The sequence below is a fragment of the Plectropomus leopardus genome, chromosome 12 (genome assembly GCF_008729295.1).
Source record: "Plectropomus leopardus isolate mb chromosome 12, YSFRI_Pleo_2.0, whole genome shotgun sequence".
Lineage (NCBI taxonomy): Eukaryota > Metazoa > Chordata > Actinopteri > Perciformes > Serranidae > Plectropomus > Plectropomus leopardus.
The window spans coordinates 21183847-21291740 of record NC_056474.1 but is presented as its reverse complement, the minus strand read 5'-3'; the positions used below and the strand labels follow the sequence as shown (position 1 = coordinate 21291740).

Genomic DNA, 107894 nt, shown 5'->3' with positions numbered 1-107894 from the left:
ACCAAAGCAATGTACTGCTGTGGACAAGGGCATGAACAAAAGGTATTGTAGTCACTTAAAAATCGTCCCATTGGAAAAATGTTAACAGCTTCAGTTCCCCATCTGTGCTCTTGTCAGGACTACCAGACTCAACTGACAAAAGCAGTCACTTTACTTCACTAACCACAGAAGCTGCTGGTCTACAGCTGCCTTAATCAGTTAGTTTGTTTCTGTTTTTGTGTGACATTGGTGAATCCAAACTGACTCTTTTAAAAGCCAAAGTCACACAATAACACAAACAAACCAACGGACTGAGGCAGCAGTTGACCAGCAGCTCCTGTGTTCAGAGATGCTAAATCGCAGTTTTTCTCAGTGGAGTCTTGCTTTGAACCGAGCAATACAGCAACTTCAGTTCAGCTTTGGAAATCACTGACTGATGGCAAGGTAAAAGCAGTAAAAAAAAATTTAATGTAGTGTATATTTAAACTGATATTGATTTTTTTAGGTAGTTAAAATACGTTTTGCTTCGGCCCTCGTCCACAGCAGTACATCGCTTACCTTCCGTGTCAGTACTCCTGCTTTCTCCTTCAAACTGGGGGTGTGCTCACCGCCCTGAAGATGACACACAAACTATAGGAGGATATGAACCTCATGAAACCCCACTTCAAAAAATCCAAACTATCCCTTTAAAAACTCGGCCAATTCCTTTGGCCGTGATCTTAGATAGAGGTCTTGACGAGGATTATTTGGGACATCAGAGTAATGAAAAGAAATGTCTATCAAGAAGACAGCACTATTCATGTCCCTGTGGAATTTTCTCCCTTTTCCACCATGTTGAATAAATGTTTTATCACTTTCTAATAGCAATATTTAAGTGTAAAAAGTGTACATAAAAAGCTATGTTTCAAATATTTCTCTGGGCATATGGATGTGTCTGTGATTGTCTCTTGGTTTATCGATGTCAGCACTCATAACGAACTGGGTTCTCTGTACTGACACCACCACTCTTCATCTATTGTTTTACATGTGGGTTTCTTGTACCAAAAAAAAAGGAAAAAAAGAAGTGTTGCTGTTGATTAATAACTCCAAATGGTGCCGCATGAAATCTGCATTTGTCCATTCCAGTCCTATCAATGCAATACCAATTTATCCATTTCAATAAGGTCATGATACGTGTTATTATATAATCGTGCTATGAGAGGAGACTTTTTTGCCTTCACTTGAACCTCCACTCTCTGTTTTGCTGTTGTTGCACCTTCAAAAACTCATTGTCAATAAATTTGGCATGTATCCATCGATATTCCCATTCCATGCATCTGATATAGGTGTTTGACATTCTTCTGTGTTTGACTCGCACACAAAAACACACCTTAAATTTCATGAATAAAACAAATTCATTGCCTCATGTCACATGTTATGTGTTTAAACATCACATTTTTTTAGAATGTTTTAATGTGTTGACTCGCAGTTTGGGCCTGGGTGTAATATTTTATTCGGTTTTTAGAAAAAGAAGAAAAAACTTACAGCTCTTTAAGTTAATTAAGAAGAACATTGTTTCTGTTAATTGTGCTTATGTTTTTTCTTTGCCTTATTTCAGAGCAAGTCCTCCAATATGGGAGTTACTGTAAGTTTATTTTTTCTACAACTTTTGGCTGTATTTCTTTCACTGCATTAGACACAGAATATGCAAACATGTCATGTAAATTTCCCATCCAAAGATTTTGAAAGTAAATATATAAAAAAATCAATATAATGTAATACCTGTTTTACTTGGTAATAAAGAAGAGGAAATATGAGACATGTGTCTCCCTCTCATTTGTTCAAAGACGTCCCATAAAAGTGAATCTCTCAACCTGATATAAGTCATTAAACTAAAAAATATTTTATTATAGTTTATTTATTACAACTCTTAATTGTCATTTTGAGCATCTTTCCTATACATATGTGTTAGTTTGAGTAGCATTTTGCAGGTGAGCGCCAGAAGGGCCCCTCACACTTTGGGCCCTGAAGGCCCCGCTCAATTTTAAGTTAATTTAAATACTGCACTAATTTCTTCTCTTTTTTTAAAAAAAAAATGTAGATATTAGGTTTAAAGTGTTAGCTGCTGTTCACGTAAAGTGACCTTGATAAGTTGGTGAGGTTATTGATGAGGGGCTGCTCTTTATGTATCAGAGGAGGGAGAGGTAGTGGAAGGGTGACTTTTTTTCTAACCTCCTTGAAGCTACAAATATTTTTTTCCTTCAGCCTCCCTGAGTGACTTGGGGAAAATGCACGACCCTCCCTCCCCCATGAATCAGTTGTTAGATTTTTTAAAAGTACCCTTTAATGACGAAGACAAAAGATTTTCACTCTCATCGTGCCTGCTGGGTAGTTAGTGCAAACAGATTCATTTTGACTAAATTTTAAATGAAAAATGTAGAATAAAGTGATTTAGATGAAATGTCACTATTTTAAGCTTAGATTTGGTTATGTTTTGGGGTTTTTTTCTGACGGAAACATATCATCCCACATATAGTCGATCATCAAAAAAAAATTTTAATCCAATCATAGTTTCTGGTTTTACAGTTTCTGGCTATGATAAAAGGTGTAATCATTTCTGTAAAAACAGTGGTAAGATAACTACAAAATACAACTGTTTATATGTGCATCCCCCTCCCTTAAGCCAAAATAATTAAAAAAAAAAAGTCCCTCCTTAGTGCTCAAAAAAAAACATGCCTCCCCCTTTTTGCACTGGGTGGTCACCCCCTCCCTCCTTTATAAATAACGAACAGTTCCTCATCATTATCCCTGATAACAGCTGGTTTTCACATTATAGACTTTAATAATAAACATGCACAATTTAAAAGCTCATAAACACACTGAAGAAGCTCACCTCTGTGACAAGCAGCCAGCAGCACGTGCAACAGAGGCCCTCGTGCATAGAGGCTCCTCCCAGTGAATGATGGTGGATCACTGTTGCCATGACAAACGGAAAGCTGTCGGGGCTGACAACTGTGCTCGGTTCAAGAGGTCCTGGAGTCGGTAAAAACGTGTTAATTTCAGTCGGTAATATTTTTTGTATCACCCATTTAAAACACGACAAAACTCTGTAAAACAATACTATCATCTAAAATTAACCAAAACAATAATGGGTTTACAAACGAGCCAACTCTTAACAGCTATCTAACTTACGTCAACTTTGCTAACGCTACCCAGAAAAGCTAGCAAAAAAAATGCTATACTTAATTTGAGTACTTTAGCTACCTGCTCTCTATTTATGTGTTTTCATTTCAAAGGTTTGAGGGCTTGATGATATGTGTTGCGATATCTCCAGGGGTTTAAAATTGTAAGCTACTGTATTTTGTTTATGGGTAAATATATTGTTAGATATTAACAGAGCTAACGGATATATATTTGTATTCATCATGTGAAGTCAACGGGACCTGTAATGTCTGACCGGATGAAAGACAAATCCCAGCGAAGAGAGAAGAGGACAGGCAAGGTGCCCTCAGAGGCAAGCCATGGAGTCAGAGGCAAAGAAACAACTGGCAGGACTAAAGAGTGAGTAGATAATATGGGCCAATATAAACCTTTTTCCAATCTGGCATTTTTGTCAGTCGTCTTTAGTAATCATACCAACCTGGCAGACTCATATTCAGAAAGTCCTCCCCACACACAGAGTGTTTGGTATAGAAATTTGAGCTGTTATTGGCTTATTTAGGGGTCTGATCATGTCTTTCAGCTCTATAAAGCACTGTGTCCGTACATAGACGAACTAGCACACCATGATGACAACGCTCGGATGGCTGTAACAATGGAGAACACCTACCAGACAGGTGAGATGATATTCACCTGTGTGACATAATTGCTGCAACCACAGCATCATCACCAAATACAGATGTGCTGCAACAGATTAATACATCAGTGATTTAATTTTTTTGATTCTTTAGGAGATTTTGTTCATCAAAATATGTGAGGCAAATATTGAATGTATTCATTTGATGTGATTAATTCAGTACTTTAGCCCCACTACAACCTCACACCAAGGCACTGAAACATTTAGCTTTCTGTAAGTACAAGCGATTGGCACATGTTAGGGAGGATTGAAGCTGAATAAGCTTTCCCAGTTCAGAATAATGCATCACAATAAATTATTCACTAATCCAAAGCAACTGCACACAAAGTAAAACTCATTTGCTGTGTATTTTGTGTTTTTTGGACTACAGGACCTTACAAACGCATCCTGTTCCTGCTGTCACAGACATACTAAAGGATGTACTCACCAGTTTACCTCCAAGAGGAGAAATATGAAGCAGAATGGTCTCAGAAAATGACTAAAACAATATGTGAGGTAAGTAAAACTGAAAAGCGTATTCACCTCTGCAGCACCCTTTGAATACCTTAAATTTCTGTTCTGTTAATTTCATTCTCTGGATTGCCCCTCCCAGGTGATAAGAGCTCGCGTGAAGGATCTCATGATTCCCGATATAAGATTGTCGTCCTGGTCCACATCGGCCAGCTCACGGGGCAGAGCATGCAGATCAGCAGCCGCTGTCTGTGGGACGCATCTAATGACACGTTCGCCTCCTACTCCTTTAAGAACAGCTCTCTGTTCGGCGTGGGCAACACTTTTACGCTGTTACTTTGAGTGAACCATGCAGACAGTGAATACACTGATGAGAACAAGAGACTCACTTTTGCATTTCTCAGTTACGAAAAAGATTGGAGAGAAAAGATTGGAGAGTTCTATATTTATTTTGCCATGTGTACAATGATAAAAAAAAAAAAAAAAAGCAAAATTCATGGTGTTTTTTAATTTTTGGTAGCATATTGGGGAAATTAAAATCACATCCGAACAATGTTTTAAAAATAATGACTGACAGCTCGATGATGATCCTCTCTAGCAGAGCATGGAGAGGTCACTCCTTCGACAGCCTAGTTGACAGCACACTGATATTAGTTCCTCGTTTTGATCTCGCAGATGACGGCTCATCGCTGGAACATCTGTTGTCTTTAGTTTGGCCCCCTGTTACCTGCCAAGATATATCAGCCTGTCAGTCATTTATTATATACAGTTGTGAATTTAAAGTGACATATTAAGTGACTGTGTACTCACTGTCTTCCAAAATCTCTTCTCCCGTCAGTCTTCTCCACCTGCTGGATCCCCCACAGGTATACACCACTGCCCCACACAAACGCCGGCCACACAGCCTCAGTGCATTCTCCTGCGTCTGAACTTCCATTACGCACAACATGCACAGCAGCATCGCAGGCAGAAGTAGTGGTCTCATGTTGTTCATTCTCAGAGAGCATCTGTCCCGATCAACCCTTTTATGTACGGGTCTCCAGTGATGTCACTCACTTTCCAAAATCTGTGTTAATGTGTTTATTATCTTTGATAACCATCGTGTGCTTTTAACAAACGGATGTCACTCCGGTCATTCGGGATGTGGTGGGGAATCTGTGTCGCTGTGATGATCTCTGATTGACTGCATTTCGTCAATGTTAAAGAGAAGGAATTGCTCTTTTAACGTCCAAACCACAGAGTTTTTATTGCCATGGATTAAGTAAATTGTTGTTTAATGGGTCGCTTTAGATGTCCATCCTGCAACAAACTGAGGTGATGGCTCTCTACATAGCAACATAGTGGAGTTTTGCACGCACTATCATGACATAAAACTGTGATTCCGAGAAAGAGATGGTAGCATTAACCGTACACTTGTTTCTCAAACTTAAACATGTCATGGAATAGAGGTGACCTGGAAATAGTCAGCCTGTTTTTAGGTATAAGTGATGGACTATGCACAACCAAAATCAAAAATATAGTTTGTATTGTAAATGTGTGTTTGATTAACCTTTTCAGTTAAGCTGCTTTTATTCAGCAGCAGGAAATCCAAAGCTTTAATTAATAACTTTAATTTCATTCAGTTTTATATGATAGATTGAAACACTTTTGCTGTATAGTAAAAGCAAAAGTATGATGTCTTCTAACAAGCATGAGCTAGGGAAAATAATACACAGATCAGTATTACAGTATGTTAAATTATAACGGTCATAATAGCAATTAACAAAAAAAGAAAAAATATAAAATAAAGGAGTTTTTTTTAATTAAGTGTGATGGGGAGTTGTAGTGATTCCTTTATAGTCATAAACATACATAAATCATAAAGATAACATTTAGGTACATGCTGTCCCTAATGCACTGTTGTTTACATGCATATCATAATGTGAATTTCAGAATGGCTTCTAAAGCTTTCCAGTCTATTGTGGTACTTCCTCTTCGCACTGGGTCCCTCAGATCACCGGGTGAGTAATGTATTATGACTGCAATACATTCATAAGCTGCTCTTATTTCCTTTTGGCACCGAGCCCCCTTACTATTTTAAACTTTTGAAAGGCCTTCTTACATTTACACCATTTCTCTAAACTCTAAACCCAGTGCATCGGATTCTTGAATAGGCCTCTGCTATTTTTTTTTAGAATAACTCTGTTCTTCTGTCTCTTTACTACACACACACACACACACACACAGACACACATATATATATATATACATTAAATTTTCAAAACAATTTTAATTGTTTTATTACAGTTATTGCATCAGGTAACAAGAAAAACAACATTGTTTTCACACTTAATCGGACAGAAGACACTTGTATTTTGTATTTCATGTAAATTATTTTTTGTGGATGCTCTTGTGGATGTATTTCTTTTCTTTTACCACTATTATTATTATTATTATTATTTTACAATTAGGCTATAACATTTATATCAAACAGGCCTGACCTTGATAAGATAATACACAGATGAGTATTAATGATGTTTATTTTTTCACAAAGATAACCAACATAATTTGAAAAGGAATGTGAAAGAATATTGCCTAAAAATTATCTAGAGCTTGAAAAGTGGCCTTTTATTGCAGTAATTGTAATCTACATAATTCATAAATGTTCTAAATTTCAGTGTCTAATGAGAGTGATTAATATCTATTTATACTGTACGTAGGCAAAGTGAAATTTTCTAATTTTAGGTCATATCAGTACATTGCATTTCATCATGTTAGATTATAACGTTTTTCAACCCAATGCACGCGATGATGTATACAGTCTGTAATGTAGACCTGCATATATCTATTTTTGTGCATATGTATTCGTTTGCTAATTGTTTTTTTATGAATATAATATTAACATAATTCAGATGCAGGCTGTGTCGCTGCATCGTCCTGCTGTTTTTGAAGCATCATGTTCTTGATACTGCAGGTGGGCGGGGCTCTACATCCGGGAACTGCCGCTAACCCCTGACGTGACCCTGCAGGATTGCAAACATGGCGGAGGTAAGAAAGTGAAATAAATATTCGGAAAAAATAAATTTATGCCGCAAGATAGTTTGATCGGTCGAAAGCGCTCACCGCTTGTGTGTTGTAGCTTTTACACACGAAATTAACACTCGGCTGTTTGCGTTGCTGGATAAGAGCCGTTTCTGGACACAAGCATGTTTAGTAAACTTCGGATTTAGCTAACGCTAGCTGCGCGAGCCCTGGCGGAGGGTATCCGCTTGCGTTAGCGATGTTACTTCGCGTTTGTTTAAGAATCCTCAACTAGCAATTTTAGCGTTTCTACTTAGATATGTAGCGGTATTTCGTGGCTAGCGCTTTTTTTTACGGGTTGTTTTTCGACCATTACTCGCAGGCAGTTGATACCAAGCGTAACTTGGACGCGTTAGCTAAAGAAAAAAGGAGATTTAGCTTTCAGTTTGTGTGTAAGTTAGCCGTTTGAGTTAATTAACCCAGTGAGCACTGGCTGCTGTAGCTAACTGTGGTTAAATGCAGGCGGTAAAAAACACCGTACTTATGATGTTCATGCTGTTGAGATGCTTCGCAAATGTTACCACAGGAAGCGGTGACAGTCTTCTTTGTTTCTTTTCTAAACTGAACTGCAGTCAGTTTTTAGGACACGGGTCGAGCGCGCTTTTTCCTCAACACTCGTTTACGTCCCTCTGCAGCCAGAGAAACTTCAATTAAAGTTGCAACTAGCGTCGAAACGTTTCTAATTGTAACACTTAATGACATATTTTCCAGCGAAGCTGCTCTTTAATTGTATTTATGTTTTACATTTTACAGCCCTCCCTCGGGAATTCGAGCCCAGGTAACGTAAAGTTGGAGACTTTCTGCTGTTGTTTGGGTGCGTGGAAAATCTGATGCTCAAACTTACATTTAATAACCGAAATTGATACTGAAGGAACGATTTTGATCAACAAACCTCATGACAAAAGATGCATATGCCATCATCAAATCGATGTATATGTCTTAGGCTTAATTGCCTTTTTAAGAAAAACATTTTTTGATATTAAGTTATCAATAACAACAATGATAAATAATACCAATAAACAATACAGTCTTAGGCCACCATAGTGTGTGTGTGTGTGTGTGTGTGTGTGTGTGTGTGTTTATATAATAAATATATATATATTATATAATATATATATATATATATATATATATATGAGGAATGTACAATGCATTTACAACATAAAAAGTCAGAGCAAAACGGCTTCTTCAGTTGAAGTTAATATTTAGTGTGAAACATGTAATCATACAACCATAACAAAAGGTAGCTCAAACAGTCAATACTGAGCTTGGACACGTCTTGAATGCAACCTGGTGTAAATACATAAGATGATTTGTATTGTAAATCCATACTTTATGGCCAAGAGAGTTCAAGACATGCTAAGTGGAAAGGGAGGTCACACTATAAACTTGCAACTTTAGCTTGTTGAAGTTGTTGTATTCTGAAATATATAGTATGTTATAGTATATTGTAAGACTTTTGCGCAGTACTGTAATAATCAATAATTTTTTAAATTTATGTGTTTCTGATTCGATTACACCTTTAAGGTTTGTGAACAACAGGAAAAAAAGTTTTAATTGTAATTTAAAAAAAAAAACTTAAAATGCTTGTTTTTGTAGCTACTAGTCTAACCTATGTGAGTATGTCTGCAGTTTGTGTATTCTGGCTCGGGTTGGGTTATAAGATTATATATATTGTCCATGATATAGTAAGAGCAGGAACCCTCCATCTAGGGCCACGACTAATAATTATTTTTACTGGCGATATCTTCGATGATTATTTTTTCAACTACTTTTTAGTTTTATAAAATGTCGAAAAGTGGTGACAACTTTGATCAGTGTTTCCCAGATGATGTCCTCAAATGTTTGTTTTGTCAACAGTCAGACGATTTTCACTTTACTGTCATAGAAGAGTAAAAAAAAATAGAAAATATTCACATTTCAGAAGCTGGAATCAGAGAATTTGGACTTTTTCCTTTAAAAAAATATTCAAACTGATTAATGGAATATCAGATTAATTGGCGGTAAATGTGATAGTTGACAGCTATCAGTTTCATCTTTGCAGCTCTAACTCTGGTACATTTTTAAAATTTTGAAAAGTTTGGTTGCCCCCCTGCAGTAACTCTGAGGACCCCCTGTCTAGGACTCAGACTTATTGATAATATTAGATTTAAGTGATTTTGCATTACTTTGCTGGGGTGCTTTGATTATTGGTAATCAGTTTCCTGGACTTGCCAAAAATCTGGATATTTCATTCAAAAGATCTTGGATTTGTATGTTCTGTAAAATCTTTAAACTACTGAAGTAAGCAAGCAAATGAGGTTTTATTGAATTTTGAGCGGAAAAATTAGATATATTTATATTGCCTGCTGAAATAAAATTACAGAGAAGACAGACGATTTGATCCACATCACCCATCCCCTATACCTGAATGTATCTGTAATCTACACATGTATTTAATCAGTTGGATCTTTATTGGATTTGTTCATAATTTCCATGGATAATGTCTCATTCAGTAGTATTTTTAATCAGTATGGTTTAAATGTTTTACCTTTACCAGGAGGTTCAGCAGGTTCCGATGACCGTGATTTTGACCCATCAGCAGACATGCTTGTCCATGACTTTGATGATGAACGCACCCTAGAGGAAGAAGAAATGTTGGAAGCAGCGGATGAGACCAACGCCAACGAGATTGAGGATCTCGCACGGGTGAGTTTCAGGCTAAACACTTAATTGGTTTTGTCAGCCTGATTAAAAACAAATGTGCTGTGTAGTCCAATTAATCTTGTGGGAATAATGGCAAGTCACAGTCCTGAGTTTAGAATTTACATTTTGACAAAAACAATCCCTTTGGTCATCACGTTGTTAGGTGTAAGTTTACTCGATTTTAGTTTAGAAAACGATTTTGCTTTTCTTTTAACAGGAGGGAGAGATGCCCATTCATGAGCTGCTGAGTCTGTATGGTTATGGAGGCGGTTCACCAGCAGATGAAGATGAAGAGGAGGAAGAAGAACCCGAGGAAGAAGAGGATGATGAGGAAGAAGATGAAGAAGAGGACTTAGATAATGATGAAAGCAGTAGAAGCACTGGCGAGTTAAAAAGAAATGAGGTATGTTGGTTGAGTTTCTTGGCAGTGGCATGTTTTGTCGTGTTAACTGTTCTGGTTAATTTCAGCCAATTTTTATGTGTTTTTATTTTTGTGTTTTCAGGTTGAGGTTAAAGTCTCATCATCACAGGGGGATGAGGCTCAGGTGATGTCTGAGGTCCGCACGCGCTCAGTCAGGTCCCTCGGCACAGCAGAACTCATTCGCCCCCAGAAACTAAAGTACTTTGAAAGTAAGTGTCATCTTACCTTATTTTCTTTCTCTTCTTTCCCCTTTTTTGCAAATAAATGCAGATTTTTTTTTGTGAAGATGCAGCTGGTTAAATGATTTCCCCACGTGTCTCAGGTAATAATGATGCAGAGGAGGAGTCAGATGAAGATGAGGACTATGTCCCATCTGAAGACTGGAAAAAGGTGTGTAAGAACTTCATATGTCAGAAACACGTGTACCATCTGATTACAGTTTGATTTATACTACACTTTGTCAGAATGAAAACGACATGGTTTCTAAATGCTAAATGCCTTCAACAGATGAATTTGCATACTAGTCAACCCCGTGTTTATGTCGGGATTTGCAGCGTGTGCCATGTCACTTTACATTTGTCTTCTCTTGACTTTCATAAATGCACAGCTATCAAAGGCAGCTGTCACTGTGATGTAGTGATGGCTTTAAATAAATGTACTGAGCTCCATGAAGAAACACTAAGCTGAACTTTTCAAACAAAGCAAACTTTTCTCAAGGGGACAATTAGAAATATTTACAATAGCAGAATATATTCCCCAAAATTCAAAACTGGGAATTTTTGCAGAAATTACTGTATGTTCTCATGGTGTAAAGAAGAGAATTAAAGCTGAAATTGCAAGCAGGTTTTACATTTGTAATAAAAATAATTGTCAGGCAGTCTGCACTGTGTAAACTGTGTGTTTATTCCTAACAGGAAATCATGGTTGGTTCCATGTATCAGGCAGAAACTCCTGTTGGCCTGTGTAAATATAAAGACAATGAAAAAGGTAAGCTGGCTGTTTGATGTCTCACTGTCAACATCTGTAAATTTCAGCGCTAACGCAGCGTCTTTTCTGGACCTAGAAGAACTAAAAATGGTACAGCAGACAAAAAGTTAATGCTGCTTTGCCTGTTTTCTATGATTTGTCCTGTAGTTTATGAAAATGATGACCAGTTGTTGTGGAACCCAGAGTGTCTTCCTGAAGGCAAAGTGGTGGAGTTCTTGACAGAGGCGTCCAGGCGGACGGGAGAGGAGAAGGGTGTGGATGCAATCCCAGAGGGATCCCATATCAAAGATAATGAACAGGTGACAGTAATATATGCATAGCTTGTGCTGGAGGATGAAGTTTTCCAAAGTTTCTATTTTTCTGTTTGTCAACAAAATCCCACAAAAAGACCAAAACTTTAAAAATAAATTGCTTCATTATGCAACAGGCAGCCACAAAACAGGCTGCAGTGTAACCAGGGCATGTGCGCACCACCAATTTTAAGTCCACTAAAAGTTTTATTTTAGCCACGAATAGGCTTAGATCTCTATTCTCAGAGCCTGACAACTTATAGAAAGCACCCCTATCCATTATAGGCCTTTTTGTTAAAGAGAAAGATCCTTTTTGCTTAACCAGAAACAGCCCAAAAATCACTACAGCCAAACACACCAGACTGTATTTAAATAAACAGTTATTTTATCATGTATAGAGCCAGCAGATTGTCACATCTAACTGGATGAATTAAGAGTTCATTTCCACAAAGCCAGAGTTGGTGATTGTTGGAACTGGAAAGATGAACTAAGACAGTTTTGGTTTCATTTTTTTCTGTCAACTTTGAATAAAGTCTGTTTCTGGATGATGAAATTACTGTTATTTAATCACTGTATTTAAATCTTTAGGGTTTTGCAGTTGCGATTTTGGGGTTGTTTTTGGTTAAAGAATCTCACTCCTTAACTAAAAGGTTAATTGGTAGGGATCCTTTTCATAATGTATCAGCACATACAATCACAACCAAAGCCAGTCAGTGGCAGAAACAAGCTGTTTTAGTAGGTGTACATTGACGGTGTGAACTTGCCCCGAGTGGTTACATTGCAGCTTGTTTCGTCGCTGCAGCAGTCCTGCCTAATACAGGATCAATTTTAAAGATTATTGTTGTGATTACTCATGTTGACACAAATACATGGGAAATAGGGTTGAAAGATAACCAAGATAACCTTTAAAAACACATCAGTGAGCCACACTGTTGCACCGGGCAACGTGTTTCTTCATGACAATGAACATGGCCGCTGTAGTTTATTAGAGTCACTGCATGTGTGTCAGTCTGTGGGAAAATAAACTTTTACTCCCATTTGAGTGATGTTGACTAAAGACTTCAGTGCCCAGCTGTTGTAGTTATGCACTGAGCCTTAAAAAAAAGAAGCAAGCCACTTTAAAGTTTTGCATTGTGAGTAGGAAGGGATGGGCTTGGAGCTGAGTGCTACAGAGGTGAAGGGGAAGTGAAAGTGTAGAGAGTTGGACTAACATGGTGCTGGTCTTTTATCGACAGAATAATGCCACCAGAAATATGTTTTGTGTCTCATGATGATCATGCTGTGTTACATGTTTAGACCTTTTCGCATGGGCAATGTAAACTTAAGTGATCATTTGTCTCTCTGCAGGCATTATATGAACTAGTGAAATGTGACTTTGATACTGAAGAAGCTTTAAGAAGACTAAGGTTTAATGTAAAAGCAGCCAGAGGTAAGTAGACAATCGATCCTCAATGCTCTTCACATATTGACCTTCAGTTTTCTCTGATAAAACATGTTTGGGGTAATATTGTGCTATGCTCTTGGATGATGTTAAAGCTGGGGTTGGCAGAAATCTGAAAAGGCAAAAAAGCCCAACAGAATTTGAAAATACACCCTCTCCCTGCAGCTCTCACCTCCGTCTTAAGCCAGACACCAGACAACCATGGGTTCATACACATGCTTCACACAGCAACCTTGATTTCCCTATACGTGTGTTTAATCTTATTTAATTTAAAATTTGCTCAGTCCCTCCTTGCCCCATTGGCTGCGACAGTTCGAATTGCCCATCGCAAACCTTGAGCGCTGGGTGTCCCAGCAGGTCTCGCCTGTGTAAGGGCAGCAACAGAAAGTTTTCCAATATCAGTTCCCCTGGAGCTTGTTTTTTGTAAGTTAATTTTTTCCACCTCGTATACCTTTATTAGATAGGACAGATGCAGCATGAAAGGGGGAGAGAGAGAGGGAATGACATGCAGCAAAGGGTTGTGGGTTGTAATCAAACCCGAGGTCGTTGCACCAAGGACACAGCCTTTCGTACATTTCCCAGGCGAGCTACTGGGCGCCCCTGAAGCTGAGATTTGCGATGGTTGTTGAGGCCGCTGATTGCGGGTTTTTCTCCGGAGCTTCTCGGTGGTCTGTAGTGGCGAGGAGTGAGGCTCTAGCTAATGTTAGCTACATAAATGTGAACTTAAAGCCGCAGCTCTGAGCCTTTGGCTCCGGTTAGCAGAAGCGTAAACTATTTGCACCATGTTCTCTTTCTCTCTGAAAAGCTTCGCCAATATTAACATGTTTAATTTAGTTTATTGTCAGAGTTTCATGATAAGTCCGTTTTCCTTTTTTAGGTTGCTTTGTAGTGTGCTGTAGGCATTTGTTTGCAGTGTTGGAATAGCAACTTTCTCTGCAGGATTCTCTTCTGATTGGCCGGTGTCCTGTCACAGCCTAGATTTTCTGAAGGCTGAAAACAGAGCCAAGAGGAGGTGCAGAAGTCTTGTTTTCTCTCTCATCACTTGAATCTTGAAATCACTTGAAAATGTTATCAGAGGTTGTTATGGGATTGACACCAAAATTTAGCTGCCCACCCCAGCTTTAAGTCGACCTTAAGGATGCAACATTAACGTGTATTCTCTTTGTAACAGAGGAGCTCTCTGTCTGGACTGAAGAGGAATGTAGAAATTTTGAACAAGGACTAAAAGCTTATGGGAAAGACTTTCATTTTATACAGGCCAACAAGGTAAGAGAAGTGTTTAAACGCCACATTAATTGATCATTTATGATTAATATGTAATGACCATGTATTAATAACACTGAAATCATTTCAATCGTGACAGTAATTTTAAATATATGTTAATGTGTGATGCTCAGGGTTGAAATCAACCTTGGTTTATTTTGAAACAAATATTTCTGTTTACTTTTGATATGTTAAAGTGTCTGTAGATCATGTGATCTTTGTCAGTGTTACACAATAATTAGATTTGTCTGTTATTTGAAACTGTACTGAATCTATCTCTTCAGACGATGGTAATAATGGTTATTTCATGTCTGCTGAATTAAATCTTTCAGGTGAGAACTAGGTCTGTAGGAGAATGTGTGGCCTTTTATTACATGTGGAAGAAGTCTGAGCGTTATGATTTCTTTGCACAGCAAACCAGACTTGGGAAAAGGAAATACAACCTTCACCCTGGTGTCACGTAAGTTTTTAAAAACGTATATATGTGTGTGTATATATATATATATATATATCTATAACATTTGTGTGTAATTATTATTATTAAAAGAAGAAATTATATTTATTTTTTCAGGTTGATATGTTTGGTCATGTTGCTTAATTCTAATTTTCCAAAACCACAATGCAAACATTGAATTTACTAATGTAAACAGATTATCAGCTTGTTTTGGGGGCACAATAAGTCCGCTGCTGGTGATCGTGATCGTGATGACGTGAGCGTCATCAGATCTGTAACGAGTAAAAAAAAAAAAAAAAAATCCAAAAATGAGATGACAGAACTTCATTTTTTTGGTTTTAGAGAGGTGGATGGATTTACTTTGAGAGTACATTAGTAGAGTGTGCACGGTTCATTCATTGATGACTTTGAAGTACAAGATATACATTAAACAAAAATTGATTTGCTTCTATTTTCCAAAGGTTTAAATTAATATCTCTGGCATTTTGGTGTACTTAATGGATACATTTTTCTCAGATTTTGCTTGTAAATTTGTTAAAATCCCTGTTAGTGAGCACTTTTCCAAAATAGTCCATGCATATGACAGGCATACCCAGTTTGACTAAAATTGGATTTTTAAAACACATGTAAACACGTTAGTCCGACTGAAATCGTATGAACTCGAATTTCTCAAAGTCACACTTCGATAATGCGGATGGGGGTCAATGTACTTTGTCCCATATTCTCCTCAACTGGACCTGAACTGGCCTAAGCGTGCTGCACATGCTCCATAGTCCCCCCTCCGGGCTTTGACCCAGAAGTTAAACAGCATAAATTCGTAGAAGAAAGCAGGGAAAAACAAAAGTATGGGAAGGGAAGAAAACTAAACAGGATAAAGGTGAAAAGTAAAGGGTAGAGTATTTACAAATTGAACAGTGTAGAAAAATTATCCATGTTTTCACCATTTGACTTACAAACCGTTTGCTACTTCTAACCGATTCTGCCCCGGTGCCTGTATACTGGGACTAGGACAGTAGTCCGATTAAATAGTCTAATCAAGCTTTAACCGTAGCTCGATTTAACTGTGCATATAAACGGACTGACTGTTTGGTTAGAAAAACTGACAGACCAGACCACATACACTTGGCTTGTGTTTTTAACCATATCAAGTGTGGAGGTTGTGTGTAATGGCGTGTGCACTGCTATGTGTCATCAGAGACTACATGGACAGATTACTGGACGAAACGGAGAGTGCGGCGTCCAGCAGGGCAACATCACCTCCTCCCACGACGTCCAGCAGCAGCGCCAGCCACTCAGAGAGGGAAGACAGCAGCAGTCAGAACGGTAGGCTGATAATGAGCGCACACACGCAAACAGTTCATGTTTTTTTCATTTTAAAATCTAAAGCAAGACCTTAAAGAGATGGTTTGGATTTTTGAAAGTGTGGTTGTATGAGGTACTTATTCATAGTCAGTTTCTTATTTTAAGTTAAGGGCGGTCTGCACAACCCCAGTTTGAGAAGCAGGCAGGAGTATCGCCACAAAAGCACAAAAGCTAAGCGCCATACTGCTGTGAACGGGGGCAGCAGCAAAACGTATTTAGCCATTTAAAAAGATCAGTTTTAGTGTACGCTCTCTTCAGAGTACTTTTCTGCTGTCAGACAGCCACTCCGGACCGGGAACTTTGCCCACCAGACTCCATTAAGAAAACCTGAAATTTTACCTCACAAACCACGAGAGCGGTCAGTCTCCTGTGTTATTGTGTGACTTGGGTGAACCCGAACTAACCCTTTAAACACCAAAGTGACACAATAACACAAACAAATGAACTGATCGAGGCAGCGGTAGACCAGCAGCTCCTGTGGTCTGGGAGGTAAAATTCCTTGGTTTTTTTTGTCTAATTTTTTGGGCCATAACACGTTTTGCTGCTGCTGCTTAGCTTCTGTGGTGGTATTCCTCACTGCTTCTCCAAACTGAGGATGACTGGGGTTAGTATACTGACTGTGGATAAATACCTCACACAACCCCACCTCTCAACTATCCCTTTCAGTACAATGTATCCAGATTAGTGTTAATTTCAGTGCATGCTGATTATATCGTGATTCAACATTTTAACGGTCTCCAGTTACTCACCTTTCATTTCTCTTTGTCAGGTATTGCAAGCCACAATTCCAGCCACCCAGTGGATAGCACTCAGTTGCCCCCAGCAAATCAAGTCAAACCTGAGCCAGTTCAGTCCAACGGTCCCTCCCATCCCTTAGTGGAAGCTCCTCCTCCCATTTCAGACAGCAACTCCAACGGCTGCAACCAGCCCACTGCGCCCAGCCACGACCAAAACGGTTCTCTGGAGCCTCCGCTGGACCACAGAGACACGGCAACAGCACATGAAAGGCCGGCCAAGAGATGCAGGACGGAGGCCGAGCCGTTGGGCCAAAGTGAAGTGGAACCATCCAGAACACAGGAGAACTGAGGGATACAGAGTTCAGTGATGTAGACTATTCTTAGACACTGAATTAGGGCGAAATTGTCCCTACTTCTCCGTGTACGGGCAGACGTAAGGGGTGACGAGGTGAGGAAAGAGCCCCTCTTGCCCCGTGAGCACAGAATCTCCTGAGAGCAAAGACTCTTTGATAAGGTCACTGAAAATCACACCATGAAGAACACAGCCAACCAAACTGTAGACGGTCCTCCAGGAGGGGCAGTGGCCGCCCCGTCCCCCGTCCCTCCAACCCATCCATGTACTGACTGCCTGCAGAGCTCATCCCAAAGTACCACAGCTCCATCATGTCCTACGAAACACCTTCTACCCATCGTCTTTATTCCCTTTTTTGGAGACTGACTGACAAAAATTTTGCCAAGAATTTCCTTTTTTCTATTTGTACTAAAAGAAATCACCTGTGATATTTTTTTACACAAGAGATATTTATATTTTTTAACAAAAGAAAACTAAGATAGGTGACTGCTGTTAAAGCATTTTGAACATTTGATGAAACGGGGGACATGTTTTTAACGATGATGTGCTTAAGTTGTCAAAAAGAGGCAAAGTAGGCAAACACAAGACGAGTCATGCTGCGTTCACATGGACTTGGGGAGACGGTAGAAGACAAATGGATATCATTTCAAGAGTAGGACAGTAAATTACCCGTAGATGGCACCGCCGTTCAAGGTTAAAATATTTAACTTTTTGTCATTCTCACGATGGAATTTACAACCAGATGTTAGTGAGTTTCTTCACACAAGGACAAGCTGTGGGAGATGTTGACATTTTATGGAAACTAACAGAAAAATGACATAAAATTTTAAACACAAAATAATTTTATTTAATATTTTATTTCACTCTTTGTAAACATTACCATTGCAACATATGTGTAGGGAGGGGAATCCAAATTGTCTGATATCTTTGAATTCAAACAAACAATGACGTCACACTCGTGCGTCTGTGCTGCTGGAAACGAGGAGTTGGGGCAGAGAGAGGGCGAAACTGCCCAAAGTTGGCTTCATTTCACAAAGATGACAAAAGTGATTTTTTGAAATTTTTCAAAAATTATCAATTCACGTCAGGCTGGAAACACCAGCAGTATGCCAAAAGATTTTTCTGTGCAACATGGGCTTAAATTCCAGGAATGCCATGTATTTGACACACTGCCTGCGTGAGCGCCGTGTGTGTCGCAGAACCTCTTTGTTGTTGTTTTTCAGTGTCTGTGTTAACAGGTTAGAGCAGCCACGCTGCCGGCGTTCGCGGCTCTGCTCAGGCGTGGCTCACGTAGTGATTCGGAGTCTTACCTTTTTGTTTTTCATCATGACATGCAAAGTTTTATGCAAAAATAGACTAAAATGTTTTTTTTAATAATCATATTGACATTAAACCACCTCTCACTCCAGTCTCAACATCTTCATCGCACAGACAAGAAGAAATACATTTTACACGCTTTTGATTTAGGAAAAACAGTACGCATACCCGCAGGCAGCTCTAAAGTAGTGCCCCAGCTGCAATGCTGTCTGTGAGAACACCACACGTGTTAAACTGTGGCAGTTTAGTGAGCTCGCCGTCACGCGCTGCTCTTGCAGTGTGGCCGAGGCGAAAGCACGAGTGCCAGTGTTTTCCCACAGAGCAGCATGTCCTTTTTTGACAGTAAATATCCTGTTATAATTACATTATCCCAAGCAGACTGACTCGGCTGATACTAAGGAATCAATAACAGAATGGATAAAAAATCAAACCTATAAGCAGCATTGATAATAGCATCACTATCAGTAAATCTTATCCATTCCTGTCCCTGGACATGCATGTGTTACCATCCTGCCATCTGTCTGTTTTTTGCTATCCAGAAGCTGTTGTGTGTCTGTGTCTGCTGTCCGCCCGATTCCACGTGAACGCAGCGTCGGGCTGGTGCTGTCGCTCTGTAGATGCACTTTGATTGTATGTTCCTCGTCTCTATTGATAGGGAGCGGTGTTGAAACCCAGCAGAAATACATTTTCACTCCTCTTCTGAACCCGGCCTCTATCATGGCTGTTTGACTCTGATAAATAAACCAGTGGGTTAGTCCCCCCGTGGGTTTGTTTGTGTAAAGCAGCTGACATCAGTGATGTCCTGTATTATAACTCATCATGTAGAAGATCGCTGTATTTTTGGATTTTCATAGTCAGTGCTTTGCTCAACGCTTTGTTTTTACTAGACAGAATGTCCGTGATTTTTAATGTAAAGTTTGTATAGATTTCTTATCTCGAGCAGTTGGTACATTTTTTATAACTGTCTGTTCATCTCCGTTTGTTCGGTCTTCCTCGTTGGCTTCGCTTTTTGTTGAGAAATCTTGTGTTGCTCTGAGATGGATGTAATTTAAAAAAAAAGTAGCCATTCCTTTTTCCCTCTCTGTTTGGCAGCACTTTCCATTCCTGTGTGACCTTGCACAATCTGAAATGTTTGTTGCATCTTCTGTGCATAGAAAAAGCCCCTGGTTGTGGTTGAGTGTGCTGCTTGCCTTTGTTTTAAAGCCTCTGCTTCTCCACAGTGCTCAGTTTGAACCAGTATTCCCTGTGTTTCCTCAGTAAGTGGATTTCCAGCAGTGAAACAGCCCAGGTGGACATGACAGTGTGACTTGGAAGACCCTTGTTTGTTTTGGTACCGTAGCTGTTCAGCTTGATGCTTACCTGTTTTACTTTGTACTCCAGCTTTGAACTTACATTCACAAATTAAGATAAGTTTGTCTCAAATAATGTTGATCCATGTAGTCTTTGCTTTCCCTTTGTTGACAATGATGTCTTGTTTTGCTTTTTTTTTTTTTCTCTGTAAATGACGACATGAATAAAAACGAAGTGTATTCCAAGACTGGCTATGAATGGAATAACATTGGCTATATTTAATAAATGTATTAATGAGTATGAGTCGTGAGTTTCAAACATAAATGGCTTGAATGTGTTTATACTGCATGTTAGAAGTCTTAAATACCATTATAATCATTTTCAAAATACTGGCCTTCAAAATGTGAGTACACACTGAGAAAAATGGGACAAAATCGACAGTCCTTGTTCTGCGCCGTGACGTTAAACTGAAACTAATTAGGCTTAAAGTGACAGTTCACCCCAAAATCTAAAATACATATTTTTCCTTTCACCTGTAGCGCTATTTATCATTGTAAATTGTTTTGCAGTGAGATGCTGAGTATTGAAAATATCGGCCGTAGAGATGTCGCCTTCTCTCCAACATTGATTCATGTTGATTCACAAAATTCATTTGAAAACTTGCAACTGTCCAACGCACAGGCCCAGGGCCCCCCCCCCCCGGCCTTCATCTGCATTTTTCACTCAAATTAACAGGGAACGACCAGAAAGAGACACAAAAAGACGCAGAGGAACTACAGTTAACTACAATAACTACTGATTTTAGGGTCAACTGTTTTAAGTAGCTGTGCATAAGTCTCATTTCCACTGACCTGCATGTATTTTAGTGTTCAGAAAGTGTTCATTACAAGCCAGTATGGAGAAAAGGGGATTAGAGTGACCAGAAACTCATATGGGTGTCAGTATTGTATAAAAATAGAATGACAAAAATTAAAAATCTATTCTTTAATTTTATTGATTTGTCACATGTAAAAATGCTTTACATTTAATCAGTGAAATATAGTTATAAAAAAAGGCATTCAATCCTGACTGAAGATATTAAATTTGATCATCAGGAAATGATTTTCCACAATTGCAGCAAAAACACATACTGACAAAACACAAAAAAAAACAGTTTGTAAAACATTTTGACAGCATGGTAAATAGACGTCTCCACATACAGCACATGGACAAAAGGAAATGTTCTCTGGACGTACGTAGTTCATCAGTGTCGGGTCAGGTCTCTTTGGTTTACGCCTTTTCTGTTAAATTTAATGGAAAACATTAGAGACCTGTAGTATGTTCAATTTATGCAGACATTACAGCTTTTTAATTTCACAGGGTTTATGATCCCCATTATTTGAACGGTCCTTACTTGTTTGCTCTTGTGTGAAGGTGATGTAGGAGTACACCAGGCTCCCCGCGATGCTGTAGGAAACAAATATGACAAAATATGTCTTCAGACACAAAACACCAGCTCAATTTTAAAGTCTATGTGTCTTACCTGATGTTTAGACCGATGAAGTTAGTCCAGGAGAATATGTAGTCTCCTCCAAACACCATTCCTATGTAGGTCACCAGGATATTCTGCAGGAGTCACACAGGGTCACACGTCTGCATTCATGAATCTCATTGGCCCACAGAGGACAGGACTGAAAAGACGTACCTTGATGCAGCCCACGATGGAGGTGGTCAGCGCTGAGTTGTACTGCGTCGACAGCATGATGGAGTACATTAAGATGAAGCTGTGCAACACATTGAAGAGGAATTAGACAAGAGCAGCAACATGGAGTAAAATCTGTAATGCAATAATGGATCTAGAGTTTACCCCATGACACAGGAGAGCACAAACTGCACGACAAACAGCGGATCAGACCATCCATTATACTCCAAACCCTGTACTCAAACACACAGACAGACAGAGGAGGTTCTCAACTCTAGTTGTTGGACACTAAATTATAAACACATTAAAGGGCAACCTGGCTAATGGGAATAATAATTTTTGAAAACAATCAAGTATTTAGCAAGCATTGCACGTCTGATCAAGCACTGCCGCCAGCAGCTGCAAAAAAAGGTTGCAATGTAATCACTCAAATTGCTAGAAATGTCTGACAACATTATGGAAAGGATCCCTACAGAGAAAGACATTTTACTGAAGAGCCAGATCCTTTTTGTTTTATCAGAAATGGCCCAGACATCGCTGACAACAGACACTTCGAATAAACTATTGAAGCCTGTCGGTACCAAAAACAAGCACTTTTGGTGGATGTAAATTGACGGTGCATGATTGCCTTGCATAATTACATTGCAGCCTGTTTTGCAATTTCACCCAATACTTAATTTCAAAAATGTTTGTTCCCATTAGACAAAAAACGTGGGAAATAGAGTCCATTCCTTACCACCTGCACGTCCCCTGAGTAGCAGGCATAAGCCGCAGTGGGGAAAATCATAATTAAAGCATTGTAGTAGAGAAGCCCATATTTGCCCAGCTCCTGGGGGAACAGCAGCACACGACACAATCTTTAAAAAACAATGCAGCAAAGAAGCATCACACTCCGAAGAGGCGGTACGATTAGGAGCTCCGCTCACCTTGGACTCAAGTTTCTGCTTCACATACGCCCCGCTGGCTGCTGTCAGGACATTGTTCAGCATTATGAACGTGTATCCTTCAAGGTCAAAAGCTAAATCATCGCTACAAAACACAAAAAGAAAAAAAGTCAAAGAGTGAGATACATGTGACCTGATAATGTCAGTATATGGGTGTACTTGTATGTGGCCATCTTTTTTTTTCAACTCTATTTATTGTCTTTTTGAACAATATAAAGTAATACCTTAAAATCACAATCAGTCATCTCTGACAAACATCTACATACATACAAATGTACAGTATCTAAAACATTCTAAAACAATAAAATATATACACAAAAATAACTTCAAATAATAATAATAATAAGAATAAGAAGAAGAAAAATAATACATTAAAAGATACGTAAATTAGAAAATATAATAAAGTATTTGTGGTGGTTGCTACTGAACTAAAATCTCCAATTCTTTTCCTTTATGTCCTTGTTGGGGCTGAAGGACCGTATGTGGCCATCTCACCTGGCAGCAATGAAAGCACCAAAGATCATCGTAAACACGGTGATCTTAACTGGCGTGGAGAACGTCTTTCTGTAAGGACAGGAAACGGGTTGTTAAAACTGCACATCTGCAGGTGCAAGAATATTCTTGATAAATGGTGCTTACTTAAGCAAGAGTCCCTCAAACACCATGGTGAGAAAAATGCTAAACCTCCTCAACACCGTGAACATGGGTAAACTAGGAAGAAAAAACAGAAAACAGGGTATATTAAGCTGTTTCATATTAAGAAATGTTCAATTATATAATAATACTGCAATGAGTAGAAGCTCTAACTTGAGTCGCTGTGTCCCAAACAGCCCTGATATTTGATTCCCGACATACAGCAGAGGCAGTGGAAACATCTAGAAACACACACATTAAAAGCCTTATTTTTGAAAATATATTATTTAATATGAGGTTCTTCTTATTAGTGTCTATTTAGGTCCCAGCTGAGTGAACTATTTCACAGTCTCACCTTGCGTGGTATACTTAGATCCACGTCTGGAAATGAGATAACACCCAACGCCTTCCCACACCTCAGAACTACAACTGTAGCCAGCATCTGCAGAGTTAATACAGCAAGGAGACACAGTGTATCAGTCAGGGTCTGTTTGGGTGAACAGGAAGTATCTGTGACTCAACTTAAGACTAACTTACTTGGCCGATTCCCACACATGTTGAGGATGGAAATCTGTAGACAAGGATACGAACAAGAAAAATTACTCAAAACCACAGGAGGAACCACTTTTCCAGGTTCAGGTTATGTGCTATACAAAGCTTGGGAACACAGGACCCTTTATTATTTTCCCATTATGTTATATTTCTACTATGCTTTTTGTTTTTACTTTTGCCTCATAAAACTTCTAACGTAAGATTTTCACTTTAACAGAGTATGTTATGTTATGACATTTTATTTACCCTTTGCTGCACAGAGATAACATCTGCAGAACGTAATATTAAAAAAGGAGTAACTACCTAGAAATTAAACTCTTATATTATTCTCTACATAAGATACTGCTAAAAAAGTTTGGTTGGTGGCTCATCAAACCTTTTCGATGAGAGGGGTGTGCTGTGGCTTCAGTATTTCTACATTTCTAAACTCTTTGCCCAAAACAGATTGAGAAGACATTTTCAGGATGAAGAGAGTCTAAAACTGCCCAGTGTGTCTCCTCTGTACTTCATATCCCCTCTGCCATGTCTCCCTCCTGATGTTATTAAAGTCTGTCCCCCCTGCTGTCACATTCAGGTGGTCAAATGTCCGAAACGCAGCTTCCTGTAACTGTTGCACTTTGCACCTTTACCTGTAGCCGGTGAGGACGCTTTTGTTGACAACAACGATGAGGAATGAACTGACTCCGTAAAATCCCGCCGCTAACAGTTTCACATACACCGCGGAGCTGTCACCGGGTGTCCTGGTTTTGGAGGACGCTCCTTCAGGTGATAACTTTCCCCCCTCAGGCTCAGGTCGCCGCCTGTGCAGCTCTGCCATTGTTTACGTATGTGAGTATCGATAAACTCGAAACGGAAGTGTGCGAGTTTTACTGCACATGCGCAAAAGTGTTGTCAGCGATGGCGGAAACGGAAAAAAGATAAGTATCTTGATTCAACTTTCCTCTTTGGTAAACTTCGTTGATTCAATCATCAGTCCTGATGTCCTGGTGGCTTTCTGATTTGTCTTTTTAGTGTTTCAGGTTTCATTTCATGCTTAAATCTTCTCATTTCATAGCCTATGCGTTTTATATCCATGTATGCAAATGAGTGAAGGGAAACAACTATTCATCTGTGTAAAATAAAGACATGATCTCTGTCCATTTTTTCTCCATAATAACAAAAAATAATAATAATAATAACAATAACTTAGTTCCACATAAAATATCAAAAACCTGTTCAACATCAATTTAATTAAAATATTGTTTAATGTAAATGCATTAATAAATATAGGTATAATTGGTTTTGTGCTACTATCTATCTAGTCAAAACTTGACTACATATATATATATTGCCTAAATAGCCCATCATGAGCATTTTCGCAGTGCAATTTGATCAACATTTTGAATGCAGGTCTTTTACTTGTAACACTTTTTTGCATTGCTAAAACATGCGGAAATAAATATAGAAATAAATAAAAAAGCAAAGTAAAAACATCAGAATCAGAATCAGAATCAGAAAAGATTTATTGCCAGGTATAGTTAACACAATACGAGGAATTTGTTCTGGTGGGTTGGTGCAACATAAATATAGAAAAAGAAAACAGATAAAATAGAAGATACACATATAAAATATAAAATATAAAAAGTACGAGTCTTACAGTGCAAAACAAAACATTTGTTGTCATAAATGTGAAAATAAATAAATAAAAGTAAATAATTAAACACGACATAATTAAATCGATTTCGTGGATTCATCTCTACAACTACATATATAGATTTTTTGCATTATTGTAGCTGTATGTTTACAAGGTATGAGGTCCTAACATCTGAAGTCATTTCTCTATTTATGGGTTTATTTATTTATTTCCATATTTATTTTACTAATTATGTATGCGTGTATTCATATACATATTTATTTGTTTGTTTGTTTGTTTATATTACGCCATTTTCCGTCCTCCACATGTTTATTATACAAACTGCTGATATTTCCCGAGTGACACTTTCAATCGTTGCGCTCTTTTACCTTTTTGAGCCTCTTCGCTCTCTGTAGAAGAAGCTGATTGGCCAGCTGTTTGTTGACATCCAATCACACCACGTATCTGCTCGTGCACATAGGCTGGTGTTTGTCAGCGGGGTCGGACGATGGGCTGCACCGGGTAGAGAGCTTTCATAACCGGGTTTACACTTTATTCGGGTCCCGTTTTCAGCTGCAGACGTTAAAGGCTCCGGTGAGACATGGAGAGAGTTGTCCTCGTGACCGGCGCGAACAGGTGGGTCAATTAAAACTGCGTTAAAACGATGGACAGACACTCCCGTTGTGTGTCACGTTGTTACAAATCTCTTACGATGTGATAAACATTAAAGAAAAATGCGAATGAATATGTGTTAATTTGGCGCGGAAACATTGGCGCGTCGGTGAGGAGAGCATCCCTGCTGAGAGATTAACTGCTTCAAAATCTGCGATAATCAGACTGTAATAATGTTTACCAGCTGAGGAGTCTGTCATCCATTGTGTTTTTGTATGTGCATCAGGTGTATACACAAATATAAATAACACGGTGAAATAAAAAAAAAACCAAAATATGTATGTGTATAAGTAACAAGAATTTACATTCCAGAAATGTCAAAAACATAGTGTTGAAAGGAGTTTTAGTCAGCTATTAATGCACTCTCTGGAATAGTTCATTCACAATTATGTGATTAGGGAGTAATATAGGTTATTATCCATGTGTATAGTAAAAAAATATTCTTTGTTAGACTGCAAAAAAGGTTTTTTGATCTGCCTTTTTATTTAATCTCCTATTGTTACTCTAAGAAAAACCTGAATGTTTACTCTGTAAATTGGTGTGCTCACAGTTTCTTAGAGAAGTTTGTGGTCATGCTTGTGTTTGTCTGCCGCCTGTCACTTTCTGCAGCGGCATCGGCCTGGCTCTGTGTGAAAGGCTGCTGACTGAGGACAGCCGGCTTCGGCTGTGTCTGGCCTGCAGAAACATGCAGCGGGCTGAGGCTGCCCGCTCCGCCCTCCTGACCTCTCACACAAACGCCCGTGTGGATTTACTGCACCTGGATGTGGGCTCTGTGCAGTCAGTGCTCACCGCTGCTCAGGAGCTCAAGGCCAGGTACTGATACCAAATTACCATGATGTCATCATGACTCTGTTGATATACCTGTCCTCAGCTGAGCAATGAATATTTGTGTTTTTCCACAGGTACAACAGAATTGACTTTCTGTATCTAAATGCGGGAATTATGCCGAATCCACAAGTGGATGTCAAAGCTTTTTTCAAGGGTCTGTTCTCCAGGTAAAATCCCAAAGCCAGTTTCAAACTTGCTCTGCTTTGCTTTGTTTTATTTTCCCATTGTGAATCTATCTGTGATGACACACACGTGACACCTAAGCCTCATTTCCACCCAGCAGTCTGGTTCAGTTCAGTTCAGTTCATTACACATTTTGCCGGATATTTTTATGTTTCCCTTGTCAAAAGTTGTGGACGGTACCGATACAACGGCTCCTTTCTATTCCTTTTCTCGTCACGCCAGTGTTAAAGAACCTAGCACACTGATCCATTATTAAAAGGTGGAGCTAGAAACACTGCAGTCTGCTGATTGGTCAAGAGATTACTGTCCCTCATGCTTTACAAGGACTGAATGCACAAATAGTTATTTTAAAATATCCCATCGATTGTGACAAACACTCTAAACACTCCAGTCTGTTCTTTTTCTGCTCTGAAAATGTCAGCGTACAGCTCCATTTCGTAGATGATCAGCCAGGCGCAGACATTTCTCTTAACACTTCAAACACTAAACAGATCGAGGGTTTAGGTACAAGTCTTTAGAGGTTTGATGGATTCTGAGGGTATTATACTGAGAGTTTTTGGTGGAAAGACTCAGCTCTGTTGTAGCCAATTAAACACAAAAAATAAAACACACTGGGTTGGTCTCCCACATAAATTGGTTAGAGCCTTGCCCAATTTCAGCCTTGGGGCAATAATGACAGATTACAGCCCGGCCCAGTCCAGCCTGGCTCGGTGGGTCAGGTCAGGTCCAGTTGGTGTTCAGGGGGGGCAATCAGAGCTCCAGTAGGGAAGCGGCCCTGACCCACTTTTGTTTTAAGCTGGATGGCTGTATACCAGTGCACCCTGTCGATGGTTTGTGCTGTTCTGTAATGGCGTACCCTCTCACTGCAGGAATGTCATCAACATGTTTGCAACAGCAGAGGGTCTCTTGACTCAACAGGACCGCCTCAACTCAGACGGCCTGCAGGAAGTTTTTGCCACCAACCTCTTCGGTCATTTTCTCCTGGTACACACAGACTGCACACAGACATGAAACATAAAAGATGATCACAAATCCCGTAGTTTGACATAGCATATACTGTAAATAGTTCTCAGTATTATATGTTGTTGCAACTAGTGGGTCATGCTCGAAAATGGGTCGTGGGTCCATTCTGAATGGACCACAAGTGAATCCTGAGCATGTCAAGATTGTAAAAAAAAGAAAAAAACACTTTATTTTGAAGAACACTGAATTCCCAGCACAGAGCTTTTATTTTGAAGTGCCTTTTTAGTTTATTTTTGCAAAATGTTTTATTACTTTGCCTTCCAAGCCCACATGTTGTTTACTGTAGAAGTAAATGCATATAGTTTGATATTGCAGATAGATTGATTTGAAGCGTATGACTGTGCATGTTGAAAGATTTCTTAATGTTGTACTGTGAAACAAAGAAAAATTGTGGTGTAGTATATGTTATGTTGTCTGTTGGCTAAGGCAGTGAACTGATTAATTGACAAACTGATATAAAGTCATGCACTTGATGTCTCTGGTCTCTGTGGTCTCTGTGGGTCTAGATCAGGGAGCTGGAGCCTCTTCTGTGTTCAGAAGGCCACACGTCCAGGATAGTGTGGACCTCCTCCAGTAACGCCCGCCGCTCTGCCTTCAGCATCGAGGACATGCAGCACAGAAATGGGACGGAGCCCTACAGCTCCTCCAAGTATGCATCGGACATGCTCAGTCTGGCTCTCAACAGACACAAGAACAAACTGGTTTGTCTATTACACAATCTGCAGATAACTGATACAGGAGTGACTACTAACGGCCACTCACAGATCGGCTTGTGGTGCGCAAAATGGCAAAAAAAAAAAAAAACATTAAAAAACTGAACAGCAACATCTCTTTTAGAAATCATGACCTGGTTCCTCAAAATAACCCACAGACCTTGTTGTGAGCAGTTTCATGTAGGAACTACAGGGTTTTCCACACAATCATTTCATTGAGGCGGCCCGCCACAATTAAAGCATGTGCCGCCATGTATTATTCTATATTTGAACTGTGGTCACAGATGGAGCAGCAGAACGCCAGGCGCAGTTAAAGTGAAACTTAACTGTTCATTGTGTGGTGTTTAAAAGTCTTCAGCAGCTGCTCCTCTCATCCATTGATCTGATCAGAACAGATCGACAGATTATTTATCCAGGCCGCGACTCAAACTCTTTAAACTGCTGCTGAGTGAAATAAGAGCTCATGACGAGTTTAGTCGGTGCTTCATTCATGGAATGAAAAAAGGTCTGAATTAAGAGAAGGGACACAGAATGCCAACAAAAGGGACACACTCACACGAGAACAAAAAAAAACAAAAAAAAAAGAAGCTTTCCCATGTTAGCTACCGCCACACATAGAGTCTAATTCTGTGGGAAACATTGAACTATTTTCTTTCTACCAAACTACACCCATCAACCATATCACTACGCAGGAGGAAGAATCTTCTCATGGACAAGAGGCTTGTTACAGTGCGAGGTGTAAAGATTAATGGCGTCCTCCTCGGCTGAGCGGTAATGTGAGCAAAGCTTAGTGGTGCTCGGTGAGCGGGCAGTGGATGCATGTTTCTGTCTGTGCTGTGGCCGATTGGCGGGTGTAATTCAGTAGAAAGAAAATAGTTCCTATATGAAACCGCTCACAACAAGGTCTGTGCATTATCTTGAGTAACCGGGTCATCATTTCTGGAAAAAAGCATTGCTGTTGAGTAGTTCACGTGTACTTTTTTTGGCGCTTCGATCACCACAAGCTGAGTGCCATCTAGTTTTATTGCATTGGAGAGAAGTCAGACATCTCTACAGCTGGTATCTCCAACACTCTGCAACTCACACCTAAACAATCAGGACTGATAAACAGCACTTTTTTATTTTTGTCCCTTAAAAAGATCCGCCTGTTCTGTGAAATCATGCGTTTTCTTGTCTTTGTAACAGGGGCTGTTCTCCTCTGTAATATGTCCAGGACTGGTGATGACTAATCTGACGTATGGTATCCTCCCCTCCTTCTTCTGGACCCTCATCATGCCCATCATGTGGCTGGTGAGTGATGATATTTTTTATTCTGCTGATCTCTGTTAAACATGATTGGAGCTGCGTATGAACTCATGTTATTGATCCTTTTTGTGCTTGAACAGATTAGGATCTTCACCAACACATTCACACTCACGCCATACAACGGAGCAGAGGCGCTGGTATGTTGTCGACCTGTCCATATGAACATCACAGCTTTTCAATGAATACACGAAAAACACAAACTGCTGCTCTGGCTTTTCACAGCACTGGTTGTTTCTTCAAAAGCCCGAGTCTCTTGATCCAAGAGCAAAGTATCACAGTTTAACATCAGGACTCGGACGAAACTACACTCAGCCTCGACAGGTGAGTAACCAGAGACCGCTGCGTTCACAGACATTATACTGCTCAAGTCCGCTCTGTGTGAGCAATGCACTAACATGCACGCAGTACATGACACCATTACCGCACTATATCTACACACAAACAGTACTTTGCAGCTGTATAAATGCTCTGAATGCCACACAGAAAACCTTTGAACTGAAAAATGTGATCTGTTTCATATGCATGTAATAAATTGCGATTTTCTGCTGTTTTTTTTTTTGTTCTTGTTAAAGATGGACATCGATGAAGGAACGTCTGAGGTCTTCTATACAGAACTTCTTGAACTTGAGAAGGTAGTCAGAAGGAAACTGAGTGAGAGAAATGCTGAAACGGCAGCTCACAGACAGTACCTCAGTGAGGTGGAGTAGAAGTCAGAAGTCTTTTGTGAAGATGGATTTGCTCCTACGAAATGGACCGTGTATAATTGGTTATGACGAACAATAAAAGTGCCCTTATTCTTTTAAATTTTGCTTATGTTATCATTGAATTGTGTCTTTTTTTAAGCTGTGTCAAATTCACGTGAGCTCAATAACCAGTAGGAGTCTCATCTTTTGCTCTTGTCGTAATGTAGATACCACCGCCTTCACCTGATATCTGTATCAGGTTTCCTCTTCAACAGGCGTCTTTCCTTACAAACTTTAATTAGCTGTTTCTATGGTTTACTGAGGCCACTGACTCACTACCAGCACCACCATCAGCTGTCACCAGTGGCTTCTTTTACCACAAATAATAAATAACGATGCACAGTTAGTTGAGAGGAATGTTTCCTGCTGCGGTCTGCCATAGACCAAACAAATGTCTGAAGCGGCGTCATGTAATAGAGCACATCCTCTCACCGCTTCTTATGCAAAAGCTTTGCTTTACTGATATTCTCCCACTGGAATTTGGATTGAACTGTTTTTGGGTAGTAAAGGGCTTTTCTAGCTAAACTGCTTATTGCATGACTTATGTGGCCTCAGCTGTTCCTGACAGACATGCACTGCTGCTTCACGGGTTTACAGCATATTAGCTTTTTGCCCCCTTTGTTTGAGGCTGACTCCTGCATTTTCTAATCTGGAAAATAAGAAACATTAAAAAGATTTTTTTAATTATATAAATCCTAGAAAAAGAAATGTTTCTATTGAGAAATAGAGAAATATACTTTTTTAAATATGTGCTGTATCATTTATCTTTTCCATACTGTGCTGATGTAACTTTTCTAGTCTATTCAAGTGTACTTGTTTCACTAAATGTATCCTAATTTTATTACACTTTTATTTTATTCTATTAGGCACTTGTTTTAGCTTTACTCCATACACTCTTTACATTTATTCATACCCCCCCCCCCCCCCCCCAAAAAAAAGGAAATTAGGTGTTTGGTATTTTTTACCCCCCCCCCCCCCCCCCCCCCCCCCCAATTTGAAGTGAAATCTATTCCCTTTGCTTTTATTATTCTCCTGTTTCCATTATATTTTATTTTGAAAAGATTCTGCTACAAAAAATTTTATTCGAAACAAATTAAATTCTAAGAGAGAAAATATACTTAAATATATCTAAATATATGCATCAGATTCCTATTTTTTTTTTAAAGAAATTTCAGAAAAAGACAACCAAATAACTAAATTTTAATGAGAAATATTGGAATACTTGGAAATATTCCAAGTTTGGTACATTTTTAAGTTAATGCTTTCATTGCAACTTTTGATCCCTAGTGCAGTGACGATCTCTGAAGCACTGTAGTGAAAATGAGTTATGGTCATCCACGCGTGCCCTCAGCCTGAATCTGTTTTGAAATCAATTTCATCCATGACTCAGAAGACAAGCTTCGAGTTACATGGAAACACGTACAGAGAGAGGACTTGTCAGATATGTCACCAGCAGCTGTTCCTCAGCCGGCTCCTGCTGGTCCTCAACTCAGCATTTGCTGCTTTTTATAAACTGACAAATCCCACTTAATCTCATGATATGCCTGTCTGTAGTATCAGCACGGACACAGCTGCAAAGACAAGCAGCGGTGGAAGATGTATGCAGATCCTGAACTTAAGTAAAAGCACAAATACCACACTGTGAAAATACTCTGTTAATAGTCAAAGTCCTGCATTGAAAATGTCACTTAAGAGACAGTATGTAAGTATAATCAGAAAAAATGTATTTAAAGTATTTAAAGAAAAAGTACCCAATGCAGATTTTAAAAAAAAACAACAAAAAAACTAAATATTATTTAGAAAAAGACTAATGTTTATCAAAATAGTTGACCATTAATTTTCTATCAACTGGCTAATTGATTATCCCACTTCTTGTTTCCACGGTACTTGTATAAAATGTTTGGTAATTTGATTCATAACAAATCCTTTCATCCTTTCAAATGTACAATTTTTGCCTCTGAAAAGAAGTGGAGGCAAAGTAAAAATGGCATGTAAAATGCTCAAGTAAAGTACAACTACCTCATATTTGTACTTATGTACAGTACTTGAGCAAATGTACTTAGTCACATTCCACCTTCCAATGAGCTACTGAGTTTTAAAGTGCAACAATATTAGTTTTCATGCAAGCTTACTCGGGTAATGTTTACTAATATAGGTGTTGGTATATTGTTTTATATTTTTATACATATATATATCTATATATATATATTATAAGTGTCAATATTCACTTTTCTTCTTAGGGAAACCATGGGATGTTTATGTGAGCCATGGAAATCTGAGCAAATTGACTTAATTTCTTTCTTTTTTTATGTTTTATTTGAGCAGTTTCCTGTGCCCTATACACTGCACAACCCCAAAAAATTGCTGAGGAAAACTTGCCATTCAGAAAGGCACAAGAAAATTAACTGAAAATTAGCAACAAGAAAACAACAAATTAAGTTTTAAAAAAAACAAACAAAAAAGGATATGACCCCGAAAAAAATGTTTAAAAATTATGATTGTGACATAATTTAAAATGTGTAATTATAGTAAATGTAAATATAGTCATAATAATTTTCTCTACCTTTTTCTAAATCTACTATTTTTACAATTTGTGAAACATTTCTTGCAAAGTTGCTCATAGCCTGTTTTTTTTTTTTTTTTTACCCCTTGTTTATGAAAGAATTTGAGGCAGTTTGATCAGGTTTCAAAGGGTTAATAGCCTAACATGCATTAATAACTTTCTCGCGTTACTGTGTTTGTCATGTACTCTTCACGAAGCAGAAGCTGGTTTTAGCCTAACATGAGACTACAGAAAGCTCCCCTTGCATGTGACTCCTCTCAGAAATGAAACCGCGGATTATTCTGCGCGAACATGAAAGCGCGTCGTTACATAATGTAAATAAAAACATTGCAGCCGCCGTGTGTTCAGATTGGTGCACGCGGCACGATGTCCCGGATGGTGCTCGCACCGGAAGAGAAGGGGCAGCTCTCCCAGCCATCTTGTGGCAGCATCCAGCGATTTGTTCGCATCAAGCCTCGTAGAATCGGAGGTGAATCCCGCTGAAGGGGCGCCATCATGCCCGGACACCTGCAAGACGGCTTCGGCTGCGTCGTAACCAACCGGTTCGACCAGTTATTGGACGATGAGTCCGACCCGTTCGAGATCCTGAAAGCTGCTGAAAACAAGAAGAAGGAGGGGGCCGCCGCTGGCTCCACCAAGACCGCGGCTCAAGCCGCCAAGCAGCCGAAGAAGGAGTCACAGAAGGACAGAAAGAACCCGCTGCTGGACAAGAAAGAGGAGTCCCAGGCTCCGGTCCCACTGAAGAAAGAAGGTACATTTAAAAACAATCACACGAGCTCGTGCTGGTGTGCATTGCATGTTTATTTTCATCTTTTTAGCCTGAACTGTCATGTGCGTCTCCCGTTAGCAGCGTTAGCTGATGCTGGTGTGAGTCAAACACAGCGTGAGGTCAACCTGACACTCAGAGGTTAGCCAGAGATGTGTGAGAGTGTAAAGGAGCTCAGGTGAAGCCCACCTGTGAAGCCCCGTGCGCTGCTGAGCTCGTGTCGCAGACACGGTGACCGTCGGGCAGCATCCTGCAGGAAGGTGTAGCGCTGCTGTCTGCTGTCTGCTGGAGGATGCTTCGTGCACTGGCTGCGCAGCTCCGTTAGCAGCTTTGCAAAGCGAATGCGCAAATTATTCACCTGCGTGCTGGAAACCGGACAGACGGCTCTTTGTTTGGACTCCTTATGGCTCCCTTGAGTTTTTTTTTTTTTGTTTTTTTTTTCTTCCGTCAGTTTTTTCAATTTGAGTTCACAAACAGCAGCACCGAGCTGCTGAGGAAGGGGCCCGCCGTTAGCCGGTGGTGTTAATATTGTGCAGTGAAACTTGTCAAAGCTGCTGACAGGAGTCGCACCAGGAGCTTTGCATGACAGTTTGCACTGGAAATGCAGTGTTCACGCGGATCCTTAAAAAGTCTTGAAAGGCATTGAATTTGTGAATCTAAAGGTAAAGCCTTAATTGGTATTAAAACGTCTAAAGTTAGTCTTTCAAAAGTCTACAAAATGCAAAGAGATGGGAAGTGGGAATTTGTGAATTGCTTTTATTTTTTTGATGTTGCATTGTATAATCTCAGAATAATTGGTCACATGTATTTTTTTAAATAATTAATAAATCCCTCTCCTTAAAATGTTCATTAAGGCTTTAAAGCAGTGGTATAATCCCACGTACAGAGTGAGACACACAAAATTGGTAATAAAAGTCACCAATAAATGCCAGGTATTTCCCACTTCTAACCAGTTTTTCACTGGACCAAAAATGTAATGTTTTATGTGACAATAAATGTTTGGTCAAAATTGCTTTCAAGTTTATGTAAACAAAATTTTGGCCATGTTTATTTATTTATTTTCAATTTTGTTTGATGTAAAATTGGTCTTAAATGTCATCCCGAGTGGCATTTAAGAAGTCTTAACAAGTTTTCAATTTAATTTGCCTTAAGCTGTAGGAACCCTAAAAAAAACAAGTGCACACATGATTAAAACCAGTGGTGTAATGTACCAAAAAAATACATTACTTGAGTATTTTTTTTGGGGGGGGCGTACCAACTCTTTAGTTGCGTCCTACAAAATAGGCAAGGACAGGAGGAAAGTACGGACGGATGAATGAAGGAGTGGGAGAGAAGGAATTTTAAAAAAAGTTGTTTGAATCCTTTGGATTGTGAAAAAAATACAGTTTTTCTTCAAGTGTAATGTAAGCTCAGTTTTTTTAGATGGTGTACATGATATGGAAAAATAAACTTCATTATTCTAAAAAGTCTGACCGCTGGCTTTTTTTTATTAACAGCATGTACCTGTACTTTTACTTTCCATTCGTAAGTACATTTAATGAAAAAAAAAAATCAGTTTTGATACTTAAATGCAGTGAATATCAAATTCTTTAAGACTTTTACTCAAATAATATTCTAATAGGTGACTTCAACTTCTACAAAAGTCATTTTCTGGTAAGAGAAATGTACGCATACTTTCAGATACTTCATCCACTACTGACTAAAACAAAGAATTAACTCAGTTTGTGTTGTCCTGTGACTGTCAGGCATCAGGCGAGTGGGCCGAAGACCGGACCAGCAAGGCCAGCCTGGTTCCCAGCATCAGGGTGGGCAGGGTGAGGGGCGACCTGGAGACAAGAGGCCTGACCGGAGACCTCCCCGCGAGCGCCGTTTCGAGAAGCCGGCTGAAGACAAGCCTGAGGGAGGTGGAGAGTTCTCTGCAGACAAGTGAGTCGCTGTGATGACTGACGGAGAGCGTATTTAAACGTGCTGATAAGATCAAGGCTGTCTGCTGTCTGCGGGGATGTATCTATGAAAGATTTAGTGTTTGGTGTAATAGCTTAGCTCACTTAACCTCGACATCACCGCACAGCCGTCAATGCATTTCTCTCTGTAGGTTTGTACTGACATTAACAGCAGATATGCGTGTGTGTGTGTCTCACACACACTTGTAAATTGCTGTTCACCCCTGATAAGTAGTGATGCACCGATCCTGGGACAATACAAATGATTTCACCTTTTTTTTGGTTTTTGTTTTTCTTGTTATTTGTTCCTCCTTTTGTGCCAGGAAAACAAAAGAAATCTTCATTGTGAAAAATGAAGTTATTAAGCCTTTTGTTGCACTACCTGTGAATGAGCCCAAATTCAGTCATATAAATTTAGGACACATGCGTCAACATCACTCTCTTTGACATGCAAAACTGCCTTAAAAGCCTTTTTCTTTATAGATAATATTTCTTAATCTTTAATGTCTGTTTTATATTGCAATAAAAACATTGACACATTTTCTCCTCTGAACAACTGGAAGTTTCTCGCCAAAAACATCATTTTAAAAGATTAGATTCAAACACATTTTGAAACATGTTGTAATTTATCTTCAGGCAGTTCTCGTTTTTACTAAACAGAGCTTGAACGTGTGATAATGTGACTCCGTGCAGCCTCTGTTAGTTCCAGCCAGCGTCTGATAGCAGCTGATGGTAACCAGCTCTTCTTCTGCTGATTTCAACACACATTCGTTGGTCACGATGTAGCGGTATCACAGAGAAAACACGGTGTGCCGCCCCTCCGGACGTATTGATCGTGAGTTTACTGCAACCTTTTGTCTCAAAGACGTCTGAGGGAAGATCTCCGTTGGTCTGTTAGTCTGAGCCCTGCTCTGTAGCCTGAAAACGCGATACAACAGAAAATCATCAGCCGTCTGGTTTGTCGAAAGGTCAAAGTTCATCAATTAGTGTTGCGGCTGTATGAGATTTTAACAGTACAATGACCGTCTCAGATTACAGAATTATTATTATGCTCGGCCACAATGACCCTTAAATAAAACCATAAGGACTTATTTTAGATAAACAAACATTTTATTACTGTAATCAAAACTTCAAACCTTTTTTATTAGAGTTTGTGTAAAAAGTCTCCCTTGGAAAATAACTAAAATAAAAGTAACATTCTCCATCCGGTTGAATATTTTCCATATCCTTGATAAGCAAATGAGCATGATATGATAACTGCCGGTTTCCATGCCTCAGTATACCTTGAAACTGGTACATTGCTGAAACCCTGTCATCACAAGGTAAATATTGGGTGATAGCGATGTTTGGACGATAAATGGCTGCATCCTTTCTCGTCAGGTCACGTTTCCACTTTTTTTCTCTCTCAAAAATTCAGGCCTTCTGGAGACAGGCCCCCGAGAGGGCGTGGTGGCGGCCGGGGTGGGCGTGGTGGAAGAGGACGGGGCATGGGCAGAGGAGAAGGCTTTGACTCCCGTGGAAAACGAGACTTCGACAGACACAGCGGCAATGACAAATCGTGAGTCAGTTCTCAACTGCGACCTTATCAGAGCAGCCAAAATAGAAATGGAAATGACTACGTGGCAAAGCATCCCATTGCTGAAACAAAAGGAACTATGTCTGCCCAAAACTGAAGCCTAACTGACCTCATCTGTTGGCAGTTATTCTTTTATTCGGCTCACTGAATAAGAGTGCGACCCAAACACGTTTCTTAATCTCAGTGAAGCTCCTTGTGACTACAGACTTAAGGTCAAAGGTTGTTGTTGTTTTTAGAGTTACTCTTCATTGTGGGCTGTATGTATTTTTAGACTGTACACATCACTGTGTGTGTGTGTGTGTGTGTGTGTGTGTGTGTGTGTGTGTGTGTTCCTCTTTATTTGCTCCAGCAATCAGAAAAGTGAGGAGAAGCGCAGTGGCAGCGGCTCGCACAACTGGGGCACCGTGAAGGATGAAGTGAGGTGAGTTTTCCAGAACAGACACATGGCCTGTTTATCTGAGCGTTCCTGTCTGCAGGATAACGATGCACATCTGATATTTCAACAGACGTTGCTCACTGCGTGCGATCTATATAAAGTGGCTCTATTTTTGTGTTAAAATAAACAAGGGCACTAGTTTTTAATGCAACGTTTTGCAGGAGAGAAAGAAAGAGAAAAACACAGGTGTCGTCATTCTGAAATGTTTGAAAATTAGTCTTTTTTTGTGTGTTAAAAAAACTATACTGCGGTACTAAGTCGATGCCAAAATTCTGACAACAGGACGTTCACTGTAGACCTTTGGTACCGTGGGTGCAATTGACAGGACCTGACAGGCAGCCTGTACACCAGCAAGTGTTGTGGTTTACTGTTAAATGCCAAAGGAAGAATGAAAAATGCCTAGTAGCATTGAAAAACAACACGTGGAAGACTGCAACGTGTGCAGCTGCAGCGACAGGTCGACCTCGACTCGTTGAAAAGTGTTTTTCTGAGGCCAGCATCTTGTTTTAGTTCTTTGCGACAGCGCCACACTCCGACGCTCTGCTACGGACGACAGCAGCGGGTTGATCTGCTGAGCGCTGCGTGTGTGGCGTTTTTTTTCTGGTCGCCTAGAGCTGAAAATTGTTTGGGTAAAGTGCTCCTCACTGTCACTTTTTACCACGCCGTCCTATCACAGTCAAGGAAGGGAGGGACAAAAGCCTACCACAAAGAGCAACCGTCACATTAAGTGCTGAAAAACAACATAAAATGAAGGAAAAATATGTAAATATACTGTTGGCGATAAAATAATGAATCATGAACCCACACAGTCTATAACTTTGCTTTGAGGCAGATGGTCACATATTAATGATAAAATGTAAGTTTTAAAGGAGTGAATGTTTAAGTACGTAGGGTTTATTGTTTTGTTTTGCAGAGGTATCAAAGTGGATGACACGAATCGTGGAATTTCATTTGTATTGTTATCGACAACTCAATATCTGGTGTCGTAACACGACAAAAATTTGAGTATACAGTGTACCGGTATGTGTGCACTTGTGAGTTAGTTAGGAAAGGTATTTTAAGAGATAACGTTTCAGCTGGAGGCGATATGTCAGTATTGACAAAGTGGCTGTGTTTCTTTGTCTCAGTGAGGCTGAACAGACTGCTGCTCCAGAGACGTCCCCAGAGGGAGAGGAAAATGCACCCGCCGGCTCTGAGAACAAGTGAGTATCCACTTCCTGTCAGATATTCAGTTTTCAGGTGAAACTGGGATGTTCAGTTTATGGATCTCATCAGAAAAAAGTTGTTTGTAGCTACAGAGTTTTATGTCGTCACACTGTGGTGTTTTCCTTTCTGGATTCTGGAAGATGCTCCATGTCACAAACAGTAGGGCTAAATGATATGGAGAAAAAATAAATAAATAAAATAGTTATAGTTCATAGGTTAACTGGTAACTTAAGTATTTTCCAACCTGGACTATATTTTTTGAGGCTTTTGTGTGCAAATGATTGATGAAACAACACATTTTGGAAGTAGTCCAGTATCGAGTGAGAGCTCGTGCTGCAGACACACCGTGAACAGGCTGCAGTGTAATCCCTGAGCGCTGTCAGCGTACAGCCATTCAAAATGTTTGTTTTTGCCTCTGACAGGTGTGAGTGACTGGAGGATCTCTACTGAGATGTCCCTTTTTGTCAAAGAGTAAGATCAATTTGTTTTACCACAAACAGCCCCAAATCGCCATTGCTAAACCCACCAGACTCCATTTAAATAAACAGTACTTTTAGTGCGTATAGATCAGCATATTTTCCCATCTAACTGGGCGAATCAAAGGTTTATTTCAACCAGGTTTGTTCCATTTTATTTTGTGTCTGTTGACTTTGAATGTCGTGTTTTACAATGATAAAATGATGCTGTTTATTTAAATGAAATCTGGAGGGTTTGGCAGTTTCAAAGCTGTTTATGGCTAAACAAAAAGCATCTGTCTTTAACTAAAAAGGTCTGTTTCTTTCAGGATCTTTTCCATAATGTTGTCAGATGCTTTATTAATTAATCTGAGCCTGTCGGTAGCAAAAACGAGCACCTTGAGTGGATGTAAATTGAGTGTGTGCAATTGCTCCGAGTGGTTCCCTGCTTTGCTGCTGCCTGTTTTGCAGTGCTTGTCCAGTTTCAAAAATTGTTTTTCTCATTAGTTACTTTGACCCAAACATTGGAAAATCTGGACCCCTCAAGGTTGAAAAAAAAAAAAAAAAACCCAAAGCAACCTTATTAATTTTAGATATGGCTTATAAACATACAAAAAAGAATAACAAACATAATGTGCAAAAATGGCTGGGTTGAAATATATGTATCTATATATATACTGCTGTAATAATGTATTGAATAACATCTTAATGTCAACGTTTAACTTTGGAAACTACAATACAAGGTATCTTGCCTTGTAATGTTTTAGAGTAATGATGTGGTTGCCAGTATGGGAACTTTGCAGATGATTAGAGAGATTTGTTGTGTTTCCCGTCCTGGTTGGCACCGACTGACGGCATATTTAGCAAACTGTCTCAATCTGTGCTTCGCAGCTTTTGAGATATCAAAACCACTTGCATGTAATTGACGATGCGTTACCTTTCTGACAACACTTTCTTCAACTTTGGAAGATAACGTTAGTTTACTTTCAGCACTTTAACATAATGAGCTCTTACGGCCGAGTACAAAAACAAACAAAAACGGGTAAATCAAGAGAACGCAGCAAATGACTGCAGGCAGAGTAGCTGAGGACACCAGATTTCTGCAAATTTGTGCCTCCTGTTTGTTTATCAGGTGCTTGATAAATTGATAACACGGTCTCCCTTTTCTTGCACTTACGGATAATGAGCATTTTTAACTGAAATATAACGTCTGTTTCCTTCCTCTGCTGTGGGCTGTTCTGACGTTACGCTGCACTCTGTGTGTTTGGGGCTCTTTCTCACTCTTCTGCAAACAGGCAGCGACACAGAAGAGAGGCAGCAAACTGTTGTTGCGTGTTGGGCTGTCAGATCTATCCAGTTCGAGTAAAAACGTCCAGCGTTTATCATCTTTATCGACATAAATGTTATAGCGTTCCTACATCCGGATTGTTTCGTCGTCCAGCCCTAACAAACAGTATCTCCGCATGTGCATTTTCATCACAAAGCTTTAACGTAAATGGGATCAACGTTGTCTCTGACCTTTTGGCCTCAGGATTAGAGAGCATGTATAGAGCTAAGAGGATTGGCAGTTTGAGGTTTTAGGTCCTACATTGTTGTTGTTGTGTGCTGGCTTTCCAGGGAGAACGAGGTTGAAGAAGTCAAAAACGAGGGCCCCAAAGAGATGACCCTGGACGAGTGGAAGGCCATGCAGGACAAGGAGCGTACCAAGGTGGAGTTCAACATCCGTAAGCCCAACGAGGGAGCCGACAGCCAGTGGAAGAAAGGCTACGTGTTGCACAAGTCCAAGAGTGAAGATGTGAGTGAGGTGATTTATGATATTGCAGAGAGCAGAAACCTTTTCTCCCCTGCAGCTGCCTAAACCAGCTCGATACAGACTCTAGTTTCAACTCCAGCACACATTTTTTAGGGATGTACCAGTTCTGAAATTCAGGGCGAATTCAGGTGTTGTTTATTTATTCCCTCTTTTGTGTCAGGGACATCCTCATTATAAAAAAAACACATTTCTTAAAATCATTCAGCCCTTCATTGCACCAAATTTGTGCGAGGGATGTCATGAGAACTGATACTTTGGTACCAAGTCGATGCTAACGCGCTAAAAATACGACAGAACCCGTTTTTCTATGGTACCATAGGTACCAGATGTACGATATTGCCATTGGCAGGCCCTAACTGACGGGGGCAGTATACGATTTACTTAGTATCTGCACCAAAGAAGAACACCTACCAGGAGGGACACAAAGATGTCTACTCCAAAATAAAATACTGTTTGTTTTAAATTAGCGATGCACGATACGGATTTTTTCAACCAATAACCAATAATGGCCTGCTTCTCAGGCTGATAACTGATATGATAACTGATAATTTCACATTTTTGTTCTTCGATTGTTACAACCCTACGTTGAGCACTAACTAATTCAGTCTTTAAAACAACCTTTGCTATAAAAAAATGTTTTTTTTTAAAGATTATACTTAATAATATATATATATATATATATATATATATTTATATAAAATATCATAATTTCCTCTCATATCTATTTTATATTGCTATGAAAACATCAACTCAACTTTTACCAAGTAGAGCTTGAAGGCATCATAATGTAACTCAGTGCAGCCTCTGTCAGCAGGTGCTTTTGGCCACTGGCTGCTAAGTTAACAAGCTCTCCTGCCGTTATCATCACCAATTTGTTGTTCACAGTATGTCATTATCATGGAAACAAAGGGGTGCGTCCCCTGACTCATCGATGGTGAGTTTACTGCGATCTCCATTCCTCCCCTGGGACAGTGGAACAGCATTAGTCTTGAGCTCTGCTTTTTCACCTGCTCAAAATTGACAGGAAAATATCGGCCATTGTCACAGGTGAATGTCATCTTATTTGCTTATCAGCTGATGGCGGTCAACAAAGCGAGTATTTTTCCGATATATATATATAAAACTGCTGTTGTCGTTATTATTGATATGTTATTTTCTCCATTAACTGTTCTGTTTGTAAAATTTTAGAAAATCCTAAAGATGCGAATGAGCCCAGTGTGAGGTCTTAATATGTCTTTTTTTGTTGACAAAAATTCTGAAACCCAGTCATATCAGAATAGTTGTAGATTTATTTATTTTTTCTTAATTGTGTATTTTGAGGCTGTGAACTGAGAAGCTTTTGGGTGTTACAGGAGAGACTGACTGCTCTGGACACTGTTTTTCATACATGTGTGCAATCAACTTCCGTCTTTTCAACATAATTACAAACCTGACTGAGTACCTTCCTCCGCTGTTTTTTTTTTTTGCAATTGATACATTTCGATAGAACTTTAATTTGTCCAACATGCTGACTTCTGTGTAGTGTGCACAAACTTAGATACACATCCTTGTGTGTCTCGCCAGCTCATCTGACGTGCTGTTAATAAAGAAACCCTCTGATGTCTTCTGCTTTCAGAGGCCTGTTGGTGCTTTGATCGACGCTGAGACGGAAGCAGAGCCAGCCGCTCTCTACAACAAGGTGCCCGCAGCTCACACACCGCTCTCTCATCCACACAGTCCATTAAAACATTCAGCGTTAACACTTTAAAACCACCTGAGTGTTTTGACTCACCTTCAGATACTGAAAATGGCTGATTCAGTTTTATCCCGGAGGAAAGGAGAACTCTAAAGATGGTGTCGGAGCTACGCAGCTAAGAAACAGCTGAGAAAAGTTTCTCTATTCTTAAACCTATGATGAACATTGTGTTTCGGTCGGGCGCCCTTTCAGACTCTGACGTTTTGGAGTGTATAGGGGCTTAGAAGATTATGATGGAAGAATATGATGTCTCACAAATCGCTGCAGTAATTTATGGGTTGACACCATCTGTTCCATGGATTAGGTGCTAAATGTACTCATTTTTTACCACCTTCGAACTGGTTAGAAATCCTTCTAAAATACCACATGAAGACACCCAAGATCTCAAGGAACACCATAGAAAAACTCCATGTTGTGATTGGGTTTAAAAAAATTAAAGCATCTGGAGGAGATTTCTGGAAGAATTGCATTTTCAGCCAGTGGATGGCAAACACTTCTGTTGTGGAAACTGCTAAGAAACCGTTTTATTTTCAATATACCAGTGAAAGCCACACACCCTCTGATCTACCCAGGTGTCTAGTTTATGGTTGTAAAATTTCTTGAGGCTTTCTTGAGTCTCAGCTTTTTAGCCGCTTTTAGCCGCTTTAAAACTCAGTCCTTTACATTCCTTTAAAGACAAACCTCTCAGTGCAAAGTGCAGTTAATGCCTAACAAAGTTGCATCATGTTTTGTTTTGTTTTTATTGCAGGGCGCACCTGATGAGTCCAGCGACCACCACTTCCGCAAACCAGCCAACGACATCACATCCCAGCTGGAGATCAACTTTGGAGACCTGGGCCGCCCGGGCCGCGGACGTGGGGGAGCTCGCGGAGGCAGGGGAGGTCGTGGTGGCGGCAGCGGCGGCGGGGGAGGCAGCAGGACGGCACGCGGGGGAGGACGGTCCGAAAAGGTAACAAAAAAAAAAAAAAGCTGTTGTTGCTGCCAGCAACAAAGGTTGAGTGTCCCTCACAAAGGATTGAGCTCAGTGACTGTGAACCGGCTGTAAAACCACTGACTTGGAAAACCGACTGTGGAGCCACTAAAGCCTGAAATAACAGAGCAGTGACAACATGACCCACAATGCAAAACTCACACACTGACGTCATAGCAGTGCTCGGGTGGAGCTGTGCGGTAACAGCGCTTAGTTACAGTTTATAATGAACAATAATTTATAGTGTTAAAGGTTTGTTTTCAAAAGCTGCCATCAAATTTGTTTTCTGTGTTATTTTTTTTTAATTCTAGTGCTGCAACTAATAATAACTTTCATTATCAGTAATATGACAGTTATTTTCTCGTTCAATCGCTTAAGTGTGTGTGTGGTCTATAAATCACAATTTCCTAAAGCACAATTTGATGTATTCAAAATTCTTCTTGTTTGATCAAAAGTCCAAAATACAAAGATATCTAATTTGCAATTATAGAAAACGAACAAGACAAGCAAAAATAAAACATTTTAAAAAATTTAAAAAGTGACTTGGACAATTGAACCAGTAAAATTGTTGCAGACAATTTTTCTGGCATTCAAGTAATCAACCTATCGTTTCAGCTCCACTTCAGATATTTATTGATTTGAATAATATTCGTACCAATTATTGACAGAGTTATTGCCTTGATCCTTTTTTTTGTTTTGACTACAAAAAAAATTGAAAAAAGGCTTTGTAGGGAACATTTTTATGCCCGCAAAGTAAAGAATCAGTTAACATTATTAGAATAAAAGTATTTTAGGTATTATAAGCACAAGAATGTGATTCATTGTTATCTCCAGCAGGCTTAAGCCTGGAGAGGATCATGTGGTCATGCGTTAGGTCATGTGTGTATCTCACATACTACTGGACCCAGCATCAATATTTTTGTGCACTTTTATGACTGTTAGCTCAGTAGACTTGGGTTGTTTCTATTTTTTCTTATCTTTGTAAAATTTGACAGGGGTACGGGGTTGTATGGTTAGTGGGAATGTTTATGCCACAAACTCAAAACAGTACGGCTTTAGTCACAACATGCACCACGACTTTTTTTAAAAAGCTGCTGTGAAATCAGGCATTTCAGGCCGCAACTATTTGGACAATATAGAGACACTAATTACAGCAGCCTTAACCTTGTCGTGTTTTTTTGTGTGTATTTTGTCCTTCAGGCCAGTGGAGTGTCAGTCCCCAATGTGGATGATCCTGAGGCCTTCCCAGCTCTGGCCTAAAGGCTCCTTTTCCACCACCAGCCCACCCATCAGCCCTTCCGGGCCCCTCCTCTACGAGGCTTGCATGCTTACCACATCTTCAAGTATATAAGAAAACAAAGAAAAAAAAAGATTTTAAATGACAAAAAAGACTGTCATCCCATACCACTCACACCACCAGAGGACTAAAATTTTACCTGTTTTAAAGGAGAACAAAAGACAAAAAAAAAAAGGCGGGAAAAGGACCTCTTGTTACACTGAAGTTTTGTATTTAGGAACATGAAAGCAGGGATGTTTTCATACTTTTTTTTTTCTTTTTCTTTTTTTTCAGAGATTATGCATACTTCATTGATATTTTTTGTGCTGCTTGAATTTATGCATTTCTGCGATTAGGTTGAAGTGTGTGTATCTCTTCCCCCAAAGCTTTTGTGCTTTTTTTTTTCCCCCCTCATGACTTCAGCTCAGTATTATGGGGTCATCTTAGAAAAGACTTTGTACTGGAGTTTTTTTTCCCAGTAATACACACTGATGTGGTAGCACTACACTACATAGGATACTTGTACTAGATATCTGAAGTATGGCTTAACATGCATTTAAAGTGTAATTACTCTGATCCTGACTACCCATCCCTTTTTGCAAGGCACAAATTCTGGATGGGTAACCAGGCGAAGTGACTTCCTACTAAAGCTTGGTATTTTTCTGCTTGTTGTGCAGTGAAAGTAAATGCCTCTTTTCCTCTTTTATTTTATTTTTTGGATAGCTTGCCTTTTTTGGTGGACCAGTGGTTAGTGATGCTTTGTATCCCCTGATCCAGATGTGCTACCTGTGTTTTCAGGGTGTCCCAGGGCCCAATGTGTATATCTTTAGGCTGGTCCTTGTAGGTCATACAGACTGTGCTACTCGTTATACTTCAGGACCACTGAGCAAATATTGTATTTTTTTGCTAAGGACATGTGTGTGAGTGTGTGTGCGTGTGTGTATGTATGTATGTATGTGTGAGTGAGTGAGTGAGTGGAGTGTGTAGCAAAACAAAAGACTGAATGTGTGAATCTGACAGCTAGTTACTTAGAATTTAAGTATTCCTCTGCTCTGAACTTGCCACTCTCAGACTGCAAGTTCTCACCTGAAGTAGTTCATACTGTCTTTTGAGATGTGATTGTTGAAATCTAGGTGAGAATGATTAAGTAGACCATGGACATATCTTGCTCTTAGAGTATCTCTAATGTCTTTCAGATCTCAAAGCACTTGGTTTTTATCAGCACCAGTCCTCTGACGATTGTTTCCTCCTCCTGTAAACCATATTTGCGGTCTTTAATTTCTTATTTTTATTTTTTATTTCATCAGTGCAGCAGCACCAATGCATAATTTGTCTGAAAGAAATTGTCGGCTGTCATTGTGGAACAATCACGAGCTACAGAATGTAATGTAAGCTAATGGTGCTTTCAGCCACCTGTGTCAGCGCTCCCAGTGAGGGTTTTCTTTTAATGAAGCAGGTATATTTCAGTTTGGGTGGGGTGGGTGGGGGGGGCTCATGACCATGTTGGAGTGAATTTTAAAGCTTTACATGCTGTGCTCTGCAAAGACTTGCTGGCGATGCACTGATACAGACGGCTGGAGCAGTTTTCTTGTAGGACTGTTTGAGCCACATGATGGTGAAAGTTTCTCTGCAAACATCCCTGTTCCAATAAATTGCTTTAGAGGTGTTACGTGTACTCTGCCAGTGGCTGTTGGGTTGTTTAAAATCAGTACTGTGATTTTAAAAGTGTGAACAAACATGCTGTTGACTCATCATTGTTCGAAGCATAAAGAAGCTGGAGTGATGTTAGTGCTATTTCATAGTGATCCCATAGAAACCTGAGAGGGATCTAAACAGTCCAAAATACTTTTATTTACACTTAGTTGCTAGTTTTAGTAGGTATAACTAACACAAATGCAGTTTAATACAGCATCCTACCTAAAATTAATTTGAGGTTCCTTTTTAAAAGTGCAGTCTGGGATTCAGATCTAGTACCCTAGCAAACCCAATCACCAGTAAAAACAAAAAATGGGAATGTACGTTTCTGCAAACCAAGGTTGCATTTGCTCATCATTTTGTAGCAGATACACTGAAACTTTATATTTTAACTGTGTTGTCAGAAACACACAAATCCATTTAGTTATGGTTTCAGGAAATGTTCATGTTTTGGCTTCAAATACCTGCAGGCAGAGCAGTGAAGTTTTGGTTAAGAAAACAACTGCTCTGCGTGCTTTAAAAGCTGCAGCAATATCTCGCTAAATCACAATAAGGAGATATTATTTACAAAAAGCACTGATGGGAGAGATTTATTTTTTGGGGGTGTTGAGTTTAAATATCAAGAGTCTCTCCAGAACCGCAGACCTCACTTTTAAGAAAAAGTACAAACATATTAGCATCAAAATATACTAAGTACCAAGTGTGAAAGTACTCCGTTTGCAGAATGTCCTATTTCAGAGTCACACAAAATATTTTAACTGGATTGATGCATTTTGATGCTGCAGCTGGTAAAGGTGGAGCTTCTTTTTTTTAAAGAGCTTCATTTACTGCTGTGTAGCTTAATCTGAGAATATGTCATAATTTATTAGTTGCTTCATATTTTGTCTTGTTCCCATAGTGAAAAGTATCCAGCTGTCAACCACATAAGTGGAGTAGAAGTAGGATAAAATGTGTGATATGTAAGTACATGTGCTTAGTTACTTTCCACCACTCATAACTCCAGTGTGTGAGAAAAATGAGAAGTAAAGTGTGAGACACAGCAGTTAATATTCATTTTTCTTTATTTACATCTTTGGTTTGACCTCAGTTTGTACTTGGCTACTATTAAACAATGTAGAGTTTATGTATTTCTGCCAAAGGACACAAGCATGTTCATGAAACCTGTAAGTGACCTGCTGCTGAGTGAAACGCCTCTCTCATCTAGACAAGTCATTGCATCATTTGTTCACCTTAAAATTAAAAAGCAAAAACATGAAGTTTGAGTTTAGCAGCCAGCGGCAATCCCCAGTTTAAGCTCCCTCGTGGCCAACAGAAGGAATCAGCTCACCAGACCTCTTTCTCATCCAACAATTTGACATTTTCATGGTAAGAAAAGCACAGGTGCATTTAATAACATTACTAATATCTGCATTACATTCAGGTGAGATCCTGGTATTGAGCATGCCTGCTCACTGGAATAGCTTACTGGCACATTTAATGGACGTGAGCCGTTGTTAATGTTATCAGTCTCTCCTGCACTTTTCCTTCTAGGGCAAGTCAAAACGTCTGCTGTGAAAGGAAGTCAATGGTCAAATTTAAAGCCACAAGCATCAGTGAGCGGGATTCAGGATTCACAAGGCTGAGCAAAGTCACCGCTGCTGGTTTAGTATGTCTAAAGAAGAGGTGAGTCAGATCACACACATGCTTCATCATTACAGTGTATGCAGCATTACAATAATTGCACACTCAAAGTTTTGCCTTTTTCTTCACCCTTTATGGGACTTGAGCAAAACTTTCAGGGCTTGGTGCAAGATGTCTCCACACAAGGATCATGCTCACAATGTTATATGAACAGATTTTTTTTTTTTTTTTTTTAATGCGAAGAAAAGACTTTCCTGTTGTTAGTAGGGACGTTTTCATCTAAATGTGGTCTTAATTTCTTCTTGACTGCTCTAAGATGACTTGAGGTGTGGCCCCACCCTTTGCAAAATTCTTTGAAACAGAAAACTTCCTCTTCTGTCCAATGGTCATTTTTTTGGCTCATCTCTAAAAAACTGGTGTAAGAACAGTAAAATTTTTAAAAAAGAAAAAAAATCTAAAATAAAGTTAGCTTGTCATCAGATGATAGCTGTTGGGTTCAGAGGCTGCATTTTACACCCATTTCATTCCGCCTCTCCACACAGACTGTTGACCCGCTGTCCAAATGTGACTGGTCAATATCACTTGGACTACAAATGAAATCCAGAACACTTCCATTACCAAGTCTCTACAAAAATATTCTGCATACTAAATGCAGAATCTGTATGTAGAGATTAATTACAGTGCCACCATGTAGCCAATCAGACTCATATTTCATGGGAAGCATTCACACATCATTTCCAGTTATTGGACCCAGCTTCATGTTTCTAGCTCGTTCCAGCTCACGGCAATTTGAGCTGCAGCACAAGACAACAAATAATAAATAATGAACAAACAAATAAAAGGTCACACAGCTGTATTGACATCCTCTAATAAATGTGCAATAGAATTAGATATATGTGTGGAAAAGAAATTACAGAAAAATATTCACAATTGTGTTTCAAAACCTAGGATTAACACAAAGTACTCTATAAATATACAGTATAGGAAATAAAAAGAACTTAATAAATACACAGAGGAGTGAATACACTGTGTAAATAGTGTTAATTCGTATGATATTTACAGTGTAAGGCTCTGTTTAAGTCTCCTCATATCTTATTATGTACAGCACCATTGTGGCAAGCCAGATAACAAAAGGGAAACATTCGGTGGGTTGTTTCTGACTCCAAATTAATTCCAAATTAATCAAGACTGAAGGGAACAAATGTGACAGTGCATGGCAGAAAGAAATCATCTGTTCCATCTGCTACGCCAGGCTCTCCATCAGCTGAGCGTGTATCTCCTGAAAGCTCGGCCTCTGCTTGGCGTTCCTCCTCCAGCAGCTCAGCATTAGATCGTTGTAGACTCTGTCAGGACAACAGGGAGGCTTTGGCAGGTACACCTGGGAGCAAGACACCAAATATTAATGTGGGGTTAGATTTTAAAAGGGCTGTGAGTTGTATTTTTACTTGAAAACATTAAAAAAAAAAGCAAATTTGCAAGAAATTTAAAGCAAATTTGACACTGTGAGATACAGATGCCATGATATCGGGATACCACGAGCCAAACTATGATTGACCGCAAAAGTCTAATCCTGTGTGAAGCTCACCTGCTTGCCCTGATCCCTGAAGAACTCGCCTGTGTTTTCGATGACCTGCTCGTCAGAGAGCTGGGAGTAGGGCTGCTTCTTACACAGAGTCAGGATCTCCCAAAGAGTCACACCAAACGCCCACACGTCACTGGCCATGGTGAATTTACCCTGAGAAAACAGGAAACTTAATCCAAATTCAATCTAATATAGATTTAAAGGAAGAGTGAGTAGGATTTTGTGGCATATAATGACATCTAGCAGTGAAAATAGCCGATTGCAACCAGCTGAAACTTCTCCTGGTTAGAATTCCTACAGTGTTTTTATTGTCCAGGAGGTTTTTACCGGGAGCCAAATTATCTGCAGAGTTCTCTTACTCTCCGAAACAAACAGACGTGATATTCAAACAAATGAAAACACTGAATAAATCAGTTTAGCGAAAAACAGTTTTCTATGTCGCTGTTCGGCTCGTCAGAGAAGGGCCGTTAGCCAGTATCTGCTAATGTGCGCTCACCTTTTTTTCCTTTACGGCTGATATCTCCAACACTCAGCAACTCACACTTAGACTGATAAATAGCACTACAGGCAAGATGAAAAATAGCACTCACCAGTAGGATGCTTTCCCAGGACATCCAGCGAATGGGCAGGACGGCCCGGCCCTGGATCCTGTAGTAGTCCCCTCTATACAGGTTCCGACTCATGCCGAAATCAGCTATCTTTATGGTGTAGTTCTTACCCACCAGGCAGTTACGGGTCGCCAGATCACGGTGGACAAAATTGAGGGAGGACAAGTACTTCATACCAGATGCAATCTGAACAGCCATGCCGATTAGTTTACCGTAGCTGACGAGCAGAACAGACCACAAAGAAAGAGAGTACAAGTCAAAATTATAGCATATTTAGACAAGATGTGGTCTAGTTAGCTTTATACATATAGAGATAGAGATCATCATTACATTTTAATATCAACATACAGGCCTACCTGACCATACTCTTCCCCTCTTTTTCCTCCTGTTCTGTCTTCTCTTCATCGGTAGCCTCTTTCAGTCTGAGATCACAAAGGAACTGGTTCAGGTCTCCGTTTTCCATGTACTCAGTGATCATACACAGTGGGTCTGTGTCCACACATACTGCCAGCAGACGGACAATGTTGGGGTCCCTCAGGCGAGACATGATTCGGATCTCCTTCAGGAAGTCATTCCTGCAGCACAGCGGGGACAAATATTGTAATTTACTGCTTGACTGACGCTAGAGTGGTCTCGCTAAACCAGACCTTTCTCCCGAGTGCTGTGACAGAGAAAGGTCTGGCAGCGTGCATTGTCATTCTGATATAGGAGTTTTTCTCATAAAGTAAAATTATCTGGCTTGTTTGTAATGTTTGTAGACAAACATTATTTGATAATTGGTGTCCTGGAGGTGAAGCCTGACTCTACTTTAGCTCTGGGGGAACTCTGGGACTCATTAAAACCACAGATGATTTGCCAACTGTATGTAGCGCTAGCAGAGTGTTATTACGATGATATCACAGAGGTTTGTGTGAACTGGAACGGATCATTACAGTGGTGAAGTAAGTCACCGGCACATGCTGCTGCCAGAGTTGAAAGATTGGCAAATTAACTGCAACTGGCCATATAATAAAACAGATCAAAATTGAGAGTCCTGCAAGACTGAATCCGGGCTTTTCCAAGGTGCATTCACAAGTTATTTCACGCATCCGTTCAATTTCTGTCAAGCAGCACCTATGTCGTGCACCCTATCACAAATCAAACTAATGCATCATATACCTTGGTCAATTTTTGTCAAACAAAGTTAGCGCTCCCTTTTACCTTGCATTCTTGTTGGCGTCTTCCCGCAGCGTTTTCACAGCCACCAGCAGAGGTGACTCATTGTTTCCCTCTATAGACAAATCCTCATCCAAAAAGTCCTGCATGCCCTCTGCCTCACACAAGTGCACCTGTTTTAAAAAGCACTTTGTTAGTCCATCATCCTCTTGGCATCGCTTGAAACCATCTGTTTAACTCTGTTTAATACAAGTGTTGCCTATTTGTGAGCATGTACTGGAGAGTCACTGCTTTCACACTCATGCTTTTACCACACAGCTATAACTGTCATTCAATCTTAAAAATGGAAGCCATAAGGATACATCAGCATAACTTTGGTAAAGAGGGGGAGAGCAGCCCGATCAATCTAACATATTCAATCAATGCCAACAAACATTAGAGCTACAAAAGTGGATTTACCTCTCCAAACTGGCCCTCTCCCAGTTTCTCCTTGAAGGTGAGCTTGTGTCTGGGGAACTCTCTCATGGATGAATCAGTGCCAGTGAACAGAGTGATGGAGTGGGTGCTGCTGTCTGAAGACTCCTGGAGGCTAATGATGTCTGCCTCCGCATAGTGGGGGGCCCCGTCGGAGCCACTGGTCCCAAGGGTTCGACAGGTGCTCGGTCCTAATGTGGCACAGACACACATGTACAATACACACTACAGCAGCTATAGCCACATTATTTATTGCACTGTGCTCTTTACCATCTTACCCAGGTGTTCAGTGGACTGAGCAAACTCGGGTAGTTTCCTGATGAGGCGTGAGGGCTCCTGGTAGTCGGAGCAGAGAGGGAAGATTCTCTCATAGGTGGAGTTGGAGGTGGAGCCACTGTCACTGGACAGGGAGGAGTGGTGGGAGGAGAAGGCCTGCGTCTGCACCGCAAGGCGAGCTGTGAGTTCATCATCCAGCAGGCGACGAGATGCCTGAGGGAGTTAAGTGTGTGAGATCACATGACAAAAAATAACACCCATTAAAATCAAACAGTTCACAAGACACATAATGTACCGCGGGGATTTACATCTATGGAAACGCATTTCCATCTGTGTAATTAATTCTAAGTCATTATAATGAGAAACTTTCTTTAAAATAATGAGTTAGAAAATAAAAATAACGAGAGCTCTCTGAAAAATAATGACTTTGTACCTTAAAATAATAAATAAGTATGATTAATTTTCAGAAGGTTTCTCATAATTTTGAGATCATAACTTTTTTTTTGTGATATATACTCATTATTTTGAGAAATTTCTCATTATTTCGAGATACAAACTTTTTTTTTTTTTTTAGAAAAATTCTCATTATTTTGGGAAATGGTCTTTTTATTTTTAGAAAGGTTCTCATCATTTTGAGAACATTTTCTAATAACTTCGAGAGAATGTCTCATTATTTTAAGACACTTACACATTATTTTGAATTATTTGAGAACGTTTCTCATTATTTTATTGATACTAAATCATAATTTAGAGGAGGTTTCACATTATTCTGAAAAAATTCTCATTATTTTGAGATATAAATTCATTATTTTGATCAATTCCTCATTAGTGCCAAAACAAAACCCAGACCACTTACTGATTTTTTTTAATCACATGTATATTCTCTACATTGCATGAATTTTAAGGGAAACAAAATATTGCAAAACATTTGTAAAAATAGAAGTGTGTATCAGATGCATCATATGGGCTACAGTCCTTTCTTTCTTATTTTTAAATATAGTGGGAGCTTGCAAATTAGGGTCAGATTTCCCTCTTCTTTGTGAATAACTGAGAGTGAACTACTAATAATCAGACAAGGACACGGTCTGATCAACAATTAGTAGACAGTACATAAAGTCAGTTCAAACAGATTTAAAAAAAAAGGAAGAAACAGTTATCTTTTCACCTTCTCAAGCATCTTTTGCCAGACCTGCCTCCACAGGATGATGACTATGATAGCCAATAGGATAGCGATGATAGCCACCAAGCAGCCAATCAGAATCCTGGTATTGCTGTCGTCCACTTTATGAGTAGGATCATCTGCTAACACACCAGATGAGAGTTGTGAGTTGAGGTGGATTTGATTTAATCCATCACAGCTCGAGTTCCTATCACTGTACATCCCATGATAATTATAAGCTCATCACATAATCCCCATCATGTTTCATGTCAACTACAGTAAGAATGACATTTATTTCAATGGGTGATTCCCAATGCTACCAGCAGGGGGCAACATTTAACCAGAAAACAATTTAGTTACACCATTTTTGAAAATGCGATTACCTGCCCCCTTAGGCCGAAATAAATCACTATGAAGCCCATCAAAGTAAGATGAGGACAACAAACCAATCCTGTTTAAGAAAATTCATAAATGAATGATCTTCCAAATATAAACACTATTTTGATTATGTTGACTGAAGATTACACTCGACCCGTGCTCTGTTTACCACCACATCACGTCCCAGCAGCCATATATCAAACCAGTCTGCACTCTCATTTGTCTCCACTGCACCACAGTCACTTCACTTAAATTACAACCACTACTTAAAGAAAAAAATCATAAAGGGTGTAATTACTGACCTGGCAGTGTGTTTGTGGGGTGTCCGTGTTTACGAGGAGTCAGAGACGTGTTGTACACTGCTGAGCCTGTGTTGAGAAAAAAAGACAAGGAAGGACAAAGCTGAAGGACATAAGATCAGACAGAGGGTATCGAGCAGTAAACACTTCACGCCCAAAATTATGATTTGTTTATCAATTAATCACTATGTGTAATATTGAATTCATTAAGAAAAAACTGTGTTTTTCTCACATGCCTCGATGGAAAACAAAGAATCCAAAAATAGAGTAAATACTTGATGAAAATGGAATAAAAGGGATCCATGTTTTACAACAGCAAATTTATGTTAAAACATCTGTTTGCAAACTCCCATTTATCCAGTTGCATGCTCAGTACTTTCCAAACAAATTAATTTTCAATAAACCTAAAACACTTTTGCATAAACTGTCTCACACACAGAGGAGTAGAGCCCATGATTTATCTATATTCAGTGGAAAGCACAAGCAGAATTAAAGCACACATGCATGCCAAGGCGCCCAATCTCAACATATTCTCAACAGTTTGTATGATACCCAACGAATTAGTGCGCCCCCCAAATAGTGTCATTTTGCAATTAACGTGAAGCTGTGTAGGTTAGTTTAAGGAAAAGAAACACTGATCCATCCTCCACCCTAACCTTTTGTGGATTTTTGATACTACTTCCATTTTTACTCACATTAGTGCACTGGTCATGTGATCGCAGCCATCCAGATTACATGGGTTACATATGAATTCTGGTGCATTAATTTTTGTAGGTATACCCACAAAAGGTGCATACAGAAGAGTTTTAAATAGTATGTTTTTTGGCAAAAATGTGTTTAGGAAGTACTGTGCACAGGACTGGATAAATGAGACTTTGATTGTAATGCACAAGTTGTGCAAAAGTTTATTAACACATGTTTTGATATAGTTTTGCTGTTTCACTTAAATTCATCAAAAATGTTCTCAATTTCTGGATTCTTTGTGCACCATGGAGTTGTGCAAGAAAAAGAAAGTTTTCTTCATTAATTATACCTAACATGTGGTGAGTGATTATTACATAAATAGTCATTTTGTAGGTAAAGTGTTCTTTCAAACAGTCAACATTGACATTGTATGGTAGCCCATTCAGATGGGAAATGTATTCAAACTAAAGTTTTTAAGTAGACCTGAAGATGACACCCACTGCAAATCCCATCTTACCAGACTGGAAGGCCACCTCACTGATCAGCATCCAAAGATCACTGAAGTGGAAACGGCATTTGATGGCGCTGGCTGTGCGGTCCCCGAGAGGCACGGTGATGAAACGGGCACTTTGGCTCATGCGGTCAACAGTGGGCCTGAAGGTCACTGGGTCAGTCTCCCAGTCCAATCCTGACCGAAAGTAACAGGTGGCCTGTCTGAACATCCTCACCCCTCGGCTAAACATGTTATTGCAGTGAACCTGTGGAGGTGGAGGGAGGATAAGTAACTGAGCTGTGTCTTGTAGCATAAATAGTCAATGATCCTGTTAATGTTTAGAAACAATTAGCATCTTTTCTCAACCTATGAACATGTTGACTAAACGGGAGGACAAAGGCTAAAAACAGTCAGGATGGAGGATCCAGGGGCAGGTGTAGTGATGACTCATCTGTCTTGCTGTGATGTGGCTGAAAGACATTATCTCTGATCTCATGCCACAGCACGTACCCATGACAAATAGGATAATTATACGAGGGAATGTAATTTTCCCACAGAGAGGCTATTTTGCACCAATTTATACATTTTATGTCTCAATAAAACTTGCAGCAGCTATAGATGATGGGTGCAGTTCAGCATAATGTTGGCTCAGCAAATTTAAAAATGTTCCACTTTTTCACTGTTAAGCTGTTTAGTGAAGTTCCAACTCCTCCTCACCTTCATGGAAGTGAAGTTTCGGACGTGGTCAAACTCAAATATCATCTCAACATAACCTTTGGGGAGGCTCTTGTTGTTCCAGCCCACGTAATCGTACCCTGGCCACATGCCGTATATGTGACTGTGGAGAAAGTCATCCAGACCCCAGGTGCCATCTGTCAGCTGGCCGAGGCCTTTTGTCAGTCTGGCGGGCGGATGGATGGAAGAGATCAAGACAGAAACCACAGGAATTTATTGAGGATTGCAGAGATTTTTTAAATTTATGACTGCTATTTCAGCTGAGAAAAAAATCACGTCTTAAATCAGTTTTGGAGAAAATTACGGGGTAAGCAAAAAACGATAATAATGCTTGAGATAAGTCTTAATTGTGCCAGTAAAATTCAGACCTGTCAGCTGATGCTCCATCATACACAGAGTCATTAAAGTAGACATCCAGGCCTCTGTAGATCATTTGGTGCCCATCTGGAATGCTATAAGACATCAGGCCGTCTACAGGAGGCAGGTCAAAGGTCAAAGATTAGATTCGCTCACTGCATGCTGATAGGTCTATTATGGCAATAAAGTCAAAATGAAACTGGGAAGGTATAAAAAATGAATACAGACCTTAGCGATCATTAAAGTCCCCCTCCAGACAAGTTTTAAAGAAGGGGTGCTCAAAGTTTTGATGACTGAGTGCCATTTTACTGAGTCAGTACCAAGCATATCCTGCCTGTCCAGTGGGAATATTGTGCTGTTTTACTGCCTCACTGTTCTGCTAGAGCCAGAGCTAGAAATGAAGGCAGTACAGCACCGAATCAAGGTCTACATTATAGGGGCAGCAGGCAAGATGAGTTAATGGGTGGGACATTTTGATGGTGTGTTATGCACGTTACCCACCATGAAGATTTAAAAAGCAGCTAGCTGTTTGCAAATTGGCAAAAGCTCCTTACCCTCCCAGCAGAGAACAAGATTAGCCAGTACTGCCAGAGGCCGATGCTGTTGTGTTAAACTTTATACCCGTCATGCCTCTTTTCCTTCTGACAGCATACTATCTATAATCTGATGTGTAAAATGTAAAAATGCAATGGCGGTGAACTAACAGCAGGAACATTGATGACAGAACATTATTCCTGCGGCACTTGCTAGGTGCCAAGTTGCCTTGCTATCTGCCTGCTATTTGTAGGCAATCAGTCGCCTGGTTTTCTACAAGTTTTACGCTTGTTAGGTGGGAGCAGTTTGATGCAGTCTCTTGGAAATAAATGTAAGCTATTGAAAGTATTGGTAAACAGTGATGATGTAGCGCTTTTCTAGTCTTTCAACCCTTTAAAGTGCTTTTTTGACAACATGTCACATTCGCCCATTCACACACACTGTTGTGCTACACAGTAACTGATGGAACAGCCATCACTATCCTGCCCAAGGATACCTCAACATGTTGACTGGACAAGCCGGGGATCATACCACCAACTTTCTGATTAGAGGTCGACCTGCTCTACCTCTGAGCCACAGCTGCCCAAATTATTGATCATAAAGTACTGAATTGGATGCAAATTAGTAAAAATATAATACTGTGCATTTAATGAAGGGTTTAATGTGATAGTAATGGTTCTTGAGGGCTGCCATTGGCTTGGTGCCACACTTTGAGTAAGGTTTTCTAGTGTGTAAAAAATACTCTACTATGATTATGGCTTTGATTAAGGTGGTTATCCTACAATAACAGTTTAAAGGGACTGGCAAATAAACTGAAAAGAGGCTGGAGGCAGATCTACTCTTCCTCCCTCACTGAGAAGTTCTGAATCTGGCCTCTTGGCGCGCACACCGCCGCAGCTCGCGATAGGTTTCAGTTTCCGGTTTCTCCGGCGCTGCACGCGCTGTTTGACCGGTTCAAGAGCACTGTGCGTCAAAACGGATAGCTTCAGAGGAAACATGAGAGAGATTCAGCCATAAATGTTTAAGCCTCAGTCAGATCCTGACTCAGACATGGAGTCAGTTTTGCACCAAAATCGGCGACTAGCAGACGCCTCAAAATGGTAAGTGAAGTTAGCATCTTTTAATATTTTAGGTTGTGTGTTAGCTTGTTAGCGTGTAGGCTAACTGACGGTGGCGGATACAGTGTTAATGGTTCTGAAACCTACAATAATATTTGTTAAGGTGGGGTGTTTGGTAGCAGAAGGAAGCTCCAGGGTCGGTTTACATCCACAAACTGCACCCTCTACCATATTTGCTGTCCAAACTTTAACTATGCTCATGCTAACGCTGCTGTCTCTAGGCTAACTTTCTGGAAAGTCCTCTCTGCCCTCACGCTTGCCAACCTCGAGACCTCAAAAATAGGTTAGGTGGGATTAAAGTAATTAAAGAGGGGGGAGTATTCTGGTGACTTTTAAATAGTGAAAGTACATGGCAGCAGACTTATTATGTTCAATAATTGTAATTTGACTTTTAAATCTCTAACAAGAGTACAGAATAATTTGCCCCTCTGCTATATTCCTCAGTTGTTGTTCATTCATTTCCTTACACATTACTCGAGAGGATGCGGTAGTTTTACAAAATGCACTCCCCTTTCCTTTAAAACTGTGTGCAAGAAAGAGGAATTCTTCTCTCCAGGATGTTGGAAATTTGTCTGAGTATGTCTTTCCCTTAGCAGGCTACTTTCCATTTCTCTCTCAGTTTTTCAGTCACTGAGGATGAAGCATGAGCAGCTTTCTTCTCTGTTGTTGACCAGGTGAAAACAGTAAACTTTTATAGCTGAAGGGCTTACGCATGATGTACAGTGCCAGAAACATGTTGTGATAACAAAAAGGAAAGAAAAAAAGTATGAACATTTGTCAGGAATCAGGAGAAATATTGGAGAATTGTAACCCTTTGGGTAAACTGTGAGAAAGGAATGAAAAACTTAAGTCTACCAGGTTAAATTGGGATGGGTTGGTTTCAAGTTTCTCTGCCGGCATTGTCGTCTGATCTCCTGTTGATACATGTTTCAGACTGCCATTGTTTTTTGTATTAGTGACGTATATAATTGGCTTTCCTGGGCAACATTTGAATCTCAGATTTTAGGAAAGTGCTCCAGTGACAAACTTTGCACAGATACAAGTCAGTATAGTCAAGGTCAAACATTTCAGGGGACAGAAACAGAAGAAAACACATTTTTGAGTGTAGTGGGACATAAAAAAGATCAACTGCTAGCTGCTGATGGAACTAGATGAAGATGCTGCACTCTGTTTAATAAAAAGCAATGACTCACCCAGCCATTCGCAGCCGTAGAGCTCCACTCTCATGCACACGATCATGGAGTGGTCTGTCACAGGCATAAAGCGGACAAATCGGGCAATGATGGGAGGCTCCAGATCCTTCAGCACCACATCATATGCATTCCTGTTCCCCTCAATGACCTGGCACAGGAGACACACAGGACGCAAATAAGACTGACTGAGTGAAATGTGTCAGCATATATGTGGTTGTCAAATCAAACCTTGACAAATCTGTAAAGGATTTGGTTACCTTTTTCTTATGCCAGCACTACTGCTAATTTCTGAAATTCCCATGATCTCTGCTACTGTCTGCTGCTAAGATGTTAACTTTTTGTGCCTTCTTTTTGTCGTCTCTCACCAGTGGTGGAGAAAGTATTCATATTTATTGTAACATAAAGATGTAGTAAGTGTATTATACATGTATTAATAGAAAATGTCCCCTTGTCTAATTTAATTCACAAATTCAAAGTAGCTCACTGTTTGTAAGCTGCAATACTGTGATATACAAAGTCAGCCCAGTCTCTAAGGTCCTGCTGTCATGGCAGCTTTTGCTTCAGCCCTACACCTGCGTCTGACATAATTAAGATGTCCTGATAATGCACGGACTGAAATTGAATTATACATGTGCGTCTGGAATGAGAAACAATGAGAGGCAGTAATATCTGCTCACCTGCCTCCCCTTCCTATCATGCCATCCCACCCAGTTGCTCCCATCGCGGCTGTACTTGATCCTGTATCGCTGGGCGAACTCATTACCCATGCCGTCAGCGTGACGACCTTGGGTGCCCACCAGTGTGATGAAATGCAGTGAACGCAGGTCCACCTGGAGATACTCTTTGAGGCCGTCCGGCTCTGACATGATGTCAGGACACCAGGCCCCATCACCATCTCCGTTGTCTAAGTCAAGTCTGAAGAGGGGGAAGAAATAAGAGAGCAAGCAGTGAGAGATGTGAAAGGCAAAGAGGTCACATAGAGATGAGACGAGCAATGAAGAGGTAGAAAGAAATGTTAAAGACATGAGCAGAGGTTAGGAGAAGAAAATTGAATCAGTATAAACTAATGGAAAATGAGTTAATTTATCTGCTATGTCTGATTCATATTTGCATGAGAACATCTTTGGTTGCTTCGTATTGCCATAGGACATATTGTAAAAAAGGTACTATTATTATTCAACATGTAAAGTATGCAAAGTTTCACCCCTGATTCTTGACCTTGGAAACAGCAGTTATCCAAACAATCTGACCTCAGGTCTGATTGAAAATAACAATTTAACATCTACAGAACAAGCTCAATTTGATGACGAAGATCACGTGATTGGATTGAAAGCTTCAGAACAGGTACTAAATGGACCTTGAGGTCAGATTGTTTTGTTAGATTCCATGCATGCTGTTTTCAGGACCATGCAACAGAATTGCATGGTGAAAATGAGACCTAAAGGGAATCGGTCTAAATGTTGATTGAGTCATTATTCTATAGCTATTACATATGATAAGTCAAAGCAAAAACTTGTCTATTTCCACTTTATAAGATACAGAGAAAAAAAGTGTCATCAAAACGTGCCTGCCAAATCTTGCAGCAGTTGACTCAGACCACTGACTGGAGGCGGAGATGTCCTCGTCCTGAATCTGCCCGCCGGTCATACCCAGAGGATATCGACACATTTCTACAAACACATGAAGCATCATTGACACACATGCTGCTCACGTTATGAATATGCTTGTGTGTGTGTGCCTGCATGCTTCCACATGAGAGTTCATCCTTTTCGTGTACATGCAGGATGTGAGGAAAGTGGTCAGCTCCCCCCCATCCCCCCACCTCCAAGTCCCCTTCCTGCAGCCCTGCAAGGCCTCAAAAGCCAAACAGAGGCATCACTGTGTAGGTGCCAGTCTAAGCAAAATGAGACGGGAGTGGCCTCTGAGCTGCCTGCTCTTCATTTTTCATAATCTGTCCCAGAGCCACGTGAGCGACATTTTTGAGTTTGAAAGCACTGGCATCTGCTAGGCATTAAGTCTTATGTAATAAAAATAAGTTTGGCAGCAACAGATGCCACATTATGTTTTAATATAATCCAGTGACCATACTTTACATCTGCTTTTACCAGCGTGTCTCTGTTTATTTGAACCATCTCTGCCTGGCAATTAAGGGACGTCTGTGTTTTATTCACCTTCCCACACTGAACGCGTGACATGTTCTTTGAGAGAGCACCAGGACAAATAAGCCTTTTACTGTGAAAATATTCCAAGTGGGAGAGTCAAATGGGTGCATGTGTGTGTGTGAGCGAGAGTGTATGTAAGTGTGTGTGTTACCTACAACTACGCCTACAAATTTTCTAACTTTTTTTTTTTTTCTTTTTTCCACCAATGCCCCCTGCTTGTGAAAGGCCTGCCTGTTCGGAGGATATTTGCTGTCTGACCATTAGGTAAACCACATGCACACACACTCATACATACATACATACACACACACACACAAAATTCTTGCATCCTAAGCCCACCCACCTAAAATTGCTTTCCTTCTCCATCTTGTCAACATGCCTATCCCTCAGGAGTATGAGGAGGTTATTTTGGGCTTACATATCCAAACTGACTTGCTCATACTTCAATACACATCAGAAACTAAACTTTCATAAAATTGAAATCATATTGTTGATTGTCTGACTCGCCCATGAGTTTATATTCAGTATCTTTTTCATAAATTTACTTTAATTTTTCTACTATCTAATATCTACTTCTATATTTTTGTTCTGGAGTGATGCAGTACTTCGCCTTAATTTTAATTTTCTCTTTAAGAAAAAATGTGTACTGCAGGTTGCAGCCAGCTTAAAATTCTTCTAATTAGAGTTCCTTTGATGTTAATTGTTCAGTAGGTTTTTACTGGTAGCCGAATTATTCACAGAGGTCTCTTCCTCTCTAAAACAAATGGACCAGGTGATTAAAACCAGCAAAAACACTGAATAAAGCAGTTCCATTTACAAATCAGTGTTTCTCCGATGCTATTTGGCATGTTGGTGACGGGCTGCTAGCCCAGCACCTGCTGATGTGTGCTCACCTTTTTTCTGATCCAGATGTTGAGAAGCTTTTTATTGAATTATCCGCAGAGGACTCTTCTTCTCCAAAACAATCACACCCGGGCATTTAAATTGGCAAAAACACTCAAGAAATCAGTTTTACATTACAAATCACTGTTTCTCAGAGGGGCTTCTAACTACAGTGACCTAAGTCCAATGTTTGGTTTGTACGCTCTGGGCTTCTGTAGAAACATGGTGGTGAAACATTGTGATTTCCATAGATATAAACAGTCCATTCTAAGGTAACGAAAACACAACAGTTCAACAGTTCAGGTGATTATACACAAAATAAACAAACTTATTATCTTTCATTTCTGCCAATATAGTTCCTTAAGTCCTACACTCTGGATCCTATTTTTATTGGATGTTGAATGGATGCACCAAAAACCAAGGCAAATTCCTCTTAAATAGAAACCTACTTGGTGATAAATTTGATTCTGTTTCTGATTTTAAATCCCTACTTGCTCTGAGAAAGATAGATGTCTACTGTACTATACCTGGGTTGACTTGAGATCGTACAGTGGCAGCAGCCAGCAGGAGAAAGAAAACATGGTGTGAGATCGGTTGAACCTTCATGACCTTCATCTCTTCTCAAGTAGCTGCACACCTGAAAAGTTGTAGATCAGAGGCTGAGATTAGGCGTACAATTTAGACATTAACATAAAATGTAATCTGCTGAAAGATATTATTTGGGTTTTTATATATCAACTAATTCTCCAAAGCACATTCTGTGTTTTCAGTGTATATGTTTGGATTTAGGAGTCAAAGGTTTTATTTTCCACAAGAATTTCAATATTAGAATAACAAAAAAATTTGAAAAAATAAATATAAAGGATAAAAATTCAGAGATAAAACATTTAAAATATATGTCACATTGTAAGTTACATTTCAGGATTGTACAAATAGTTCTATAGAGCTGAACAGTCCTAAAAGCCTCTGCAGTGGTAAAAGCACACACAGTCCTCCTTGTGAGTGTGGCTCTCTCCCACCACAGTACCTGCATTTTATTTACCTTGCAAAAGCGCTGTGAGGGTCTCGGTGCCCCTAACGCACTCCACGACAACTTAGACCAGTGTTCACAGCAAGGTTAATATAGTTAACTAAAACTAAACTAAAACTATGTGTGAACTGAAATAAAAAATAAAATGAGACTTCATTACAAAACAGAATCTAACAAAAACGATATTGTGCAAGCCACTTAAAAAACTAACTAAAATCAAATGAAGAATATACAGGAAATGCCTTCAGCTTAAGTCTTTGTCAATCCGGTCAAATGTGTCAACAACACAACAGGTATGAAGAGGCACTGGTGCATGTGCGTACTGACACATGGATGTCTACATGACTGTAAGTCAACTGCCTTCAGACAGTATCGTGTTTGTATTTTAATACTTATTCTGAACTTCTTAAATCCTACCCCTCATAAATACCCTCCATATCAATAATAAAGACAAACTAACTCTGAAACTAATAAATAATAAAATAAAACTAAACATTTCTGAATAGCAAAAACTAACTGAAATGAGCAAACCTGCGCTGGAAACTAAACTGAATTGTAAACAGAAAATTAAAAACATAGCAAAACAAACAAAAAACTGCTGAAAAAGACAAAATTATAATAATTCGAGATCACAAATTGCACTTACAGTCTTTCACGTGGTCTTTCCACCAAGCAAAAGGACAGTGTCGTTCTGTGTCAGTGTGATGTGTATTTATAGTTTTACTGTAGTGCATTATAAGTAAAAACCCATGTCTGTAATGCATTTTTCAGTACAGTTTCCACTTCTGGAGAGCTGAATTGATGATCACTAACAGACTTTTGAGTGGAATAAGTTTTTTCTGAGGTACAGATTAAAACACAGTGCAAAAAAAGCCCAAATATCAGACCTTTCCTCACCTGAAATGTTACAGATAGACCTTTTTCTTATCATTACGCCAATTTTAAAGTTGTATATTGAATATTTCTGTATGATGTCCCTCTCTATACCGAGATGAAGTGACACAAACTTCCTTCGAAGTTAATGTGCACACAGGGGTTAATACCCACATAAGAGAAAAATATGGATTTGACTTACTTTTGCAAGTTCTTCTCTTGTTATTATGAAACCATCTGTCTGCGAGAATATTCCACTACTACCGTGAGATGATGCGTTCAACACTGCAAGTCGCTGACCTCTTCTTCCTCCACAGGACTTTCTGGGAATGAGAGAGAGAGAGAGGGAGAGAGGAAACGGAGGCTGATGTAAGACTCCTTCTGGCTGCAGGAAAGAAACAGAGAAAATAACACGCTTTGGATTTTGAGGTGAGGCCAAAATCCCAGAATTCCACCTGATCCACAAATGGTTTCAATTATGGTCCACAGAGGCAGCTGAGTGCAGCAGTATCTGGCAGCTTCCACACAGAGCTACTGACAAAAACAGACCAGAGTTCATATTCCTACAGAGGAGAACCTGCTAATTAGTGAAGGAGACTGTGATGTTTTAGAAAAAAAAAATATCACTGCATACAAACAAGATGAGTCACAGTGGGTATTAAAAGTAAAATGGACACAGCAGCTATTGCAGAAGTGAGGCAGAAGCTTGCTTTGATTATCATAAATCAATTTGTTGTGATTCAGTGGATTGGTAGCAGGGGAACAGCTTCAAATATGTGTTGTTAATTATGCTCAGATGCCTCTTTTTTTCTTTTCTCATACACTTCTTGTACAAAACTTCCAATACAAAGTTTTAGAATCATTTCAAGATCATGTTAATGTTTTTAGTGATTTAAACGGACATGAATTTAACAGAAGTAAACCTTGAAAATGTTTTACTTTCTACTGACAGTTATCTTAAACTACTGCCACAGCAACATAAGTGACCATGAAAAACTTTTTCAGGATGTTGTTTGGATGTTGAAAACACAAGGATTAAATCAAGTATTTTTCCTGACATAAAATGACTTTTATACAGTCTACGGGTGATGTAAATGTAATGCGACAGAAAAAAAACATGAGAAGTAAAGATTTTCATTATTACTCAAGCCACACATTCTTATAATTTTTTTTTTTTTTTTAGCACACTTGCTCTTTATCTTGAAACCACAATACTTCGGAGGGCTTTTAGTTGCTGATCATGATGATAATAATAATAATTATAATACAAGTGAATATCATTCTGTATTTTTAATTAGTCTTTATTTCTATTTTGTTTTTAATTTGTGTTTTCAATTACGTTAGTTTTCAGATTGGGTTGGAATTGAGTTTTTATTGTTCAAAATGTTTAGTTTTAATCTACAGTATTACTTTCAGTATTAGTTTTAAAGTCTTTTAATATGGGTTATTAAAATAAAAGATGCAAGCAAGATTTAAGGAGTTAAACATATTCACCAATGCCTCATCATGCTCGTTGTGTTGACAGATTTGACCAAATTGTCAAAGACTAAAAACAGAAAAGAAATTTCCTGTTCATTTTTATTTTATTTTGCTCAGTTTTGTTAGTAATATTGTTTCATTTGATTGTTATGTTTCCTGCAATCTAGTAAACTTAAATGTTTTTTTTCCCATTTAATTGTAGTTTTAAGTTTAGTTAACGTAAACCGTGATGACCTGAGAATAACCACATGCATCCTGTAAAATAAGTCATGACCGTGTTTTCAGTCTCTGTGATGAAAAGCCAGGAGATAACCAAATTCAGTGGAATTTTTCCTGTGATGATTATGAATGTTGGTGCAGCCTTTGATGACAGCCCATTCAATAATAGCTGAGATATTTAAGTCTGAAGTTTTGGGCCGACTGATTGACGTTGCCATTCCATGAGCCACAGGGCTAGTCTGTCAAAAAAGACCAAACCAAAGTATCCAATTAGCGCTGCAAGTACAGTTTTCTGAATTCATTTTACCTGCAGAACACAAGAGGGGGTGACACCACAGGCCATTTTTTCATTTTAATAAAGCAAATGAAAGTAGAGGCCACATCCTGGAGGCCGCCCACTATCTGTGTCAGCAGCTGCTGCACCAGAGGAGCTGCAGGGTGTTGTGGCTGGATGTGGGCGGGTAATGGCTGATATTCTTCATATTTTCCAGCCTATCTGCAGCGTTACATCAAGCCGCTGCTGTCTTCACACACAGCGCGTTTAATGGGAGATGACCCTGTTTAACGACCACAGCTGGCATATCTCTAACAATAATAGAGAGCCATCATCCTCACAAAAGACCTTCTGCATGCACACATCTCATTTTCTCAACCAGTTATAAATACTAATGAGAAAAACATTTTGAAAAGGTCAGCCCAGGGAACTGGTGCTGCTTATCATTATGTTAGAGACACATTAATGCACCCGTGGACGTATTTTAGCAATTAGTAACACATCAAATGCACTGAACATACCATGACACCAGACGGCATTTGAGAAAGGGCATGTAATTCCACAAGGAGAAACACTGATTTAAGTGCACTTTATTTTTTAGTACACTTCATGTGAACAGACATAACCTTGGAGAGAAATGACAGAGATCAACAGAGACTACAGCAGACAGATTGTGAGTGCAGGAGAGCGGGAAGAGGTGATGAGCTTCGGGAAAAGATGGGAGGAAGGTGAGTGAGGGAGAGGAAGAGGGACTGAGAGGGGCCAGAAAGAGATTAATCGATTTTGGAAAAAGCTCAAAGACACGTCCCCAATTCGGTGATTCAGGGACCTGGCTCACAGTCAGCGAGGTGGAGCTGGTGTGACAGCTGGCCAGAAGACTATGAAGGAGCCCAGAAGTCTCCCATCTTTCTTTGAATCGGTGCTCCAGGACTTTCAAAGCGCTTCTTCTGAAGGATGGAGCAACAGTGACCCAGCAGTTTATGGTTGCCGCAGTACGGCATTAACAAATAATACCGACAGCATGTGGTGGCTAGATTTTTAAGCAGCACCTGCACACAGTAAGATGTTTCCCTCTGAGACATTACCAAATCAGAAAGTGTTTCTTAATAATATAAACCAGGATGAAGCATAGTGTGAATAAATCATGCCATGTACAATGTTGTATTTTGTGCAGTGCATATCAAACTCTACACAATGTGTTGAAAAGAGAAAAAATCAGACTATGAGAGATACATGCTCATTTTAAAACCCATGTGTAATTACAGATTACGTGTCATAGCAAGCACAGTAAGGTTTGAATCTTCACACTTCAAAAAAATGTGTTAGCATATCCAGACAGACTTGGCAAAGTGGGTCTCTTCTTCACAGAGCTTCATAAGAAAACGGCAAAAAATGATGCCGGATGTGTCACAACTTCATGAACATAGACACAACCACAGTGTAACAAGCCCAGCGAGTCAGGGAACCATGTGTATGTAAGGTACATCGAAGTGACACACGCACAGTATGTAGCACACATCCTAACAGACAGCAGAGATTTTCAGAGAGACAGAAACAGCAAAGTGTTTATACTATCTGACAGTCCAAGTTCTGAAGGCTGCACCGAGCCAATTCCTATCTAGAAGTAAGCCTGTCTCTTTTTTTTGCTATGGAGTAAACCTAAAGAAATATAATTTACCCACCATAATGATAATGGTATGTCAAATAGTCAATTCTTTGTTGAATTTGTGAAGAAAATGTTTTTATGGCGTGTCTCTATAACAAACAAAGGATCCAAAAACGGAGAAAATTTTTAAATAATAGGGGTCCATGTTTAACAACAGCAAAATTATATCAAACATTCCATTTACAAACTCTCACACAAGTCATGCATTATTATTCAAGTCTCATTTATTCAGTTGTATGCTCAGTACTTCCCAAAAAGTCGGCCCTTTCTACAGGGGAACTGAACTGAAAATGAAACTAATCTAACGAATCTTGTCTTCAAAACCAGACTCCATTGACAAAAATAGTAATTTAACCTCAATGAACACAACTCTACCACTGCCTTGATCAGTTAGTTTCTTTGTGTTTTTATGTGACGTTGGTGAATCTGATCAACCCCTTTATAACATCAAAATCATGTTCAGCGAGGTAAAATTACTGTGTATGTCAATGGAGTCAGGCAGCTTTCACTTCAGTTACTTGTCAGAAAGGGATTTATGTTTCGGAAGTACTGGGAGTATGACTGGATAAATGAGACTTGGATTATACTGCAAAAAGTGTGTGAGAGATTTTAAGATGTTTTGATATAATTTTGCTGATTTTAGTCACCCCTCACTTTAAATCATCAAGACTTTTCTTTTTTCAGATTTTTCATTTACTGTGGAAGCATGTGAAAAAAACAGTTTTTTCCCCCACAAAGTAAATGTAACAAGGGTCAGGTTGTTATTTAAATGTGCATTTTGGTGGGTGGAGTACTCCTCTAAACATAAGGATCAAATTAAGCAGTCCCATTATACTTTCTGCATCTCTGCCTCTATTATCTAATCTCCTCACACTCATACAAGTGGGATGTTTTCTCAGTGCACAGAAGGTAGCAAATCAAAGCAGAAGAGTGGTGAGGGAGCGCATGATGTTACAATACATGACTTCAGTCTAATTAAGTCCTTCAGCCTCTGAATTTCGGTTGGGCTGGTGCATAAGTGCAGTGTTGCCTTGTGCAGCTTGAAGAGCACCACTACACAGCCATCTCATCTCCTAAGCAGTCCGGCAGACTCTCTGCATTCAGCACATTTAAGAGTCGAGCGGCATTGTCAGCCCCCACTCCCTCGCCCTGCCCCCAGCTGTCCCGGTCATCACTCTCATCTGTGTTTGACTCGTACTCCGACCCGATCCCCGACTCCCTAAACCGGAGCAGCTCCAGGGCTCCCAGGACCTGCTCCCCTAGCAGCGAGCTTTCATCTGGAGCTCCGTCGCTGGGTGTCTCCCGTGTGTCCTGGCCCTGCTCCTGGCTGTCCGGCCCACGGGACGAGAAGCGGAAGCACTCGAGGCGAACCCCACTGCTGCTGAGCCCCAGAGGGCTGGCGTCGGTTCCCATGGTGCCTGGAGAACAGGGCCCCGGGAGCGTGGAGACCCAGGGACTGTCACTAATCTGGGCCTGGGATTGAGCTGCAAAAGTACCCATAGATGAAGAAGAACTGGGAGGCTTGGCACGGAAAGTGATCTCCAGAAGACTGTCCTGGGAGCCCACTGAGGACAGAGAAAACAAATCAAAAGAGGGAAGATGAAACACAACACGGAGATAATTGGTAGTTATCACATGTAAACAGAGATACAAGACATGAGAGGAGAGGTTGCAGCAAATCCAAAGGAATTATATGGAGAGGGGAGTGCTGAAAGAATTTGATAATTCATGACTATACGGCAGGATTGCCACTGGCTAAATGCAGGGAACGGGGAGCAGAGAGCAGTACTGAATCCTCTGAGAGGGCTGCCTTCGGATAATTAATTGCGTGTCAGAAGTGGATAAGAAAAGAAGCCGTAGCGACAGGAAGGAGGCTAGGAAAAAAAGAGATGAAAGGAAAAGCAAGAAAAGCAGAAAAGGGTGATTTTATAACAGAAATGAACAGAGAAGTAAACAAAAATTAGAGGAAGATTAAAGGCAACCAAATGAAATAAAATATACACTTTAAATGAAAAAGAAAGCAGTTTTCCACTCACTAGATGTTAACTGGCCAGCAGCTTTGAGCTCCAGTTCCTGGATCTGTTTGACCAGCAGGGAGATGTGTTGCAGCAGGTCGGTGTTCTGCTGCAGCAGCCTCTGCACTCTCGCCTGGGCTTCAGTCCGTGCACACACCTCCACCGACAGCTGCTCCTGGAGCACATGGACCTAGACACGCCAACACACACACACAATTCCCTCATTAAAAGGGAACCTGCTAATTGAATTGCACAGTGACTCTTACTTTTGCTCAAAGTTTTACTCTTTAATGACGTAAAGGAAAGGCTCTGGTTTCTCCAGAGGCAGTATTAGACGAGACAGACTGAAACCAACACATCAGCATTATGAATCAACCTCTGCCAATGAGATTGGCCAAAGTGAGCTGCGAACGCTAAAACTCAAGAAAGATTGGCTTTAAATCTTCAAAGACCCTGAAACCACAGCTCAGGCATATTTAATATGATGTGAAACTTTTCAAAACTTTGTGATATTTTAGAGGAATAAAAGAATTTAATAACCCCAAATGCTTCGCCACATCCAATTAAATACGCCTCTGATTGAAAATGGAAATAGCACATCGGTCTTTTATGTGCTTGGAACGTTTTGTGTCAAGCATCACAAAGTTTTCCAATAATTTTAATTGGGGGGATTTTGATGTGCATCTTAATAACATTTGAAGTTCTAATTGTTTCTTTGGTTGTCAGGCGCTCATCAAACAAACAAGCTCTCCAAATTCAGTTAATTTTTAATTTAATCTTGTCTTTGAGTACTATGTTTTTTGCCATACTAACGGCACGGCTCGAGGGATGGCAGTGTCAGTCAGACATCGAATTGTCATTTTGAAATATCTCAGCAACTCTTGAATTAATTTCTGTGTTTTGTAGAGAGATTAATGGTTCCTAGTGGATAAATACCTCTGACTTTCATCAATTTAGGATATGTTTCTGTGTTTTAATCCTCAATTTTGATTTTGATGAAAGGCTTTGCACTTGAATTGATTCAATAAGCTGTAAATACCATATAGACAATTGCAGCAATCAGGAGTTTCATCAGGAACAAAACAAACGAAAAAGAAAATGCATTATTAAATAGCCATCAGTACCTGCTCTGAAGCTGCCAGCGCCTGCTGTTCCTGCTGCTGCAGTTGTTTCTGGAGGAGATGGACCTGGTGCTCTGCAGAGCAGGGAGCCTCTCCTGCAGACTCACCCAACACAGAGGCTCCATGGATGGGGGAGCTCAGCAGGAGAGATGGGTCATCCAACACCTAAAACAGAGATAATAGTAATTTGTGACTCTCTCTGTGACTTGTAATGGCATCAAAAACTTCAAGTAACTGTGCTGTATTTGTTTTTGTTTTTTTGCTGGAGTGATTATAGCCAACATGAATATACAGGAACAACAAGTTCCATTTTTAGTAATTCAACTCATCACAAGAAGAAGAGTCTCCAACTTAATTGCTATGTCATCCTTGAACGGTGCAATTCAAAAACCTAAACACCAAAAAATAAAAAAATACCCAAACCAAAGCAACAGAAGAACAAGAATCCAAATGCTGGCACTGTAGGTTTCTGTAAATACCTTACATTTGCACGTTAGTATGTAGCTATGTTAAAGCTTTACTGTGGTGAATGTGTGGTTATGTTTAGACACAAAAACCACTTGCTTATGGTTAGATAGAGATCATGTTTTTACCATAAAACACCCAGTTTTGGTGGCACAGTCTAAGCAGGAATTGCAGCGATGTCTCAATAAAATAATAGCCACTTTTTGTGGACAGCTTGCTGCAACCCCCCCCCCCCCAAAAAAAAACAACAACAACAACAAAAAAAAAATTGGGAGCCTAATAACCCACTGCAGACACAGCAATAACTTGCTAAAACACAACTTTTTTCTTCGTTTTTTCATGTAAAACAGTGGGCTGCAGCTTGGCTGGTGTCTTATAGGTACTACGTCACTTTAGAAACTTTGAGAAGATATGGATAAAATGTGCAAATGTAGCATAATCCTGTTTTGCAGAAACATACAATGCCAATATTTTCTTCTAGCGAGCTGGCTGAAGAATATTTCACCATTTTGAATAATGTTAACAAAAAAGGCATAACACAGCAAGAGTACATGTGGCTGTGTATGGGCAGTAGATGGAGAAAAAAAAAAAAGGAAAGTATAAGGTAGGATAGCCAACAATCCTGAATAATGGAGTGAAAAGTAAAACATCCTGTGAAAAGTTGTGTGTAGTAACACATCTAAAGAAGCTGCCAGTCTCAGCTTCTCGGGGGAAGAGACAGTGAAGATCTGCTGCACTGGCAACAGCAGGACTGTCTCCTTTCATACTCAAAAAAAAAAAAAACACAGTTGGACCATCACTGGAGATTATTATTTCTTAATATATTTAGAAATGCTGTGACGAAGCCTTAAATGTTGCCATCAAATCCAACATTCGATGCCACTTCAGTTAGTGATCTGAGTTCAAACATTTTTCCAAAAATAACTTGAGTTTCTTTGTGGTGTGTGTAGTGCCGCTGGTGGACAGGGTGATGTGTAGTGAGCTTTAAAGGCAGGAGAGAGATCAATGCTATATCCCAGTGTCAGGTTGTATAAATAAAAAGTAAATAAAGACGGCGTTGTATTTCACACACCAAAGGAAGATCAATAAAGATGCTGTAGTTGCTCTATTGAGGCTGCTGTTGATGGAGGATTATTTATTGCTGCCAGCTTCTGTGATGGATTGTAGCACCTGGTCTTTAAATTTAGTTAAAGTAACAGATTACATTTACTCTCCTTACTGTAATGTAACAATACTCTAAAATCATTTTTTTGTGTTATACTTTTTGTTATAATTATACTTTTTTGAGTAATTGACTCATGGATGGTTTACTGAACAGGCCTATCAGTCACAGGCTCAGGGGCCCAAAGAGTTAGGTCCAGACCCCTGGCCTACACCTGCAAAATGTCTCTCAAACTGACGCATACTGACCAGGAGGAGGCTCAAAATGACCAAAAAGAGATTCAAAAAGATCACAATAGAGATGCAAAGGAACTGCAGAGTGACACAAAATATCTAAAACACAGACAAACACATCACAGGGAGACACAAAACAACACAAGGAGACACAAAATGACCGTAAAGCAACAACAAAACGTCCAAAAAAGACACAAAAATACCTCTGCGTGAAGAGTGTGTATGACTCCAACAGGCCTCTCTTTTTGTTACATTTGACGTATGCTGTAACTGTATTTTTTCTTTTTTTAAAATTGTTTAAATTTGTATTTCATCCTTTCTATGTTTGTAACTTAAAGTACGGGTGCAGTTTGGGTTTATTCAAGGGGCTAAGAACCCCCTGGTGGTTGTAGCCAAAAGTGCATATGAGGATTTAAATATGTTTATACCTTTTGATAATTTAACTTATTGCCTTGTAGGGATACAAGAATGTGGACAATTATTATGACTTATTAACGACAATATCTGTTTTCGTCAGGGGAAAATAGATCAATAATCACAGAAGACATTCAGTGTTGGATTTGTAATTATTAATTTATTTTACAAAGTCTCAAAAAAAACCTGTAGTTCAAGGCAGGATTACAAAGCTTCTGAAAGGGATGCAGAGTGCTCGTTGGTACAGCCTGTATAAATTAAGCATTAAACATTAGATTTCCTTTAGATGAGTCCCCAAACTCATTGTTCAACTGTGCCTGTGACTTTAAGAGATGTCCGTGTTTCTTTGCTAAGTTGTGACAATGGCAATCCTCACTTGTGGATTTACTATCCAGTAGGTTTAAAATCCTGTTCAATCAATTATCCAATTAGAACTGCTCACCTGTTGTAGGTGGACTCTGTACGTATGTGTGCGCCTGTTTGTCTTTGCGCTGCTTGACTCTGATGAAGACACAGAGGTGCTGAAATGTTTGCACTATTTGAGGCTGTGAACTGATCAGTGAGCTCCAGTCCTTTGGAACTTTCACCTGCAGTTCAGTGCGTGAGGCCTTTCTGCTGTTTCTGACTGTTAATCTGTGTCACAGTGACGGGTGAACACGTCTGGAAACTCTGAGGAGCACAGTGTGGCAGAGAGAGACTGGATGTACTGGCACTGAGAGGCTGAGTGGACCGGATGTGACGCTTTGAGAAATAACAAGCAGAGAGGCTGAAGGAGGAGCAGATTATGGAGGACTTCACTCTACACGTGCACTCAGACAGGTGAGTACATCAAACTTCCTGTGAACGTAGCCTTATGTGTGTGCAGACCTCAAGTTCTTTGCTTTAATGTTTGTTTTTGTGGCTGCAGCTGCTGTGGACTTTATATGCGCTTTGTCTCTATACCTCTGTGTTGTCTGTTATGGAGGACAAAAGATGACCTAAGAATCAATCAGTCAAATAAATATATAAATAAATCCAAAAATAAAGTAATAGAAACATTTAGAAATTAATACAGGAATAAAATACATAAATACATATGGAAATAAATACAGGTAAAAAGAAATACTGGAAAAAATAAATAATTATAGAAATAAATGAATTAATAGATTTTAAATAAATACAGGAATAAATAAAAAATACAGAAATAAATTAATTTATAAGTACAGGAATAAATGAATACACATGGAAATGAATAAATAAACGTTAAATGAATACAGGAATAAATAAATACATTTGTCAATAAATTTAGGAATAAATAAAAGATAAAGAAATAAATATAAAAAAGACTGGAATAAATAAAAAGGGAAATCATTTATAAATAAATGCAGGAATTAATGAAGAATTAAAAATGCTTAAGTAAATAAATGAATAAAGACGTAGACATACATATTGAAATACATACATAAATGCATAAATACATTTTTTAAAAAGTTAATAAACAGGACATAATATCTAAAATGCATTTCTTCATTTGCACACCTACATTTACAGTATTTATTTCTGTATATCTGTGTCTTTATGTTAAGGAGGTTGAAGGGCCTAACCACTGAATTAATATTAATTTCAACATATATTTGGAATTTTTTATTGATACATGTGTCATTTTTCATCCTCCACAGTCTGCCTGTGTGATGTTTTATGCTGCTGCTGGTTCTATGAGAGGTGTTAGGCTATTTTATTCTGGTGGTTTTATATTGTTGCACCCGCCGTGGTGTCCGCTTGTTATTTAGTGCTGGTCTGTTTGTTTAATTGTGTGAGTTTGTCCTCCTCTCTGTTTTTTTCTGGTGAGTCGACACTGAGGAGGGTTGTTGCATAATAAATAATTAGCTGTACACACAAGCTGCAGGTCAACATCTATAGAAAAGGAATATATTGTGTGTTTGCTCATCGGGGCTCTGTGGTGTTATATGTATGGACTGCAATGAAATGTTAATTCTCTGTATTTTGTTGTGTAAATGTCTTTTTTAATCAAATTGTGTATATAATACATTACCACATTATGTTTACTCAGAGTACATTTGAACTTGCCTACATTCTACCCGACTTACTACTATTGACTACTACATGAGCTTTCAGACCTTTAAATCTTTTTTCTGCTGCCGTCGCACAAACTGTAAACACAAAACTGACATATCCTCACACCTTTTTAGTTGAGATGGCTAATGTGGTAGCAGACTGCTGTCTTATTGAGCAGGATTTATGTGGAGTTGTGTCAGATGAATGCAAGTTCAAAATTCACTCTATATCTAATATCTATAACATTTGGTATACTATATATTTACTGCTCATAGCTCTGTTTATGTCTCTACCTGCTCCTGTTTCAAACTGGGATTTTGTCTTTTAAAAGACATGCACTTTGACTGAGGATCCACAACACAAGCATGACAAATGACACATGCATTTCGCTCTAATCATGTCAAAGAAATGCTCTAAAACACAGTGTAGCGCTATTGATCTAATCGTGAAGTTGTTGTTTTAATGGTGACTGAATCAGTGGAAATCTATAAATAGTTCTGCAGATTGACTGGATGGGCGGCTGTCCATACAGGAATTATGACTCACACAATGATGTTAGAGTGCTGCTGTGGGGAGAGCAGCCATGAAGGACACGACTTATGTGTGGTATATCTGAGATCGGAGATCTATATGGTGGACTCTCAGGGGCATTCATGGTGAACTGTGAAGGACACTTGACCTTCAGATTGTAAACAGAAGTAAATCTGCATGTGTGATCTGGGCATATGAAATGCTGCCGTGCTGTTTGACTGTGGCAAAATTGGAATTAGAATTAGATGCAGTATTCATTCAATTCAAACTAATTAAGTGCTCCTATAGCTCACAAGGCCACAGAGACTTGGCTGCAAAAAGACAAATATCAGAGCGCCGCATGTTCAACATCTCAGGATTAGCAGAGCAACGCTAGAAAACCCATTTATGTTTTCATTAATAAACCATTTGATCACATCAATATTGAAGAACTTTGTGGAGCTTTTCTTCACAAACAAGCCTTAAAGATGCCACTGCTGGCTGCGCTGTACAGCCCTCAGTGGCTTTTTCTGATCTTCACACGGTTCCTTATGAGGCCAAACTTTAATCATGACCCTCTGTGGGCTGTGAGCCTCCAGGAATTATTGCCAAAATACACACTGTTTCTCCTCAGATGTTTCTTCTGAGGGAATCAATTCATGTAAACGCAGCAAAGATGAAGAGAGTGATCTCATAGCATGTTTGTGTCAAGTCTGGATGGAAGGTGTAACTCTGATAAAGCAGCTCAGTAACAGGACTAATGTAGTGCAATTTTTTTGCAAAAATACATTACAGGGGATTTTAATACGAATTTATGGGAGATAACAGGAATTAAATGGAAATATAGGGGTTATTTGCTCAGGCTTTATTCACTTTGTTATGTGTAAGCAAACTTTTTACCATATAATAAGCAAGAACAATCCATTAATAAATAAATTAAATAAATCGATTAACTTCAGGGATACAGATAATGTAAAATGTGTCATGTGGTGATTTAACAAGCTAACAAGTTAACTAACTGGGAAAGGTACTTTGAAAATTTGAGCTGACAGTATGGGTTGTGTGCAAACTTTGGGTTTAAGGTAGGGATGTCAAAAACCTTTTTTAAGTGTGATTTATCACAGAATTTCTATAATCACAATTAATCACATTTTTCAATCACATGTTTAAAATTCACTTATTTTGCTATACAAAACAATGTAGACTAAAACAGTGCAGACTTCCATATAAACACAGGAAAGTAATTCTTACTAGATTGTTTTGATTAAAACTGCATCGGATAACCAAAGCGGATATGTCTGTAAAGGGGAAACTAAGTGGTACCCACAGAAGCCATTTTCATTCAGATATCTTGAGGTCAGAGGTCAAGGGACCCCTGTGAAATGACCACGCTGTTTTCCCATAGGAACGTTATTCCGCCCCCTTACTGAGAAGCTAGCATGGCATGGTTGGTACCACTGAATTCCTCAGGTCTTCTAGATTCATATGGCACAGTATGATCACTCTATCTTTAAAACTCAGCCCAGCTTCTGAACTTCTGAACGTTAGTTTAAAGTGAACAATCAAACTACATCCTATATATACATTTTTATTTATTTAATTATACTTTATACTGTGCACACTGTATACATCTTCCTAAATAAATAGAAGATTTTTAGAGAGTAAAGTCATAATTTAATGAGAATAAAATCACACTAATTCAAGAACCCCCCCCATCCCGCCTGAAAATAGCAGTCAGCTAAGTCTAAAAATAATGACCCAACATTGCCTGACACAGTACATAAACCTGTGCTTGACCCGTTTGTTTTGACTCTCTCCCTATATGAACTTTGTGACTCTTTATGTAATGTCACCTGACTTTCTGGCAGTAAATCTGTGATTTTTTTGAGTGATTATTGAGTTTACATTATATTACGACTTAATATTATGACTTTTTTTCTCAAAATCTCAGATCCCCCCCTCACCTTCAACGTGGCTTTGATACTCTGTCATACTTGTCAATTATGAACACACGCTGTTGTTTGGTCTTCTGTGAAAGTAAAGATTTTTATCTTTTAGACTGTTGATAGCACAAAAGAAGTGATTTATAAAAGTTGTTTTTAGTTTTGGGAATGGTGAGGAGCATCTCCTGACACTTTCTTGTGTTAGGACAAAATAAATAGCAGATTAATAACCAGTGGAAATGAAAATGTGTTTGTTACAGCCCTATATTTTGGTGGCTGTGACACACAGAGTGGAGCCATAAGCATCCATAAATTGCACTTTGCAGGGTCGGCTTCATCTCTGCAGGGCTAACAAAACCCCTGTTTCTCTAATGGAGTGAGAAAATAGCGTAAGCTGTGTACTCTACCTTCTCAGCGTTACCAGGGGCCTCGTCCTTTTTGCTTTTCTCCAGGTCAGAAGAAGAGACGCATTCAATGCTCTCCTCTGTTGTGGCTTCAAGGTCGGTATCCTCTGACAATGCAAACCTCTTCTTTGCTGCAGAGAGACCAGATGCATACAACAGGGAACGTTCATGCATTTCTTACTTTGAGCTTTATAATTTGCAACATATCTGGAGGCAGTGACAGTGGCAGCAGCCAAAGAGCTGGCAGAAGCCTACACACAAGCAAGGTCTTTGATCAATGGCTCACACAGCTCACCAAAACACATCTGCAGCTGCAGCAGGGCGAGCGGCAGTGGTGGATAATGACATCTCCTCTCAGGGATTTTGTTTGTGAGGGAGAAAATGAAGAAGAAAGAGGCCAAGGGAATTTGTGTGTTGGTGTGTGAGGAGAAGAAAGGAGATTGTGTGCGAGACAGAAGGAGAATGGGAAGGAGAAAGATGGGAGGGGGAAGAGGACAGGATTTGTGGATGCAATTTTATGTTTGAGTCACCTGGCATTGCCTCCGATTCTTCCGCCTTTCCCTCCTCATCCTCCTGGTCATCGCTTTTCTGCTGCAGGGTCAGCTGGTGACACACATCGAATGCCTGACCCACTGTCCGCACGATCCTCATGGCCTGAGACTGTAAAGGAGGACACAGAGGAAAAGTGTGTGTGTGTGTGTGTGTGTTGAGAGCAGGGGCGGGGGAAGCAGCAGCAGCAGGGGCACAGCAAGGGAGGATGCAAAAATGAAGGGACACAGTAGGGGAGAAAATGAGGTGCCAGAGGAGTTGCTCAGTAAGAAAAGTGGATAGATGAATGAGTGTGTGTGTGTGTGTGTGTGTGTGTGTGTGTGTGTGTGTGTGTAAAGAAAAAGAGGATGAAAAATAGTATCAGGGAGAAAATGTGGGGAGTTGAAAAATGAAGACAGAGGGAAACAGGAGGCGAGAAAGAGACCAAATTAAAGTCAGGAGATATTATGAGCACAGAGCATCACCTGCTTGTCCTTGTCTATCTGCTCTGCATACATTCTGCTGTCATAGTGACGGATTGGTCTATTTCAGAGGCGAGTAACTCTGAATGCGGAGGGAGTGAAGATAAAGTTTGTTGTTATTGCAGGAGGCTCAGCAGGTGTGTCAGCATCATCGGGTCATCTATCAGGGACAATTTAACTTACAATAATGCAAAAATGAGCAAACATTTGCTTTAAATGGCACAAAAGCCATTTTTTCTGTCAAAAAGCATCTTTCTTTTATCCTTTTTATTTTACTGTTTGCATATCTAGTATAGTGGAATATTTCTTTAAAGGGGCAATTAACCCAAAAATTAAAAAATACATATTTTTTCCCCTAACCTGTAGGGCAATTTATTAAATAATTCTTCTCACTTTATTTTAAGGAGAATTATCATCCAACACCTGCAGTCTGGCCTGGATGTTCAGTTTTATGCCTCCTCGCCAGCGACAGGCCAAAAGCATTATGTTTTCAGGTTGTCTTTCCGTCTGTCTGACACATTCTTGTGAACACAATATCTCAACAATGCCTTGAAAGAATTTCTTCAAATTTGGCACAAACATCTGAGTAGACTCAACAATGAGCTGACTACAATTTGGAGGTCAAAGATCATGGTCACTGTGACCTTTCAGCCATCTCATTTTCGTAAAAGCAATATCTGAAGATGACCTTGAGGTAATTTCCTCAAATGTGGCACATACATCCTCTTGGTCTCAAGAATGTACTGATTAGAATCTGATGGACGGAGGTCAAGGTTGTTGTGACCTCATACAACATGCTTTTGACCATATCTCAAGAACCCTGGGTGTCCACCTTTAAACTTTGCTAATTGTATAGATATTCTGTATGTTAAGCATACATATTGTCACAGACATGGATGTAAACGGTTACTGAAACCTAAGTGGTGCACGGAGGCATACAGCTGCGTGGTGGTATATCTAGTTTCACACAGAAATAAAATTTTGACAAAATCTCGCCTGTAAATCATAGGTCAGCGGGTACCAGAGCTGATGCAGGACTGTACTTTTAGGACCACAAGTCGAGTGCCATCTAGAGAGAATGCAGACATCTCTACAGCTGATATCTCTAACACTGCAACTCGCACCAAAACAATCTAGACTGATTAATAGCACTACAGGTAAGAGGGAAAATATCTATTTTAGATTTTGGGGTGAACTGTCCCTTTAAGTCGTTTTTCAAGCTAAGCTATGATACCATTCAGTGCCTAGTTACAGTTTCCCATTTATGAATATTTGCTGCTTTTCTTTGTCTTATGTGATAGTAAACTGAATATCTTTGGGCTTTTGGTCGGACAAAACAAGTGATTTGTTGATGTCACCTTGGACTTTAGGTTATTGTGACTTTAAATCAATAATGAATACAATTATCAGTTGTAGCCCTAATTTGTTAGCCCTAATAGTCACTAAAGGCTTTTACAAGTTCTGGAAAAATCAGCTTCAATATTGTTGTTACATCAGGTAAAAAATTATTTTTATTAAATCAGGTTATCACTGTTTCACAAGCTGAACTCTTGGCAAGAAAATTCAATGTGGCCTTAGAGACACCGGCACTTCTCTGATTTCAAGGCTTCTTCTTCCCCTAAAGCCTTAATATGCAGTCTAGTGGCAGCTTCCTAAATCCACTGGAATTAAGCTTTATTCACCCTGTCCTTCCCCCATCTCAGTAAAGGTAGGTTTTTGTGTTTTTTATATTGAATGGTGGCAGAAGCGAGTGTTGAAATAAATGTATTGTCACCTGCTCAGTCAAAATGTCAAGGTAACTCAAGCCTGAAAGCAGTTCAGTCAAGTGAAATGGCTCAAAAATAACACCGGAATAAAAATTGATTATTTTCGCTCCATCAATAAAAAAAAAAATCATTTGGTTTTAAAATTGTCAGGTTAAACTATCAGCCCTCCCCAAGGCCAACCACAAAGGGCTCTGTTGATGCACTGAGCTGACATCTGAGCCCTGCTGGGCCGCAACAGTCTGTGATGAAAATAAATCAAATCTCCTCTTATCAGCTGGTCCATCTCCTCCTACTCAGCACACATGCTTGGTCTGCAACACCCAGATAAGGCGCCGTGGCCCCGGGGAGGGAGTCAGGCACCACTAGCCGTGTCCCTGACGATGTAGTGGGTGTTAGTTCGGCACTGGTGAAAATGTCTTTGAGCGCTGAGTGAAAAAGCCCCTCTTTTCTCTTCCCACCAGGATGATTAGTATTCAGCTTCACTAAGTCACTGTCAGTCTGGTATCCATGGTGAAGGGATGGGAGTCAACCTCACTGGTGCTCTGTCTTTGTCATGGAGGCAAAAGAAATGTCTCTGCTTGATATGCAGATTTGAGGGGATGCATTTTAGCACAAAAGACGAGGTGTTTGACCCTGAGATTAATTAGTCACATGTGACGTCCTACAGGTTAATACATCAGAGAGCCAACGGGCCTAATGTCATCATTAGATGCTACATGCAGAGCATGGGGTTGAAAACAAAGTGTAAATATTGACTGGTTCATAGATGTTTGCAGATAAAGTAAAAAAACAAAAAACTTTGCACTTTTGTTCATGTTGTCAAGACCTATGATAATAATGCCAAAACCAACAGTGTGTCCGTCTCTTAATACTTTGCAGCTTCCCCAGCCGTCATTCATTCAAACTCACTGAATTAAGACATTTTGGGAAACATGCCAATGATTTCTTGCGGAGAGTTAGATGAGATGATTGATACCCCTCTTGTGACTTTAAGGGAAATATAAAGCTACTGCCAGCAGCTGGTTAGCTTAGTTTAGCACAAAGATTGGACACAAAGGAAAACAGCTAGCCTGTCAAACGTAGACAAAATCCTCTGAAACAACTTGTGCAGTATAGTCCAAGTCTCATTTACCCAGCTGTATGCTCAGTACTTCTCAAACACATGGATTATCAGCAAAACTTCAGCATCAAAAAACCAAACAAAAAGTGGAACTTATCTATGCTCTATTCAAAGCAAGACCCCACTGACAGAACAGTAATTTTACCTCACTGAGCTCTGGAGCTGCTGGTCCACCACTGACTCGATCAGTTAGTGTGTTTGTGTTAATGATGTGAGTTCAGTATTTTAAAGGGTGGCTTGAACCTTACACAATGAAACTAAGTGACTAACAGATGGAAGCAGCAGTAGACCAGCAGTTCCTGTGTTCAGCGAGGTGAAATCACAGTGTTATCTACGGAGTCTGGCTTTGAAGGGAGCATGGATAAATTTCACTTTTTGTTCTGTTCCCCATCAGAAAGGGCCGTCTGTTTGGGAACTACTGAGCAAACAACTGGATAAATGAGACTTGGGTTATACTGCACAAGTTGTGTGAGAGTTTGTAAACAGATGTTTTGATATAAATTTGCTGTCGTTAAATGCGGACCCCTATGACTTGAATTCATTATGAATTTTCCCGACTTTTGGATACTTCATTCACCAGTGGAATACTTGAACCTGCATTCAGTAATTGATATACAAATGGGCGCTTGGGGGTTAAGTATATCTTAAAGCGTTTTCAGTTAATCTGGAATAAACCTACTTTCCTCTTTGACTTGAAGACATTGCAGCGGAAAATGTTGCTCTGTCCATCTCTGGCTATGTAACTGAAGATCTTCAAGTCTTGGGCATCATGTGAAACATAGAAGATCCTGTTAAAAGGAAGACATTAGACAATATTTCAGTCAGTTGGTGGCAAGCTGCCTGATTATTTGCCTGATTATTGGGCTTTTGTCTCCTTGATTTTCATTTAATACCTACCTGTAGATGGGATCCTGTGTCACCAAGATTGTATTCTCATCCCATGACCAACCTTTTCTCTGTTACAGCACAAAACACATTGGGTTGACAGTGCCAAAGGTGTTTTTTTTTTTAATTATTATAATTCAAAAAGTCACACTTTATTAGACTGACCTTCCTCTTTTTGCGCAAAATCACTTTGACCGAATCAGTAGACACGACAATGTTGACCTTCTTTTTCTTTATATTCTTCAGCTTGAATTCATACTGTGAAGGAAAAAAAAATAACATTCAAAATTGGCAAAAAAAAGCAAAGTAATCCAAAAGTTAATTCGGCCCAAATCGATTATTATGCTACGAAGTGTGACTAGCATTAAGTATCACATGGGACCGCTGAGATGAATCTCTTTACACAAGATAAATGATATATTGAAATAGAGCGATGGGATCACGCAGACAGAAAGATATTTTTGACAATCTTCTTTGGGGAAATGTGCGATTGAGTAAACACTGTCAGTTTCTGTTTCTGGGAGCTGTTTAAGCTTTCAAAGGCAGACTTCCCAGAGGGAGGAAGACATGTGTGGGACACTTTCATCCCTTTCCGTGATTAATGCTTGAGCCTGCAGCCTCTGCCTCCACTGCAGGCTCAGACTCCAGATATCAGGGCCCAGAGATCTGAGAACGACCGGGATTTATATGAAATAACGTGCTGCGCTTTGAAAACACAGCGTCCAGCATCAGATGATTAATTGATCAGATGGAGTTCGGTGAAATCTTCGTTGGCGAACAAGCCGTTGCTTTCTCTGCGTTGACAGACTTAGCAGATATTCTCTGTCATCTTTTCTTTGGTTTGTGTAAAAATAACACCCCACCATCGTCTTTTATTTACCGCAGGATTGAAACCGTTTTCTCACGCTTATATTTACACTATATACTTTACACAGAATAAAGAAATGTCACAAAAGGTAAAGAAAAGGGATCATACCAGCGCACAAGTCATGTCTGGTGATTTTTAGCCCTTGTGAGTTTGGGGGCAGTTTGTCTTGCGTCACATCGAGCGGAAAAACACCTTATGAGAAGATTCAGTGGGCTCTTATTCCTTGTTGCATGCTCTTTTCTGATTAGCCTGTCTTCTTGCTGTGTGGGAGGTTTTCTCTCTTCTACGTGTTCAGGTGAAGGACACAACTCCCACAATGGGCGCTTTTCATTATGTTAAACTTTGCTTCCTCGTGTTCTCTGTCCTCTCGTACACTGATTGTTTTTCCCTCACTGCCATCGTGAAGGATCTTTCAAACATAGCGAAGATCAAGAGAAAAAAAGAAGCCGGACCCTAAATGAACCTGCATAGTTTTTCTCAAAACCTGAGCCAAGCGAACCATGGCAGCAGTTTTGGGTCCGAGCTCGATTTAAAAACATGGGTATCACAGTAAAACATAGCCATTTGTAACTCAGACAGAAATATTCTATATACATGTATATAAAACAGAATAACATTTCCTCTCACTGAAGAGGGCGGTAGTCCGGATGGGTGGACTGTAACACAACCAATTCATTATTTATGACATTACATGGACAATAATGTCAGTATTTGAAGCAACATTATGTAGCAATTTGGCAACCACAGAAGAGTGCAGCACCACTGCTGTAAAACATAGTTTTTGATGCCTGAGTGCTGATGTCTCCCCTGTCATAGGCAATTTGTTGACAAGCTGAGGGATGCACATGCTGTACTTACACTGGCAAAGATGTTGTGGGAGGCCAAACAGCCATGTCGACTGACAAGGCACAGTAATATTCAAGCCAGTCTACACAACTGCGGCACTAAACTCAAGTAGCAAGTAGCAAACGTACCTAACGTATCAGGGGAGAGTAATGTTATGCTGCTGAGATCAGGCTGTAACATGTAACCTGCTAAACCTCTGTCCTGATGGGCTGAATGGGTTTAATGTTTAAGGAATAACCTGATAACCATGATAACAGAGCCTACAACAATTAATTGCAGCAAATAAGTAATAAAGCTGCAAATGAGCAAAATACTCACTGGTCTAACAGCAATACAGACAGCTTGGCATCTGACTTTTTAAAAAACTTTCTTTTTTGCACACAAGATCATTTAAAAAATGCATACAGATACATAGGAGATACGCAGCTGGCTTTGTTTTAGTTGAATACAGGTGTATGCTGTAGTGTCGTAAAGCTGTACGCACTTCTTGTCAGAGAACCCAACCTGCTGGCCCAGTTACATAGTGCTGAAAGCAGGTGACTGGGGCGCTCTGTTGGATAGATGCCATTCTCCCTGTTGAAAGTTATGTACCATTAGATCGACCTAGAAAATGCTTTTTTAAGGTGGAAAAGCCACTATAAAAAGAGAAATTTGAGCGAACCCAACTCGATTCAAGAAATTATGGCCCAGTCCAGCCCGGCCAAAACCCAAAGGGTTAGGCCCAATCTTGTTTGGGCAGAGAATCAAAGCTCCACTTCCAATCCCTTAAGTGCACCTTGAGATAAGAGGGGGGTTTCTGGAGGAGCTTAGAGCGAGGAGACACAGATATATCCTACACATCTCTTCCTTGCATCTCTCTCTCACATCCTCACTAAGACATGAGGAAGAGACATGAGTGAGGGAAGTGAGGAGACACACTAAGATAATAAAAAGCACCCATTGTGTGTGTGTTATCCAGGCTAATGGTATGTCGTGCAGGGCTCAAAATACCACGTGCATGTGTACAGTAGTGCACGAAAAATTGGAGCTGTCCATGTAATTCTCATCCCTACATGTTCTGGTAGATGTAACTTTTTCTTGGCAACATTTTGTGCAGGGCTGCCAACTAAAGGTGCACTCCCACAATTGACACTTTTTACGCACTCTCATTAAACATGTCCATTTTCTCAAGCAGTGAAAAATAAATTTACAACTGATACCGTCGCAGGGCGAAAACAGGACACTGACAGCTTTAAAGTTTTTTCATTGCACGTTACTGTACTGGGTGAGTCACCTTAAATTGTATTTTTAAAATTAAATGAATAAATCAGTCAGAGGTTTGTTGAAATGTTCAATACAATCCTGTTCAGAATGATTCTGACTATGACCATGTAAAATTTTGAGTTGTGCTGCACATAGTTTGAGAAAATTTAAGTGAAAGCTCAAATTACAATATATAACATGTTGATAGTTTCCTCATATTTATACAGCCATGAAAATGAAAATGTTGCAGTGTTTGAATTTGGATTTCTTTTGGTTGAAGGCAGCTGCTTCCATGGAGGAAATACAGAGAAACAAGGAAAAATACACCAAATAATGTAGTAAAAAAAAAGAAAAAGTTTTGCTGCTGTTAAAATGATAGGGAAAAAAAGTATTCGGAGCCACGTAATATCAACTGGGACAAAAGGACCGTCCACGTACACTGCTGTCAGAGGGCACTGAAGTGGAACACAGGAAGTTCTTCTGCTCCATTTTCATGCACAACAGCCAGCGCCCCCAAGCACAACCGATGCTCTACAGGTTGTGCAAACTCACCTCTCCTCTTATCTCTAAGTCACTGAGAGTGCTTAAGGGCCAGTCATCTTTGAATATTCAGAGTCTGTCTCTCCAGAAGCAGAGACTCTTAATTACTGCGCCATTACAGCGCCCTCAAAGAGCCCTGACTCTTTTACAGACCTGCTTTTATGCTATCAACTTCAATCTCTTGCCCCCTCGTTTAATATCACTTTGTTTATTGTATTTGCATTTACGCACTGATTTGCCTCCAAATGCATTTTTTCTTATTCTGTTTTATTTAATCTCCTTCTATTTAATATTTTTGCTTGGTAGCCTTGAGAAAAAAAAAACATTCTGCAAACTCTGCTTTTAGATAAGAGCTCTGTAGCATAAAAGAAATTAATTAAAAATGTATTTAATGACAGATGAAAAAGGTACACATATTTGACCATCAAGGTCTTCAGCAGGCCTTGGATTTCCTTGTGCATTGTAACACCCCCCCCCCCCATTTGAGCTGCTGTAGCAAAAGCTCTTTTCATAATTCATTATGAGAAAAATTGTAAAAATCTGAAAATAATGTAAAATAATGTAAAAATTCCTAGATGATGTGTCAGCAAGGAAACTCAAACATGCAGCATCACTAAATCTTTGGCACTAGAATCGAATGGCCATGATGCTGCAGTGGACATGAGGGATCAGGATTAAGTGCTTCCTGGGACGATCTCCGATTGACTCAGTGACTTGGTTGTTAGATTAGATCCAACATCTGACAAGCAGCTAAATCCTCTTCTCCCTGTGCTTCTCTGAAACACTGCAGTGATGTGTAATGACAAGGCATCGCAGAGTTTCCAGCGGCCATGTCTCGTTTAACGGGGGCTGTTGTTGGTTTTCCGAATGGTATCACATAAACCTGCACGCTGTATGTCTCCTTAACGATAAAACCCGAGCTGCCTTGTGAGTTCTGCCGTGATTTAAATCACACCTGACAGCCCACTGAATCTGCCGAGTGTGTAGTTTTACGCAGACTAGTGATTTAAGTGGATGTTGAGGGGAAGTAAGGATCCCTCTTAGCACCGTGCACAAGGCACAACGCAAGAGAAGGAGTTAATGTGCATGCACCAGCATCAGTCACAGGGTCACTGTTAATGTGTGCGCACTGCTTTTTATTACAGAGGTCAGTGTGGTTCAGGAAAGTCACATTTTTAAGTTTTCTTACCCTGATTCTCCTCATTGCAGCGACTATCTCCATTCGGCTGCCGGGGCGACCCACCTCCAAACTGCCAATGTACTGCAAAATGTAAGAGAAAGGTTTTAAGACTGGCAGTTTGAGGGGATGAATGCTGCTGATTACTCGAGGAGCGCTGGGCTGGCAGATTGTTGATTGCTATTGTAGTTTGACAGCTTTTTCATACGTTGTTGGAAATATTCCTCCACTGAGAAGAAATTACTACACGCTAGAGCTGCAACTATTAGACAGTCCAAAAGAAAAAGGCAAATTTACTTTTTCAATCAGTTAAGTCAATTTTTAATTAAACTATCAAATATTTGATGTTTTAAGCCTTTAATTTTGAGAATTTGCCAGAGATGGGAGTAAGTCACTCGCGCACATGTCAAGTCTTGAGCTTCAAGTCTCAAGCAAGTTACTGTGGTGAGAAACAATTCGAGTCCCTGCTTTAAGCCAGTCTATAAACGTCAAGTCATTGCTCAAGTTAGCAAGTCACAAGTCATCTCATCTTAAATTCTGATGATTCAATAAGCTAATAAGTGAGCTAAAAAGACCAATTTTTCTAGGGACGGATGAAATTTAATGTTGTGACAGTCATGTCTCTGATGTTTGAGCTGCAGACCCTGCATTCCACTGTCAAAATATCCTTGAATCCAAATTTTATAGTTCTTGGACTGGATGGCTGCCTCATGCGTTGGTCTCTGCAGGTCTCTGCAGGTCTGCTGCGTCCTGCCAGGTTGCCAGGTTTGCACACAGTGCGCTAAAAATCACCTGATCATGTTTCAAACCCAAAAACTTAACTTCTGAATATATAGAAAAATGCAAATATTAAATTTTAAAAAATTTAAGACTTTGTGAGTAATCTTTCTTAATTCTAAGTCAAGTTTCAAGAGTCATCTAACAAGCTTGTAAATTGAATACTTTGGGGTTCTGGACTGTTAGAGACTGTTCATTATTTTTAAGGAGTGGGGGAGGCACCTTAGATATTTGTTTTAAGCACTAGGGAGTGACTTATGTTTTCGATTTGGCTCAGAAGTGGGACGGTCAACTTTAAATTGATGTTTTTTGTATTCATTTTAAATACCCCCAGGAATCCAAAACCTAGAAGTGGGTTTTAAAGTCAGGTTTTCCTTTTCAAATCTCCAAAATCACATCATGTATCATAGTCAAACTGTGAAATATGGTTATTTCGAGGAACGTTAATGCATTTTTCCACTGTCACTTAGGAAGGCTCAAGGAAAAGTATTTGTAGTTCCTGGTAGACTAATGATATTAAAAAAAACAAAAACACCCTGAAGTCACACCCAAGCCATCCCTTTACTCTGATAAAGTGCAGTCCCTTAGTTAGACAAATCAAGGAATCTGATGCAAACATTCTGGGCTCTCTGGAAACTCTGATGGGCGTTTTTCTCATTTTTTATATGTTTTCTAGACCATTTATGGAGAATTTTTTTTAATCAACAGTGAAAATAATCATTAGTTGCAGCTCTGTTACACTCAGACTGGTTTCGTTGGGTGTCTGAAGCCAAAGACATACATGCAAAAACTGAACTAGGATTCCTCTGCACTTATCAAAGGTTTATCATAAATTATACATGGCAAATAAATGATGTCAGCATTCATCAAGTTACCAGTTAAAGCAACACTTTTCATGCAAGTAAGGCAAAAAATATAAACATTTCGAAGTCATGCAAAGTGGACATACATCTAAAGTATCATTAGGTCGGGAAGAAGTACATAAACCAGTGGATGAATGTGTATAATGGTTGTTGTTACAGTAGCGGTGACATATCAGTGTTTGACACATACAGTAAAGATCCAGTGCTCCCATCACTGCCACCCACAAAGTATCTGTTGCAGAGGCTCCTTACCTTTGCCTCGAAGCAGACCCCATGCTTAAACACCTCGTCGTTGTGCATGGGGATCCTCAAATCGTGCGCGTCATCCACTAAATTGTACTTGGTTACCCCTGGCATCGCTTCAACGATAGCTGACTCGCTCCCGACTCCGGTTTTACGACCGCGCTAGAGCACCTGCAGATATGCGCATCTCCTCCGGCGCGGCTCCCTCCCTCCCTCTTTCCCTCCCTCCCTCTTTCCCTCTCTCTCTCTCTCTCTCTCTCTCTCTCTCTCTCTCTCTCTCTCTCTCTCCGGCACCCCGGAGGTCATCCGGGTTGAGGTGCTCCCGGTCGCGACGGATTGCTCGGTTGATGGATTTAATTTAGGCGCTGATCGGTGGTCAGTGTGTGCACTTACTGACCCCCTCACTCCGCTCTGAGACACGACGGAGAAGCAGTCCACACCGCCTCTGCCGACGCCGGGGTCCCGATGACGCACAGATCTCAGCACATGATTGTTTTTTCCTCGAAGCACCGCGGCACCAAACTGAGCTCTAATTCATCTGAGTGAGCGATCAATATTCCCAAGCAGTGGTCGCTTATTTGACACTAAACTGGGTGTTAGATCTCACTGATGAAGATGCTTGTAAAGACTCCATCAGCAGCTGCAGCCGGTGTTTGCTTGTGTGACATCTAGTGGCATCACAGGGAACAAACAATTCCCCAAATCACTGACTCCCAGTGGATTCCTGGAGTCCCCATGGGTCCTCCAGGGGCTCCTGGTTCCCTCCAGCAATATGAAGAATAATATAGACATTAATTTAAGTCAAACTCAGCAGAAGCGCACATCGAAAATCGTGTTTCTCTCACAAAACAATGAATGACAGCAGCCTCCTATAATTAACTGAGCAATGTGAGCTTATTACCTGCAGCTCCACCATAAAAAGGCGCACACTGAGGTGATCGCAAAGTGCTGACATGCTGACAGCTTTGACCTTTATTATTCTTCTGGTTGCCAGCTGCAGTTTGCTTCTTTAAAAGCATTATAAGAGCTGAAATTAAGGAGCAGAGCTTGAACAATGCAGTGACTTCTTTCAGGTCAAATGATGTGAAAATTGCAGTAATTTTGCAATATAGATAAAGAGAAGCTATAATTTGCTGAATGGGCATAGATTTGGGGTGAGGATGAATTCTAACCTCTGAATTTTTAGTGCATATGCACTTGCTCTGCAATCAGCTCCTATACAGGATTTCACTGTATTTTTCTTCTTTTGTCACATAGTGCTGCCATTTCTCTTTTGGAATTCTTTCTGTGTGTTTTTAAAGGTATTTTGACAACTGACATCATATTATAACCCTTTTGAAAACTGAGCAAATTGACTTGATTTCTTTCAAAAACACTGGCAGAGGGCAATGAGCACTGAAAAAAAGAAATGAGCCAATGATTAGCAAGAAACTATTAAAGTTGCTCTCATATTGTCATAGGCAGCTGTATTCAGTGCAAAACTCCCCCAAAATCCACCGCACATACCGGCATAGCACCACGCAGACATGCACAGTAAAAGTCGAGCTGGTGAACACAGTGGAGCTTTTGGCAGCTGAAGAGACAAATATTTCCCTCAAGAGTTTCCACTGCCCCCAAGTGGCCAAAAAAGAAAAGAAAATAGTTACTGCAGGTTTAAAAGATTGCTGATATTTGAACCCAAAACCCAAGCAAATAAACCCTTACTGCTGCTTCAGAAACTCAGTTTTACCATCCCTCTGCCCCCACTGCCTTTCTCTTTATACGTCCTTCTCCTGTGCACAAGCAAAGCATGATGGTGTTGTGTGGCTTGGGCTGAGCCACTTTGTTTTCCATTTGGAGAGCGAGGGCTGTGTATGAACACAGAGAACGGACAGCTAGCAGACCATAAAGAGATATTCACTGATGTAACAAAAAGTGTATTGGATGAGAATCACTGACTGCACCTTTAAGTTGACATGGTGAACTCGTTAGAAACAGTTCCTTTTTCATACATCCAACAGAAATGCTGCACTGGCATTCATTTGAGGTCATGTTTGTTTCCACCTGATAAATGGAGATCCAATATTCACTTTGCTTGCAGCTCTCTTTGGCTCTTTGTCAAATCCTTAGGGGAAATATTTAGCTCTTTAACTGCTAAATTCTCAACTGTGGTGATGTCAAAAATGATCAATATATCAATACATATCAATTTTTAATATTTAAAACTGTTTTAATATGACTCATAGTTATAGCCTTTTATATTTATGTGTCTGAAAATAAAAAACAAACAAACATTTTATTCCCTGAGTGTCAATTTTTCCCCGTGTTATTGAAAATGGTAAAGAATATTAATATTTTTCAAGGTACTGAATTAAAGTTAGAAACTCCATTATCATGACAACACCACTGAGTTCACCAGCTAGTTGCTGACTTTGCTGTTTGGTGCTCAGAAGGTAGCCTAAGTGACTTTTTATTTGCTGTAAACAGCTGCCTGCTGTGGCTAGAAAAGAGGCTGATGAGAACATTTCACCCGTAGACTGTTGGGAATAACTTTTGATTTCCTCAGATCTGAAGTGAATACTTTGTTTTTCCTCTCCTCTGTCAGTATAAAAGATTTTGTTGTTTTCTGACCAAACTTCGGTTGTTCCATCTGTCCAGCAGGTGGCAACAGAGCTCTTTGTAATTTACAGGAAGTAACCAAGCAGAGGACACAAAGTCAAACATCCACTATTATATATTCAGCGTGTTCCTTTTTACTCTGTGTCCTCCTTTATCATTTTTTGCAGCTTTTCTTTCGTTGACCTGTGTCAGGAAGCACTCAGTCTGATTGTTGCGCCCTCAGTGTAAAGCACAGAGAGACTCCATTAAGGCTCAAATGAACAGAGTGCTCTGTCACTTCAGAAAATCACCTCCAATCGCTTTTTATCTTTTGGGATACAGGTGCCCAGCCACTGTTTTTTGGGGGGACACAGTGTTCACTGAATTCACACTTGAACAGAACAGAAATACTGTGTCCGATACTTGAGACCTTTTTCTGTAAATTGTCTCATTTCAAGTAGCTGACGTGTCGCTGGAAGCATTCGGTTCCTGCAGCTTGAACGACGTGCCATCTTGGCCCAGCTGCTACAGTGGCTGGTGACACGACTTTCACGTGTTGCCAGTTTATTGGTTTCATTTGTGGTGCAGCACTGCCACAGCCAGAGTTGAAGCTTCTTGTGTCCAAGTGAGTTTTATTACAAGATGAGTAGGAGTGGATGCACGTGTGTCAGATGCAGCAATTATTTTAACACTTAGCGTTAGGTAAATGACTCATCTGCTGTTAAGTTGTTTTAGCTGGTGTGCAGTGAGGGTCAAGTGTGGCCTCAGGGGTATCTTCTTATCTCCATCTCAGCATCCCACTCGTCACGTGAGGAAAGAACTGTGTCTGTTTTTAATCTCTGATACAGTGTGTTATACAGTAGATGCACAGTGGGTGTGCATCATAGATGGACAAAGTTTCTCCCCTTGCAGACTGGTCTCACTCCCAGGGTGTCAAAATGTGCTTTTTTTAAACATCTGTATGAGATTGACGTCATTAGTAGACATTCAGAGCAACAGATGTAGATTTAAGAGTGGAAAAGTCTGTCTTGGGTGGGCGGAAGGGGAGTTGGGTAGGTCCAACAAGCACAAGACTTTGACCCAGGAGATCAGCGTTTGTGTCCAGTATGAAATTAAAGTCAACGTAGCCATAGCCACACTCTATGTAACACACCATTTGTATGCCTCCGCACCAGTGATAGCCGAGATCTGTACCGAAATAATACGATTGTCTAACAATGAGAAGGTTAGATCTTGGTGGTCATAGGTCAAAGGTCAAGGTACCTTGTGACCTCGTGTGTCTCATACTTGTGAGTGCAATATCTCAAGAAAAGCTTGAGGAAATTTTTGTCAGTTTTGGCACAAATGTTGTCATGGACTCATGGATGAATGGTTTAGATTTTGATGGTCAGAGAAAAAAGTCAGAGGTGAAGGTCCCTGTGACCTCATCAGTCTCATTATTGTGAATGTGATTTCTCAAGAACACCTTGAGGGAATTTCTTCAAATTTGGCACAAATATTCTCTTGGACACTACAATGAGCTGGTTATAATTTGGTGTTCAAAGGTCAAGGTCACAGTGTCCTCTCATCCATTTCATTTTCATGAAAGCAATATCTGAAGGTTGGCTTGAGGGAGTTTCCTCAAATTTTGGACAGACGTCCACTTGGACTCAAGAATGAACTCATCAGAATCTGGTGATCGAAAGTCAAAGATCAAGGTAACAGAGACCTCATAAAACATGGTTTTAGCCAAACCTAAATAACCTTGGGTGCCCATTTGAAACTGTGCGGTTTGTATAGATCTTCTGTGTGTGAAGCATCATTGTTTTTACAGACATGGATGTAAACTGTAACTGCAACTTCACTGGTGCACTGAGGCATACAGCTGTGTGGCAGTATAGTTCTGTTTTACCCTGCTTTGAAACCCCTGCTGCACTGCCTGACGGGCCCCACTCATGTGAATACGGCCTGAGGCACAATGGCACTTTGACCTAAATGCTATGGTCGTATATAAACACGCTCAGAATGACAATTTCAGCATTCTGATGTTAAGGAGATGTAATATTAACCCTGCCCACTATCTTAGTTTAACATGTTAGCATCTAACTTTAATGTACTTATTAGAACCGCAGAAAGTGCAGCTGAGGCTGAGTGTCATTAGCTATGCAGAAATTTGGTCAGAAAAAAATATTGGGCAACAACAATTTTTTTACCTAGTGCTGATGCTAGATGAAAAGTCAGAGGATCAATTATTACAGTTTATCCAGCAGGGAACACGAATGTGTGTGCGAAATTTCATAGCAATGCACTCAAAAGTCAAGACAATTCCTCCAGAACCCCAAATGTGATCCTCATCTTGGTGCTAGAAAAAAGGTAAGGGAAAGTCAGTTTGCTTCATCCTCTGGGGAACATGAATGTGTGTACCAGATTTCATGTCAGTCCATCTCATAGTTGTCTGGACATTTCAGTGTGGACCAAAGTAGTGGACACTATCCATCATAGAGGCATGCTGCTGTTTAATCTGATGCCAAAAAGCAAACAGGAGTCAGGTGGTGTTTTGATATCTACAAACAAGAACGTGACCGAGCGCAGACTGACACGAGATCAGCTGCTTTTAGGCATTAATTGCTCTTCATAGGTCAATAAACAAACAGCCCGCTGTGTTTGCCAGAGCGGCCGAGTACAAAGCTGACCTTACCACAAACCCAATTACCTTGTCAGTGTGGAAGCCACACAGTTATTATCACACACACTCCCCATCATCCGTCACTTAGTCATGTGGATGTGCTGTACCTACGTCAAACGACTCTGTGTTGTCTCTGTGCTTCGCATAGAGAGACAGCCTCGAAGGATTGTATGCGGTACTTAACCTCGTAACTGCCAGCTGAGTTTATGAAAAGCTGCAATGAAGAGTCTGATATTGGGATGATAAAGCTGCTGGTGGAGCCTAACTGTCTATTCATGTTTACAGACACCTCCGGTGGCTCATCAGTGCTCCTCCCAGAATTCTTCATAACAAACTTTGACCTCATAAATGTCCTTAATAGTATGTATGTGCTGATTGGGACCGAAACCATCTCTAGTAAAAAAAAACAAACAAACAAAAAAAAAACAAAAACGCCCAGATCTATGCCAGAAAAGCAAGATTTTATGAGTTTGCAACATGAGCTTACTGGACAAACTCAACAGCCCCAAAATGCATCGTGTCTCTTCAAATTGTCCAGTGGCAGACTGTGAAGCAGACAGTTCTGACACTAGCCAGCAACAGAGCGTGTACCAATGTGAAAACACACAAGCTCACAGGCAGTATGTAATGTACAGCTACAGTTGTGAACATTTATAAAAATTAGCTTTTGTCATATTTGCTGTAACTGTCACAACATACACACAGTTGTCCATGAGATAGATGATGATGAAAACTAAAAAAAACCCCAAATTTCTTTGCCTCCTCCATTTGCTCCTGATGACATTTGCAAGAATCCACTGCACCTGAACAAAAACAACCAGTCAGAGCTGAGGCGTCTCTAACACAGCTGTCAGTCGTGTCGATATACTCGTGCACTGCGGTCAAACTGTAAAACTGCGCAGATCAAATACAATCAAGATTTTGTAACTGCATTACCTTTTTCTTACCTCACATGTTTTCAGGGAGCACATGTTAGTGCAGTGTTAGCTGTAAAGGGTTAATCATAACCCTATCACTAAAATATTTGATAAATTTAATTTTACTTAAAACATTATGGGAAAATATCACAGTGACTGGAAGAAGTAATGTAGATACATTTATGATAAACAATTTTCATTCAACTGTAGCTCGGACTGGTTTTGTTGTAACGCAGAGAAGATGTGTTGCTTGAGTTTACTTTAGTGTTTGCAGTGTGTACTGCGTTTGTATAAGTATTGTAGTGATAATTGATGAGGTTCAGGTTCAGGTTCTTTTATTTGAACCCGTAGGTAGACTTGCTTTGCAGTAAATTGCAAGGCATCCATTAACACAGTTTCAGACACCACAGACAACATACTGGATAAAACATGACGGAAAGACAAAAGATAAATAATAAAGCTATTAAAGTGCCCCAGTGCCAATCAAAATGTCAAATATGTAATAAATAACAATAAAAAAATTAAATAACAAAACCAAATACTAAAATAAAATCAATTTAGGTGAGTGTACTAATAGATAAATGTGCAGGTTACAGACAAAGAAGTGGGTTTCCTTTATATTGCGATAGCTTTTTGGCTTAAAGGTGGCTATACTGTAAACCGCCAGAAAAGGAGGTTGGTATACCCCATAAACCCTCTTATACTATTTAGTACACCATTGACATGTACGCCATTTTAAAGACACTGTTGCTGCGTGTGCTACCCTTACAAAACACATACTGCCTCATATTTACAGTACAGACATGAGAGTCGTAATCTTCTACTCTAACTCTTGTCAACAAAGACAGTAAGCACATTTTCTAAAATATCAAAATTTCCCTTTAATGACCATATTGGCCTCCATTTGACTGTTTGCACACATTTATTTTGTGGCTGTTCTGAACTGGTCGACCTTTGAGTTCCCACTTAAATGATCTCTAGCATCCTATTGCTATTAGCTGTATCATCTGATTAATGTCTGGAGTAGTCCAACATAATGTTATATGACTGTAAAGCTTTTAATTCAAATTCCTTCAGGGAATATATCTTATTAATATAGGCTAAGTAAAGAAAAAGGAAACAAAACAGACAAAGACATGATGAAAAGTGCTTTTGTGCATTAAACTGTCAAATTAGGGTAAAATTTATTCACTTGTAGCATGCATGTTAATGTGGGAAAGAGGTCAGTGTAGGAGTTTGTGGTCTGGTGTCTTGAAATGTGTCTTTGGCAGGGAAGCAGACAGTTGCCTAATTTTTCTGCTGAGAAGATAGAGCTTTTGTAATGAGGACGTTTACTGAAATCTCCAGCAGCAGAATATCGTCAAATTAATTACATGGAAAGAACATCTGATTGGGTCACAGTAAACACCACAGAGAGAGTCTGTGACAGGACACACACTCACAAAGACACATTATTAGCGTACTTAATACACTCTCTTTTTGTTGTTGTTTTTTTTTTGTAATCCAACACTGTCTTTACAACATTTAAAGGGAAAGTTCACCCTAAAATCAAAAGTACATATTTTTTCTCTCACATGTAGAGCTATTTATCAATCCAGATTGTTTTGTTGTGAGTTGCTGTGAGTTTGTAGTGTTGAAGATATCAGCTGTGGAACTGTCTGCCTTCTCTCCAGTATAACGGAACGAGATGGTACTTGGCTTATGGCCCTCAAAGCGCCAAAAAAATCCATTTTAAAAACTCAAACTTTTGCAATTTTGAGGTTGTATGACGCCCTCCACCCCGCCTCTACACGGTGTGATCTAATGTGTAGATTGTCTTTTTATATACATTCACATGTAATTTTGGATAGTGGATAGTTTCCTTTGTATATGTGGCAGACAAGTTTATAAAAAGGGGACGCACACATAAGATAAAAGTTTGCTGATATCCGTTACTTTAAATGAAGCAGTCTTTCTGTCTATGCATTCCAGTCTACATTGGGTGTAAGACAGAGAAACACCCTGGAAAGGCCTTAACATACAGATAACCACATCACATGCTCCTACATTTATACCTTTGGGCACTTTAGAGTGTCTCTTCCATCTAATTTGCATGTCTTTGAGCACATATGAGGAAACCACAAGCCACTGATACAAGAGTCCACGCCGAAAAGTCAATCTACATGTCGTCAGGCGCCGCATCATTTTTTCCTGGAAATGTAAACTAATAGCAAACATACGTCTTTGCATCAGAGAGGTGAGTCACCATTATTAGCTGTAAATGGCTCGACTCCATGCTGTGTTGATGAAATAATGCAGACCACATGTTGTTTTATTCTCATATCTCAAGCTAGTGTTGAAATATCACCTATAATCAAATTGAGTGTTTATGATGTTTTTTTTTCCAACAAGTGGCCACAAAGGAGTTCATTTATAGTAGCAGCCTTTTTTCATTTTGCAATCCAAATTAAATGAAAATGAGTTTAAACTCTTGCAGTACTGAGGATTTTAGAGTGGCACCACTCAGCTGGGTTTGTTCCCTTGGTAACCTGGTAACCATGACTGCAGCTCTTTGTTTTTACACTACTCTCTCAAGTTCAAGCACCATTGGGGACGCTATTAATCACCACTCACACCGCAAATATGTATTTAAATGAGGATGCTGAGTCACTTCTGCCAGTGGAGAAGAGGCCCACATCCACCATTTAACAGAGCTCCACCTCGTCTGTGGCACATTGTGTTTCCACCCTTCTGACATTCAAAGCCGTCTACTTAAACTGATCCGTGCTTTAGAAACACTCATGTTAAAAAAAATTGGGGGATTTAGCCTTGCCTATGCCAGCTCATCGAGGTGTGGGACATGTCTGTGTTTACAGTGTGGACTGTAAAACTTAATTATCCTGAATGTTTACAAAAGTTGTATTGAAATAAACTTGATCTTCTTGATCCACATGCATTGTGTAAACACATTATGGTTGTTTCTGGTTAGCCAGATGGATTAACTACATCAAAATGGAGATTATACCTCTGTCTTCAAAAAACATCCCAGTAAAACCAATCTGTCACAGAAATTTGTGAGGCAATTGGTCTGTAATTGTATGCTATTGTAGGTAATGGGATCTCATTTAGAGCTGAACCTTATTTTGCTTGTGGGTTATTGTATTCATTCAGTTAGTTTAATAGAAATACATTTTTTATTTTAGGCGGACACATTGTAATTAGCTGGACAGAGGCTTTATTGAAAGGTGAGAAGCAACACATCATATCTGTCATTTGTTACGGTATTTTTTTAGGGGGGCATGTGGACCTTTATTTTGATAGTGGATATTGATGACAAGAACCCCTAACCCTACCCTAACCCTAACCCTAATTATGTGTAACTTTAAGCCCTTATAAAATGTTAATAAAAATAATTCCTCGTGCAGTTTTCATGACTGTTGGAAGTAGCTATAGACACCAAAGCCATTTTTTGTATCAGGCTCTAAACGTTGTTATTGTTAGTGTAAAGTTGGGCATTTTAACATGGGAGTCTTTAGTGGACTGACTCGCCCTTGGAGCCAGTCTCTAGAGGCCATTAGAGGAACTGCACTTCAACAATGGCTTCATTTCTCAGCCTTGCGGTCACGGCGTGGCTATGACATGTAATAGAGGTCCCTTTTCAGGACTCAGTTCAAGTATTTTTTGAATTTGGAGTTTTGTAAAGATTAAGGAAATAACACAGCCATAGGATAATATAATTGTAATATGTGAGAATTTTGATCATTGACAGGTAGCCTTCTTTAATCATCATCAATTTCTATTATAACACTGAGCTCTCTGAGCTCTCTGTGTAACTTTACATGGTGGTCAAATCCTCCAGTGGCTCCTCTGGTTTATAGTTTTGTTTGGCAGGCAGGCAGTTTCTTTTTCTTACCCAGAGGAAACTCCAGGAGTTTAAAAATAGGCCTGTAAATTGAACTCAGTCATGTAAATTTCCAGGACGTTTTTTACCTTAAATGCCATTTATGTTTGGGTAAGTCTCTATTAAAAATGATAGAAGAGATTTACTGAAAGTCGACAGTGGAAAACACTTGACGACAACCACTCACAGTTTGTTTGATTAACAGATTACAGAAGTGGATACATGTGGTTACAGCATTGTCATTCAGCTCTCCCACTCTGTTATCCATGCTTTCTTTTTATCAGCATAGCGTAACACATATAATTATGGGGGGGCAGCTGCGGCTCAGAGGTAGAGGGGCTAAACCCTCTCGTCAACATGTATTCAAGTATCCTTGGGCAAGATACTGAACCCCAAATCACACGTGATGGCTGTTCCATCAGTGTGTGAGTGTGTGTGAATGTATAAAAAATAAAGTAGCTGGTTGCACCATGTACAGTAGCCTTGACTACCAGTGTGTTTGAATGGGTGAATGCCACTTGTAGTGTGAAAGCGCTTTAAGTGGTCAAAGTTATTAGAAAAGCACTATACAAGTGCAGGTCCATTTACATATACCAGTTTACATAAGTCCGTATTGTCAGGAATAATTTCTCTCCAACAACCCTGTAACACCAAGCGCCAACTTTACCAATAAATTACACATTTTTAAAGTTTAAATACCCACTGTAAACATGAAAATATCTGTCAAACATAATCCAAGCATGCTGTATGCACTGTATATACTGTCACATCCACCTACTTCATGCATATAAGCAACATGTTAAGGTGTTTCATGGCCTTTGCATTAATCTCTCTTCATTCATCTTGGTACCATTTGCACTCTGCACCTTTCAAATATTGTTGTTTTACATGCTTCATCTGCCTCTATACACCTATATTTATAACCGTATGTCAAATGTCAAAGTCAAATGTCTTGTATGTGTTCACGTACTTCTGACTATGATTCTGATTATTATAGATTAATTATAGATTAAGTAATACCCAGCAGCATATAAGCATTAGAGATTTTGTGATGCTTTCATTAATGCATCATTATTTATAATCCTATAGGATAAAATTTATTACAGGCCATTCTGCATAATGAGTACTTTCACTTTTTTATCGTAAGTATATTCTATGATAATACTTTTGTACTTTTACCTTAATGCAACTTTACAAGACTTTTCCTTGTAACTTCACCGTAGTATTTCTACTTTACCATAGTAAAAGATCTGAAAAATTCTTCCACCACTGACTGCCTGTGTAGTGGGAATTCTTCAGGTTAAGTTGATGGGCATCTAATATTTAGATGGTGCTCTATCAGGATCCTGATAAACAGATAAAATATAAATGTTTCATATAGTGTTTTGTAGCTGAAAATAGTAATGAAAACCAGCAATGGAGCACAGGATATGAGCAAAAAGTCCAGTCACGCTTTGACTGCCATTAAATTCAATATGATTCACCTTTAATTTATTTATTTCAAAGTTCTTTTGTCCACCCATCTGTATGCAGTTACACACATCACGCAGAAATGCAGCGCTGGCATCAAAATAGACTCATTTTCTTCTCAGAGCAAGAACCCCTCAGCCAGAAGTTCTTACTTTAATCTTTTAAATTTGGTGTTTTTTTAATGTTGATCCAAGTTGCTCTTGCTGCAGTGAACCTATTTTCCTCGAGGTATACAAAAAAATCTCAATCTCAATCGTTTCTCTCCCTGTGTTGCTCTTTGATTATTTGTGTTATTTGTGGGTTTTTTGTTCATCTCAAAAGTTCAGAAAGTTCCAGACAACACCCTCATCATAAAACAATATCTAGTTACATAAAAACAAATGTCCAAACAAGTCCTGGCCACCCACACGCAGCAGCCACGCCTGATCAGGTCTCTACCTGCTTCTTTATTTTCCAGTCTATTCTGACATTTGATAGCTTGAATAAGACATGAATCATGTCTGCCCAAACAGCCTGCTGGAGTCAAATCATACATTACTTTTAACACCAGCAGAGAGTGAGTGACAATTAAAAGTCTGTTCTCTGTGGTAAGGATACTCTCAATTACTGTACTTCCATCAGAGGCCTCATTAAACTACTGGGTCAAAAAATGCCAGAGAGAAGGAGGGATAGAGTGGGAGTACAGCCTCTGTCATTTTCGTGGAGAGTGTGAGAGCGGTGCTAATGACTTTGCCCTCGCCTCTTGAGGAGCCGAGTGTTTGTACAGGAGTCGGCTGTTGCAGTAGGAGAGCGTAGGAGGAGTGAAGAGATGATGGACAGCAGGAGAATGGAGGGACGGATTTATAGAAAAGAGGGTAAGGCTGCTGTGAGTCACAGGCTGTGTGTGGCAGCTAAGGTAGTAAACAAACCTGCTTGTGGAGGTGGTTAGTAGGTAGGTGCTGTCTCCATGGCAACTGGCCATCACACTCAGATGCTTCCTGGCAAAGTTATCTTGTTTTTTTCTTTTCTTTTTTTGACAGACAAACAATATTTAACAGTGTGGTACCTCTCCCCTGACTTAGAGGCACAATGTGTAGTACCTGGACACATTGCTCCAAACTAATAGGGGGCAGCATTTCATCTCCATCTACTAACTAACAGTTGGGCATGAATGCGCAAAATTTGACCAGAGATGGTCAAAATAACACTGATATTTTATAATCTCTATGACTGGCAGTTTTAGCAAGACCAGAGATGGTATTTAAAAATTAGTATTAGAAAAAGTAGATGTATGCTCACTTCAAAACAAAAGAATACTTAACACAGCTATTTCCAAACAGCTGTGTATGAGAAGGATGAGCAGAATGCAATTTACAAAAAAAAACAAAACTCCCGCACAATGTCTAACGTGCAAAGATAGTGATTTTAATGCAATGTTTTGGTAAGTCTGGAAGTTTGGAAAGGTCTAGTTACAGAAAAGTTTCTTTAAAATCATTAGAGTTGGACTTTTTAACTCTTCATGTTTGAAAGAGGTATCATTCTTCTCATCTAACTCCTGGCAAAAAAATGAATAAGTGTGTTTTGCAAAATCTGAAACTCTTTGAAACTATTCTTGTGTTTATACCATTTTTTTTTTTTTTTTAGAAATGAGTTTGTGTTTGATTACCATAGTTTAATATATTGTCTATTGTGACATGTCTAACTAGTATCTCTTGTTTGTTGCTGGGTGACCAAACCAGTTTCCCCTCTGCTGATTAATAAAGATGTCAGACTTGTCTTAATTCAGTACCTCCTATAATACGCCATACACTCTCACACACACACTCACTTCATATCTTCCATTCAGCGTAACTCCAGAAAAAAGGAGTCATCCACTCACCCATGTGTGAAGTCTAACCACTGAGGCCGCAGATTAGTTAGCAGCTATAACAGCACACATGAGCAAGCCTTCGTCTTCCTTCCTCCTACAGTTTTTCTGACCTCACTAACCACATCCACCCTCTGTGTGTGTGAATTTTCCACAGCACAAAACACTAATCTTTTGTCTCTGGAAATCTTTTATTCAATGCTTATATTTTTACATACAGTACTTCAGATAAAAACACATATGAAAAACAGATTCTTTTCACCACATAATAAAAATACTTTAAATAAATAATAATAATAAATAAACAGTAATGCTTATTAGTCTCTCCGAGTGGTAGATTTGTTGTGTTAAAGCAACTCATTTCTGTCTATCTGCATTTTAAAATTCATACCACTTTGGCTGCTGTTCATGCAGCCCTGTATGTACATTACATGAATCTCTTTCAGAGGCAGACTTCGCCTGCAGCTTAGTCTGTGTCTTCTCACAGCTTCACGTGTCCTTCAGCTTCCAGCTCTGACACTGATCTGTATGCAGCCTTCTGCCTCAAAAATGACTTGGCAACTTGGCCCGAGTCTCCTTGGACTGAGGTATTTGTTCCGTGTGAACCTTTCCAGTCTCCGCTGTGCGTCAGTAAGCTTATGTCCCTTTACGTCAGTTTTTTAAATAGAGTTTGTTAGCCTGTCTTGGCCTTTCTGCAGAGCTCCAGGTATGTGGAGGACTTGAGGAAGCGAGGGTAGCAGTCTTTCTCCATCAGGGTGTAGATTTTGGCTTGAGCCAGATTGAAACAGGTCTCGCTGGGTTGCTCCAAGTTCTCCTTTGTGATGGCTTTGGTCACATGGTCGAGATTTACCTGTGCGGGAGCAGAGGAGGAGGAGAGGTGATTCTCTGCACTTCAGAGCAAGATATGTGAAGCAAGAACAGGGAAAGAGCATCCTAAATTGTCTATAGGGCTGGGTACTCAATACCTTTAAAGTATGAACCAAAAGAACTCTGTACCAAATTGTATTGAAACTTTTTTTTGAACAGAGATCTAGAAAAAAAAACTATTTGTATGGTTTTGCTTGCAGCCAATCACCTAAAGTGTAGTGTATTTAAAGTTGGCATGAGATCAGTGTGGGGGTCCGTCCCCAGAAGAAAAAAATTGCAATTTGAATCCCATTTACTGCATCTCCACGTACATTTAGGGACTATGCTCACCAAAACAACACCTGGGGAATAATTCAGCTGGTCACAATGTTCAATTCTACCAGAATAGTGCTAAGATTACTAAATATGCTACTCCTCTGTGGCACTTTTTGGAGTGTATCAGAGCAAAACCAGCAGCTCAATTCACATTCTCAGACAGAATCTGACGGCTCGTAAAAGGGGATTCAAAAATAGTACTGTTTTTGGAAATATGAATGGACTCAGCTGAAATGCTACCAAAATGTTAGAAAGTTTGGCAGTATTACATGCCGCTCTATTCACATGGTGGATGTTTAATGAAGCGTAAAAAAAACGCTCTCAAATAAAGTAGTTTACTGGCATCAGTATCACTCAAATGATATTTCTATTGGTACTTTCATTGTAATTTCCTATTATGATACCCAGCCTTAACTTTTTATTGAGGCTATTTTATATTTACCTCTCGTGGTGCATCACAGCCGATGAACTCGTCGTAAATGTTCTTGGCTTTGGCGGCCAGTTTTGAGGGTTTTGTTGCCCGGTAGTCTTCACAAGCCAGGTAGAAGGCAATGTTTTCCTCACTGAACTCAGAGACCAGGAAGGCTCTGAACAGGCACAGTCCATCTGAAAACAGGGAAGAGACGAAAGAGAAATGTAGGTTAACATCTGGATCTAATTTCAAAACATCTGGGATGACTGAAACATTTGTGATGTGGAGGATCACACTTACTTTGACTGGACAAAAGTTTCTCAAAAGACTCCTTCCATTTCAAAGGCTCGTTGATATTAATCCTGCAGAAACAGAATGGCATATCATCAGAGGAAGTTCTAAAAAAATATAAGCAATCCACTTTAATGTGGCTGACATGTTTAAAGAGAGAGAATTTGAATTTACCTCAGTTTGTCATTTTTCTTTGACTGGCAGGTGATACTGTGATCTGACTTTTGGAGCAAACTTCCAAACAAAGCTTTGAGCTCCTTTGCCCTGTGAAGATAAAGGAAGAGAACATGTTAGCAAAAGACTGAATATTTAAATCCACCTGTCATATTTAAGAAGTACTGGAATAACTGAATTTCCTTCAAAAGAGAAACTCACCTCTCCAGGCAGGTGACAGGCAGCGATTCAAGTGCTCTGCACATGGTGAGATGTTTTCCTGCTCACTGGTAGATATTCCCAAAGGTTTCACAGTTGTGTGTAAAGTATGTAGTGTCTCACAGAGCTGTCTTCGTTGGTGGAAGTGAGTGAGCTCTCAGCTGGTCTGCTGTCTGTGTGGGAGACCGACTTTTTATAGGGAAGTCCACTCTGTGACATCACCCCTCTCAGCCAATGAAACGAGACGTGTGTGAGGATGAGGAGACTCCTCGACACTGATTTTCCTCCAGGCTACTTCCTCACTGACTGAACAACGTGTGTGATCGCTACGGTGGCTGCATTACTTCACAGCTCTTAAATGTCTTTGTGCTCAGTCAGGGTGTGTGTGAGTGTGTCTGTATGTGTGTGTGTGTGTGGGGGGGGGTTATGGGGAGTGTTTGTGTGTGACAATATATTTCAGTAGTTGTGAGGAGAACGAGGTGTTCTCACAAGGACAGAAAAATCCCCTAAAGTAAGGACGTTTTGACAGTTCCTGCCTCAACAGAAAATAGGTTTGGTCTCATGACTGGGGTCAACAAGCCCTTGTATCTAAATGGCTTCACAGTGAGACTGTCTGTAAATTCCAAAATGAGTACTTTGGCCGATCTTGACTGTAATCAGGTCCTAAAAATAACAATAAAAACTATTACCATTCAAGGATATTTTAATTTTCTTATGAAAGCCATGTATATACAAAACAGCTTTTCACGAGCCCGGAGAAACAGCCTTGTTTTCAGCTTTGTGATTATTGATTTTTCTGCTAATCCAAACTTAAAATCAATTATTTATTGTAACAGCTCACCATGTAAGATTTAAGGAGATTGGGTGGCATCTAGTGGGGAAGAGTACAGATTAAAACCAGTTGAAACTTGTCACAGTTAGCATTCCCTCAGTGTTCATTGTTAAGGAGGTTTTTACTGGGAGCTGAAACGTCTGCAGAGATATCTTTCTCTCCAAAACAAATCGACCAGGTGACTTAAACTGGTAAAAACACTGAATAAAGCATTTTGATGTTTTTTTGATGCTCAAAGATAAAAAAAGTGTATGGCCCTATCTAGAGCCAGTGGTTATTTGTCAGTTGTGGGCTCTAGAAACATGGTAATGCAACATGCTGATCTCCGCTCCCTGTATTTGTCGATACAAATGCGTCATTCTATGTACATAAAAGTAAACCCTGTGGCCAAAAACGTAATGCTTTCAGAATCAATCAGAATCCTGAAAAAAAACTATAATTATAATTATTATAAATATATACAAGCTTTAAATACTGCTTGTGTAGTCATGCATTCTTGTTGTTTTATACAGAAGATTTTAAAGGTGTTTTTTTTTTTTTTTTTTTTACTTGAGTTTACAAAGTTCATTACGAGACGAAACAGCAGAAAATTAGGACACCATTAAAACTGAAAATGGCATTAAAATGAAAGAAAAATGAAGCACAGTGGGAAATGATTACAGTACTACAAAATACAAATAAACATAAACTATTCATTAGATTTCCCCAAACAGCCCACTCAACATAATAATAACATTTATTGCCAAACAATTATTCTGTGGGCCCAAAAGTACCATCTTACTTCTTTATTGACCTCATTATCTTCAATGTGTTCCTCAACGGAGAGAATAGCAGAATCAAGGTCCTCACAGGTACAGTAACAAAAAAGTATTTATATCATATGTTTCGTATCATAGCTTACATTCCTGCCTGTCTGTTTTCTTTTAAGGTGTGATTAAGCAAAGGTACTGTACTGTAATTGTGTCTATGTATAGCCCCGGGATCAGGAAAACTATTGTTTATTGGATAAGAGAATCTATATTAAGACTGGACAGAGAGCCAGATAATAGTAGAGTCTGCTGATATGGTATTTCTCAATTAGTTCACAGGAAAATATTCAGGAAAAGGAAAATCAAGTGTCTGAGCCAGCTTCCTCTGCCGGCTGCCCTGGACAATACTTCCGTCTAACTGGCTGCTTTGTGCTCTGGGTGTCACCGTCAGATCATGTCAGCCTGAAATAATGAGTTTCTCCCCTGATTCTGCTGTGGAAACACAGTCTTACAGGAGAAAGAACAGAGAGAAATGAACTCTCAATG

The 107894-nt window shown here is 39.7% G+C and overlaps 7 protein-coding genes and 1 pseudogene across 9 annotated transcripts; 4 read left to right on the top strand and 4 right to left on the bottom strand.

The window, feature by feature from the left end:
- Positions 1 to 3406: 3406 nt before the first annotated feature.
- On the top strand, positions 3407 to 5240 carry LOC121951282 (annotated as a pseudogene).
- A 2003-nt stretch (positions 5241 to 7243) lies between these two features.
- Positions 7244 to 20223, top strand: mier1b (mesoderm induction early response 1b, transcriptional regulator). 2 transcript variants are annotated; one of them, XM_042497793.1, is made up of 13 exons: positions 7244 to 7291; positions 8078 to 8102; positions 9864 to 10012; positions 10227 to 10412; positions 10513 to 10639; positions 10753 to 10820; positions 11345 to 11417; positions 11565 to 11716; positions 13055 to 13136; positions 14320 to 14414; positions 14825 to 14871; positions 16061 to 16188; positions 16997 to 20223. In XM_042497793.1, the coding sequence occupies exons 1-13, from the start codon at positions 7283 to 7285 to the stop codon at positions 17311 to 17313; spliced, it is 1458 nt and encodes a 485-aa protein (XP_042353727.1). In that variant the 5' UTR covers positions 7244 to 7282; the 3' UTR covers positions 17314 to 20223. The 2 variants fall into 2 exon arrangements, with proteins under 2 accessions (XP_042353727.1, XP_042353726.1); XM_042497792.1 differs by having other exon boundaries at positions 14744 to 14871.
- A 1037-nt stretch (positions 20224 to 21260) lies between these two features.
- On the bottom strand, positions 21261 to 24579 carry LOC121951670 (UDP-glucuronic acid/UDP-N-acetylgalactosamine transporter-like). Its single transcript, XM_042498097.1, has 12 exons — positions 24363 to 24579; positions 23719 to 23752; positions 23537 to 23623; positions 23356 to 23423; positions 23188 to 23259; positions 23044 to 23112; positions 22531 to 22633; positions 22341 to 22433; positions 21770 to 21837; positions 21608 to 21686; positions 21446 to 21528; positions 21261 to 21369 (listed from the first exon to the last, which is right to left on the bottom strand). The coding sequence occupies exons 1-12, from the start codon at positions 24548 to 24550 to the stop codon at positions 21261 to 21263; spliced, it is 1053 nt and encodes a 350-aa protein (XP_042354031.1). The 5' UTR covers positions 24551 to 24579.
- A 1111-nt stretch (positions 24580 to 25690) lies between these two features.
- On the top strand, positions 25691 to 30873 carry LOC121951731 (3-keto-steroid reductase/17-beta-hydroxysteroid dehydrogenase 7-like). The gene is made up of 9 exons (XM_042498184.1): positions 25691 to 25981; positions 26627 to 26830; positions 26920 to 27012; positions 27898 to 28012; positions 28558 to 28752; positions 29950 to 30054; positions 30150 to 30206; positions 30292 to 30390; positions 30642 to 30873. The coding sequence occupies exons 1-9, from the start codon at positions 25947 to 25949 to the stop codon at positions 30774 to 30776; spliced, it is 1038 nt and encodes a 345-aa protein (XP_042354118.1). The 5' UTR covers positions 25691 to 25946; the 3' UTR covers positions 30777 to 30873.
- A 2886-nt stretch (positions 30874 to 33759) lies between these two features.
- Positions 33760 to 47289, top strand: serbp1b (SERPINE1 mRNA binding protein 1b). 2 transcript variants are annotated; one of them, XM_042498092.1, is made up of 9 exons: positions 33760 to 34126; positions 35887 to 36067; positions 37502 to 37642; positions 38010 to 38081; positions 39224 to 39298; positions 41375 to 41552; positions 43186 to 43248; positions 44054 to 44254; positions 45476 to 47289. In XM_042498092.1, the coding sequence occupies exons 1-9, from the start codon at positions 33871 to 33873 to the stop codon at positions 45533 to 45535; spliced, it is 1227 nt and encodes a 408-aa protein (XP_042354026.1). In that variant the 5' UTR covers positions 33760 to 33870; the 3' UTR covers positions 45536 to 47289. The 2 variants fall into 2 exon arrangements, with proteins under 2 accessions (XP_042354026.1, XP_042354025.1); XM_042498091.1 differs by having other exon boundaries at positions 41375 to 41561.
- A 1979-nt stretch (positions 47290 to 49268) lies between these two features.
- LOC121951435 (discoidin domain-containing receptor 2-like) lies at positions 49269 to 63584 on the bottom strand. Its single transcript, XM_042497757.1, has 16 exons — positions 63483 to 63584; positions 61479 to 61581; positions 60589 to 60826; positions 59912 to 60059; positions 57078 to 57180; positions 56692 to 56875; positions 55999 to 56239; positions 54801 to 54866; positions 54127 to 54260; positions 52964 to 53174; positions 52671 to 52876; positions 52257 to 52384; positions 51413 to 51631; positions 51039 to 51273; positions 50452 to 50601; positions 49269 to 50244 (listed from the first exon to the last, which is right to left on the bottom strand). Exons 1-16 carry the CDS (start codon positions 63568 to 63570, stop codon positions 50110 to 50112), a joined length of 2589 nt encoding a protein of 862 aa, XP_042353691.1. The 5' UTR covers positions 63571 to 63584; the 3' UTR covers positions 49269 to 50109.
- Positions 63585 to 69252: 5668 nt separating this feature from the next.
- Positions 69253 to 90276, bottom strand: LOC121951899 (carboxyl-terminal PDZ ligand of neuronal nitric oxide synthase protein-like). Its single transcript, XM_042498389.1, has 10 exons — positions 90165 to 90276; positions 88285 to 88356; positions 83765 to 83857; positions 83612 to 83670; positions 83394 to 83502; positions 79349 to 79478; positions 78822 to 78949; positions 71636 to 71797; positions 70533 to 70701; positions 69253 to 70061 (listed from the first exon to the last, which is right to left on the bottom strand). Exons 1-10 carry the CDS (start codon positions 90267 to 90269, stop codon positions 69550 to 69552), a joined length of 1539 nt encoding a protein of 512 aa, XP_042354323.1. The 5' UTR covers positions 90270 to 90276; the 3' UTR covers positions 69253 to 69549.
- Positions 90277 to 103682: 13406 nt separating this feature from the next.
- rgs5b (regulator of G protein signaling 5b) lies at positions 103683 to 106035 on the bottom strand. Its single transcript, XM_042497740.1, has 5 exons — positions 105771 to 106035; positions 105570 to 105659; positions 105405 to 105466; positions 105135 to 105298; positions 103683 to 104360 (listed from the first exon to the last, which is right to left on the bottom strand). The coding sequence occupies exons 1-5, from the start codon at positions 105812 to 105814 to the stop codon at positions 104184 to 104186; spliced, it is 537 nt and encodes a 178-aa protein (XP_042353674.1). The 5' UTR covers positions 105815 to 106035; the 3' UTR covers positions 103683 to 104183.
- Between the last annotated feature and the right edge of the window lie 1859 nt (positions 106036 to 107894).

Excerpts from the sequence above, each read along its gene's own strand:
- mier1b (XM_042497792.1), top strand. Across the intron at positions 10,013-10,226 it reads AGATTGAGGATCTCGCACGG|GAGGGAGAGATGCCCATTCA; the intron begins GTGAGTTTCAGG and ends TTCTTTTAACAG. Across the intron at positions 16,189-16,996 it reads AGACAGCAGCAGTCAGAACG|GTATTGCAAGCCACAATTCC; the intron begins GTAGGCTGATAA and ends TCTCTTTGTCAG.
- LOC121951670 (XM_042498097.1), bottom strand. The coding sequence starts at position 24,550 with ATGGCAGAGCTGCACAGGCGGCGACCTGAGCCTGAGGGGGGAAAGTTA. Across the intron at positions 23,753-24,362 it reads AGCGTCCTCACCGGCTACAG|ATTTCCATCCTCAACATGTG; the intron begins GTAAAGGTGCAA and ends CCTTGTCTACAG. Across the intron at positions 23,260-23,355 it reads TTTGGGACACAGCGACTCAA|TTTACCCATGTTCACGGTGT; the intron begins GTTAGAGCTTCT and ends TTTTCTTCCTAG.
- LOC121951731 (XM_042498184.1), top strand. The coding sequence starts at position 25,947 with ATGGAGAGAGTTGTCCTCGTGACCGGCGCGAACAG. Across the intron at positions 28,013-28,557 it reads TCTTCGGTCATTTTCTCCTG|ATCAGGGAGCTGGAGCCTCT; the intron begins GTACACACAGAC and ends CTGTGGGTCTAG. Across the intron at positions 30,207-30,291 it reads ACAACGGAGCAGAGGCGCTG|CACTGGTTGTTTCTTCAAAA; the intron begins GTATGTTGTCGA and ends GGCTTTTCACAG.
- serbp1b (XM_042498091.1), top strand. The coding sequence starts at position 33,871 with ATGCCCGGACACCTGCAAGACGGCTTCGGCTGCGTCGTAACCAACCGG. Across the intron at positions 37,643-38,009 it reads CACAGCGGCAATGACAAATC|CAATCAGAAAAGTGAGGAGA; the intron begins GTGAGTCAGTTC and ends TATTTGCTCCAG. Across the intron at positions 44,255-45,475 it reads GGGGAGGACGGTCCGAAAAG|GCCAGTGGAGTGTCAGTCCC; the intron begins GTAACAAAAAAA and ends TTTGTCCTTCAG.
- LOC121951435 (XM_042497757.1), bottom strand. The coding sequence starts at position 63,570 with ATGAAGGTCATGAAGGTTCAACCGATCTCACACCATGTTTTCTTTCTC. Across the intron at positions 52,385-52,670 it reads GAGAGGGCCAGTTTGGAGAG|GTGCACTTGTGTGAGGCAGA; the intron begins GTAAATCCACTT and ends TTTTTAAAACAG. Across the intron at positions 50,245-50,451 it reads TCAGGGATCAGGGCAAGCAG|GTGTACCTGCCAAAGCCTCC; the intron begins GTGAGCTTCACA and ends TCTTGCTCCCAG.
- LOC121951899 (XM_042498389.1), bottom strand. The coding sequence starts at position 90,269 with ATGCCAGGGGTAACCAAGTACAATTTAGTGGATGACGCGCACGATTTG. Across the intron at positions 71,798-78,821 it reads CCCCTGGTAACGCTGAGAAG|GTGTTGGATGACCCATCTCT; the intron begins GTAGAGTACACA and ends TCTCTGTTTTAG. Across the intron at positions 70,062-70,532 it reads TGCTGGCCAGTTAACATCTA|TGGGCTCCCAGGACAGTCTT; the intron begins GTGAGTGGAAAA and ends CTCTGTCCTCAG.
- rgs5b (XM_042497740.1), bottom strand. The coding sequence starts at position 105,814 with ATGTGCAGAGCACTTGAATCGCTGCCTGTCACCTGCCTGGAGAG. Across the intron at positions 105,467-105,569 it reads AAGAAAAATGACAAACTGAG|GATTAATATCAACGAGCCTT; the intron begins GTAAATTCAAAT and ends CTGTTTCTGCAG. Across the intron at positions 105,299-105,404 it reads GAAACTTTTGTCCAGTCAAA|ATGGACTGTGCCTGTTCAGA; the intron begins GTAAGTGTGATC and ends CCCTGTTTTCAG.